Source organism: Psittacula echo (assembly GCF_963264785.1).
Source record: "Psittacula echo genome assembly, chromosome: 2".
Lineage (NCBI taxonomy): Eukaryota > Metazoa > Chordata > Aves > Psittaciformes > Psittacidae > Psittacula > Psittacula echo.
In genome coordinates, this window is record NC_137737.1 from 25,500,665 (window position 1) to 25,644,843 (window position 144,179).

The 144,179-nt window shown below is 41.2% G+C and overlaps 2 protein-coding genes across 3 annotated transcripts; both read right to left on the reverse strand.

Moving 5' to 3' along the window:
• Positions 1 to 38,915: 38,915 nt before the first annotated feature.
• Positions 38,916 to 58,097, reverse strand: TCAIM (T cell activation inhibitor, mitochondrial). 2 transcript variants are annotated; one of them, XM_080609858.1, is made up of 11 exons: positions 58,058 to 58,097; positions 55,967 to 56,045; positions 52,415 to 52,547; positions 51,711 to 51,864; positions 50,283 to 50,529; positions 48,896 to 49,018; positions 47,155 to 47,252; positions 45,379 to 45,470; positions 43,258 to 43,490; positions 42,586 to 42,717; positions 38,916 to 39,439 (listed from the first exon to the last, which is right to left on the reverse strand). In XM_080609858.1, exons 2-11 carry the CDS (start codon positions 55,996 to 55,998, stop codon positions 39,214 to 39,216), a joined length of 1,470 nt encoding a protein of 489 aa, XP_080465984.1. In that variant the 5' UTR covers positions 55,999 to 56,045; positions 58,058 to 58,097; the 3' UTR covers positions 38,916 to 39,213. The 2 variants fall into 2 exon arrangements, with proteins under 2 accessions (XP_080465984.1, XP_080465985.1); XM_080609859.1 differs by lacking the exon at positions 58,058 to 58,097 and having other exon boundaries at positions 55,967 to 56,304.
• Positions 58,098 to 63,027: 4,930 nt separating this feature from the next.
• TOPAZ1 (testis and ovary specific TOPAZ 1) lies at positions 63,028 to 99,168 on the reverse strand (the record flags this gene model as incomplete). Its single annotated transcript, XM_080611453.1, has 21 exons — positions 63,028 to 63,241; positions 64,564 to 64,750; positions 65,824 to 66,027; positions 67,079 to 67,243; positions 68,128 to 68,293; positions 68,712 to 68,812; positions 70,197 to 70,371; positions 71,411 to 71,480; positions 72,875 to 72,990; positions 73,274 to 73,366; positions 73,628 to 73,779; positions 74,883 to 74,946; positions 78,889 to 79,026; positions 79,738 to 79,808; positions 82,028 to 82,140; positions 84,450 to 84,511; positions 86,494 to 86,633; positions 89,505 to 89,572; positions 93,681 to 96,150; positions 97,684 to 98,018; positions 98,339 to 99,168. The coding sequence occupies 21 exons, from the start codon at positions 99,166 to 99,168 to the stop codon at positions 63,028 to 63,030; spliced, it is 5,934 nt and encodes a 1,977-aa protein (XP_080467579.1).
• Positions 99,169 to 144,179: the final 45,011 nt, after the last annotated feature.

Genomic DNA, 144,179 nt, shown 5'->3' on the forward strand with positions numbered 1-144,179 from the left:
TTCCAGCTTCCCAGCTGAAGAGGGGAATTCTGCCCATCCATGCTTCAAATGGCTCTAAAGGGTTCATGAGACTACCTAGATGCTGCAGAAGGTCCATTTCCCTAACAGGATCCACTCTATTTGTGCCAGAGCTCCTGAAGCTGGTTTGCAGCTTCGACCCTCCCTGAGCTTGTAAAAAGGCATAAGCAATTCACTGTCCCTGAGCAGTGGGTCTTTATTCTTCAGCTGTCATCCTTGTACTTGAGCACTCTGTCTCTCTAAATCAAAGTCCTTTTCTTGTCCCTCCACCACTTGTCAAAGGAACGAAATATTTTGAGGCTTCCTCTGATTATGGATGGCTTTTTGTCCTTGTTGTAAAAAATGCTGAAATAAAGCTAAAAGGAATATGCCAATATTATACTCAATTCTGAAACATTAGCCGCTGGAGCACTTGTGCGCTCAACTACACAGCAGGTAGCACTTTTGTGTTCATTTTTCTGCTTACTGCATTGACTGGATTTTTTTTGATCCGATTAACTTGTTCTGCTATAAAAAAAAAATTCAGTGCTCCTCAGATGGAGCAAGGCATCAATATATTTCATTTGTTCCCTAAGTCAAAAACACACATGGGTGAATAACAGTGCGAGGGCGATAGGTGAAGTAAAAGAAGCTTCTGGTTCTGGTAGACAGCAGGATGAGAACTTATTTTTATGATTTTTCCCTGGGAAGCTGGTGCTTCACATTTACCCTTTTTGTTTCTTAAAAACAAAAGAACAATAGCTATCCTGGTTAGCGGGGCTATTGACCCTCTGTGCCAAATACATGAAATCTTACTGCTTACGTGAGCGTCTGAGGTATTTCTCTGCATTCTGCTCGTGCTCTTTTGTGTTGCTCTGCTGAGATTTCTTGCATTTATTCCCTTCTTTCCAGTATTTTTCACACCTGTTTCTCCCATCTTTCTTTCGCCCTTCATTCATACGCTGTTGCTGATCTGTTTTTGAAAGGGTGTAGTTTGTGGTAAAGGCGAACCCATCATTTAAACTGTGTTGAAAACATAACTGTGTCAAGATCACATCGGAACTGTGTTAAAACATTAACCATTGAAATATTCTAACAGTGATAAAATCTTGGCACGATTGACCACATCTTCAGGAGATCTGAAGGAGCATCAAAATATCTCTTAAGGTATTTCCACCTAGGGAAAAACCTGTGTTTGGCAACACTTGACTGTCCTTGACTAACTGCCCAGCCACTGCAGCTAAAGTGTGCATTAAAAAAGTGTTGTTGGGGTTTTTTTTTCCCCCTTCCCCTTATATTTAAGTGGAAAATAGGACATAGATTGGGGCAGAAGACTGCACCTGAGTCATTCTGTAGTATCTGCTTCCAGTGTGCTTTCCACTGTCTGTACTTGGAAGCTTCTTTTGCTTGAAGGAAGGCATCTGCTTTCTGCCAGCAGCACTACAGAACAAACAGAATGGTGTTCCTGCCAAAAGCAATGCAGCTGGAAAAGCCAGGGTTCTGGAGGTTAAAAGCTTTGTTAAATAGAACCAGGTACAGTAATTGTGGGTTTGGGGATATTTTGCTGTAATTTTAGAGGCAAACATTCACATAAAGAGCTCTTCCCTATACCACCTGTGTGCAATGGTCCAGCAGCCAGATACTGTTTGCCCTCCTATGTTGAGCACTAAGGCAGTGTGCAAGCTCAAAGCTCAGCAGGGGTTATGAACAGGAGATGATGAGTAGCTGATGCAAGTCCCTGAATGTGCACAGGTAATAATAAACATATAGGACTGTACTTCTGTTGTCATTGTTGCTGTTTTGCACCTAAGGACCCAGAAAACATTCCCATCTCCAGTATTACTATACCAAAGAGTGGACATAAAAAGCTAAGACTTGCTTCAAGTTCTGCATAGTATTTTCCAAGGATTATAAAAGACCTAAAACTCTCCCTGTCCTGATTCACCCAAGAATCCCTTTCCTTCTTTATTTGTTAAGAGAGATGAGACACAGTGTTGCATCCAATTTGGATCTTTGCCTCCTATGCTGAAGAATTTGGCAAGTAAATCAATGAATGAAGGGAGCACTTCCAACAGGTCTATCCACAGTGAAAAGCTGCAGCAAGACCTTGATGCTGGTGAAGTCTTTGGGGATTTCACGTTTGTTGGTGCCAGATAAATGAAAGAGGAACATTTTGCTGTTGATTTTTAGCTCGCTGTTAGCAACTTTTTCGTTGCACTGAGAGGAATATCCATCTTTTATTTCGGTGTTCATCATGACTGTACTCCATGGACAACTGTGCCACTTAAATCCACTTTAGCCCTGATTTGTGCTTTTATTTATTTTTTTTCCCTTTCCTCATTTTTTCTTCTTGTGAGCACAAACTTCTAAATTTGCATCAGATTCCACATTTGCCATGCCTGCTATTGCATACTGACTCTTGCTCAACTATATATCTGTCATTGGATCCATTAGTAAGTACAGTAGTAAGCTCAACTTTCTGCATATGTTGCCGAGTTTCCTGTATGGTATGCTGGGTCCTGAGCAGGGTGGAGGGCTGGGGAGCAAAGAAGAAGTGTTGTCCCTATGAAATAAATCATTGGGAACTGGCTTGCTCAGCATATTAATTCAAGCTCTTGACACCCCTTCCTCCACCAATCCATCTGCCTTATAGCAAGGTCACCTTGAGTTTAAAGATGTCCTTGTTAGGATGGGATAGGATCCAGAGGGGAACAGAGGTAGCCTTCCCTGTACACATGTGCAAGTGAAATCTATAGATCTTGTTGGTGTGCATCTCCACATCTCTACACCCTTCAAGCTTTGAGAAGCGGAGGTCTTGCAATGAAACAGCTGAGATAACTTTTAACCCCAGGGACATGGCCTGATTTAGGGATTAACCCTCTACTCTCCATTCCCAGATAATTCTCTACTGTTCTGCCTTACAGCACTGAACTTTGTGGGTAGCTATGCAAAGGTGTCATTTTGGATGTGCTAAAGAAAGTTTTTTTCACTTTTATTGATAGAGTGTCACAGAGCATGTTTATGGTTAAGCCTTGCTCTAGGTCTCTTAATACTTGGTATACACCTGAAAGGAAACTAAATTACCTTTCCCCCACCTGCATTCTGATTCATTCCTTCTTCCTTTCAGAAATTCTGGCTGAAAATCATGCAATTCTAACAATGTAGTGGTATTTAGCATCACAAAGGCTTTCAGCACCTTTACGTCCCAAAGACTGCATCTCTAAAACCATCTTCCTTTTCCAGACTTCTCAAATCTCTCTCTATTCATCATCTGTTCAATCACATTTCTTGTTAGACTGAGTACCTGTGTTCGCTTTAATCTTTGATGATGACAGCCCCCAGGATGGGCTCAGGGCCAGAAGATGCCAGTGTCTGTTCTTCTCCCCCTGATACTGTTCTAAGGCTGTCACAGCTTTTAAATGTGACGCCTACCATTAAGAATGGTCTAAATCCAGGCTTTAGCCCACATTTCATTGACTGGATGTTGGACTTAAGCAAAAAGTGATGCTGGAGTAGTATTAAAGGCTCTCAAACTCACCTTCAATGAAATGTCGCACCAGGTCTCTTTTCCCTTCAGGAAAGGCAGAATAGACATGTCTTGTAGACATGCTCTGCAGGTCAAGAAGTGCAAACTCTGAGCAGCTGGAGGTAGAAAGCAGATGCCAACATTATGGGCTAATAATTACAAATGTTTTGCTATTAGCCTTCCATTTCCTGACACTGCTGCTGCTGCCCGGACACCTCACTTCACATTCATCCTCTCCACACAGTTAACTCGGCTGTAACTCAGGAGTCCACCCTATCTTCCTTCTTGTTCACTGCCTCAAGATCCTTTTACTCAGCTGGGGGAGTGCTGTTAAGTGCAAGAGGTGGAATAGGCTAGTGCTTGAGGGAGAACAGCTTGTCAGCTGCTAATGCTTCCCCACAGCTGTGTAAACTCTGGGCGCGGGCAGCTGTTCCCCTCCAAATCTGGCTGCGGAAGCTGGGAAGCCTGGCACCCACAGCTATTTATTACCAGCCCCCCGCACTGGGACGTGTGAGTGTCCTCTAACAGTGCCACAATGGCTGACCTTGTAGCCTGTTCAGAGGGACACTGGAATCTTCCGTCTCTTCAGATGGTTGCAAAGAGACGTCATCTACATCTTAAAGCTATCTGTGTCCGAGTGCTACCCATCCTCATCTCGTCATTCCTGGCGACCTGGACAGACCATTTTCCCCTCAGGGCCAGGCAGTGTAATTCTTTGAGCATCAGCAAATGGTGACCCTCAGAAAGCAGCATGTGCACTCAGATGATTTTGTTTTGTGCGCGGCACTTATCCTGACCCACGTTCATGTGTTGCTCTCTCCCACAGCTGCTCTAATCAAGGCAGGTCAGGTCCAGAGGTATAAATTGAATGCTGAGAGAGAAAAGTGGGGGTATTTCTGCATTGTCCTTAGCAGGAAACAGGGTTTGAGCTACTCTGGACCTGAAATATTTAGGGGTTTATGTGTGGAAACCAACACTGGTCAGGGATGCAAAGGTAATACACTCCTTTACAAGAGCAAATGAACAAGCAAGCAGCCATACAGGGTGATAATCACAGTTTCTGGTTCATGCGAGTATTTATTGTGGCTCTAATTGTGTTCCCTGTAGGGAAAGCTGTAAGATGGACTCAGAGGAAGCTTTTGCTGCCTTGCATCGTGCAGTTCCTCCAGTCTCAGGTTACAGGATGACTCTGTTGTGCGCTCATGGGACATGCAAGAGGTTGAAGTCTTGGATCCCATCTCCTCTGCAAACTCTCTGGGGACATGAACTAATCCATGAAAAGGCCTCTCCCCTCCTCAATGCTCCTCCAGGGAACCGAGAAGGGAGAAGCTCTTGCCTGGGCAGCTCTCTCTGGCAGTGGGAGCAGGTGGCTGTCTCCTCTCCTATGTGGGATGTTGATGGCATCCCTATGGTCCTTCATAAAACTGGACTTACAAAAGCACCCAGTCACTCCCATCACAACCCAGAGCCATTACCATTGGGAAAAGGCAACTGAGACCCTTTGGGTGAGAGCCTTTTCCCAGAGAATGAGCTCCAAGGAGCCACATGTTTCTTGGAGGCTATTAAATGTCCCTTTGCAGCATGCCTTCTCTCTGTGTGCAAAAGGTCCCTGTGCCTGCTGGTGGAAATCCTTCCCAGGATACCTCCACCACGGCAGCTATAAATAGGCTGAGGGATAAGAAAAAGGGAAGCTTTCTTAAAATGGAGGATACCACAGGTCCTGTTTGCAGGAGTGGAACTTTAAAGGGAAGGCAAGGATTCAGGAAACTTTTAAAGCTGTTGGTCTGACTGATGCTATAGTTTTCAGAGAGAGGAATGCTGTCACTCTGAAGATCTTTTTCCTTTTTTGCTTTACTAAAGCAGGGTGTTGTCTCTCAAATAAAACCCACATACATTTATGATGACAGATGCCTGCTGGGAAGGGAAGTTTGTGTATCTTCTGTTTGCTAGCCGCAGAGTGGTGGAGTTGCATTGAGCCTGACAGCCCCTTTTGCGAACCACTGCGTGGCAGTACAGTTGCTCATTTGTTTAAATAAAAGCAGCCAAGGGGCTTGTGTGGTCTCTGCAGTGCAGACCCTACCCTTCCTCCGTGTTTCACAGCTACCGGCCTTTGGATGCTACTGCAAGCCGGAGAAGTAAAAGTACGGAAGGAGGGAGCAAGCCTCAGGAAGCCAAATCAAATGGTGGTAGCAGCATCTCAGGAAGCTCGCCCAAGGTGGTGGGGTGCAGGGCAGGTGAAGAAGATCAGAAGCGTAGGAAATCAGGGAAACAGATGTGGCCATGCCAGGCTTTGGAGAGGGAGCTCCCAAGATGCGGGGCCGGCATTCCCATGCGTTCCCATTTTTCAGTGAAGGAAATTATGTAAAGTGGAGGGGCCAGGGGCCCCCTTTCTTCTTTTTTTTTTTTTTTCCCTTTTTCTTCCAATTCTTTTCTCCCCTCACTTCCCATGATGCAATTAAACAGCCATTGCTGACATCATCATGTATGCACGCTAAATGCAGCCATTGTGTCTCGGCCGTGGTGCTGTACTATATATAGATCAGTTGCCAATCTCTGCTATGTATCAGCAGGGAAGACACCCAAGGAATTAAGTGAGCAGTTGCACTGTAGGACTCCTGACTTTTGTCCAGTGGCCTCAAGACACTATAGACCACTAGAAATAATCGAAGATAAGTGATTTGGAGGCCCAGCCAGGAAACTTTTGAAGGATTGATTTGCAGCAGTGGTAGGAAAGCAGCCTTCTAGGTTGTGATGCATGGAACAGAAAGACAATTTGACCCACACATGTTCCTTTTATGTTAAAATAAATGGTTAATCAGTAATCTCCCCTTGCCAATGTCTATGCCAGGCAGCATTAGGTAGCAGCAGATCCTGCTTCCTTAGCTTTAGGTAGATGGAGGAATAACCTCCACCTGGCAATTGTGGTTTTGGCCTTCTGGGCATTTGAGTACAGAGTGAGTGATTTCCCCTCTGCCAGGGGGTCAATATACCATGGAATCCATTGTGCAAGACCAGCAGAGAAGCCAGTGCATGTCTTGGCATTGCTGATGGCATAAAAGGGTAAGTGCTCAGAGAGGACTGGTGCTACATCTGCAGCCACCATGTACCAGGGAATCTCTTCCACACTGAGCCTGTCCAAGTGATCTTGCCAGCTCTTCCCTAACTTCCCAGGTTAGGGAAATTTGGTCTTTTGCTTTTGAAGCGGCAGGGTATTCTTTTGCAGCAAGACAGCTCCATTGGCTCCTTCTCCCTCCCTCCCACCCAGCCCTTTGGCAGGAGGTGACAGGAGGTGGCTGAGACAGTCTAACAGCTCAACACTTCACAAAGGGGCAATTCCCACTCCTTCCTTCTAGCCCCTGCTCTTTGCTGCTCATCTCTGGACACCCAGGGCAGCTGACAGCAGGGGCTGATGAGTGCTTGAGTAGAGCAGGTGGTGTGACCACAGAGCTGGATGAGCAGGAGAGGCTTGGTGTCTGAGGAGGTAAAGGAAGCTCTCCCTGTTCAGCAGCAAGCTGATAGGTTGACTCAGACCACAGACAATGTGAGGGTGTAAATTGATCCTGAAAGGAAAGCTTTGATCTTAGAGGCTTTTTTATTTTTTGTTGACTTCACTCCAGGCCAAATTCCAACTGAACTGTGGCCACTAGCAGCTTTTTCAATCATTTCATGAAGTCCCATACCAAGGTGATGAGACTAAGTGTTGCTGCAGCCCCAGGCATGCACCTTCCTGCCCTTAGCTGCCCTTGGGCCAGTCACAGCCTCTCTGTTTCTCTGTTCACGTCTTTACTCAGTAAATGGCACTTTTTGTTGCTCTGGCGCCTTCTAGACATTTAAGAACAAGCTGGGTAAAAATATTTATTTCTTGTAGTCCCTGCAAGAGTGGCTGTCGCATTGGTAGCAGGCAGAGAAAATGGCTTTGAAAATCTTCAAGAATGGAAGTTGCCCAGCCTCTCTGTGGCCCTGCTCCCATGCCTGCCCCACCCCTCACAACAAAGAAGGGTTTTCCTTATGTCCAGGTAGGTCTTTCCTTGCTGCAACTCATGAGTGCTGCCTCTTGTGCTTCCAGTCTTCTCAGGCTAGATAAACGCAGTTCCCTTAGCTTTTCTTAACACATCATGCTCTAGCCTCCTAACCATCTTAATGACACTCTGCTGTACTTGCTTCAGTATATTCATATCTTTCTTTCACTAGTAAGCCCAAACTGGACACAGTACTCCAGGTACAGTCTTGCTGCTGCTGAAAACAGGAGAAGGATGACTTCCCTTGACCTGCTTGGTTACGCACTTGCTGGTCCAACCCAGTCTGGAGTTAGTCTTCATCCCTGTGAGAGCACACAGGCTTGTGTAAAAAAGTCCCTTGCAAAGGACTAGTAAAAAGTCTCTTTCCAGATTCTTTGTAGGCTCCCTTTAGGCACTGGGAGCTGCTCTGAGGTCTCCCTGGAGCCTTCTCTTCTCCTGTCTAAACAAGCCCAACTCTCTCTTACACTTGTTAGTCCCTTTAATTACATGTATATTGCAGAGTGAGCGAGAGGCACAATTCTAGATGTGTAAACCTAGTACAGTTTAAGCCCTTCTGATGTGGCTATTTTCACCAGTGAAAACAAGGGCAGCATCAGAGCAGACGGAAAATATCATGCTATTTCCTGGATGCAAACAGTATTTCTACTTGGTAATAGCTATGCTGGAACTGATTATCTTTCAGGCATTGTCTTTTTAAATCCCAGATACAGAAACTGTGTATTTTTTAAATTGATTTTGTATATTTTCTTGATATAGCACCCTAAAAGCGTTCACCTAACTTGGTTATTATATTTGGGTTTTAAGAATAAAATGTTTTAAACTTCCCATAATGTTTAACAGCTCCCAAAGATTCTTCCAATATTGGCCCAAAGCATGGCTGTGGGACGGCTGACTATATGACTGTCAAAACAAAACTCCCAGAGCACTGAACACCCCTATGAAACGAGGCATCTCGGGAGCCCCAACAGCAGGAGCTGAGCATTGAGGCAGCATCTGCTCTGCCTTGATGTGGCACCTTGCCACGCTGGCTTTAGCAGGTAGCTGCTCTGAACTGAATTAATGTATTTTTCTTTTAAGATGAAGTTTGTTAGACTTCTATTCTCTTACTGCACAGATCCAGGAGCTTGGAGAAAACCTGGTAACAGCTGTAGCTCCTCAGCAGCAAAACAGTGCAACCTTTTCAGAGCCTAAGTGCTGATTCTCTCTGACATGGTAGACCAAGGGTGCCTTCGAAAATTCATAAATAGCTACCTGATCCCAGCAGCAGTGATCTGCAAAGCTATGAAGACATCTCTGCTTTTCAGGTTTCTTATGCAAGTGCCTTGCGTAATACCTCAGGCTTCCAGGTATAGGAACTGTAGGCAGCCCATAAGGCTAAATGCCCACCTTGAGGCCACAATAGGCTGACCTTTAGATGATCTTCAGAAGATGATGAATAACGTATTGCATCTCCCAGAAGGCTGATTTCTGCCCATGCAGTGGCTGATAGTTTTCCTGACATCAACCAACTGTGTCAGCTTGTATCCTTTTGAAAAAGGTTCTGCGGTATTGAAGGGAAGAGGCTGTAAGGTGAAGGAAGGACTGCTTCAAAAAGAAGTAAAAAATATTGCAGCCATCAAATGGGAGTGACTCTTGGGACAGCCCTGTGCCAACAGTGCCCGCAATGTTGGGATTCTCCTGAGCACAATGAAATCTATCAAAGAAGAAACATCAGTAGGGCTGGAGAAAGACAGCAGGAAGCAGGCTAGGAGAGCACTTCTAAGAATTAATTAGTGTTACATTGGTGTTTGTGGCTAAGCAGACCTGTGAGCAAGGGTATATATATTAATGAGATCATTCAGAAATTCCCAAAGAAGCTCTCTTCATTGGCAAACTGCAGCACTGAGCCAGTGCTCACACACATACTAGCTGCTCTGAAAGATCATTTAGATGCTACTTGTTACAGAAGAGCCATTACAGAATAAAGCCCAAGTCCTTTGGTTCATAGAAACCTCCAGGACTCCTTCAGCCTGGCTGCTTGCCATCTCCAGCCATTTCCTACTGTGCTGGGGTTGTCCCCAGGACCGCAGGGGTCCCCAGGACTAGTCTTGACAAAAGCATCTCCACGAACCAGCATGCTCCCATGCAAGGAAAGGTTTGTCTCCCTCTGCTATCTGTTTTCACAGGGTTGCCATTATAGAGGCCCAGAAACAGCAGATTGCTGTCATGAGTTGCCAAAGTGACTTTTAAGCCCAAAGGGAATTTTTGAAGTGATGTAATGCTTAGAAGTTTACACCTGTTTGGGTCAGGTGAAGTTCCTAAGCGTGGCTTTGGTGCTTTTGAAAATGCTGTGCCATGCCAATTATCTGCAGATGTATTTGCAGGGTAAGAATGGCCCTGCTTGAGTTTTCCCTGCTTTTCTGGGCTAGACTGTTTCTTGGGACCAAGCCCTGCAAAACCTTCTGTCATAGCATAGGAGGGACATTGTGGTGGAAAGAATAGGCTGTACTTCTTTCTGGTGTGAGTTTTGGGCAGTGCAGCCCTTCAATGCTCTGTTCTGCTCCCCTTGCCATCCTTTTTGGTGCTCAGCAGTGCTCCACTGGGCTGTCTGCCTGTTTGCTCTAGTTGGATGCTTGCAAGCAAGGTTGGGGTCATCTTAAATGCTTTTAATAGCAGGTTGTCAGCTGTTACATGAAAATACAGAACTTAAATGAAAACACATATTTAGGCATGGCAAATGCCTTTGCTAAAGGGGCTTTTGAGGAACTGCTAAGTTTCAGAGAACCACATTTGATGCCAGGATAACCTCACTGGAGTCAGGACAACACCTTCTAAAATGCCAATGTGGGGGGGATCATATCTCTCAACAGGATTGGAAATACTTGGATTAAGAGCAGAGACTTCTTTTAAAACATAATAAAAAGAGTGCTTCTTTATGACTTATTACATAGTCCTTATGCCTAGGCTGACACCACTTGTGTTCCTTATGTGCTTTGCTCACAATATTAAGCACTTGTATGACTGTAAACACCTAGAGAGCTGGGCTGGCTTCACTGTATGCTGTTTGTGTTTCATGTGATGCCAGGGTTATTTTGTAGATACACGCTACAGTCCAACCAGGTAAAATTACTGGTTTTGACTCAGGCATGTTTGGTCTTTTATTTCTGTTGGCGTTTTATCTTCTAACTGGTTTTATAAACTAAGCGTTGCTCCAAGGTCTTCTCCATGCCTTTGGAAAATAACATCCGTCTTGTTGGGACTTGCCCCTTAAACTGTGTGGGAATGAAGGGCCGTTTGACTTGCCAGCCTGCCTTAGGCCTGCTACTGTCCTTTAGCAGCTTGGGTGACAAACCAAGAGCTGTGGCTTCCAGGTCCTCTGCTGCTCTGCAAGGAAGCATAATGCTTAACCATAGGAAAGCAGGGACAGGGGAGGTGAGAATTCAGTGTCTTGTCACCGTGGGCAGTGGGTAAGAGAACAGCTCCAGAAATAGGGCTCTGAGGATACTCACCAATTACAGCAGAAGGTTGCCAAATATGGGTCCCTCTGACCAGTGGGTCTCACTCACCCTGCTTGAGGTGAGCTCCTATTGGTCCCCTGCAGGTTACATCCACCTGGCTGAGCTGAGGGTGGAGCGAAGGCTGGGGTGAGGTGAACATGAAGCCTTTCTCAGCTGCTCTTCAGCCAGCATCTTTTACCACCAGGGAAGATGGCAAATTGTTTTTTAGATTATTTAAGATATTACTGACTGGTTATGAATTATTAAAGTGTTTATTACTTACCATTTGGATGGCAACTTAGCACAGAAAATCACAAGTCTTTCAAAAAACCTGAGGCTGGCCATGACTCACCAGACATGCTGGGGACTTGAGGTGAGCCAAGGCAGTGGTTGCAGCAGCATCTGGTGTGAGAAAAGGCACAGCTGGAGCCTGGAGCATGTTGCAGCCTGTGCTGCTGCAGACGGCTTTGTCATCAGTGATGCAGTCTCACAGCCTCCTGCCACTCCTCCCAATGCTATTTCTGTTTAATATTTGCATGATGGCAGTACTAAGACCCCTTTGTACCATGTGCCATGTGAACTACCAGAGAGACAATCTTTGTCCCAATGGGTTGTTCCCTATTATTGTGATTTCCTTAGTAATTAAACTGTCTTCAGGTAGGAGAGGATACCCCTAAAGCAAGAATATGTCAATTCTTATCAGCAAACACGTTTGTTTCTTGGTTTTGCTCTGTTGAACGTATTTGATTTTTTTTACCCTGGCCCTTTTTCTCTCCCTTCCAGTCTCCCCCATGTTTGAGGTTTTTGCTTTCTGTTTTAGTTTTCCCATTCCTTGAAACTATGACCATGTGCTGATCATTAGGACTTCTGTTCCAAGCATACTTATCCTTCATGGTCAACATTCAAGAGTTGGAGATTAGTGATCAAAGGAAGAGTGTACCTTATCTTTCAATGTTATTTTGAGAAAGACAAAGCAAGGAGATAAAAGTAGCCCATTTGAACGAGCAGCTCTGCTTAACAATAACTCCACGTCAGTGTTGAGACAGTTAGAATTGGGTATGTGGTTAAAATACAACTCGTTGCAGCAAAAAGTGAGCTAGTAAGCTCTGACTACATACCATGGCTGCTAAAAAATGAAAAGGTTCACAATTACACTTCTGTCTGAGTGAGATGAGTCTGATTTGCAGGCCTTACACACATACACCACAGCATCCAGCCTCTGCAGGGTAGTCAGCGATCACTGGAAATCTCTGAAAGTGTTTGTGAGCGCAGCCAGCTGAATATATTTGTCCTTGAAATGCACTGTTTCTTATTTAGTATCCTGTGTTCATTTTTCCTGCCTTGCAAACATTTCAGTCATTCAGCCCAGGAACTGATTAAACCACCCAGTAAACACAGTACAGATGTCAAAGTGAAAAATTCACAAGCTATTCATAACAAGCCATCTGCTGAAAATAATTTGTCTAAACTATTTGGGGGAAATCTATGAAGTAATGAAAATGCTCAGAGATATTTGGGAAGATTCTAATTACCAGAAGTCAAGAGAAGGACTAATGATATGTTTTGGATACAACAGAAATCTTTACAGCTCGTTGCAGGATTTGGGGTAATAAATGCTCTTTGGCCTGCCATGCTAAGTAGCGGCTGCTCAGTTCTGAAGCGCGTAAACCAGTTTTGTGTTCATGATTCCCCTACAAGAAGGGGCAGCTTGGGGGTAGTCTGTGGTATGATTTCTATTCCCAGGGTGATAAATTACCAGATTCCCACTCCAGCTATATCTGGACTACATTGGAAATCAAACCTTCAGAAATTCAAACCACCCAAACAATAGCATGCAGTTTTGTTCAAGAAAAGGCATACTTAGCCTTTAACAATTTTTTATGTGGGTAAATAATTGCTCCTGTGGCCATTCAAACTGTTTCTGTAGTGCTGTGTCCCGGTTTTCAGAGCTCCTGCTGAGTCCCAGCCATGGCTCCAGGAGCACATTTTTCCATTCTCTGTATCTCTTCTTTTCCTCGGTTTACATGCTGGTGGTTTGACAGACACTTGAGCTGGCTGAAGTGGTTTTTTGTGTGTGAAATGCAGATTCTGGCCCCTGGGAGATGTATTTGCTGGTAGATCTGAGATCTCACATTTAAACCACAGGCAATTTCCTGAAGAAGGCTTAAAGTGAAACAAGAAAGAAGAGAAAAAGATTAGCATCTTCAGGGGACATTTTCCAGCACATCACTTAAATCCTCCTCCCCAGCATACAGGCTGAGTAAAGGTTAATCCTACAGCATATAAAACCCCATGCAATCCACACTCCCTCAATGTACACATTTCCAGGAGGAATTCCTCTGACTGAGCATAGTTGGTAGCCACACAGGAAGGTATCTCAGAGCTTAATGGCTGCAAGTCGGTGGAGATCTAGATCCATCAATCTCCAGTGGATATAAAAGTCACATAGGGACATTGCTGCTGTGCACATGAGGGATGGGAGCTTCCTTGGAGGGTGGAAGGCATGAAGAAGAAAGGCCTCTCTGAAAGTCCACATTGGGAGAGTTTTCACTCTGGGATTAATGGGACTGGGATCAAACAGGTAGGTAGGTATGTATGTAATTAATTTTTCAGAAGATGTTACATCTGAAGTCTGTACTTACCAAGTCATTCCCATGTCCTGGTTTTTGTTTTCTTTGGGAACTGTCAGTGTCAATATTCTAAATAGATTGAAACGTCGTCCCTGAGTACAGCTGATTGCTGAACTTCACCAGTGATGAACACAGGAAAACTGGTTTGATGCTTGTGCTAATAACTTGCTTGCCATTTTTAAGTGACTTCTGATACTGAAGTCCTAATTACGTACTTTTAAATAGAGATGAGCCAATGCATTGTCCAGCTGCTCTTGCCACTGTCCTGTGTTTGTTGATAGTTGCCTGTTTGTGCTTTGCCAGCTTAAAAGTAAACATCCACAGGTAATATGAAAAGATATTAATTTAGAGCATTATCCTGATGCTACACAATTCAGTGTTTCCATTCAATTAAAAAGAAAACAACGCAGTAGCTGCTGTTAGCAGAGGGACAAAATGAACTCACTTTATGAAAACATGCTGTAAAATGTTGCTGCCGAATTAAGAGCTTCAAAACCTGCATTAGCCTACTTCTCTTGCTTTTTTGCCTTTTATTAGTGTAGTCTAACACTCAGGTCCACAAAGTTCTTCGAATGTCAAACTCTCATTGAATCCAATGGGAGTAATGCACCTAAATGCTGTTATAAAATCTTAGTCTGAGGGTCTCCAGCTTTGCATGGTGCATAACCCTGCTAGGGCTTCGGCACACGTTTTGTCTCCTACTCCTGGACAGCTTTGCCTAGTGCCACAGCCCATATTTCTGATGGGGAAGTTATGGGACAACGGAGAGCACCGCCGGTCTCCGGCCAGAGCCCGCTGCGCCATTCCCTGATGGCAAGGGGACATCGCGGACTCCATCCGCCTCGGCGCAGGTCAGAGGGTGCGGAGCGCTCAGGCTTGCTCAGGAAGCAGCGATCGGACACTCGGACAGGAAACCCGAAGTGCGGACCCCGCGGTGCTCTCTCTAGCCGGACTCTTCGCTGCGTGTTGCGAGTTCGGCTGGCTCAGCCCCGGGGCAGCGGCTGCAGGCGGCCCCCGGCGCTCGGCCCGGCCCGGGCGGGGTTCGGCAGGACAAGAGTGTCACCCAGCGGCTGGTGACTCCATCACAGGGATGCTCCCGGCCCTCGCCACGGCCACGGGCGGCGCTGCCCCATCCCGGGAAATGCTTGAAGCAGCCTGGTCTAGGGAAAGGTGTCCCTGCCCATGGCAGGGGATTGGAACTAGGTGATCACAACGGCCACAAAGGTGATCAAAGGACTGGGAAGGCTGTCTTATAAGGGAAGGCTGAAAGAGCTGGGTTTGCTCAGCCTAGAGAACAGAAGGTTCAGGGGAGAGCTTATCATCATGTTTCACTGAAGGGTGGTTACAAGGAAGGTGGAGGCTCCCTTTTTATAAGGAGTCACATGGAAAAGATATGGGGTAATGGACACAAGTTACTCCTGGGGACATTCTGACTGGACACAGGAAAAATTTTCACAGTGACAAGAACAAGCCACTGGAACAATCTCCCAAGGGAAGTGCTGGACTCCCCAACACTGGACACTGTTAAGATTCAGCTGGACAGGGTGATGGGACATCTGGCCTAGGTCATGCTTTGTTTAGAAAGGTTGGACTGGATGATCCTTGAGGTCCCTTCTAACTCAGTATTCTATGATTCTGTGATCTTTAAGGTGCCTTCCAACCCAAACCATTCTATGATTCTGTGGGCTCCATGGGGAGCAGGACACCACCAGGGGTACCACCAGGCTGGAGATGGGGCTGTAGCCCAGGATCCCAGCCTTGGGAAGGGTTTGTAAACTGATTTTGTTTCGGTTTTAAATAAAAAAAACACCCACAAAGGAGTGGGAGAGGACTGAGGATGCCAGAGACAAGGTCTGGGCTTGATGCTGCTATGCCAGGGGCAGAGGAGAAAAGGGGGTTACATGCTCTGAAACCTTTCTCTTGCTATTACAAGTATAAGAGAGTGGGGTTCCTCCATCCAGTTTTGGTCTGAGGTTGTCCTTCCAAGAAGGCAACAGCAGTGCTCCAGGGCTGGATTGCATGAGGCAAACCTCAACTCTTTCTGCCAACAAGAGAAATGGAAGAGAAGATAGAAATCTCTTAGCCTTTAACACCAATCCCAGTCACCAGCATTTAGGAGGAATTGCTGAGCTCGCCAGAGTGCCTGGGTTGGGAGTACTGTGCTCGAGAACTGATTTTTGGCAAAAATAACTTAATCCACTACTTTAGAGTGACAAAGACCACATTAACTATGCCTAGCAAGTAAAGATTTGTCTGCGTGTTTGTGTGAACCAGCCCCAGAGCCCACAGCAAGCACAGGTGGTGTCTGCTGCCAAGCAGCCATGGGAGCCATGGGCTGCCAAGCCCAGTCAGGAAAGAGCAAACTGGAGAGTAGGAGCTAGCCTCATCTGCTTCCTCTGGGTGTGCACCAAAAGGCAGCTTCAACAGAAACAGTGCCAGGCTCTGCTGGTTTTATGCTGACTGAACTAGGGCAACTCCTGTTTGGGGCAATGAAAATTGCTGTCTTTGTAAGAAGAGACTGTTGATAAGGATGATCCAACCATGGTTTTGGAAATGTGATCAAAAAATGATCAAATGGCTGTATTTCAATAGAAGTGGAGCTTTGTGGAAAAAATATTTTAGGAAGAAAAACCTGTATTTGTTATTGGTTTTAGTCTTTTTAGCATGATCACAGACTCAGCAGACAATCTACTTTTCTTGTGGTCTAAAAGAATCCTCCTAAATGAATAAAATATGGGATATGTTAGAGCTCAGCTTAAAACCTAGAAAAAAGAGAAAAGAAAAAAGCAGAGAGAACACAGGCAAGTCTCCATCTCAGCTGTCACTGCCATCTGAGAACTTGTGGTTGGGATCCTACGGAAGAATAACCGCTGGTGAGGCAAGAATTAAAATTAGAAGAAGGAGGAAAAAAAATAGTAAAAATACAAAGTGACCCATGAAACCTAGCCCAGAAAGAAGGAGGGCCACCAGGGGAAATGAAGTTAAGGATGTGTTTGGAGGGAGTTTGTTTTCTCAAAGCCTTCCATTTCACTGCAACTGATTTGAAACGAGGGTTGTGTTTCAGCAGCTCAGTTGTAGAAGGGGAGCTGCTGCCCCCCCCCCCCCCCCCCCCCCCGCTGGCAGGCTACACATGGAGCTGTTTCTGGGACCAGACCCGAATGAAGAGCTGCCCCTTTACTCCTGCAGACCAAGTGATGCTGCACAGAGGCATGAAAGGCAGCCCTTAGCCTGGCTGGAAGGAAACACGCGGGTTTGCTGCCCAGCAGTTTTTCCCTGCTTGCAGACATGGTCAGCAGTGGTGCAGGCTGGTGCCCACCCACAACAGAGATTTGAGCAGTGCAAGAGCTGAACCAGAGTTCATGTGCTGAGGAGCTAGTGATCTGCCATTAAACCCTTTCACATGATTAACATGGAGTCTTCATTTTCCCATTAACAAAGCTTCTTCCCTCTTATATTAACGGCCTCATGAATGTCTTAGAATCATAGAATGGTTTGGGTCAGAAAGGACCTTAAGATCATCTAGTTCCAACCCTCTTGCTATGGGAAGGGACACTTTCCACTGGACCATGTTACCCAAGACTCCTTCCAACCTGGTCTTGAACATCACCAGGGATGGAGTGTTTACCACTTCTTTGGGCAACTGCCTTCATTAAAAAGACAGCAAATCACCAAAACCCCTAATTTTTTTCCAGGAGAATTTACCTACTCATCTCATTTGAAAACATCTCTGGAGGACACCTGAGGAAGCCATCACAAAGTTGAACCCAGACTTCATGCCCTAAAATTAGCCCCAAGATGGTATTCAACACAGCAAATTCCCACAAGGAGGTTGGGGATGGGTTGGGAGCACAGAAGGGGTTCACTCTGGAGGACATGGGCTCCTGGGGCAGAAAGCCAAGCATGCTGTGCGGTGGTGGTGGTGGTGAGACAGCTGTACTACTGGTAGTAAATTCAGTGCAGTCAAGATTTCCATGTGATGGCTAAAGTAGTTTTTTTGTCACGGTCAAGTGTTTAAGCAATGTTCTGACTGCCTGTTGCCTGCCTCTGATAGACACACAGGGCAACAGGGCAGGACATCAAACCAGGCTCAAAAATCACATTTCAATAACTTCAGTCAAAGTTTCACTCCTTCTGCAAGTGTACCTGGCAAGGAAATGCACTCCATGCCCTCAGGCTGGCTTTTTTCTGGAACCTGGGAGTCACAGACTGATAACAGCAACACTCCTCATCTCAAAGTGCTTCTCCACATCTGGGCTGCCCTTCACCTCTGGGCATGGTCTGGAAGCCCATGGAAGCCCCAGGAAGACCTGCTCTCCTCAGGACAATCCCACTGCTCCTCCTTTCATCTCTTTAAGCAGACAACATTCACCTTCTCTCCCTCCATCAAGAAACTCAGTGAAGATGTGGCAAAACCAAATGATCCACAGAGATTTTGTAGCTCTTTGTTGGGTCAGGAGGCTTGGACTGAGAGATGTTCCTGCAGCAGCGGGTAGAGGAAGGTGTGGTGGTACCTGCTGCTCTGTCATTCCCAGTTGATGGCAGGGGCAACCACCTTTGTTTCCTGATGCCCCAGGCTCCAGACCTCCTCAGGGGTATGAAGGGGGTCCATGATGTCCAGTGATGTCCATGTGAGGTTGGGGACACCATTAAGAAAACACATTTCAAAGGGTGGTTTAAATAATAGATAAATTATGAGGAAGTTTCTGCTTAGCAAAGGTCTTTACACTTGAAATACTGGTACTAACTATGTCTGAAAATAGCAGCGTGGATGGGGAAAAATAAATTACACTGTTGAAAGCCAAGCTGAGTAAATGTTGCAGTGAGGACGTTTCAAGTTCCTTAGCTCTTTACAAAGCCATACTTACACTGAATCAAATAGAAATATATTTCCATTGAAGGGGTGCAATCCTGCCATGATGGTCCAGGCACCAAAAATCCTGGTTGTCGTTGCCATGGTGCAGCCGCCTGTGTGCTGAGCCACACTTTGGAGCACAATGTCTGACTGCACATCATGGCTGAGGACACGTTATTGCTTTCTGTCAACACCATCACACCGAGCTAGGAAGTGAAGTGTGCTTCCAGTGATATCATCCCTCAGATGACATTTTATATCGAGCTTCTGTCTGTGGGGAGGCATGAAAGATCCCATGACACCATTTTTATTTCAAGAAGAATAAAGGCATTCATCTTTGCGACACTGGCTGGATCCGCTGCCCTATACCAATAGGGCATCTTCACATAAACTGCTGAATTAAACCGAACTCTGGAATAGCAGTCAGGAGTAGAAAACTCAGGTCAGAAACTCAGGAACTAAATTTATTTACTCACTAAAACTATCTGTGTTTTATTGCTCTGAAGGAGGGTAGCCACTGGTTTGTAGTATGGCCACTTAATGGTACCTTTTTCCTTTGGACTCTAGAGTCATTTTTATTTGAATGTGATGGCTGCTATTTATGTTTTCAAGCCCAGCTGTGGCCAGAAATCTGAGAAGAAATCATAAGCAAGCTCCAACAACTATTTGCAAGGAATCCAGTGAAGCTGTGGAGATCAAATTGCAGTTTGAAGCTTTAAAATGCAGTTTTAGATTTAAAAGGAGAAAGACCAAGACAGCCAAAAGATGAACAGTGATAATAGTTTTAATACCAGTGAGGACAGCTGATATGCCTTAAGCCTTTCTCTTAAGAGAGAGACAGCAGCCCTTATAAGTGCCACATCTCTGCCATGGTGGAGCTTGTCATGACCATTAATAGTCACCACCCTCCCGAGAGCCATGTCAGCTTTGAAAACATTATCCCCATTTTACAGATGTGGGGCTCTGGTCCAAGACCTCCCCAAGGGCACCGAGCAATCCTGCAGTTGAGCCAGTACTGAAACCTGTGGGAGTCACTCCCATCCCCTCCTCACCTTCCTTGCCAGTGTCCTACAAGGTGGATCTCAGCTCCTGCACCTTGGGCTGAGAGCTCCTGGACAGATGTTCTTGCCCTGGTGAAGATTGGCCCAGATGCTTTGTGTGAGGGCGGTAGAATCAGAAAGCGTCACTGGCTGGGCTCATTACACTCTCCAGGCACCAGAAAATAAGGTTTGAAAAAACCCAAAACCAACAGTGTGAAGGGTAGAAAGCAAAGTCAATGAAGGATATAGGTATGTATACTCACTACACTACTTAAATAACATAGGAAGGATTTTAGAAATACAGTCTTGATCCTTTTATTTTAAAAGTGAACATCACTTGTGAATATACATCTGGATGAGTTACTAATTTGCTGTTATTTTTAATTTTTTGATTTGTTTAATTCTTTAATATCTTTGATTTGTTTATGCATTTTGAAAGTTTCTTCAGCATCAGTGAGTCTCACAACCCAAGAAGACAGGGAAATGCAAGGCACATTGTTCTTGTGTCTTTTCTCCTTTTTAGGTTTTGCATCAGTCTGATTTTTTTTTCAGGACAGTTTATATTACTGCTAGTTTGGATCTGGGTGTGTGTATCACCATGCTAGAAAGATCCAAAGCTGGAAAGCCACAATTCACAGATCATTGCTACTTTTATAAGTCTACATTTAAGAACCACTTTGAGTTTTTTCATCTCACCTTTTCACAGACTGAATGATCTCTCTTGTTGTTGGCAGCAACTGGGGATAAAACTCTAGCTGAACTGCTTACAACATGATGCCTTATTCCTGCTATGGGATAGGACTTCTCTGCCTTCTCTCTGCCTGCCTTTTCAGTACAGCATCCATGTTTCTGCTGGCTCCCAGCAGATCAGACTACTGAGGTGAGGGGAGAGCTCTGCTTCATGTAACCACTTCTCCCTCCTCCCAAGCAATGCTACTGGAGAGACACAGGGGTTTCGCATCTCCTAACTGGCACCAGAGATGTTTATATGACACATCTGCCCTCTCTTTATCCATAAAGCCATATCCCTCTTTCCTCAGGTCTGGGGTGACTCCTGAGGAGCAGAAATCCAACCCTGTGTCATCCTGCAGACACTGTACCTTGCCAGAGACAAGCACGGCGGACAGCTGCAGCTGCTCAAGCCAACTGGGACAGCAGCTGCTGGCCCCCACGCACCAGCCCTGTGGCTCAGGTGTCCTCAGGAAGGAGAGAATTAGTGAGGACTTTAATGCTGGATTAGGCTGCACCAAGTTTTCCCTTCTTTTCCTACTGTCAGCTCAGCTCATGGAAGCGGGTGGTCTCAGTATGGGTTACAGCCCCTTGTGGTGGCCACGTCCTCTCCTTGACCTGTGGCTTCTCTGAGCATCACAGGGTGGCCTTGGGGTGTACCCCGGGACTGTGCACAGGTAAAGCCCCCTGCAGAGACAAAATGTTCTGCCCTGTGTTTTTAGGCATTTCCTTTCTTCACAAAACCTTTGGGATGTTCCACCAAGCTTCAGAGAAATCTGCAGCCATCCCAACAGACCTTAATGGCCCTTTAGCCCCAGAGGACTGACCAACACAATGCTGTGGCCTTGCTTTCATACCTCAGAGGAGTACGCACCATTCCCCCTTTGGTCAGAGTCACAACCATTAATGTAACCACTAGGAAACTGGAGTAGACGTGACTTGTTGAGTGGTATTTGGTAGGCTTCCTGGCTGGAATTAAACAGCTTGGCAGGCTGCTGTTCCACAGTAGTCATGTGGAAAGCCGCAGAGAATATCTGGCTATTGGGATAATGCCATCTTTCTGAAAAGCCTGTTCAGTAGCTGGATGAGCTCATGCTGATGCAGGACAAAAATCCCATAGTCATGTATCACAGAAATAAGAATTAAAAGAGATCTCATACATGATTTTCCCCTGAGACTTACAGATCTGTCAACACCACTGTGTGCCAAAAGCCGGGAGGATGTATAAGGAGATCACTTTTGCATTTACCCTGTTTCTTGTCTTTCTTTGGACATCTGCTACTTGTTGCTAGTGGAGGTTTGGGATGAGGAGACACACCAGATCTGACCCACTGTCATCATTCTTTTACTTTCTGCTATGTAGTGTTAATTTTTTACCTCCAGTTGACTTTGAACAGCTCGGCAAGGCTCATCCACCACCCTCTTTGAGAGCCACTCAGCAACTTCTGATAACATCCAGCTGAGTTTTCCTCCTGATAATCCATCAGCATTTCCCAAAGGGAAATCAAAAAGCTTTTGTTGAAATATATCAGGGCAGTCTTGTGGGTTGAACACAGCTGGAGCACAACTGTGATGGTCTTTTGTTGAATGTGTTAGAGGCCCTGGCTGGTGCACACCATGGGCTTGTGCTTTGTGCACCAGAACTCAACACATGCTGCCATGCTCTTGTTCCTGTGCCATGTACTCTGCAGCTCTGCTGCCTGTGGGGTAAATACCTGAGGGTCTGGCCAAGGTCAGCCAAGGCTGTGGAAAAAGGCCTTGAGATAAACACCTGGAGCTTGGCTCACCAGCATGGCTCCCCATCTGCCTGGAGAGGTCATACCACACATCACAGGGCTTGGGTAGGTTTGGTGCCCCTGCTCAAGCTGCTCAAGGTGCTCAGCTAAGACAGACATAAAGACAAGTTTCCTCACTCCAGCAAGTCTTCTTATTATATTGATACATAACATTCTTCTGGGAAAAGTTTTCATCAGCTTCCAGAAGGTGCGATCTTTTGCTCATACAAATTCACAGATTTCTTTGGGACCAGAAGCAATGTAATCCTATGACTCCATCACTGGCACAAGCCTCACATACTTGAACAGTCACAGGGCTGACATGACACAGTTTAGTAGACAAGCCCACTGACTCTGGTGGGAAAAGTGAGCCTGTAACAGCCCCTCAGCTTGGTAAGAGCAAGGTTTTGACCCCCAAAATAGCATTCTTCACTCACCAGCAGTGTGGGGCTGCTGTGTTAGGGGTGCCCTAAGCCAGCACATGCAGTGCTTGGGAACCAATCATCAGTCTTCCAGGCACTGCTCTCCCTTGGGGCCCAGGTTAGAAGATACCCATGGCCATGAACTTTCTTGTGCTCAGCCAGGAACACTAAGAGCTCATGCAACACTCGATGATGTCTCCAGGTACCACTTGGCACCACCAGTCAGGCTAAGACAATTTCCTACAGAAGGTTTGTCATCAGTTTGCCTGGCAAATCCCACCCGGGACAGGGAAAGTTCCTACTGTAAGGGCTCAGGTTTAATGTTTTTAAAGCAGCTTGTCGTGGTTTAAGCCAGTTGGCATGTCAGCCACGCAGTTTCTACTCTCCTCCCCACCCCCGCCCAGAGGGATGGGGAGGAGAATCAAAAAAATTTAACTCCCACAGGTTGAGATAAGAACAGTCCAGTAACTAAGGTATAACACAAATCACTACTGCTGCCACCAATAATAATAATGATAAGGGAAATAACAAGGGAAGAGAATACAATACCACCCACCAAAAACGAGCCCGACAGAGCAGAGAGCCTGTCCTCCCGGGGAACTCCCAGTTACATCCCCCGGCATGACGTGCTGTGGTATGGAATACCTCTTTGGCTAGTTTGGGTCAGGTGTCCTGTCCCTGCTTCCTCCCAGCTTCCCCTCCTCCCTGGCGGAGCATGAGACTCACAAAGTCCTTGGTCAGACTAAACATTACTGAGCAGCAACTGAAAACATCGGCTTTATCAGTACTATTCCCAGGCCGAAAGCCAAAAACACAGCTCTGCACCAGCTACTAAGAAGGAGAAAAAATGACTGCTACTGCTGAACCCAGGACACAGCTCTTTGATTTCTTTGCTGAGCTCATTTTTTTTTTACTGATCCAGAAGAAAATCCTGCCTCAGATCCTGGAATTGCAAATGGAGCAAATAACCAGTAAATAACACTCACCATGTTTTCCACACATTGTTACCGAGGGATCCACATGCCCAGAATAAATTTTAAATGTACAGAAGCAGAAAAACGCACATTTTAAAGCAGAGAACATGCCTGTTTAAGTAGATATTTTTTCTTGTTTAAAGAAAAGGGGTATTATTCTGAATATACCCTTTCAGAGTGATTTTCTAGTATTAACATTTTTGATTTAAAAAAAAGAATCAACTATATTGTTGATATATGACATATTATATTTCTATTGATATACTGATCTATTGTATCAATATGATAATAATATTTAATTGAAAAGCAGAACAAACCAATCCTGCGCTCATCAGCTGCAACTTCAGTTCTCACTTGTCAGTTTGTTCACCGTTTTTAATAAGAATTAAAGAGAAGAATTAAAAATAATTAAAGTTTTCTACTGCCTCTTCTTGTATAAGTGTTTAATTTACTTATTTTCCTTAGAAACTTATTCAGAATTTCATTCATTCATTCAGCTTTAGCACAATGGTGGGAGAGGATGAGGGCAGCTGTGTAGGATGCAAAAGCAGAATCAAGGCTCTGGCAGTGGAAAAAGGGGTTTGCATGGGGCACTGAGCCCTGACAGGAGCAAGCAAAAGGGAAAATTTAGTAATATGTTCGTACATCCTTCCAGGATATCAGCTGCTGGTAGGATGGCTTGTGCAAAGTGTGCGCACAGCTACTTGCTGCTCCTAGAAAACACTTAATTTCTGTACACAGCCACCACCTGTGCTACGGTTATTTTGGGTAGGGTTGGGTGGACTGGTATGGAGATGACTGGTTTTGAAATCCTTCACTGCACTTTAAAAGAAAGGATCCCAGGTATGCAGGAAGTGGGCTGAAGTGCAGGCAAGCCAGGGCAAAGCACTGGGAACACAGCGGCTGGAGCTTTTTAGGATAAAAGGAGAACAAGGACAAAGCAGTGGAACAGCAAAACACTAAAGTGCTACAGTGCTGAGTATTTCAAGTGGTTGGAGTTACCAGTCACACCTCAGAAACATCGAGGTTTATTTAATATGTCGCTTTTTTGCCCTCTTCCCCCTAGCTCTGGAGAGGAGCGAGCAGCAGTGCTTTAACACCCAGCAGAGAGTGAGGGCTTTCCTCCCACGCTGATGCTTCATGGCATCCCCAGAGACTCAGACCCCCCTCCTCTCTGCAGAAGTGTGTTATCAGAGCTTTGCCTGCAGCAATCCTGCATTGCCAGCTCCTGCATCAGCAGGCATCAGCAAGATGTGGTGCAGATTTTGCCCCTGGGACACAGTGGCAAAACCACCCAAAGATTGTTTTTGCTGCTCAGTTACGTTCTCTTGCGGCAAGAAAAGTCAAACCATTGAGTATTATGCTCCCGATAGGAAACACGAAGTTCTGCAAATGGAAAACACAGAAAATGTTTTTGTTACCATGCCAGCCCTGCACACATTGCTAGATAGTGGAATATGGTGTCTTCAGCTCGACTTTCATAAATGCAGACTGCTGGGGCAGACTCGCTGATGGGCGAGACAGAAGGTGGTCTAGATGTCTCTTTGTTTGGACCCAGATGGTGGGCTATGTGCTCCTCACTGCAGCAAAAGGAAAGAGAAAGCAAAGCACAAGTCCTGACTCCTGCTGCACAGAGCACATACCCACTAAAAACAACCATCCAACAGTTTCAGATGTTATTTGAGCAAGAAAAAAGCAAAGAAGGACAGCGGGATTTCTCACCAGCTGCAAAAAATGAGACTTTAATTGCAAGGACACTGTATCCTCTGCTTTCCCTGCTCCGGGTCTTGAGTTACCAGCATGAAACACACCACATTATTATGAACAAAATCAGGCAGAGCAGCGTGGCCACATGGGCCAGCCATAGAAACCCAATGTTTGTAAGGCTTGAGAAGGGAAAACACTGGGTGTCTCCCAGATCCAACCTGGCACTGAGTGGGGCTCAATGTGACTCCATCAGGAGCCCCATCTGAATGGGTTATAGCCCCATAAGGCAACTGCAGCGAGGAGCTGGGAATGAAGCCTGGGGCTGGTGCTTTTCTCCAGGCAAAGAGGGAGCTGGTCACATACGGCATGAGGGCGGACAGGGAGGGACGGAAAGGAAGAACATCCCAAACAGAGGTCACAGCCGATGGCTGTGCTCAGGGTGCGTGCCTTGGCTGCTCCTGGTCCGGAAACGCCAGCGGGAGGCCCAGGGAAGGAGAGCCATGCGGGGAGCAAGGCGGCCTCAGAGCATGTCTGAGGTCGTGACACTTGACCTCTTCATTTCTTTTCCTCTTTGAAACCTGATTACATCTATTTTTAAGCCCGTGCTTGGGGAAGAAGAGGGGGCAGGGGTGGCCTGACCCCGCTCGATAGCTCTGCCTCCCCTCCCCTGTTTGTGTGTCACAGCAATGGCCTCATGTGCCCATGCATGCTCTGTGTCACCAGGAGAGCCGCATTTGGTATTGGGGTGTTTTCACCATCCCAAATCCCCTGCAGACCAACATCCATCCCATCCATCCACCTAGTGTGTTCGAGGAGAAGAAGCCCATGTTACAGCTAGTGTGGACAGGGAACAGTGATTGGACACGAGCAGCTTCCAAAAGGATCCACTTTGGGTGGTGGAGGGAAAGACGAGGTTTGGTGCGAAGGAGCATGGCAGTTGCCAGATGTTCTGTATTGGGATAACCCTGTGTGCACAGGTAGTGAGCAAGAGACTGTCGCAAAAGTGCTGGACTGAAGGAGGAATCTGCCAGACTCTTCTGAAGGCATAACACAGAAATCATTGATTTAGAGACTGCTTATTGCAAACCAGCATGGGTTGTGGGGTTTTCCTCTTTCTGATGGGCAAAATCATGCTTGCAGAAACAAGGGAAAGGCGGTAAAATAATCATGAGTTTTGATAGCAAAGCTGGCTTCCAGGACCCCCTTCACCAAGCATAATGTCTATTTTACCATTTTAACTTAGCTGAGCAGGAAGAAAATAACAACCCCCTCCCATAACCTTCTGTCAGACTGTTTTGCCAGGCTGACACAGGTTTTCTCCCACTCCAGCTACCTGACTACAAGGAGCACAAAGGGGGAAAGCTGAGACCTGAGCAGGATCTCTCAACATAGGAGTGTCCCCAGGCAGGACTGGGCTCTCCCTTCCCTCCCACCACTTGGTCAGGGGATGCTACTTCACCAGGCATGTTTTGCATCCTGCAGGAGCAGCACTGGTGGGAATGAGGGTTGGGGGCTCTCCTGTGCTTTGGGCTGGTTTATACATTGGTGAAGGACACTGTGATGGCTGGAAGAGGAGGGACTTGGATCCCCAGGAATTGGACTCCATGACCCATGACCAACATGCAGCTTTTTAGGGAGGTGCAAGACTATGCCTTAAAGGGACCCTTTAAAGCCCAAGAAGGTGCTGCTTGGCCTTGCTGACATGGCACAACCTCTCTCCCTTTCTACTTTATACCTCAAAGCCAAGGTTATCCTGTCTACCCAAGGCAGGACTTATTTCACATCACACAAATCATCTCCAAACAGTCTGAACAAAAATAACATTGGATCTCTGTATGCTAATATGCTATTTACATGTTATTTCACTCACCTCTAACACACACAGAGCTTTCTGCTCTGTTTTTTTTCCTTAAAGGCCCAGGGTGTATGGTCAACCAACTCTCTTGGCTGCTTAGCAACACGCAATTGTGCCTGCCCATCAATTCTCAGTTTATAATAATGTGAGACAGACCTAGATTTTTGTTTTCCCTTGAGCTTTTGTCTTCCCTTCCCTCTATAATAAATACCAGAAACATAGGGGCAGCGTGTGTCAGAAATTCCCCAGTGGAATGTGTTTCATTGTGCTGGCAGGGCTGCTCCCCTGGCAGGACAGGGCTCCAGGTCTCCTCTCCTTTGTTAAAACATTTGAGAGATTCATTTTGCATTAGACCACCCCTTGCAATAAATATACCTTTAAAACAGACAAGCTAAAAATAGACATTTTCTATTTTGTATTAAAACCCAAAGAGTTCACCTGGACAGACAGAGAATGTAACCCTCAAGATGCACAAACAACCTGGGTATTTCTGTCTTTGAATGTGCTATACACAAAGATAGAATGTAATTCATTTTACCAGCTAATGAAGCCTAAAACAGTGCATCCTGAACTGCAGCTGGAGCAGAGGGGCCTGGCCATGCTCCCCAGGGACGCGACAGGGGCAGGGAGTGAATGTGTTGGGAGCACGCTGCATTGCAAGCATTAGGAAGCTGCTGCCCCATGTTTGAGGAGAGCAGCACGTAGTGTTGATGGAGAGGCAGGGTATTTAGTCCATGCTGAAGAGTGCCTCACACAGTGAAGAAGTGTGGTGAGGCGTCCACAGCCAACTGTGCTGCTACAGCATGCGTTCGTCTTCCCTGGTGGCATCTTAGGGATGTTGGTTGCTGACTATCACTGCCCTTACTCAAGTAGGAAAAGCAGCCTGTAAAGCCTGGAGATCCGGCAAACCTATGGAGACAGTGTGAGTGAACAGAGGGAGATTGCTCACCCTCCTCTGCCCCATGAGCTGCCACATCCCCAGAGCTTGGGGCAGCCTCAGGCTGGTGAGGACTATGTGGTCTTTTCAGGTGTGGCCTCTCCATACCAAGGTTACAATTCTCACAGTTACCCCATACCAAACCTAAGTATTTCCAGTATAAGAAGCATTTCCATGAGACTGACACTGCTTTCAGCTTCACCAGGGCTGCAGCTCTCCCTCTATGCACTCCTTGCCCCATCTCCCGGCACCCTCCATCTCTCCTGGCTGGAGAACCAAGAACAAGTTGTTTTCTCCCATGTGGGGAGCCTCGGCTCTGGGCAAGAGGTTTTGCACCAGCCAGCCCCTCACACCACCAGGATATACCTGCTCACTGCAGGTCACTGTGTTCCTGTGCTCCCCAGGCACTGCTGGCTCATCACCCTCAGCAACAGATACAACATCAGATATAGCATCCTAATTGCAGATAACTGATGTGACCAGCCTCACAGCCAGGTTGTTTGAAGGGGACCTGAAAACAAACCACCGCAGGGATGACTGAAACTCTCTCCTTTCGCTGAGGTCTCCACAAGTCGTGCAGACAAACTCTGATCCTTACCTGGTCTCCACTGTATGTACATCACAGGACCAAGTGCTGTTTCTCTCCAGAGCTCATGACCTGAATGATGATCAGAAACCATTGACAATGCCTTTGCTTTCTTATCTTTCTGTGCAGATCAACAGGTCCTTCAGGTGCTGGTTCATGCTGTTCCCAGAGATGGCGAAGATGATGGACACTAGTAAATCCAACAGTATGCATCAATCCCACCTCACAAGAACCAGATTGAAGGATCATCTAAACCTTCCCCTTGCAGCGAGAATGGAAGTGGTGCTAAGGAAGGAGGACTGGAGGTCCACATAAGTCCTAGCACTGCCTGAGTACTCAACAGCCCCTTCCTGTGGCTTTGAACTGTTCTGAGCTACTGTATCACTTAATACCATCACTCATTTTCTGTCTGCTGGAAACTCAGCAGAGAATCCAGCTATTTAAGAATCCAAAGGTTTGGAAACAAATCGTAGGCAGGGCAAACATGGGGACTGACCTAGGTGTTCAGTTAACCCAAGGGTCCTGTTGTCCCCACAGAGACTGATCAGCAGCTTTCTTCACCTCAAATGATAGGAGCACTATCATGATAGAAGCATGCAGGCAGTGGCCCAGATATATAACTTTGTAAGGTGCGATTAGCAAATAAATACACACATATCCACACATGCCTGGAATATAAAGGCACATTTGAAAAAGGTGTGTGTGTAAAAGCAGTACTTTGGATGCCCCACTTGGTCTAGAAAATGATGTTTTTATCTCAAAATGGGTTACTTGTGAATTAGTCGCAGGTAAAGCAAGTACAGGAAGTATCATTAGGAGGCAATGAAAGATAGTAAAAACATGACTTTTACCATGCCAGGAGGTGGTAAGTGTCCCTATACAATGTGCAACAGCTTTTCTAAAGCTGGAAGGGACAGTGTCTGGCCAGGAAGACTAAAAACTTTCCCAATTTAAAAATATGTACATGGGAGGAGGTGGTGGTGGTTGCCTTGGTTACCAATGTCAAATATGAATCTAGCTTACCAAAGAAAAGAAGGGTACAGAAATCCAGAGAGCTTCTCCCAGCAAATCCACCTCAGCATGTTAACTAGGAACCTGGCTGCTGGGGGAGGCTGTACCCTGCCACTGACTCAACCCTCCTGCAGGTGATCAGCTCCCCTCAAGCCTCCAATCAGTGCAAGCAGTGTCACCAGTTGCTCGTACTCCAGCTCACACACATGCCACTGGGAAAGGAGCAGGTGCTGGCATGTACCTGCAAGGCTGCAGCTAAGCTGGTTTTGGAGGTATCAGTAAGCAAATAGACAGAACAGCCACAAAGAGCTGGGTTCAGTGTTTGGCTATGGCAAGCTCTTCTGCCACAGAAGCAGCACATCCCTGGAAGTGTGGGAGCCCAGGACCTTTCTCCAAGATGAATCCTGTAGGAAAAGCAAATCTCTGGACAATGCAAACGCAGAGTGAAGTGGATGCCATTGTTTCTAACAGCAGTGCCTACCTTCGCAGAGGGAGTTTGTGGTACAGTATTCTCTTCTGAACATCCTTACAGCAGGAGGGAAAAGTCACATTGCTTTTTCCAAAGTTCAGCTGGAATTGTGTTGAAAGTTTTATCAATCTATCTTCTTCCTCCGTACCTCTCCCTGTGTTCTGCCTTCCTGATATGGCAGTAAAACTATGGGAGAAAGCAAGCTCTACCCTTCAAAATAAGGTATTACGGAAAAAAATATTTTTCACAAAATCTGTGGATTTAACATGTTCATAGCAGGAATTAAAAAATCTACAGAAAGAAATCCAGGGCACTTGGCACACTCTTATTTAAACAGCAATTTCTGGATGCAAAGCATCCAACTGAGATTACAGAAACACCAAACTCCAGCACAGTCCTTTAGAAATGGTGAAATATGTTAAAACACATCAGCTGAGGTGCAAATTAGAAACAGCTTCACTGAAGCCATGCAAGAGCTTGTCATCACAAAAGTGATGGCATTATAAATGCACATTCAACTTCGGGTAACTCTGGTGTAATTCTCTACTGGGAACTCTAACTTTTGGAAAAGTTATCATACTTCTTAAAGTTTACTTAGTGCTAAGAGTGTATGCTTAAAGAAACACAACAATGCTGCAACACGTATCCACGCAAGAGGTGACTCTATTTTAACCACCCTGAATTCAACTCTGGCTCTCAGATTGGTGACATTTTTCCACCCTTGTCATAGACCCCTGTACATTAGTGCAACTGTAAAGCTGGTGGACCCTTTCCCACAGTGAGGATGCAGCTCCATAATTAAGCAGTTTCTTTCAGGAAAATAGGTTTGCTTTAGTAAAATAGAATTGGCAACAATTACAAAGTCCAAACCAGAATAACACTGAGGATAGAAGAAATGTAATCGGGAATGCAAACTGCTGAGAGAACGGTTCTAGTATACAACAAAATTTGTCTCTTAAACTATTTACTATGCTCACACTCATGGTGATATATTGAAATTCTTGTTGGCAAAATGTCCATTAAAAATTAAATGATGCTTCAGCCTAACCACCAGGATTTTTCTCATACAAAGTTATGCTTGTAATAAACTTTATTAAATGCAATAAAATATGACACAGTTCAACCAGAAAAATCCAGCAGGGAAATCATGTCAACTTCTGTTAAACTAAGTGGCAGAGCTTTGTTGCTGGCATTAGAACAGCTTTGACCTTCGCTAGAGATATGTTCTAGAGAATCCCAATAGTTCTTCATAAATAATTGAAGACAATGTATAATTGAGACACTTGTTTGCTGCCTCCAGAGTTGGATCCTAGAGGACCATTAAATTAATTTTTAATAACATATGCTATGGTTAAAGTTATGGGACACAATTTCACTAAATATGCTCATTGTATAAAGAATAATCCCAAGCTTACAACACAGGTAGCAGGAAGTTTACAGTGACTAATAAAGCAGAAAGGGAAACACTAGGAGAGCTTACAGCTACTCCAATTTTGCTTTCACATGTCATTTGTTTATGCCTCTTACCTAAAGACATATTCCATGACCTTAATGGTGCACCATGACAGTGATGCTCAAATTCTCCTCACTTAAATGGTCACTTCCCAGAAGCTAGGAGCTGCACAGGACTTTCAAGTGTGCAGGGTGCGTGCAAGACCCTATCCATTTTAGTTATTTATCCTATGTGGTCAGTGAAGAGGCAATTTCTGCTACTGCCTCAGGGTGATGCTGAAAATATTTCACAAATCCACTGTCCAAGAGGAATTCAGTGTAATAAGTTGTCTGCAAAACAGATTTGTACAGAACAAAGCAATCATTAGGAAATCCAGCCCATTTTAGGTAATTGCTAACTGCACCTAGGCTACCATTCATCACTGCATAATAGTGTTTCACTTAATATTAACTCTGTTCTCAAGAAAGGCTGGTTTATCTTTGGCATAAATGAACATATCAAAAGAAGGTAACAATGAAAGAATGACAAAACCAGCACAAACTTTAAACCAAAAAGGAACAGAGGGTTTACCAATTAGCCCATGCCATGGATGACTTAGTATTTGTATGCAATCTCTACAGCCCACTGCTGAGATGAGTGGCATACTAGAACATATTTGAATGCAGGTGGAGTACATGTTCTAATGCTATGAAGGAGCATGAGGGTTTAAGACACAGAGTGACAGCCTGTACCCAGCAAAGCTTTTATTTCATCAGAAGCAGAAAGCAGTTTTGGAAACTCTGGTTTGTAATTTCTTGACAAACTGTGTAACCATTGCAGCCAAGTGGTCCATATTCATTCAAGGTGGAGAAGCCTTTGCTCAACAAATAGAGGAGAGGAATGAAGAAGACAGAGATGAACTCAATACCCAATTCATGCTCTCTTTCTCAGCCGTTTTTGAACACAGACATTTATAATAAACCAGTCTATCATTTGTACCTACCGAGAATAATTTGATGAAGGAGAAATTCAGGACACATACCTAGCCAGAACAGCAGTCCTTTTCTCTGACAGAAACTTCAAGTGCCAACCAGCTCTGTAGACATACTACACTCAGTGTATAGTCTTGTACGGCTTTACTTGCATGAGAAAGTATCTTTTCACATCACAATTTATTTGAAAGCGTTTTTCAAATTAAGACATAGCGAAGTTTCAAGGCTTCTAAGAAAGACCTGTGAGCTGAGAAGGTCTTTTAGGACTTGTTGAACACATCTGAAGATATCTACAAAGGCAGCGAGGTCTCCACGGCTTGCAAAGGGCTTTCACTTAGAAAGTAATATACTACTAAATTATACCTACAAATCTCAGCTGAAACCTGCTCTTCAGTGCTGGCCATGTGCTGGCCATGTTCAGTGCCGTTCAGTGCTGGCCATGACAAACTGCATTAGGAAGGGGGTGGGCAGATACTGTAGGTGCCAGGCTGGGGCAATCCTAAACCTTGTTGGTACTTTTCCTCATTTTTAGACCAGAGCATGAATTGTAGATGAAATGCAGTTCTTACCAGAAGATTACAGTTAATGGTTTTCATACCCAGAAAAAGATAGAAAGAACCATACAGTAGTGAGAAAGACATACACACACACACACACACACACACACACACATATACATATATATATGCGATTTTTTTCCTTAGGTCCTGATCTTGGCCAGGAGAGGTTCAGACTTGCCGGGCCCTTTGTCCCACCCACTTCTCAGCATCTCAAAATCGAGATGGGAGATATTGGGCTTCAGCACAGATTTCTGGCTAAAACCATAATGCATATACATCCCCATCTTACAGGGCAGCTTGTTTTCCCTCCAAAGTTTGTCATATCAAGACAGCAAGGATCTGAGCAGTGAAAAAACATTTGCAACCATACAGGCTTTTAAATTCTGATTCATTAATTTGACTTTTTTTTTTTTTTGGCTGGTAAAACAGTGCAAGAGACCCAGATATTCCAAGCATCATATAAATACTGACAACATTCCCTGTTGCTAAAACCTTTGTGAACTGGTTAGTCACATTTAGATTAACACTTTGTGACCTTTGGAGAAAGGTCTCACAAGCTCAAAGATTAAACAGAGAGGAATGTGCATCTGATCATCCAATATACCAATAGCCCCCTGTTTAAATATTACCTGGCTAGAGGGATTGTCCATTTTGAAGGCAGCAGCATCATCCTTCAGGAACCTTTCCTTATTTGAGACGTGCAAAACCGCACCAGAGAATTGGCTCGTAACACCATGAGCTGTTACTTTCTCAACACTGCCACAAAACCAGGCAGCAGTTTCAGAAAGACCATTCTCCACTTTGGTTTTGGGGTGTTTTGTTTTGAGTTTGGTTGGTCTGGTTTTGGATTTTATGTTATTTTGTTTTTTTAAATGAGCAGGGCTCTTGAGGCCACCCCACCAGAGGCTGCGGTGATTGGATGACCCCCCGGGGCTGTGCAGGCAGTCATGATGAAGACAGCATTGACACACCCTTGCTAGCTCTCCCTCTCCAAGCCAACATTGCCTTAGCAGGTCCCTGCTAGAAGAGCGAGCCCCAGATCATGCAGACTCTGTACAACACTGCCCTGGCTGCAACCTGGCGAGAGAAATCAAATTTAAGCTAGATGTAGTGCTCCTTAGTAAGTACTTTCTTACTAATTTTAATTAAGTGTGAAATTGAGGGATTTGCATTGACTCTTAATTGTTCTTTTTTTGAGTGTTGTCTGATTGTGTAGTAATACCAGTTCTATCCTGATGGCCTGTCTGAAATCAACACAATCTGAAAACAGCTACCCATGCCCTTGGACTGTAACACAAGTAGAATTCAAAACCTCAGTCTACAACTATGACTCAATGAACTTGAAACACCCCATTAAAAAAAACAACCCAGAACAACAGGGTCCCAGGAGCATGACAAAGTGATGGGTAAAATAGCGTGTGGGCTGGACAAAGCACTATCAAGGAAATGCCTTGATCTTGAACTGTGGCTGTGAGATCACAGAGCAGTCTCGAGGGAAGAGACCAGGTTCTCATCCTATTGCTGCTTTTAGTCAATGGTCCCAGAATATCTCATTACAGAGAGCGGGTGCATGCAGCTACCACAGGCATTAGCTGACTACTCAGCTATGCCCCCGCAACATCTAAAAATCAAATGGCAAAGCAGATGATTAAAGAGAAACAATCACAAAGAGATTAAAGATGACTGGTATCTTAAGCTACATCAAATTGCCTTATGTTCTCCTAAGCGGCTAGGTACGGATGATGGAACTAAATGAAGAAGAAAATGATAACCCTGCTCTTTTAGCTAACCTTGCTGTTAAACACCAGTTCATGTTGTCGCTGCAGCTGTTATATTTGGTAAGAATTTTGACTACTCTCACCCATCTGAAATCTTATTCCCTGTCAAGATCCAAGAGATTTGTACAAGGAGGTTAAGCAGCTTAGTTTAAGGCATGTTTGGTGGAGTGTATAGTTAGCACCATCCATGCTATGGACTGTGCTAACTTAAACCTCTATTCTTTCAATAAACACATTAGGAAAAGCAAAAGGGTTAACAAACTTCTAAACTTACTAAAATATGGAGCCACACAATAGGCAAAAACTATGGAAATAGAAGAATACAGAAAAGACACTAGCAGAATATAAAAGCTGGCAACAAAATATTAAATTTCAACTCTACTAAATAAAATATCTTCAAAAGCTTTTTTGTTTTAAAGACATCACTGAGATTATCATCAATTAGTCTGGCTACTTGGACACACAGCGCCCCATTGGAGGATTTAGCAAAAAAGAAGCACTAAATTATTCAACATTTAAGCAATTGTGTAAGGAATATGCAGCTGAAAAGAACAAACTGCAAACCAAGACTATTTTTCTGTTACTTCAGCATATGCTGTAGTTTTAACAGGGCCTAGCAGGGAGACAGCTAAACAATTTTTCCATCCACAGAATCAAGATTCCAGCTTTTAATCTCATATTTTTAGGTCAAATTATTCTAGTATTTATATGCAACAAAAAAGCATGATCTCCATCTCTGAACTTTTTAAATCAACTGTTTTACTGTATTTACAGCTTTGTTTTCTCTTTCTCAGCTAGGCTCTGCTTTTACTAATCTCTATAATTTTAATCTTATAAAGAAATATTTATGTACTATACATATACAATACACACATGTTCAAGGAATCACAGCGATAATCCCATTCAGACAGATACTACATACTCTCAGAAAGAGAAGTTTAAATTAATAAGCTTTAAAATTCCAGTTTCCTTGGAAAGTTCTGGGATTTTTTTAGCTGTAATGTATGCGTGATGAGATTTATGTTCTCCATGAAAGTTCTGATGAATTTTGGATGTGCTTTGATACATCAGCTCCAGCCTTACGTAATATTTTCCCTTTTTAAGTCTTTCTCAAGATTCGTTATCAGCATTTTGAATGTCTTACAAAACATGAAGACAAGCCTATTAGTCCCTGAGACTGTTATCACAGCAATTAATAGCCAAAATAACAATGACAAAGGGCTTATTTCACATGATTTTATACAATTTTCATATACATATAAAGTCACATATCAAACACTGTTCAAACACTGGCAGGAAGCCTGTAACACTGGAATTTATACAGAACTGATACTGTATACTGGCATATGACCAAATGGAAATTGTTCTTTGCCAATGCATGCATCTCAAGGTCACAGCACTAAACAGTATAAAAATTACTTCAGGTGATAAATTTTGTCTTAAGTCCCCATCTCTTTTACTGTAGTATTGAGTCTAACATTGAATTTCCTTCTGGCAGCTGTGCTAAAATACTAAACCACTCTCAGAGGCTCAATGACACGATCTGGGCATCATGGATTATTAATTCATGACGGACGGCCAACAGGTTTCAAATCTTTAATCGCTGGCAGAGATTCATACTTATCTTTGAAATATTTGTGGCAAATTTCTGAACAGGAGAAAGCCTCAAATCTAAGCCAAACAACAGCAACCTAGGACATCAGCTCCACCTAATTTAATATTAGGATTTGGTTTTAATTTGGAGGACAATTTTGAAACTGCATAGCATGTTTTCGGTTGTTGGCCACAGAGCAAGCAGGAATTCTGTACTGAATAAAACTATAGTGGATGTTAATACTTACTCATATCTGTTTCCACAGTGAGTGGATAGTACAGTCTGGAACAGAATTGGAGGTATTCTGCATAGTTTAAAAATATTAAAACCAAATCATTGTCCGTTTCCACCCTGCTGCCATGACAAAAGGCTTTCAGGGTTCTAAACCTTTTTTTTGTTTCACCTCATCAAAATGTCAGAAGCAAAATACAATTCTGACATTCAATCCATACACATCTACCTAAATGGGACAATTCTCTGACTTTTGAGACCACCTTCAAAATAAGTAAAACTTGTCAAAGTACCTACAACATCCACATGAAGTTTATCCTTTTGTTTCAGGGTTTGTTTTCACTGCTTTTCTAAGCATGTTAAAAAGTGCTGGGAAGTCCGTGTTTGTAAAGTCAACTAGATCAATCTGCAGTAAAATCGATTTAGAGGAAGTGCACCACAAATGCTGAGATGCAGACCTTACCATGCTGAATTACTGACCTATACACAACCTTAATTTGTATATTGCTCAACTTCTGAGCAGTTTTAGAGATTATGACATGCATCTCCTTCAGAACTCAGGAAAATAAAACCCCAAACCTAACAGAAAAAGGAAGGACTGCTCCAATGGCATTGGAGCTGATCCCCTCTCTGGTGAAATGGCAGCAGGACTGAATCACTCACCTTATTTCACAGACCCCTGGCTTGAAGGAAACCATCAGAAGAGCAGGCTGCCATGCCACCCTTGGAGAGCAAACATTTTACCAGAGGATTTTGGCTACTTACTCTTAGAAGGAATGGTGAGAATCTTCAGATCTACACCAGACTGATGATGTTTGACAGCAACAACTTTCACTGCTTCCACATTTAAACTCAGTCCTGTTCCCTTTTGCCTGCCCTTGCTACTCTGACGTCCACTCCAGGTCAGCATCTCCACCACGCTGTTGTACTCACAGAAACATCCCATGCTCCACTTCATAAAGGCTCTTTACGGCTTACATCTCCTCCAGCCAGTTCTAGTCTTCTCTACACCGCAAAGTGAAGGTTCCTAGGTGTAGGCACTGCTTTCTGTGACATTAGCATCATTCCTCACAGAATCCCATCAGGCTCTTGACCATTCACCTTCCCTCAGGCTTTTCGTGTTTTTAATCTCCTGTACAAACTGAACAGCTGTTTCTTGCCTGAAGATCTGCAAAGGATCATTCAATTCAATTCAAGCAAGAAAACCATTACTACACACAGCTGCCATGACAAAAGGCTTTCAGGGTTCTAAACCCTACTTTCAAAGGGCTGTAAGAGGGAATCTTGCCAGGCTACAGCTGATGGGACTGGCTCACCTGCTTAGCACAACTGGGACATAGACAATATCATGGATGCTAGATGGGGCAAGGGGAAGTAATGTGAAATGGAAGTTAACTACTTAGAAGAAACTATCAACTGATCTTCAGAACCTATACAGGAATTACTAGTGATTTGGTTGAATTTAAGACCCAAGGGAATCACAGCTTCTGTCGCAATGTTTTAAAATTGATATGTTTGAGATGACAGGAGGGTGGGCTGGGTTTTGTTTGAAGTTTGGCATCATAATAAGCAACTTGATGCTGAGCCTTGTAACAGGAGAACCACAACAATTTCCCTGCTCAATACAAATATAAATACAAGGCAATTAAGTATTTAAGTTCAGAAATGTTAAACAGTTGGTTCTCTGCAGAAGATACTTTTGCAAAGTAGTAACCCAAATATGAAATGCATCTTGGCATGTATTACAATGAAAAAATGTTGACATACATTCACACTTCAATTTTTTCAAGGAATAAAGTACCAGTGAAGAGCCATGTATTTGCCTGACTGCAAACTCCTTGCTCTCACTGAGAGCTACTTACTCTTGCAGACAATCCTACACAAATCAATGCTTCCTTTCTTTAGATGTCACCTTGAACTACTCAGGTTTTAAGTGTTGTGAATGAGATTTGCAATCTGTTCTAGTGTAAGTAAAGAGGATTGTATTTATGAAGCAAATGCTGGAAAACAAAGGGAATGGCATCTCCTATAAACTGCACACAGTTACAGGCAACAATACTGGACCAGCATACGAAACTAGAGACCAAGTTACTGTACAGCTTTCTTCTTCAAAGTAGATGTCTTTTCCCTTGTCTTTTCTTTTTTAATTCAAGAATAGGTAGCAATATGAAATGTCAATATTGCCACCAGATAACTCACGTACCCAACTTCTGCATTCAATGAAACCTTAAGGTAACATGTCATGTCTGGTTTGAGACATCTTTATCTAGGATTACCTATTTGGGATATTGAAAAACACATACACACGCACACTTTTGCAGACTTGCAATTTAATGTATTTTCATCATTCACTAAAAAAACATGGTTTCAACAACTCCTACCATACACTGGGATTCCTACAGTAGTATGGAGAATGTAGGAATGTCTTTTCAGAACTATCAATACTGAGCATTGTGCAAATTGTCCAGGACTCCAATTCTTTTTGAGCAGCAGTTCAAAGAAAATTTGTGGGTTGAATACTGATATCAAAATACAGATTTAAATAATTTACTCTTAAAAACATTCATATTTATAGCCTCTTATGGAAAATAAACAATTCCTCTGATTATCAGATATGTCCCTCAGTTTTTCCAGTTCCAAGGTATGCACAGGTCTCCATCCTGCAGCACAGAGTAGAAGTGAGAAATGCAAAGGTGCATGCCTTGTAGGTACGGCAGGGATTCTTCTAGCAACCGCTTACAGCAATCTATCATCTGTGCACTGGAAACACTGGGCTCCTTATACAGGCGATTCAGAGAAAACCTTTTAGTGGAAGTATCAATTAGCTCGCTCTCTGTAATCTTCATCCTAGCAAATGAAGACAACATACAGTGACAAAATTAGAACTTCATATCTTAAAAATACACCACCTGGAAATAAGTATATTTGTAGGTTATATGCCTGTAAACAAAGGTGTCACTTTATGGACAGCTATGTTACAGCTGAGATTCTTGTGCAGGTTGATACCCATGTCTACCTCAGAAGCTTGACAACATGCTTCCACGACTATTGGCAACAGCATGCTGACAGAGTCACATCTGAAAGCCTGCAGCAAGACATTTCTTTGCTCACCAGGAAAAACACTTGAGATAAAAATCCTATGAGAATCTATTTTTAATGTAAGGGATGAAAGGACTTCAATAACCTTCAAAGTGTAAGCTTTAAGAATAAGATCATGTTAGTAACTCTGTCTTAACTCCAGTACTTTGCATGTCATCAAAAGCAGATGACAGGTAAGGTCACCTGATGCATATTAAATGTGTTAATAACTTACTAATGGCAGAAGTGTATGGATTCAATTGGACACAATGACCTTAAAGGTCTTTTCCAACCTAAACAATTCTATGAATATTGAATTCATAACTTGCAGATGATTTTTTCCATTCACCCCAGACAAAGAGTGGTAAGACACCACATAGCAATCAGAAGGTACTCAGAAATAAAGTTAATGTGCAGAATCAACGCAGAGTCACTGTAACTAATCTAATGCAGAGACACTTCAGGTTGGTTAGCATATTCAGGTTAGTCAGCAAGCCTTACAAGCTCAGGCACTGTGCCCCATTCACACAGCTGTAATTCCAGAGCCAGCTTGGCTATGGAGACAGCACCATCACTGCCCTACAACACAGACCCTGTGCAGAACAGGAGGAGCAGCATATCTGTGGGGCCACTGGGATGTGAATCAGCCCACACTCAGCATAGACACAGCTACTGAGACTGTTTGACTCATGTGATAACATGACTGCAAGGGGCTCAACACCACTCTTTCCAAAGTCTATGGATCTTGTGTACTTGCATGGCACTACACTCTGCTGAGGTGACAGTACAAGAGCCCAGTTCTGACAGGCAGGGATGAACTGAGCCAGTGAGTTAATCTGGAGCAAGCCTGCCCTCTGTACTGACTGTATCTGTGCCACCCTCCTGAACACTTCTCTAATACCTGAGCACGAAGCTTTCCTGTCCTGTGAAACCTAGGACTTCCCTGAAGAATAAAGTTAGCTGCACACAGTGAGAACTGAGGGTTTATTTTCAGTCTCTTCTACAAGGAGGCTTACACCTTTATCACAACATAAACCTGATACTTTACAAAAGCAAGGGAAGGAGAAGCAAATTCATACTAAATCCTGCATTACCAGAAGACTGACACTGTCCATACAGATAATACCATTTTCTAGAGCAGCAGCATCTGAACTCCCCAGTGCATCAGGTCATACAGTAAACAGCACTGCATAGGTGGAATTCTGTATGTAAAACATTCATCTGCATGTGCAAATTAAACCCAGTACATCTTAAAATGTTTTCTTTTATCTCAGGGCCCCTTAAACAATCACAGGAGGCTAAAGAAAATCAGAAGTACAGAATGGGGTCAGTTCAAGGAAGCATTAAGTGAAAAAGGAGTTCAGCTTCAGAAAAAGACAACTAAGGGGAAAGATGAAATATCCACCAAAATAAAAAAGGAGAGGTGATAAATACAGAATGACTGTTTCATATTTCCTACAGCACGAGAACAAGATAACGACAAATCAGGCTGTGGGTCTGTAAAACCCAGAACACCTTTTCCCTCCTTCATGTATGTAAGCTGTATGTAATTCAACTGCGCAATTGGTGCCACAGGGTATTTTGGAGCCACAAAGCGTAAATATGCTCAAAAAATAGGTAATTAAAGATGGAAGAAAAAGAAGACAGCTGATTACTTTCTGAGAGGAGCCCCACATTTGTCCTGGATTAGTGTCTTTATAATGTGGGGTAGCATGAGATGTTCTGGAGAGTGAGTTACCCAAATGCAAATGTGTATGTTTGCCACAACATCCCTCCCAACCTCTAAAGACAATACTTTGCCAGCTCTCACATGTGTTCAGCTACATAGAGAGCTATTCAGAAGTTATATGGCAAAAATAATTTAACTTGAAAGCTGGACGAGCATTATGGAAGAATTCCAACAAATCTCCATGTTTTACCAAAGTCCATCTCCAAAATATATCCTCCCAAGTAACAAGGTCTTAAAAGAGCTAGAACTATAAAGCCTTCAGTAAGACTCATGCCTAAAATAACCTTCGTAGAAAACCATCTGGATCTATACGTCATGTATACATTCATGACAATGAGGTATTTCAACAATTCAGTAAAAGATTTCCAAAGCAGAAAAGGTCAGTAACACGCAGTCACTTATTACAGTATTTTACTAATAATAAACACAGTATATCTACTTCATGCTTTTAACCCTCAAAGACACATACAACTCCCAAGATCAAGAACAAAATTTACAGTTCTGATGGATATTCCAAGTCACAGAATCACATAATCATTTAGACTGCAAAAGACCTTTAAGATCATTGAGTACAACTGTAGTCTATGGACTTTATTTATAGTACTTTGACTCAACTATTATCAACTCCTTCATCTCACTTCCATCTGTGAAAGCGTACCAAGGAGATGTTTCTCTCATCATTCTATCACAGATTTTTTTCTTTCCCCTGCTAGGTGCTACCTGACCTTTTTCCTTACCTAACTGACAAAGAGCTAGGAATAATAATTCCCTTGTTGGTCTCAGTTATGGGTTTTTTTTTAATATTTTACTGCTTTCTCATCACAACGTAAGTAGCATTAATAGAAGTTTGCTGCTTTCTGAGTCAATAAAAAACCCACCTCTCCTCTGGGGAGGTAACACATTCTGTAATTGTCTTGTAAGCAAAGATCTTGTATTTCTGAATAAAGCCCAACTTTCCTACAAGGTGAAGGATGGGGATTTTCCAACAACTGTTTGTGTTTGCTGAACACTGAAATTTTTACTTAGTAAAGCTGCTGGGTAAAGTTCTATTTTATAAACAGAAGGTTTTTTTCCCTACCAGAAGAACATGAATACATTCTTCAAAGTTCTTCTCCTCCTCCAAATAAAACACATGATATGCAAAAATTTTAATGAGCTAAATGTATCGAGTCACATGAGCACTTACTCCTCCTTTTTTTTCAGATTCTCTCTTGCTTCCTGTGCTTTGGCAAAAATAAACCATTGAAGGGTTGCTGGATCACAGACCGTTGGGATCGTAAAGTGTCCAAATTCATGCAAGCTTGGTGCATATCTGTCGCTAATGACACATCATAGAAATAAAAAACAAGGTATAACTTTTAAAATGAAGTATTTACATTAATTACTTTCAGAATGAATCTGAAGTTAAATATAAATCACAATCAGAATAAGTGGTAAAAGTAATCAAGTTTGGTTCATGAAAACACAGAAGCATCATACATAAAGCTTTTTTAAAATTACATTTCAAAAGCAGCTGTCAACAATACTCCAAAAATATAAGCAACACCATCATACAGAGCCGAGTGTTGATCTGATAGCACAAACCCTTCAATTTAACCCAGCACAACACTGTAAGATGAAGTGTTACTTTGAAGAACTTTGACTCTAACTTGCACGAAATTAGCAGGATTTTCTTCAGTCTGATTCCTTCTTAACCCATAAAAAGGCACTTAAAACCTTTAAAAACAAAGAAACGTTGAGAAAATGAAAATCTGAGATTATATTAGTCTTCTTCTTAGCAAGAGCAGTAATCAGTGTAACAAAACAAAAAAAAGAGTAAAAGCTCTAAAAGGAAGAAACCTTCCCTGCAAATACCTACCTTTCCAGAATCATCTGCAAGCCTCGCAGACTGCGAGGATGAAAAGGTAGTCTACTGTCACGTAATTTATTATAGAAAGAGTCCAGAGTCTTGTAGTACTCTTCTAGAGTCAACAGGGGTTGCAATTCTTCAATATATATTACTTGTATGCCTCCCAGAAGCTGGCTTATCCGATCTTCCAACAACAGCAGCCTTTTTTGAAGTTTATAGTAATTTGGCAATCTCTCAAAAATCTGTGCACACACACACAAACACACACTTCCTATGTTACAAAGTATAACACGTAAAATTAAGAAATGAAAATTTTAAAACAATAAACTATAAAGAGACACTTAATGTAAACAGGGAACCCAAGGGGAAGAAAAGAAATAAAAACAAAAGGATACAAAGAAAAAAAAAAATCAGAAATATAAAGTGTATACACTGTGAGCCAGGTATAGTGGAATAAGCTCCTAAGTAGTTTTGGTATTTATACCGTAAAGGCACCAAAAGGCCACAAGAAGATTGATGGATGTACTCTTTCTCTATAAAAATACCCCAAGAAATAACAATTTGAGGCCTACATAAAATGTTTATCACCACAGTTATAGTGGTACAGCTACTCCATATACAGTCAAAAGTGATTTTGCCAGTCTAATTTACACAAATTCTCAAAAAAAGAGAAGTCTGTTGCTGCAACTAGTTCTTTCCAAGGGTCTAGATAACTTATCCCGAGTCTGAAAGGACAGGGGAAAGAAGGAAGGCACCAGATCTCTAATTTAAAAAAGCTATACCAGAAAAAGTTAAGAAGTGATCAGACTTGCGAGTCAAGACATAGGTGGTGTGATAGGGAGAGGGCTGGAACAGTGAAAAGGGAAAGAGCTGTAGTAATCACTACTTACCATCTACCCAGTTGTTAGTATAACATAGTTTTCCATACAAAAAATTACTGCTGCTGGAACAAGTCAAGTGAATAATCTCTTTAGAAGTCCAAGAGAGTAGTATAATCAGGACAGCTTTTGGCACAATAAAATCCACTGGCTCAGCATTAGCATTTATTATAGAGAAAAACTGCAAAATTCTTCTAAATATTTTACCTCTGAAGAAGCATTCTACAGACTTACTTGGACATTATTCAACTGCTGCTTTTTTCCAATAATTACTAAAAACAGTAATAGCACTTAAGACTGCTGCCTAAAATGGTCTAGAATTAGACAAAAGATTCTGCTCTCTAAAAATCAAGCAGCTAACAAAGCTCACAAAGATTTTCACTGACTTTTACTATGTATCATTTAACATGACAGTCAGTGCATTTTAAAATAAAAAGCCTATGATTTCAGGTTGTCTTCTAAAGCAAATACCATCACCACAAATACACACATTGCCCCATCTGCAAAATACTTCATGTGGAGACATGACCCCTTCAGAAAACGTGTGGGCAAAGGTTAGAAAGGGGAAGAATTTCCCTTTTCAAGGAAGATAGCATTTCTGAACACAGAAATAGAATATTCCGATATTCTAACTGGGTGAAATTCCCAACTATGAGATTTCAATTATGTCCCTTACAAAGAAATTATTTTTTATTGAACCGTCAATATTTCAGCAACCAAGATTCAAGAAAATTTCCTTAAGTGATATGCTGATATCATAACATTTTATTTGTGTTCCTTTGCATACAATACTTTAATCATTTAGAATGCCAGAAAACCTGTCAACATCCACATTATCTGTCTAAAACAACAAAGTGGATTGACAGGGTTGGTTAGCAGCTACTGACTGAAATGATCACTTCACAAATCTGAATAAAATTTCTAAATTTTTCATAGGAATGAGCTTTTTATAGATCAGGAAATATTCTGCCAGTGCTCACTGCATAGATTGGAACACTAACAAATTAATTTTCTTTATATCTAATCAGGGTTACAACTGTTTTGTTAGTGAAAGCAGCAGTGAAGATCTGATGAAGATTGTTGTTAGCATATCACAGGATTAAATTTAGAACACAATGTAGACAGTTATGCTAAACACAGTAGCTATGTGTTTGCTTTAGATTACTCACCTGTAGGATTTAATATTTTGGTTATAGTTTAAAAAAGGATGTCATAAAAAGAGGCATTATCATTTACTACAAAATCTTCTTACTTTGGTCCAGTGATGGTGAACATCCATGGTCCCCAGCATTATGTGGCCTGCTGCACTCATACCTGAACGGTCTGTAAATACCACTGTGCGCCCTAAGGATTGAACGAAGCTCTTTACTAATCTGGCTATTGTAATTATTCCCACAATTATTTAAGGTTTAACTATGCTACTAACATGTCACAAACAATGCATTTCTGCAGCACAAACATGTACTAGTCGGTGCTTTCCTTATTCTCAAAATCTGACAGAATGATTCTTGAAAACGCCAAGATTTTTTTTTCATACAAACCTTACGTAGCATTTGCCTTCTTCCTGCTTAAACTTGATAGTTTTTTAATGAACTGGATCTTTCTTCTTACAAAGACTCTTTTTAAAATAAAATCTCAGCAGACAGCATATTCAAAGAATATGTACAAATCATGTATACAGTAGGAAATACATGCCATATGCTTAGAGAATATGCAAGGTAAAAGTTGGTCAAAGCAGTATTAGCAGAACCATTCAACACTACTTTCACAGAACAATCTGCAATACGTAAGCTGTAAGAAACACTTTCACATTAGGTTTTTGCTCTTTTCTTAAAAAGAAAGAAGCAACATAAAAGGATAATAAAAATAATAAAAAAAATAATAATAAATAATAAATAAAAAAAATAATAATAACAAAAATAGGTTGACTTTTGGGGTGATAAATCAATTTTGAGTCCGAGTATGTTTTTTTTTTTTAAGTGAAGTACACAGATCCTCAAGAATTCTTTAGGATAAAAGCACAGGCAAGTATTTATCAAAATAAGCTTCCATAAAAGTCTTCAGTGTGATGTATTAATCTACAAGACAAGACTTAAACAGAAAGTCCTGCTCTCAGAAATCAGTTTTCAAAAATCCTTAACAGCAACACTGACTTTAAGGAATCAAGTCCACACTTGCAGCCCAAGGCATCAACTGTACCTGTTTAATTACTGACAGGTAAGACCTCCAAAGATGGAGACTACAACAGCTTCACAAGATAGACTTCTTTACCTAAGCAAAGCTAGAGAAACTAAGTTGAAATCTGAATACAATTTAGAACTACTATTTATTGTCACTCTGTCTTTTGACAAAGGATTACGTGAACCCTCAGATGAAAGCCACTCAAAACTTACTATCTGCAGACAGGCATAAAACACGGAGTTATAATTACATGAAATAGCTACTGCCACAGGTCAAACAGCTGTACAAGAAGAATGGTACATCAGGTTTAAAGAATACATATATTATGTATATATATATGAAATACATATATACATATATAATAACATACAGGTAATTTTATCGAAAATGCATGGTAAGACACTATGATTCTAAAGGTATTCCAGTAACTCCTCCTTATACTGACTCTTTAGAGAGATACTCATGTTTTTGTCTTCAATTTACCATGGCTAATAATCTCTTGCTGCCTCCATCCATTCAAAAGGTTCAGTCTAGATTTTTTTATTGTCATTTTTAGTACTAAGTCTAGTGCCTTCAACTCGCTCAGTTTGCATTTAAGTAGTAAAATAGAAGCTGAGTGTAGCAAATACACTATAAGATGTTGCGGTTTAAACTGAGTCACTTGAAAAAGTACCCAGTAGCTTAAAATGAAAGCTCTCACTAGCTTTTCAGTAAGCCGGTCAGATTTGTTTTTACAGTTATCAAAAGCATTTGTGAATAGAATTAGAGCTCCTTTGTCACAGAAGACTCATGAGCATCTTTGAGTCAGTAGTATATTAAGATATATGAAACAAGCAACAGAAAATACCTTTAACATTCTTTAATACTTCAGGTCTCTGCTGGACTAAGCGACTTAGACTGTGTAGTTGGCTACAGCGGTGAGCAACACCCCAGCTTCTCTGCCACCTGAATAAAAATATAATTGAAAGCATTTAATTTTCATTAAATTAAGTGAGAATTTGGGAGGGGACACAGCCAGGACAGGTGACATCAACTGACCAAAGATATTCCGTATGTTGTGCTCAGCAATAAACGCTCAGCAAAAGAAGGAGGAAGGGGAGATCCTTGAGGTTATGGCATTCATCTTTCCAAGCAAGCATTACACATGCCGAGGCCCTGCTTTCCAGAAGGGGCTGAACATCTGCCTGCTGATGGGGAGTAGCAAATGAATTCCTCCTATTGCTTTGCTTGAATGTACAGCTTTGCTTCACTTCACCTAAACTTCTATCTTGATCCATGAGTTCTCTTGCTTTTGCTCTTCCTATTCTCTTCCTCCCATCCAGAGCAAGCAGCTGTGCAGGTGCTTAGCTGCTGACTGAGGTCAACCCACATCATCTAATTTAGGAAAATCTAACAAACACTGCTTGGGATACAGAGAATGGTGCTATGCCAAAGGACTTCTGAGGCAATTTAATCTATTATAATGAAAGCCATTCTAGTAACTCTTTATCATCACCTAGCACTATAACTCTGCTTTCAGTAGCACCAAACACCAATGTGATCCTGCAAGATCACAAGTAGTCGTTTCCTATTAAGATACTTGTTTGTCAAGTTTCTAACACTCACATTCTTTTCTGAATTGTGAGAATATAACTCTTGGAAGGTTAATAACTCTTCAGGGAACAATAGTTTTAGTGTATTTTAAGAGCACAAACTATAAGAAAATTAAATATAAGCCATGAATAAACCCAAACCTACACATTTAATAAAGACTATTTCAGAAACTTGAAAACCCTGATGATAACACAGTTACATAGGATTAGAAATTATGATAAAAAAACCCCCAAACCGGCTTCAACTTAAAGGAAGCCACAGTCTTTTACTGGGTAACAGAACAAAAGCATGATTTCAGAAGCAACAACTCTCTCTTTCCTCGTTAAAAGAACAACAGACTAGCCCTTGAAATAATCCCCCCAAGTTTATTTTTCCATTGTTAAATACCCTCATTGCCATTTTCCCATCCTGAATACCTCACTTCAGAACATCCTTATTTGAAGGTACAAAATTAAAAAAAGGCATCAAACTGTTTTCTGAAAAATATTCTAAAGAATTAAGATCACTACTACAACTTTCAGCCCTTTCAAGCAAACAAATATCCTCCTCCTCTAGAGCATGGGAAACAAGACACTAGAAAGCACAACATTTGTAATAAGCCTTCACAGGATGTCAGGATGTACCATCCAATCTCATTACTATTGCTAATCCAGTTACCTTTGTAGATACTGAAATCAGTAAAAGCAATCGTATCAAACAAAACACCCAGCCTAATGCATATGCACAGGTCCTGTTTCAAGTGCTTCTGTGTTTTCTGCAACTAGACCCTATGTTATTAGTTACAAATAATAGGTCTTTTTGAGCAGATTGTAATGGGAAATTTTTGTCCCAACAGAATTCTTTTGGAAGAATACTATTCAGTACAATAACACTTTTCTATATATGAAATACAGCTGTTTTGCTGAAATAAGCCTTTAAAGCTCATGCTGTATTATTACACAACACTTCCTTGCTCTGACTGTATTAATATAAGTCCAACTGATCTAATTTATTACCTGATATCTGAGAGCTGGAGTTGACGAGAGAGTTCAAATTTTAAACGCTCTAGTTCTTTTCTAAGTGGCAAACTCTTTTTCAGCTTATTTACTGCACTTGCTTCATTATCATCTAGCCAGGATCTGAAACAAGAGGAGGAAAAAAAAAAGCAGAGGCATGCTGTATGAGCTTTCTTGCAAACAGTACAACTAACTGAATTCTTACTGTTAACATTAATGTTTTATTTCAAGCCACCAGGGTAAGAGGATCGTTCAAAAGTAGAGAACAGAACCTGAAACTGCTAAATGCTTCATTCTTAAGATATCTACAAACAAAAACCCAGTGCTTAATGCCTTTGGGAGGGGGATTAGAGAACTAAACTGAGCCGAGACACTGACAGTGTTACAACTGTCTGTAAGACTTAAAGGTATGAAGGGCGCAGAGCAGCAGATCAGTGTGACTTGGGGGGCAGCTTCAGAGCTTAGTGCCCTAGTAACAGAAGTTCCCACACATCTGTCTTTTTAAAAGAAAACAACAAAATGAAGTGATTAAATAGACTATCAAATAAGGGAGATGGTAGTAAAGGGCTAAGTTAGGTAACTCTCAGAGAGCTGGGATGAACAGAGATTAAGCAGGTCAAAATTTTACAGTTTTTTGTCAATAATCACAACCAGGCAAACATGACTCATGGAGTACATCTAACACTTTCAGTAAATAAATCATCCTATTTCTAGGAAAAAAGCTACTATTTTAAGAGATTTGTGCCTTTCTTCACAGCCTAAACTTATTTTCATACTCTCATTTTTACAAATACTTCCGTTCTCATACTATATTCTACGCAAAAAGAAAAATCAAATCAAACTCAGAAGCAAACAGAGAAAGCCCAGTGCCAAAAGGTTAGGTATTAAAATCAGACTGTAAATATGTAACTGCTCATGGAATTTCTTGTAAATGCGTAAAAGTAAGCAAAAATATTCTCTAGTACATTAAATCTCACAATCTGATAATGCAATACTAACACCAAAGTTAATAGCTGTATAGTTTTGTGTTACAGGAGTCCTGTAAGAGGTAAGGAACTATCTGGAGCAAGTGGAACCTCTGCCTCCTTCTGAACTGCCACCAATATTCCATGAAATTGGAAAACTAGATTAACCAAAACTAGATTAACCAAACGTGAATGCTGGGCAAAGAGACAAGAATGCCTCAGCTTTGCTGGCACTGTAGTTATCACAAGAGCTCATTTGAACTCTCTTTAATTCAAATTAAATTGTAAAAAGCATGACACAATTATACGTTAGACAAGGTTCTGTATTGTTCAGAATGTTTACTGACTGCCTTTAAAAACCCCAGCATTAGAGTAAGACCAATTTGGCTATAAATCATCAGTTAAATAAAAGTCTTACATACATTAAAGTTGTTTCCACTCTCTGGGCTTGTTCTAGTTCCTCCTCGGGATCCTTGAATCCAGTAAAAGAATAGTAAGTCTTATCCCATTTGATAGGTCTGTTCACTGTGCTTTCTGCTTCCTTTTGGGGCTGAGAGTTCACATTCAAACTCTGAATATGCTCTGTAGATAAACTGCAGGAGTTGAGAATATCTAATACCGTGCTCAGGAGATCCCTAGTATGTAATGTGAAACTCACTGCTCGAAAACCTATAAATCACAAGTCCAACAAAATTAGTATTATTTAATTAAAATTATTTAAAATGCATTCACATTTCTCTCATCTTACAATAACCCAAACAAGGTGTGCACAGCTGGAAATTATTATAGTTATTTCAATACTCAGTGCAAAATTCATATGCAGTTTCACCTTTAAAACTGTTACACATCCAAAACCATAGAGCTGTTGTAACTACCTGAATCAATGGACAAACGGGAAACCTAGCTACAGATGCAGTATAACCCACAAAATGATTATTTTGCTTTAGCAGTGGCAGTTTTGTCCAACAGCTCTACATAATTCATGTTATTATTGATAAACACTTTTGATATAATTTACTGTAGAAATGCAGCATTACATCAGCTCTTCTCAGGCTGTTCGTAACAGGAGCTTCAGAACAAAACACTACACTTGCGCACTGGCTTAAAACTGATCACATCACTTAACTATTAGGCCTAACTGACCCATTAGAATGCAAGCAAGTATTAAGACTCAAAAGCAGAACACAGCTGCCAGTCTGACTGTTACTTAAGTAGACTGGATGTAACAACTACTATTTTCTTGAAAAACAGTATGATTTTGTTTTCTAGCACTAAGGTCCTTCACAATTTGCTGAAGTGTTTTGACTAACAGGGGATTAAGGATAAACCTCATCTGTTAGATAAGGCATATTGGTACAACAGACACAAATACACAGAATAAAATTAATCAAAACCCGTATTCCAAACTTTGCAATATTTTCTGTAGTCTCAAAGACTGTGGTTAATTGAAGCTTTAGATATTTATACAACCTCTGCTTACAAAATAAGCTCCTACTGATCCTACAAGCACCCTGACATTACGTACTACACATCATCTGCAATTAAAACAAGCACCCAACCGTTAAACATGACAATGGTATTAAAAAGCAGAAAAATTATCATTTATATCAACCCACGTTTTTACATTCTCATACCGTAACATGAGATCAACTTTGTAATTTCCCATTCTGTCAATGCCTCTTAAAGCTTAAGATGTTTAATTACTTGGGATAGTCCTGTCTGTAAGACATTTTTATGGTTTGACAGGATTTTATTCACTTGAAAAGTGAAAAGACTGCACAAGGCTTAGTAATGGTCTGAAAGAATTCAAATATAGGAAGATATATTCTATACAATAAATATAAAAGCACCTGAAGCACTGAAGGATTCTTGAACACTAGAAGAGTTTGGTTCTCTTTCTCTTACATAAAAAGTAAGTGGAGTTGGCTTAAAGGCGCGAAATCCTGGTTTCTGTAGGTTCTCCAAGTAACCATTTAATCTCTTCAGAGAGTTTTCATTTACTTCCTGTTTAAAAAACGAAGCACCAAGGAAAAACAAATTACAGATTAAGAATTTGGCCATTTTTCATCTAAACCTTTTTAATCTTATATGCAGAATTTTTACAAACTGACAGCTGCTCTTAACAAGTAGTGATATGGTTCATTTTCTCAGCATGAGTAATTATCTTGCATGAATAAATTGTATGATGTATATATTCACATTCTTGTACATTCCAAAACACCACTTCTAAGGTTTTCAAGCTTAAAGAAATACATTGATTCAAGTATAATGCACAGCATTTTGAAGTTATAAAGCAAGTAATATGTATTAGAGATTCATCAGGGAAGATTCGGTACTTTCTTTGTAACAATTAAGCAGAAAATATGACTAATAAATAATGGATATTTAAGGGAGTTATTCTTGTTAAAAATAAAGAAAGTGCATCTTTTTGTTCTCCGGTAACAACCATAATCCATTTTAATAATACTTTTGTTTCTCTGACAGCAGAAAACCTAGAAAATCTCCATCCTTGACACGACACATTTACAAAGAAAGCATACTGAGAGATTTTTACCCTCTCTTTGGGATGCTGGCCAAAGAAATCTGGATGTACAGCAAAATAGAAAGGTCTGAGCGCATTGATGGCATCAGCTCCTGACAAACTTCTTGACTGAATGCCCTGTAGCAATATCTTCTCCAGACATAACCTAATAAAATAATAAAATGTTTATGTATGATGCACCCAATCAAGTGACAAACTGACATAAATTATGTTAGAACGTGACAGAATGGAGCAAACATTCACAGTTGCAAGTATAACAATTTAAAACAGGTATCAGAAGTCTGAGTTCTGGATTTTTCCCCTTGGGACTCATAAAGCTGTATTTATATAGAGCAAACCCAACAGGTTTGAGGGATGGTGGATGCTAATGGCTGATTAAAGACATGTAAATAAGTACAATAACTTCTCTCTACTTTCTCAAAGCAGACTCAAGCTAAAATTCCTCAGTCAAGTAGTTCAAATGATGAAAACTGGCTTTAGTGGTATTTTTCTGTAGCTACTGCTGAAGATGCTCTTAAAAGCCAACCCTTACTTACTTTTGAACCTTCAAATTAAAAAGCCAAACCCAGTATTTTTCAAGCAGTGCCACAAGAATAAGAAGTTTTACCCAGGAATAATAATCACAAGTCAATCAAAATGAGTTCTGCATTAGTCTGAGGTCTACATACCTGTGTCCATTTGAAAAAAGTCTGCTTTCACAGAATCACAGAATCCCAAGGGTTGGAAGGGACCTCAAAAGATCATCTAGTCCAACCCCCCTGCAAGAGCAGGGTAACCTAGAGTACATCACACAGGAACTTGTCCAGCCGGGCCTTGAATATCTCCAACGTAGGAGACTCCACAACGCCCCTGGGCAACCTGTTCCAGTGCTCTGTCACTCTCACAGTAAAGAAGTTTTTCCTGATGTTCACATGGAACCTTTTATGCTCCAGTTTACACCCATTACCCCTTGTCCTATCACTGGACATCACTGAGAAAAACCTAGCTCCATCATCCTGACACTCACCCTTTACATATTTGTAAACATTGATGAGGTCACCCCTCAGTCTCCTCTTCTCCAAGCTAAAGAGACCCAGCTCCCTCAGCCTCTCCTCATAAGTGAGATGTTCCAAATAGAAGATACCAAATAAAAAAAAGACAGTGCTCTTTTTGCCCTTTGATCTTCACCAAAATAGAAAACCCCAAGAAATTTCAGATGAAACAATATTCTTTTCCTACCAGTAAGAGCAGAAGGAAAAGTTAAGCTGAAGAAGTTACAGAAGTTCAGAAAGTAAAAAAGACTGAATACCTCCAATGATGCATAAATTAAACAAGAGTTCTGCAATGAACATGCTTGTGCAACAGAAGATTGAAATGGAGGGAAAACCAAGTTCTGAATCAAAGCAATACAATGCTGTTTCACTCCTTGCAATATCATTCAAACTGCAAGCCCCAAACAATATATGGCAGATTGGAGGTAAAGCTGCTTCCAGTTCACATAAAACTAGTAACTTTATTAATAATAGTAAACAAGATTGTTCAACAAAGAGTTGTTTGTTCAGCATTCTAGACCTAATAAGCATTGTGGACACACGAACATGTGAGACAGCTTCTTGACTGCTTTCACTAATTCAAAACACCCAAACAACTAATCCAGAAAGTCCCCAAATTTGTGCTGAGACAATAAGCAGTATTTTTCATGTTGGCAAATGGTAAATGACAACAGTTCAGTTGTCAAGAAGGTGCAGTGACCCTGATTAAAAAACATGAAAGCAGTTAAAGCTAATGTTTTCTGCCTAAGAGGTGGGCAAATATTGAATTAGTAGGTCTTAAAAGTCAACTTGCTGAAAACAGATGTTTTCATAGAAAAGTGGGATCGAAAGCCTGTAATGTAAGACGACTGATGGAATTTCAAACCATTACAACTAAAACTGATTTTCATGTGTGTGAATTAAATGGAAGATTAAAAAAAAGACAGACTGTACTACTGGCAAGCATTTCTACCTTCTTGTTGGCTGCATCTAAAAAACTAAGATTAATCATCACTATAGCCCTTGGTCCTACTTCAAATCGCAGGAGATGATTAAGTACCACAGCAATATCAGGTTTTTATGGAGAGCAAAAGCTCTTGGTGGCAAGAACATGCCAGAGTTGCTCACTGACACAGGAAAAGACCTGCTAATCTGACCTGGCAAGAACGGAAGCACAGCACACTTTGGTCATATGCTTTACCATTTTGCATCCGGAAACACCAAAACAAATTGTCATGCTGAGAAAGAAATAGCAGAAATTTTGTTTGTTTGTGTTTTTGTTTTTTTTTTTTTTTTTTTTTTTTTTTTTTTTGTTGTTTTGTTTTGTTTTGTTTTTTTTTTGTGTGTGTGAACACGAAGTGGTAAAAAGGAAAAAAATTAATCTTTCCAACAAAGGGGAAAAAAACTCTCACAGCAGTTTTGACTAAGTTGCCATGCCCATGCAAGAAACCCCCATTTACCTAGACTCAGCTGCTAGAAAGAAGTAAGGAGCTCAGTTCTCCCTTCACCTTATTTGTACACTATTTCCCACATCCACTCTCAAGCTAACGCTGTGTGCCATTACCAGTAATTAGGAAAAATGTTCCAACATATCTGGAAACTATTAATCATACTTCCAAATTTATTAATCATAAACTTCTATCTGGTATTCTACAAGGAAAATGGCCAAGTATGGTTAACTTTAGTTGCCGTGTTTTGTATCTAAACAACACTGTCATGCTAGTAGGAAGGCTCAGGATTCCAGCCAGAAGTCTATTTTGAACTTGCTTAAAAGAGAAACGCTCAAAGGCCAAAATTAGTCTGTGTGACAGAAGGAAGAATCCATTCTGAAGGTGAAAGACAGAACTCAGAGGCATCCCTCAAGTGAAGTGACAAAATAAGAGAAAAGGAACTTAGAGAAAGAAAATGCAAGAAAGATGCTTATGAGGAACAAGGATTTTTCCAAGAGCTTCATTTAGATCTGAAGAGCAGAGAAAATATTTGTATTAAAATAAAGGTCATAACCGCTTGAGAATAGCTGTCCTCACTTCATTAAAGATAAGAAACACAACCTCCACTAGAACACATTATGCAATCATACTCTAGGACTGATCTAATTTATTGATTAAAAAATTCCCTTCAGATTTCTTTCTACTTTTTTTTCACATGTCTCTGAAGTTTAACTTTTTGGCTTATAGCTTTGGCACTGAAAAGCTTTGTTAGATTAAGCTCATTATTACAGATACATTCATTCATTTTTAAACACTGAGTTTTAATAACACAATAATGCAGTAATATATAGGGTATCATAGTCATATTTAGACTACTACTTTCTCATAATTAAGCTTTTTTAAACCCTTATTTTCTGAGAGCCTTTCTAATGTCTCACTCGAGGACAGGCATATGGCTTTTGGGGATTTTCAACTTTGTTGAAAGCTTCAAGCTGTAAAGATGAGAAAGCCAAAGAAATAAGCCAAATTGAACAAAAGTACCAAACCAGTTTTACATACATGCAAGCCATAAGCAAACACTTAAACATATGGTAAAGGTAAATTAGGTCAGCAACATCCCATACCTTCTACTCACGGCTCTCAAGCAGCAAAACATTGCAGCAACTCAACGGTCAAGCCAACTTTCAGCCATCCACTAACTCACTTGGGGAAAAAAAAAGAAAAAAACCCCAGCTGTTTAGTAATGGACATGAGTATTTCCTCCTGTTACTTATCAGTGCATTCCCTAAATCCTAGGTGGCAACTTAAAAGTCACAATGCAAATACTTAGTCTTGAAGTATAGAAACAAAAAAAAATAGAAGCTTTCTTTAATCACTAACACATACCAGCCTGTGGAATTCAATGTACCTTTTTACCGTGCTAAGTTCAAAATTTTCAAATAAATTGTAATACTTTAAAATTTATATACCATTTTTATATGACTTTATGGGGGCACAATAGAAAACGAACAGAAAATGCTCTGTCATGCAACAATGCCTGGAAATCTTTATTAGAAATTTGCTGGCTTTCATAGATACGAATTAGCAATTTTTACCAGCAACTTCTGTAAATTCAACTGTAACTGAGAGCTTTCCAATAGGAGATACACCACTTCGTGTATCAGATACTCAGTTATTAGGGATTATGAAGGCAGCTCCCTATTGCCAATGTTTTCTCATATATCTTTGTGCATTTTTAATGTATTCCCACTAACTGTGCCATTTTAAAGCACCTGGGATGAGTAGTTATCAGGGAAATACCTTCCCTCTTCCCATTCTACATGGTAGTTCCTATGACTATTTTGCAAAGCACTTGAAGTTCTGGAATTGCATCTTACTAACACAAATATACTTAACTAATAGCATAAATTGTTTACCAAATATTTTACTAGAGGTGAGTAGGGTGTGAAAAAGATATGCTGAGTTAAAACATCCCCAAAATACTTTATAATTGTTGTCTTCTGATTTTCAGTTAGGTGAGAGGACAGTAATAATTTCATATTTAGTGTCCTTAACAACAGTCCTAATCATAAACTAACTTAAAATACATTAAGAAGCTCTCTGGTAATAAAACAGATTTCTCTATACTTTTAGCTTCAGGGATTTGGACAGAAGATGGAAAAAACCCAACAATCTCACTAACCTGTGATGACACTTTGTATAACCACATAAAAGTATCGCTGTTTCTTGTTTTAAATGCTCTATTAAGCGCTCAGAAATTGTTAACAAATAGACCCTCCTGGTTTTGAGCCGGCTTCACCTGCACTCCACCTCATACGAAGCAAGACATTAATTATGCTGCACTCATTTTGCAAAAACCTTTGAAAACACGACATTGCACGCTACTAAATTACTCCAACAGAGATTACCTAGTTCAGGTGTTTGCCTACGCCTGACCCTTAAAGGCAGCATGAAGAAAACAGTATGAAATTAATATCAGAAAACAAGCTCAGGTGACACGGATTCACCCGCTGCTTGAAGGAAAGCGAGCTGAAGCGACCTAAACCCGGCCAGTTTTAACTATTTAAACAGCACTAGCTTTAAAACGCGCTGCAAGAGGGGATTTCTTACAGCCGCTTAACGGCACACCAGTCAGCGACGTCTGCCGCGGCCCCCCCCCCCCCCCAACCGCCGCTATATTAAAAGGCTCGGAAGGAGCAGCCTCACCCGCTCGCCGCAGCTCTCGGTCTGGGACCGACGCCAAGCACTGCGGGCCGTACGCGGCGCCCCGGCAGGTGCCTCGAGACTCGGCTACCTGACAACGACGCGCGGCCGCAACGAGGCCCCGACACCGGAGCAGCTGTGCCAGGCCCTGCCCGACCACCTGCAGGGCTCGCGCCGACAGCGGCCGCCCACCCGTGCCGCCGCGCACGTACCGCTACGCGCGCTCCGCAGCGGGCAGGCTCCGCCAGGGCGGCAGCGGGCGTAGCCCCTCGCCAGGCCCCCACACCGACCCCGCCGGAGGGGCTGGGGGGAAGCGACAGAGCCCGGCCTGGTTTTAGCGCAGCCCCTGCGCCCCTGTCCACCCACCCCGGCTCGGCCTCGCATCGTCCTCCAGCCACCGAAGTTGGCGATGGACGAGAGAGCCCTTCGAAAAGAGCAGTGAGTCGCGTTGCCTCCCCTCTAGCCGGTGCCGCCCCTCACGGCGAAGCGCAAGGACCCCCGGCCCCTCTTACCGCCACGGCCGGATGGCACCCGCCAGCGCTCGAACCCCATCGCCTGGCGCAGCCACTCCCACCGACGCTAGGCGGTGGGAGGGGGCGGGTCGGGCCGATGCGGGAGCAGTAATTCCTGCCAGGGGGCGGGTCCTCCGCCGCTGTCCAGCCCGCCCCAGCACTCACGTGGCCTCCGTGCGCCCCACCCACCCCGCACTGCGCAGGCGTAGCATCAGGCCGCTGTGGCGTATTTAGCGCCGCCGGAGTCCTTGCGGCTCCTGGTGGGGCTGGCGGTCCGTGCGAGTGGTGCTAGGTGTCGGAGGTTGCTTCTGGTTTTAGAGTGTGTCCATAAGGACTATGGAGGGGGAATCCCAGGCACAATAAATCACCGCTCTTTTTTTGTGCGGGTTCTCTGAATAGTTAAGTGCGGTTTGCATTCTATTTGTTCTTCAGAAGGAAAACACCAGAGAGGCTAAGAACCAACTGTGAGCAGCCCCGAGGGGAAAAGCAAGAGCGATTGCTCTGTGATTAGTAATGCTCGATGCACAAATCTCTTTTTTTCCAAGGTAGCTGGTATCAAGCAGCTAATAGAGACGTGCAGCCTCAGAGTAAAAACGTCTACTGATCTGGTGAGTTTCAGAACAAAGTGAGTTTAACTCCAAGGGATTGGAGTTACCTGCATACAATCCATTGCACTTCCATGCAGAAAAGGTTAAAAAGCAAACTGGCAAAGCTTAGAAACTATCTGTAGTTCAGTGAAACTTTAAATCAAGTTGGCGCTTTCACAACCCGTGGGGTATTTGTGTGATTTCCATGATGTGGAGCATGGGTTTTGCTCTGATAGAAGCCATCAGTTATGCAAGGACGCTGGTTGCATAATTATAAAGATGGAAAAATAAATCTTAATTGATTCAACAGAAAGTATGATGTTCATTTCACCTGGGATTTAACTCTGTGAGGAATAAAATCGTGAGAGCTCAGTTGATGCCACCACCAAACAGCCAGAGCACCACTCCTGGCCCCCAGTTCAATGTCTTTTGAATACCTCATGTCCCCTAACAGAAGAGTTTTAAGCATCACAAGTTGCTGCAAGTGGGCAACAGCCATTTCCTCTTTGCTCCTTTGTTTCTGTTCTGCACTGTGGTCTGCAGATGGGCAGTTTCTCCAGTCCCGTAACACACAATAGCACAGAGACTCTGAGGCCAACAATATCAGCACTAATTTTTGGTACTACTCATCATACTAGTAATTTTAGAAAACGGTTTTGCAGAAAGGGTTAAAGCTGAAAAATGCAGACCTGGGATGTGCAAAAATTAAAACCCTGTGAAGATGCATCTGAAGACTGAGAAAGGACAAAAATGCAAACTACTAGTTTTTCTTAATGTGCCTGCACTTCACCAAGCTGAGGAGCATGGCATTAAGATTTTGGTAATTAGAAGTTTAATTACTACACCAGGGACATAAAATTTTACTATTCTCCTCCCGTGAGACTCTCACTGACATCCATTAGAATTCTCCCATGAATGGAGCCCAGCCCACAGGCCTCGCTGTCACCTCGGCCCTGGTCTGTAGTTCAAACTGGAAGCTGGCCATGTCCACAGCTGGGAATTTCTGTCCAATTCATTCATGAGCATTTGCCAAATTATGTGCTATGCGTGGTGAAAAACTGCATAGTCTGACTGATTTCACACGTTCTTAACCTCCTCACACAGCATATCATAGTCTAGATTCCTGCAGGAGTTACAAGATATTAAACTCTCCACGTCTGCTTTGCCATTTGCCTGTCCTGCATACCCAAGCATATTAATTACAGGGATCTGAACAGAATTAAATAATTGAGTGACAATACTCACAGATATTGTGGATACTTCATAGAAAGAATAAAAAAATTTATTAACATCTTAACAACAACTGAAAAATGACCCCCACAATTGCTCTTTATAAAACACTGTGAAACTATCAAGCTGCTATTTCCAGCTTCTTACCTCTGTCCCTGATGAGGGTTAAGAAACACTCAAAACTATCAATGCTCTGAAATAAAACTGTGCTAAGTTTTCCAAACAACATTATTCTGTTTTAGTTACAAGAACCTGTTCATTCCTAACAGAAGTTAATCTTTCCAAGAGCGTACCTTGTAATCAGTGAAAACTGAAGAAAGATTTTCACAAAGGGAACTTCTTATGCATCTAACAACATACTGAAGGAGCACAGTATTGTCTAGACCTAGCTACTGAGAGCAGTACAGGAAAGTTTTCTGCACATTTTTCTCTCTCTCTACAGACAGGTAAACATTTTATCTCCTACATGAAAAACTAAACATGTCATATATTTTCTGAATGGCAAGGTCTGCAAAATTGCATTGTCTCTGTTGTACTTTATTTTTCAGAACATATTTTTTCATCTTTCCAGGCTTATTTCCATTCCACATTGGAGTTTTGTCCTATTTATCACATGGAATTTCTGTCACCAAAACGGTACTGAGAAGGTTGCTTTCTGGCATTCTGATACACATCAACACGACAAGATTTGTATGGTATTTCAAATGGACTCAGCACAAAAATGCAGAATATGTGACTTAACAGTACAGTTGTTTAAATTGCCTGCTGTTTTATCATGGTGATAGGAAGAATCACTATGTTGACAGAAACACCAGGTGCACCAGTTGTAACAAAACATCTCAGCAACATCGTGGGGAGCTTGCTTTCCTTGTTAATGGAACACAGGGCTGAGACTGCATCCTATCAGCATGGTATTTGGGAGATGGAGCCAAAACATTGCATAGATTTTGGCAAGTCCAAGTTAAGCTAGAAGGTCAATGATTAACCTCCGTCTGAAAAATAAAGCAATACTTGGTTTTGTGGTTTGGGTTTGTTTTTTTTTTTTTTCCTGGGGATGATCTAAGTGAAAATTCAAGGTGGCCTATAATGGAGAAAATAAAGCTGTCTCTAGAACATCCCAAACTTTGAAGCCATACAGATGACTAAGCGAATTTTGCCTTTCTGAATTTCTCAAACACAGTGTTAGCCACATCTGGTACCGCTTACAGAGGTGTGGGATTTAGCTGAAGTTTAGAAAGCCTCTGTCTAATTCCAAGGGAGATTAAGCTACAAAGGATTTTACAGAAAGTAATTAGCAAAAATGACTTAAGTTTCTCACCACCAGTTTTAGTTTGTCAAAGTCTTCCAAAATTGCACTTGCCACTAATACCGGAGTGACTGGAGGAACTCTGGCTTAGATCCCTCCTCTGAAACCTCATCGCTTCTTATCCAATATTTCAGCTATTGGAAAACAAAAGCAGCAAAATGCTGCTGAATTTGACCAGGTTGATAGCCTTGCAAATGGCAGAGCCATCCTGGCGAATACCATGTGGTGGAACCCACCATCTGCTTGAATTAGTGCCAACTGTTCTTCAAGAGAAATGTTGAGGTAAGGGGCTTTTAGTAGATAAATGCTACCCAATTGTCCGTATTGAATCTTCCATTTATTTAGAAAGAAAGCAGGTGAGATCTCTACAGAAGAATGATAGCCTGTGAAAACACAAGAGCATTTTTCTGTACAGGTGGCACAGCAGGAAGGCAGTCATCATATTCAATCCTCTCTCTTCCAGTAGCAACTTCCAGACAGGATGAGCAGTGGTATCAAAAAGTGTCTGCACCTGACCATGAAGCCAACTGCTGATCAGATTAATCAGATTAATGGCATGAACCTCAAGACTAGAGTGGCAACCCCCCCAAACAAAAAAACCCCAAAACACCAACAACCCCATCCATGAAAACCCTCCACAAACATCCCAGTGCTAGGATCATAGTGGCTTTCCAGATTCAGAGGCACAAAGGACACTTGCAATAAATAATACTGCTGCAACTGGGAAGAGACTTAGGCTGCCCCAAAAAAGTGAAAGATTTTTCACAGACTGTGAACTTATGCCACCATCTTCATCTTTCTTATGATGGAACAGTTGTAAAAACCCCAAGAACTTCTATACCCAAGAGAGCAGAAATTTTTAGCACAAAAAGCTCCAAAGAAGATGGAGAGCAGGACCAAAAGAGATGTGTTATTGGCATGCTTGTGAAGGTTGCTACAGGAGATCTAAACTAACACTACAGAACTGGGGAGCTCAGACAAGTATGAACTTTGTCAGAGGTCCCACTGATTTGCCACAAAAGTTGCAGGTGGAAAAAAAAAAAAGAATCCCTTAAAAACAACCTTGATTGAAGCCTCCATCGCATCATGCAGTTGTCAGAAACTAAACAAGTGGGTAAAAGCATGGCAAAAGCACTTCCCTCTAAGAGAACAATCAAAAGAGAAAGCAAGTTTTCTTTTTCAGTGGAAGAATGCATACATACAAATGGGAAGCCATATACAAGTTATTATCAAGACACAACTAAACCTTCGTGTGAGCAACTTATGTAGACTCTCAGTTCTGTGAAGGAAGTATCCTAAGTCAGGCATGTCTCAAGTGATTTTGAAGTTACTTTATTCTCAAGTGCTTTTCACTGGGTTTTTGGAGTAAGGAAACCTCTAAAGGACACAGAGATGGGACAGTATACTGTGAAGAAGGCAAAAAGAAACTCATACTACTTTTACAGAACATGAAGCAATGTGAAAAACGTCTCAATCAAGAACAGTAGATACACTCAATCAATGCACTTACATACGCTATCACCTGATGGAAGAAGTGGATTCTCTGTAAAAGGACAGAGTGTAGGTTTTGAGGCTGCAGTTTCCTCATTATCTAATGATGCCATTACAAAACATCTATGTAAGTCAGTGTGACAGTCTATATAGTCAGGGAAAAAAATACTGTTTCTGTGCTGCTATCTGCATTATCATCAATGTAAGTATTTAAAAAACATGACTTGGTTTCAAGCCTTGCTGTGAATCAGTAAGGCACAGTCTGAACACAGGGGAAACTGCCTTTATTAATTTGTGTTATTTTCAACAATGATTGATTTAACCATTAAAACCCAAAAGTCTTGACTATTTAATAACTACTGAAACATCCAGACCTTCCCAGCCCATTTCATATTCTCCTGAAGCCACTTTAGAGCAGATGTAAGCTCCAAGCTGTAAACTTCTTCCATATTAACATTCATTGTCATATGCTTAAGGAAAAGCTTTGGATCAGATATACGAGCAGCCTGGATCAGTCTCTCCACTGCTGCCTGGTAATCACTGCTATTCTGAACTGTCTGATGTGCACATCTGTAAGTGAATTTTCACAAACACAAAGTTAGGTACCATACAGGCTTTGTGTCACTTGCCTGATGCTTTATATTGGCAACAAGATTACAAAAACATTAAAATAATGTCTAAGGTTCACTTCACTTAGAACAGGCTATGTCCATTTCTAGACAAATTTTAGCTGATTATTCTAAATAATTAAAAAGTTAGGAAAAGTGCATTTTAAACATATTCTACAATAATGAAAAGTTGGGATTTAATGCTAGTGCAAAGTAGGTCTACAATAGTCACAGCATGTTTCATGAAGAAATGTTTGACTCTGTGCTGGAAAATTCAGTAAAGGAATGTGAACCATTTTATAAACTGGATATACCAAGAATTCATGCACATGCTTGACTCCAAAAGCGATTACTTATTTTTGGTGTGTAATCATGTTTGGAATAAGGATGTGCCCAAGTCACATGCCTACATTTTTGCAAAAGCAGAACTTACCAGTTAAACAAACAAGCGGAGGTACAATAGCATACACATGAAATGGAGGTAAAAAATTACTTGTTTATCAAAAGAACAAAATAAAAGAGATGTATTCCCTGGGAAGGAAGACAGGGTTCTCAAGTTTGAGATGCCCCTCCTCATATTTCTTAACAAATGTAGCCTTTCTATACAGTATCACATTTTGATGATGAGCCACTCAATTTCAAAGAAAAAGGGCTCTCGAAAAACAAAGTCTGGGTATAATCTAGTGACACTGGTTGGTGATGGACAAAAGGAAAAAGCAACAAAACATATTTTTATCTGAAGGTATGAAGTCTCACAGAAAGCAGGAAAAACTAAAAAAAAAAAAAAAAAAACAAAAAACAAAAAAACAAAAACAAAAACAAAAAACCCCCAAGATATCCACTATAATCAAGTAAAAGAGTTTTACACACTTTCCAAAAAACAGCCAAGAAATTTCAAGAGTTGCTATTTGAAAGGAGTAATATTTTGACAGCACCCTTCTGCTGCACTGCTTAAGCACAACACAAGGATCTATATACCAAGATATCAAGCTATCCTCGTTTTGAAAATACAGTACACTCTTAGTGGGATAGACATACTCAGGGAACACAGACCAGTATCACACTGGAACAATTGCTTTTCTGCTACACATATGTAAAAACTAATAATAATAATAACACCTCCTCATCCCCTTTACTGTTCTATAACCAGTTTAGAAACAAGGATTAAAACCAAGTTTAAACCCGAACATTCTCTTTCCCAGACAATGGAAAATAAGCTCTCTCATTTAATTACATGATCATATGGATAAATACCATCAAAATGACATATATCTGACAACAAACCTTTTCAGTATTATTTGAAGAGTCTGACTAGTAGCCATTGGACTTTGAATATCACTGGCATTTGAAACAAGAAATATTTCAATGGCCAACAGCATCTCGACCTCTGATAGATAAGACGGAATCGTCAGAAGTTTGTGAAACAAATGTCCCTGCAGTGGTGGTGCGTAGCAACCCAATGATAAAGCACCTGAGAGTAAATGCAAAAATGTATGGAATTAGGATTACCAATACTGAACATACATCTGTTTTCTTCAGTATGTGGCTAAGAATGTGGACGCCCCCCCCCAACCTCACAATGGATTTTACTGTTTCACCTGTGAAACGCACTGATTGAGAAGACAGCAAGTAGTATTCACTTACAATATTCACTGTGATAAAATGTTATTTTTATCAATTAATATTATCAGTGATGATTAAAAACCTCTGTCAGAAATTTGGAGACTCCAAGTGCGTAATAACGCCAAGTACGATTTAGGACAGGTCAGACAGAAGCTTTATTAACTATGATCACAGCGAGAAAATGTTTGAACAGCATCTCCCCCTTTACTCCCGTCTTCTGCCAAGTGACTCCAGAGACCTAACCTATGTAGCACTTCAGGAAAAAAAAACAAACCCCAACCAATTGCCATCCCCCAAACAAAAGGAAAAACAATAATTTCAGTGTTAACAAAGCTAAGTATCCCAGGAGGGCTGGACTCCTTGAGCAGCTTGCTCACCACCACAATTCCAAGGCAGAATGAAACAGTAAATAATGTGACAATACGGAGAGGTGGCTCTTGGTGGACCCTATCAGAGTGGCACACCCAGTATAATCTTAGCACAGAAATGGGGAGTTGAAAACAATCACAGACTTTTAGTGGAAAGGGATTTTCTTTTAGTTAGGATAAATTTCTTTGCCAGACCTCTCAGATCATAAATAATTTTATCACCACAGCTCTAAAGAGAAGTATAAAGCAATCTGATTTCCCTAGATGACAAAGTGAAGATGATGCACTTTCTAACCATTTAAAGGTTCACTTTTTTCTTTTTTAAATTCTGAAATGAAATGTAAAAATTTAATTTTATCAGAATTACATTTATTTCATGCCAGATAGTATGCACTGATTTGTATTTTCAACAGTTATTATTTCCCAATAAACATTTTAGTTACAAATAAATTCCTGATCCTAACACAGAAAGTACTGTTTTCTTATGAAGTATACTCTTGCCCATTTACCCCCAACATACTGAGCAAATGATATTGTTTAAGAAGCAACTTACTTTTGTAATAGGTCCTAGCTTTAGACCACAAAGAACTTCTTCCCAAAGCTGTAATTAATTGTCTAAGTAAAAAAAAATCAATAGCTATGTTTTTTGAAAGCATGAAGTCTACTGCAGAAGATGAGACCCCAAGGTTCTTGCTCTCAAAACAGGCACTTATAAGCTTGTTAAAAAGGCAGCTGTACTGAGAAACATCTACAGTATCTGAAATGAAATTGAGATTATGAATTATGTCAAATGCAAATCTAATTGAAGAAACATTTCTCATTTCTCATCAGTACCTAAATCAAGACGCTTGCTTCTATCTGTAAAATGGAACAAGGTTGAGGTAACCTATGATAATCCTTTACTCATCAAAAGTCTTTGCATAAAGTCCATTCCCATTGTGAAAGAGAAGTGCTAAGGTCCAAGTAATAATTTGCTGCCAAAACCAACAGGATCAGATAAAAATATATTCACTTGCCACGCCTATAAATACAATTCACCTGATCTTCTCAGACTTAAAATCTGCACCAACAGAAACACCTTTGGTGCTTCAAGTTCTGCTTCTCTTACTCTGAATTGTTCACTTCATCTGTCCCCTTCCTGGCAGGACTGAGGAGCCTTGCATCCACCTCATGCCTCAAAAGCCTAGATCCTTTTAGGATTCTCTGAGTAGATGGCCTTCCAACTAAGCTCTCCTAATATACCTAAAAGCACACACTAGCAATAGCACTGAGACCTGCTCACAGGAATCAGGTTTCCTTAGTGGAGCCTTAAGTAACTAGACATCTCACCTTGAAGTGCACATCAAAAACTTGTTAGATAAATTGAGCCCAGAATAGTACTCAGTCCTTATGGTATGTAAAAGAAGCTTAGCCTACCTAGCTAAGTTATAGAAAAAACAATGCATTCATCGCCTCAATGATATCTCTGTTTTATCTTATTGTATAGACTGTGTATAATCCTTAAAAATTTAGTGGGTCTTTCCTTTTACCTTGTGTAACTAAGCCAATTGGAAAAGTGTTCAGGTGTATAAACTCTGTGTGTGTGCATGTACATGCATGTGTGTGCGTGCAGCAAGAGGTGCAAAGTACTATACATATTTTAACTGACACTACACACATTGGGAGGAGGGGGAAAGGGTTTCATCTAAAACTATCTAAAACTGTCTTATTTGTCCAACAAATTTTAGCCTGAAAACAAACAAAAAGAACAGTACAGAATCATCTGCTGAATTTTTAGCTCTTAACACAGTACCTTTTTCTTTACTTACCAGAATGATTTTGAAAACCTGGTAAGTTCTGCAGAACTTCCAATGCCTGCCTGTATAAACTCTTCCTCAAGTATTTGTGCACTAGTGTACATAACAGATTATGTCGACTGAGGATGTCCATTTTATCACAGGGCCACAACGGTGTATTTGTGATCCACTCTGACTCTGTGGCAAACAACAGTGCATTGTTAGTTCTCTGAGCTGAAACTGTTGGATGGTGAGACTTTTGGCCATTAAGAATATACTGTAAACTGCAGCAGAAAACAAGTTGCAGAATTTCTCAGAAAAAGCAGTTCTAGTTATGAATAATTTGGTCCTTATCACTAGTACTTCTCAGATGGATTCTCTGAACCTTTACATTATATATAACCCCTTTCATTAAATATCACAAAATTAAAATGGACTGCCAGTGGCATATATATGTGTGTATATAAGTATCTATATATCTGTGTATGTATATAAAACTGAACAGCAACATTTGATCATCAGTATTACTTTACAGAACACCTTTACTCATTTGTATTTCCTATTCTTGTTTATATTTCGTGTTTCATCCCTTTTCAGCAAATCAGAATTCCAAGAAGCCTGTAATTATGCATCATTTAATTGCAGAAATATTGCACTATTGTAAAGCTATTTTACTAAATGGGATACTTTGAGGTGTAAAGGAACACTGCACTGACCCAATCCTAAACATTTTTTGACACTGAATGTCACCTGGCTCAAAGGCAGTCTGCTAGGGGCAGGGTCACTTTCCAGGCTGCAGCCCTCTCTTACTACAGTAGGCTTTTGAGTAGAATGGTGTTGATGGCAGACTACTGTGACAACTTCTCCGAAAAAGATTTAGTGTTAGTTGTAATATTTTTTTATACATATTAAGAAGAAAACTAAGCAGTTAAGATGGATCACATTTTATTTTTGTTGTCCCAGTATTATTAACTTTATTTAAAAATAACCCCACAGAACAGCTTATAATTTTCACCTGAAAACTGCCCTAGGAGACTGTTCAAATTTAAGTCAAAATTCAGTTTGTTTTGAGACAAACTTACCTCTCAATACCCATGTTGCTCCATCCAAACTTCCTGTTTTAAGATAAATTTCTGCAGCTTTATTAACAATTTGGCATCTTGATGCTAACTTCTCTGCACCTATGAGTCCTTTCAAGACTGTAAAATGTATCTGTAGCTCATGCAATTTATCCAAAACCTTCCTTCCCTGGCATAAGAGGGAGGAGGGAAAGGGGGAAGGTCAGAGGAAGCAATCATATCAGTGGACGCAGAGTATTATTACATGAAATACAGCAGATTTAATTTGGTGATACAGATTTACAGGCATCAGTTTAGTTATCCAAAAGAAAGTCAAAACCTGAACCTGAACAATCAAGCTTCTAGGTTGCAAGACAAAGTTCTGATGGGCTCCATAGAAGGCTAATGCTCAGAAAGACACAATGAAATGCTTTGATCCAGCTGGACAATTAAGAAGTATTAAGATGGTGGGGAGGCAGGTAGAACATCTAACCATTTAACTAAAGAAATACAGTTTAACATATAGAAAGACTCATGACTTTCTAGATGAAAATCTAGAAATGACTCATTTCTTTTTCTGCCAGTCAGGTTCCTATAGTCCAGTATACCTTTATCCACTGGAGAACTTTGTGATAAGAATACATTACACTTATCCCAATCCTTCCAGTGAAAATTCTGTCTGCTTCATTATGTTGTGAATTTTTTGCTACTAAAAAGAAAAACAACACCACATTAAAAAAATGGTACATGATAATGCAGTTTTAAAGAGATTGCACACTTGAGAAACACTGTAATTGTGAAAATATTAAACATACTTGCCATTAAAAGTAGTAACTTCCTAAGTCTCAACACGGAAAGCAGGGTAAATAATTACAGTTTATTCAGAAACTATTTCACAGTACTTCATCCATGAGATGCTTGGACATGTAATGGCATAATTTAGTAATATCATTATTTGTACAGTAACCTTTGCATTTTGTGGGACCATGAAGAAATGCTGGCAATTACAGAACTGACTAATTACAAGTTTTTCCAACCATATTACACAACCACTTTGGAAGCACTGTTGGCATTCTAGAGCAGTGGTTTCCAAAGTAAGGCATGAGCACAACAATCCATCTGGGTGTGGGAAGAAAATATATTTTTGTACCATTAAAAAAAAAAAAAATATATTTTTAAAAGTGCTGTTTATTTCATATTATCTCTTATTTTTAATTTCTATTTTTGTGTATATTTTATAATATACTTAATACACTGTGTCACAACTGAAAGCTCTGATAGCCATTTCATAATATCGAAGTCTGTGGTCAGAAAGGTCATGTTACATATCTGGAATAAATATTCATCTTGTTTTAGTAGTTAATACAGATTGAAAAAGATCTGAGACATTAATTATAAAATGCTTTAATATCCCAATGACACTTTGCTGAGCCTCAGTTTTCTGGAAACTCCTTAGGAAGAAGGATACAGTTATGTAAATGAAGGGGCATAGAGTGGAAAGGAGTGAGAAAACCTGCAAGAACTCTAAGAGAACTAGAAGGTGTTGTGTTTCCAGCCCTCACATAAATGCTTGGTTCTTTAGAGAATGAAATAATTCTAAAATCCGTATTAAAAAAAATTAAAAAAAGTACAAATGACATACCTGATGTAACCCTGTTCACTGTGTTTTGAAATACACTAATACAGCCTTATTTACAGCTCTAAAGTTTATTTATGCTATTAAGAGTGTGACACTTCACATGATAATACTTAAATACATTTCCCTTTGTCCTCAGAAAACAACATTATTAAAAGACCACCAATTTTGGTCCTATTAAAAGACCACTAATACTGGTTTCTCGATTTCACAAAGCTCAAATGCTCTTCATTCAGAGCTTCCTTTAAGTGTAAGCACTGTGGATTTTACTTATACTAGAAAATGGCTTCTATTGAGCATTCTGGCTGGCTGAATTTGCTCCTCAAGAAATTCTTAATATTGTAACATATAAAATTAACTAATCAGAAAACAGTTTATGAATTTGGTTTTTTAGAACTTTAAAAACTCTACAAAGAATAGGGATGAACAAAACACATTTCTTGCATCTTAATTTTACCTGCATCAGCAAAGTCACAAAAAGGAACTTCTAGTCGGTCTGTCTCAGAGTCTTTGGTTAGTATTTCAGCAATACATAAAGATAATTTCTGAAGATCATCAAAATGTTCACAGCCAGTTCTCGCATTAACGAACAAAGCTCCCAGCTTGACCCAATCTTTTTTTTCCTTGCAATGCTGCAAAGGCGGCAAGGAGTAAATATAAGTCAACCTGCTTCCAGAACACTGAACAGAGAATATACTGAAATACGAGAGACAGACCTGGGATAGACTTAAAGCAGAAAAAAGATAACTGATGAAATGCTACTGCCAAGAACCTCCATGTTGAATATGGCACAGTTACATGTTTCCTATCTAGCATGGACTGCTAATCATGTTTGTCCCTCCGGAAATTAAAATTCTTTTTCCATCTATGTCACAGCCCCAATTGGGGAAGCTCATAACTTATTCATCCATTTACAAACTGTCATTCATCCAGTATTTTACTGTGTTTTTTTTTTTCCACAATGCATGCCAAGTTGATGGTTATTTTCTGTATGAATTAAGTCTTTTGCTTGTCAGATCACTTCATGATTGTGGTGTTAAAGGAGTAAAAAAAAATAAATCAGTCCTCGCCCTTCCCTTCTTAAATTTTCATCTCAGGATCTGTGTAGTAAGCATGGTAATGTGTAAACTTGTAATATATAAAATATTACAATTGTGCAGCATAAGTAATCTGCCCTTGAAAATGAAAGATGCAAGCCTCCAAGAATTTTTAATGACACTGGCTTATTCTTTAAAATACCTGCAAAGTATTTCCAATTACAGCCTTTTACAATTGTGCCTTTTTAAACTAGATATGAATTCTGTCTAGTAAATAATATATTCAGTATTTGTTTGGCAAGGAATGATGTACTGCTTCCAATTACAAACACAACAAATGTAAGGCCTGGGAAACAATTTTAAAGTTATAAAATCTTTGAATTAGGTACAAAACCAAGGTAAAAACTGCAAGCATGTAAACTAGAATACCATCATCACAAAAAAGCCACAGTTTTCTCCTGCATGTTAATCTTTCCCAAACATGGCTTTGCATAAAAATATTTTATTAAAATCTCAAGATACTTAATAATAAAGCCCACTCATTTAAAATGATGCAGAAATTGCTATTTTTGTAGGTTTTAAAGAAGTCACAGTTTAAGCATTCCAACAAGCTTGAAGAATGCATGTATTGTACCTGAATTTCAGCCACTGCCAAGTTGAAGTCAAAAACCCAGTTCTTTTCAAAATGTCTTTCCTGAAATCTTCTGTAAGAAAAAAATATTAATACTTAATTTTAATACACCCTATTGAACAAAACTATGCACTAGCAGGAGGCTATCAGTGAATTATCATACATGAACTAAAAACTGATGTGAATTTTGATCCTATTTACCACATACTATGCAAACTGGACGCTGAAAACAGACATTTGCAATCATGCAAAGGAAGCCAGTCTCAGTAGAAAGGTTAACTGAGAAGGTATGAATAAGACTTTCACTCCACTAAGTAAATGCAGAATTGGATTGCACGTATTTCTGACATATAGGCAAAAAAATTAATTACATGAAAGAAAATGGTATTCATCTTCAAATACCTGGGAGCATGATTACTTTATTCTGCTGCCACCACTGAATACATCTACCTGGTGCAAGCTACCATGTAGAGATACGTAACCTACATACAAATGAGCTAACACACGTAGCTGAAGCAGCACAGTTGCTCAGTCTTCATAGATACAGCCTGTTTCTCAGTTTGTGCTGAAAACATGCACATACTGAGGCAACCTGGAAGGGGGTCATTCCTCTGTGAATGAGATTCGTGATCAAAAAAGTGGTAAAAATTACCTCCAATGTGTGTGGTAAGTTCCATGGTCAGATCCGTGTCTGAAACTATGGCAAAAGTATGAAAAGCACCAAATAATTTCTACAATGCTTTCACATGAAACAGTGATGGCTTGTTTTCACACAGTAGAGGCTGCATATTTGGTTTCCTCTAAGAATGAGAGGTTGCTTTATGAATCTCAAATTTAGTTTCTCAGCTTGTGTGTGAGTGTATGATGCAGATAATGAGAAAAAGACAATCTTGTGGAGGTAATGGGGAGACATCAACATCAAGTTTTGGAAGAGATCTGGGCTATGACTTCACATTTTGCCCAGCACCACCCAGCAGTACTTAAAAAAATTACCCTCCTCCTTAGGAATGTTGGCACAAGTGTTTGTGTAGTTGCAGAGAAAATGAAACTAGAAAACTACTTCAGATTATAACTAATCCTCTTATTGCCTAAAAGGGTTGTTTATTGTAGAAGTAGTGCTTGCTTATGTAGGCCTAAATGATATATTAAACCACAATGTCTCTAATTTGACTGCAGTTATATAAACCTACAGCACAGCTAGCAACAGATTATACAATGATTATCAGTATGGAAAAAACTAATAATAACTGTGGTCAGAATCTAAGTTTTGAATTAATAATCCTTGATCTTTGAAGCACAGTAAACTGACAGCACTTTAAAATACAATTACACATGATATGACAGTATTTTCATCCGAAACACCCAATCTGCATTTCCTAATTGCCTTTTAAAGGCATACATGAGTTTATAAAAATAGAACCTAAAGAAGGAACTAGACAGATATAAAGTAGCTCCTTAAAGACATACCTGGGTTTTATGTTCAAAACAGTATTTAGTTCCTGACTGGAAACTTTCAATTGGTGAAGGAACTTAATAATACAGTCAAAATGTGCAGACTCAAGGAACATACCAGCACCAATGAGCTGTAATAGCAAACAGGGGGAAGAAAAGTAGGCATACAAAGAACTGTGATCACTTACATATTTCAAGAGGCAAGTGGCAAATAACAGTGGGAAAAACATGTGATTGAATCTCAGTCAAAAAACAAGGGAGAAATAGAAGCATGCACCATAAATTCAGCTAGTCATAATGTAACTTAAAAAAAAAAGTACTGAAATAATATTGAAGTGATATGGTTGAATTTTAAAACAGGCGAAGTTATTTCAGAAATTCCAACAAGTAGCAGCAGTACAATCAAACTCATACCTTACAAAAGGTACTGATTAACGTAGGCACAGCGTCTCTTATATTCAAAGAAGCCACATGCTCAAAAACTTTGAGAAGAACATCTACAGCCGGCTAATTTAGACAGAAGAGCACAATCAGTTTTGCAACTCTGTTCAATTAGAAAGCTTAGAGTTTTTATAATATAATTTTTTTTGATTGCTCTTTTTACCCTCCCCAAGATTCGACTACCAGAGTAAAATCAAACTTACTACTACAAGTGGCACAGTACTCAAAAAACTAAGAAACGATGGATCAGGGGTTTAAAAAAAATGTAATTTTTTATATTACATATATATACAATATATTTTTACATATTTGTGTAAGATCACCTACCAGTGTACTGATTTGTACAGTTACATTCAATATCTGAAATACTTCATGCAACAAACATTTCTTGAGTAGAGAAACCAGAAGATCATTCAGCACTTGAGAAGCAAAATACACACCAGGAGTAACTTCTCTGTAATATTTCACAAATATTTGGACTGAAAAAGCAATTAAATTAATTTCATTTTGGGGTAAACTGATGCTAACTATTCAAATAAGTTATTTAAGTTATTTAATTTTAAATGCAGTGTAACAACCCTTTATTATACAGGATATTATGGGACAGGGATAGGGAGAAAAATAGGTGAAAGAATCCAGTTTGAATACAGTGTTAACCTTGCTAGACCCAGACTGACTATTCTGAAACATCTCATGTCACTGAGTTGAACACCATAAGCCCTTTAAGTTTCAAGGAAGCTCAGCTAATTTGGTGCAGCACCAGAAAAATGCACAAGACCAGGTTAGATTTGGTAGTATCATCAAGGTAGTAAGGCCTTTCAAGACATGAAGCTTTAGAAAGTGAAGTGCAGTGTTATCACAGTGGATGGTTTTACAATCTGTTCCAGTCCTAGCCTTGGTAGAGACGTACTGTGTAGCCTGCTGGTACCCAGTGTTATTTCCATTTACAATGCTCAGTATTTCAGTATGGGAACATACTACACAGGGTGCGACTGGATCCCGTGTTCACATTGTGCTATGCTCTAATAAGATTTCATAAACTTAAGACTGCTTAGGACAGGTACAGAAGGCATGACAGACCAGACTGAAATTCAGTCCTTTGTGACTGAACTCAAAAGCTCACATGGATCTGGATCAACTACAGCCTCTAAAATGTGTTAATCATAGTTGTTTGCGTGTAAGGTAATGTGAAAGGCCTTTACTAAAGCTGTTTGGGTGCACTTCATTTCAAGAGCTTAATTCCAAAGTTTTGGGATTTGTAATGTTTTGCCAGGGTGTTCAAAGGCACCTTAACAAAACTTCATTATGTTAAACTTCCCCCCTTCCCCAGTTACTCATTTCTGCTCTCAAGTCTAGTTCCATTCAGGCTGAATTAATTTTCTGTGGATGTAAGATTTATAATGATCTCACAAGATGACTGTGTATCTAAATACCAAGCTTCAATGAGCAACTAGAACAAGAGAACATGTGGATTGAATACATTCCTTCAAAACCAGCATTTCTCACTCTCTGCTGAGAGCGTATTTAATTAGTTTTAAATAAGCTAAGTATTAAAGATCCATCAAAAGCTACTACATCATACCTGCACGTTTTAGAAGGCCCGATTCTTTGATAGTAATGTATGTTCTAAGTATTGTCATGCAAACCTAGAAAAAGGGGGAAAAAAATCCATAGTAAAATGTTACTTCAGTTTATGCCAAAGAACTACTCACAAACATGAGATCTATAAGGAAACAAACTTCACATTGCTTCTGTTTAACCCACAGATGCTGACAAATGGTGTAAGAAAGTAATTCAGTCTGTAGGCAAAAGCACTGTTAAAAGGACATAAGGTAGATGAAATGTTTGAAAAAGGAGCTGCTGAGACAAATGTGTGTGTGTGTGTGTTTGTACACACTCACAGCAAACAAAAAAAAGAATTAGAAAACAGTTACTTTGGAATTAGCATAGATGTGGCATACTGTAAACAGAGAAAGGGAAGCAAAAAGGTGAAAATGGGATAAACAAAAATTACATTAATGTATAAACTAAGAAGTCAAAGAATCATCTAGAAGTGAAGCTGGTAAGACTGACAGTCACAAAGAATTACTCATAAGAACATAAAAGAAAAAACTCAGAACTATGGTTCTTATATAGCAAATGAATTATCATCAAAGCAGAATATACTGGCCTGTGGCCAAGACATTTTTCCTTTTTTAAAATCATTAACCTGTTCAGATCATCAAGTCAAAGAACACGAAGACCATATATGTAAGTATGTTGAATATAAATAAAGCTTACTGTTTTCATTTTGAAACATCATGTTGTTGAACTATCGTCTAAGATACACCTTTCAGGAAATCATAATTAATACATATGAAGTGTCACTTGGCAGTGAGTTAACTCATTTAATCCAAACCTACAATCCCAGGTGGCTGAGGGCATTTCCAAAACAAGCTTTAGCACATGCTTACAGTACGTAAATTAGTTTGCTTTCTTTTGCAACCTGTTTTCCTCCTTCTTTGGACTGACTCCCGAAAAAAACCTAAGATTGCATCTGGAGCCCTGACTGTTCCAAGTATTAGTGAAATTGCTTGGAAAATCCAGTTGTAGTAATATTTAATCATGGGACATGTTACGTTACATTTATAAAAGAAAGTAAATGTGTTATTCATTTACAGCTTCTCTAGGAGGCTTCAGTTGATTTAGTTGTTTCAATTTTAAAAGGTGTAACAAACCTACAGACCATGTAAAAATGTGAGAATCTCTAACAGATTTCAAATTGAAGTACATAAAAGAGACAATTCCTATTTTCTAAAGGTGGTATAGATGACACTATTCTGTCACCTATCAGTTGATTCCACAACTCATTTACATGACAATTTAATAAAAAGCATAATAAAGGGCAGTTTATCTTATACAAGCAGCTGACTACGCACAGTTCTACTGTAGTAACACAAAGGTGCTTAAATCAGAAAAACAAGCACCAGAATTTATAAAGTCCTTCAGCATCACCTAGTTTGCAATCTTAATGTTTAATAAGGGGTAAAAACCTCATGCTGCAGCCTTTTGCTCAGTGAGATCAAAACCAGGATCCTTTTTACAAGAGATTCTGTTTAAGAACCCTGTGGCATCTTTGAGACACACACTCCATGTTAAATGTGGCCGAAACTAACCAACAGGTTAAAAAACTATTTAAAGGCAGTTAGAGACAGTAGTAACAGGATAGTGCAACTTTTAGGTCTCATTTCTTTAGGAAGCCAGATTAAAAAATCAAAACAAAACCAAATCACACAAACAAAAAATCCTCCAAAACAAAGCCCCCCACAACACCCAAACCCCAAACAAATAAACCCTAAACCACAACAGAAGCATACACCCAAGGTCCTGAAGTTGCAAGGTGACATTAATGAAGACACATATCTTCTTATTTTATATGGTGTTTCCAGTTAGAGGTTCAAGAAGTCACAAAAAGTAAACATTTCTTTTGTGGCTATGAGTCCAAAAGGGTTAATGAGCAAGGTACACAAAGCTAAAATAAAATCCAAGAAATATAGTTTGCATGAAGATGTGTTTTCAAACCACTTATGCAACTGCACAATTATCTATGCTACAGTCTGAAGTGTCATTCAAGCCAAACTGCATTTCCTATCTTTTCAATTTACGCCCATTGCCTCTTATGCTTTGACTGGGTCCCACTGACAAAGAGTCTGGTTTCATCTTATTTACCTCCCTCACCTCTATCTGATACTGATACACATTGTTAAGACCCTCCCCTTTAAATAATTTGTGGAGTACTTAAAACACAGCCTTACTAGTTTGGTTTACTTTGCCTAATACAAAAGAGATTTCACTGTTTGAAATTAAAGACATCTTAAAAAAACCCCCAAAAACCTGGTAACTTGTAGAACTTGCTGAAGAGTGTGCTGACTTTCAAAACATACGTTTTTATGAATGAAATCACTGCGGTGTTGCATGATCGGCCACAACTGTGAAGAGTGAAATTCTAGTAAGTTATGCCTTAAAACATCAAACAGTTACTTAATGAAAAGGAAGGAGTATCCATTATGGGGAAAAGTACTTCTCTCTGAAAATTCCTGTAACTATCATCACTGAAAACGCTGTACTAAGGAACTGGTCTGCGTAACAGTTCCTAAAGAGATTTATTTCCCCTGCATTTGATGAAGATGTTGTCACTGCTTTACCTGTCTTCCATTTATGTACTTTGGTGCCACCATGAGGTGCTTGGCCTACTATAGTTTTTAAATGGACAATTCTAAAAACAAACAAAATAAACGCATCCTGAAGTAGACTTCGAGACTACCAGGAAAGTCAGGCTAGGTTTGGTGGGCAGAACACTAAGTGTGCTGGAGTGCTGCACCACAAGTAAAATAAAATAGATTTTTAATAGTTTTAGGCATATAATTCCTTAATGTGCCTGTATATAATGAATCATCATAATTCATACAAACTAGCTGAAAATTATTTATATTCTCTATAGCCTTCACAACTGAGTAAAAGGGAAAATGTCCCATACAGAATTACTGTTAAATGATCTGAGTATTTTTAACCTGTCATACAAATTTTCAAAGGGGTTACAAAGCACTAGAAAAACATCTCTTTTTTGAGATTTAAAAAGGAAAAAAAAACCACTCAGAAAAATAAAACCAAATTACAATGATGTATTTTAAAAATTGACACAGCATATTTAAGATATCAAGGACATGGATAAGCTCCATTAGATGTTACTTTTTAAAAAGTATGTCTAACAAGTTCACGACAAGTTATTTTTTTACGTTTTGATTGTGTAATTTTTACTTACTGACACCAATGATGAAACTGTACTTGTATCAATAAGATGGTAGATGAGAAATAAATCTCGAAAGACCTGATCAGGACAAGTTTAGGCATTTTTGTTTTTGTTTAGTTGTTTTATTACTTCCGAGTGATTTACAGAACCATCTAAGTCTTGGTTTTATACAGCCAAAATCTTACATGACAGCACAATTAGCTTGTCTTACACAGTTCTAAGTATTAGAGTCATAATTTCTTTGTTAAATGGTTTGAAAACACACCTACTTTGACCACATCTGGAAAAATATTTTTGCTTGTAAATATAATGAGAATTATTGCTACATTTAAAGAGATTACGGCATCTTTAAACAAACATGCTGCTGGTTATTTACTTGCAGAAAGTAATATACCATAGATGGTGTTTGACTTTAAGAATACATACAAAGTCTGGGTTTGCTTACAGGTGTCCAATACTAGGGACAGAAATGCAGAAATGTCTCAGAATCTCCCCATTCTACTACTCTGTATTTGTACAGCCTAATACTTACTCTTTCACCGTTTTCTTAAAAAGACTACAAGTTCAAAATTCTACCTTAAAAAAAAAAAGAACACAAAAAAAACCAACCAAACAAAAAACCCACAAGACCAAAAATCAAAACTTCACAAGACTTGAGAGGAAGAATTTCTGAATTTTTGATATATCAATCTCTGAAATTTGTTCCCTTTCCGTATATAAATGAACAAAGAAGATGTTGTTTTGCATTTAAAAAGTGTTCATGCTTACAATCTTTCTTTTTTTCTATGAAGCTCTTTACCTTTTCATCTCCTTGTTCAGGAACATGCCAAAACCAACATTTTGCTCTTTCACAGCCCCGCAAAGTCATGAAATAAAATCTGCAATATTTACGGGGCAATTCAATCATCTCGAGGATCTGTTGGACTGAATGAGAAGCCTGAAATAAAATGAAATTAAAACAAGCAGAATAAAAGCCACAGACAATATATTTTTTTTGAAAGCAAACACACAGATTTTCTTGAGAATTTCAAAATAGCTACAAATTACAAACAAAAGCAAAAAATGTGTGATCTACAACTAAACCTTTGAAACAACCCTCATTTGTATACTGTATTTGCAGCATGTCAAAGCAGACCAAGAACAGTCCTTTGTCATGTGTTAGTGTCTAATACAACAAAAATCTGTCGTGAAGACTACAGAGAGAGAGAATGCAAGAACTGCCAAATGAGACAGAGTAGAGAGGATGAGGAAACATGACAAACTCCTGCATGGCTCTGAATATGAGTCTGAGGATTCTGGGGCATCAAATTCCTTCACCATGCCCAGCATAATGGATAATGCAGCCTGTTTGAAACGTGATAAACCTTGTCTGCTTTTCAGTTCTACAAAAACAAGTCAAAAAAGCATTATCTGATTTTGCTTAAGCTGGAAGTATAAATCTACAAAGCTCAACTGTGAATAGCTGTCCCCTCATCATTGATTTTGTTCTCAGAAATTGTACTTACTCCGTGTTAACATCTTTAGAGGAGTAGAAACATAAACGTACATAGATTCATAATTTCTGACTAGATACGTGGAGAGTTGTCTGAATATCCATAACAAAATTAGTGCCAGAGGATCAGAGATCATTAAGGATTTAACAACTCACAATTGCATTTTTTTCCATCTTCCATGTCTCAAAATCTCCAGAATTTTGCAATGGCAGTGAAAGACTTTTTCCTGAAAATCTGTAATCTAAAAATTAGGATGAGGGCAATAAATGGATCAGGTAATAAAATAAATCATACTGAAATCACTCTCATTTATCTTTATTTCCCTTATATTTATAGTTCGTTCAAATCACAGCAATGATTAATGAAGATTTGATTAATACAATCTAAAGCCAGTCATTTGTTACGGTTTTCTTAATTATCCTAAAATTGAGACTTTACACAAACTTCAAGAGTAAACACATTTAAATTAAAAACTCTGCATTTTTATCTAGGGTTTTAATCTAGTTTACAGAGAGAAGGAAATAAATTGAATTAAAATATCCAGAAGTTTTAATTTGAAAAGGAGAAAAAAACACAACCAAACCCACTTTATCAGTCATCTTTGCATTCCCACATCACTAGTCATAAAGTTAAACTACTTTTCCAAAACTGAAACAAAATCTTTCATACTGTCTGTTTTAAGCAGCACAGTATCAAGCTTAAGACCAATGTAAGTTACTGGTTTCTTAACTGTAAAACTTGTTTTTAGAACTATTATTGATAACAGATCTCTTTCTCTGAAAAATAAATAGTGTTAATGGAAGATAAAAGTTCGTATTTTCAACTCCACTTCTAAAGAGAAACAAGAGCTTCTGAATGCCTTGCTTTCTAGGGTTTCCATCTGGCCCCTTCAAAGAAGAGGTTATTCAAAAGGCAGGGTGTGCTTAGCCCTTTCTGACAAACTACAGTTACTAAAGAGCATCCATCCAATGATGGTGCATATCGTACTCCAGACTTGCACTAGGTACACGGTTCTTAATCTGCATGTCTTTCTAAAGAGGGAGGCTATGACACTATAGGAAGGAGAAATATAATGTACAACAATTAACTATCTGAATGTCATGTACTGTCACAGCTGTGTAACTTTGTGCAGTGATGGTGGGCAACTTGGTAAATTCAGGTTTGGATGAATTTCGCGATAGGCAAAAGACCTTGGATAGAGTCAGTCACTAGCTACAGAACAAAGCCACTGGGAACTTGATCTTAGAGGTCTTTCCTTCAGATTCTTGCCATCCCCACGGCACAGAGTTTACGACCAGGTATTTTCAAGTTTGTACTCTCCCTGCCAACTGTACGCCACATTTGTACGGAAGCAGGCACTAAAGTGAACTAGCCAATCCTGCCTGGACATTTCTAAGGGGAAAAAGGTTGTTTTACCCTCTCCTAGCACAGAAACTCTTGCTTTAAAATGATTTTAAGAAGGAAGATTTAGAAGACCTCTTCATAAGGTGTATACACTTTTAAGGCCAAAGACATGAGCAATTTCAAACTACTGCAGTCTAGAGACATATTTCACAGTTGCTTTTTATAGTGTCTATGTTTCTTGCACTTCCTCAAAATATTGTTAGACATAGTGATAAAGTCGTTCTACAAGCTCAGACTGGCAGTATAATTTGAAACTAAGCAAGAGCCTCTATCAGTGAGCTCAATTCTGGAAATCCATGTTTACAAACATTCATGTTAACCAATAATTCTAAAAACATTAATTCCCAAAACAGCTGATGCAAAGAAACAGAATGTAGTATCTATTCATAAGCAATCAATTCCTGTTTTTCTCTATCTTGTACACCAAATGAAACTATGCTTTTTATGTAAGGCGTAATGTTAAGAGTTATTCTGTGCAGAGAAAAAGAGAAGGGAACTTTGACTACAGTTCCATTAAATTATTATTTCTCTGGTGGCAGGCACACTTTTAAGAAGTACCTGTCCCAGGTGTGAAATATTCCAGGTAAAAATTAAGTACTGCTTATTAAATCTAGGATCATTTCCTTGATCCAGACTAGTGAATGTCTTGCAAACATTTGAATTGGCATAAACAGCGAAGTTCTGACCTTTGGCAAGCTGGGCAAATCCCTTAACCAAGTTTTGCCTACAGATAACAACCAATCAAGAAAATCTGCAGTCACGTTCCCTGTACCATTTAAGTATCAGAGAACCATAAATACCAACAGAGAATGACTGCTATTTGACCCTACCAAATAGGATCCTACTAAAAATCCCAATCCAACCCAAAAAACCTGACTAACCTCTCATGTGAGAGCTTGCATTTCTGCTTCTATGTATGCAAACTAAACTAAACTCCAGCCAGTGCCTTCAGGAATTGAAGAAATTCCTTAAGATTTTATAGGTAAATAAAACACACATAAAAATAAATTCTGGAAGGTTCACCAAAGCAGCATACGTTACCATTTGTCTGGGCTTTCATCTCTGTAGTTTCACTGAGGACATTTATTTTCGGGGCAGGCAGTGGCAATCCTGATAGCAATCCACAGTTCGCAAGGTCTTTGTATTTACAGTCACTGCCGAGTATTGAAAAACAAAAGTCTGTTTAGCCAAATTAAACAGGTGCTTCTCCCATATACTAAAAAACTAAAAAAAGGAGGAATAAGCACATAAAAGTTGAGAATTACTTCCAACAATTGACACAACACTTCAAAACTTGATGTAAATTTAAATAGTAGCAGTACCAACAACTTTCCTTTCATTACTCTCATTGCCTGGTCCAATCCGATTATGATCTTGGCTGAGATTATTATGTCTTTAAGTGGAACTATATGAAATTCAATACATAAAGAGAAAAGACACCTGTGAACAACTTCTAATTTTTTTTCCACTGTGCTGACAGGAAGACTAAGATGATTTCTGTAACCTCTGAAGAAGCATCTACTTTTCAGCAGCCTGTTATGTAATACCTCTCAAAGTAATCCACAAAGCTTTTGAAATTACATCTGAAGAGCCAACTGTTTTCTTTCCTAAGAACTGGCTCTACTTGGGAGAAGACTTAGGTGATTTCAAAGGCAACTCTGTTCTGCCTTCAACTATTCCCACATATGTACATTTCAGATAATTAAACAACTAAAATGTGATGTTTTCCGAAACAAGTTGAAAATACTGCTAGCTAAATGCTTAGTGATCTCTTTCTTACTTGTAAATAAAGCTATAGAAAAAAATAATCCCCTTTCATGAGATCCTCCTCCCCTTTCTGCTTCAATTAAGAATCTAGGTTCAGTACAAAGGACATTTCAGCCTGCTTGCTGTTTGGAGACGGAAACTGACTTGCTATCCCATTAGGGGTATTTAATACTTCCCAAAGCCAGGACAAGCAAAATCTTTTCCTAAATTGCAGGCTGGTTTTAAAAGAGTTTCAAATACAAATGCTACATCAGAGAAGAATAAATTCTATGTAATAAACCAAAATTCTTTATTTTTAGTCTAGTTGTTATACTGTACAAGTCATCAGGGGAAGAAAAATAGAAAACTAGATCTGCAGATCTAGTTAATCAGAATTTTCAAGTCACCATGACATTTTTTTCTGCTTTCTTGTGATGCTAGCCTCAGATCTGACACAACAGGATTTTCATAGCAGCTTACCTTCAGGACAACAATCTCAGCTCTCTTTTTAATTGACAAGAAACTACACACAATTTTGTGAGGAACTGTAAGCTATACAGCTTTACAATCAACTTCCCTTTTTTAAGTAACGGCATCATTAGAAGTGGAGGTTTGCTAAATAAGAACAGTAACCATATTTTCTTCTAGATGAAACTTTGCAATAGTCACATTTTTTGAATCAAACTAGAGAAAACAGTTTGACTCCAAATGAAAGAATAAATGCCTCTTCTCTAGCTGCACTGCATTTCAAGTAATGAAGTAATGCAGTATCACTTGCACATATTTTATCCAGCACAGTCTACTTTCCTATAGTATAAAGAACTATTTATGCTACTATGGTAAATTTAAATGGGTATTTTACCAGAAGGAGGAGCCTGGAGCTCTCTAGTGGATTAATAAAAAGATGCAATATTCTCTATTTAACCAAATTCTGGTACACTTCAAGTCTGTCACTGAAATGTAACTGATGATGGAAAAAAACAATACCCTCTCCTACACCAGCTGAGGTTTCTTGATTATTGTGAAAATGACTCTGAAATACCTGTTACTTCTCATTACTTAAGAATTACATCACTTAAGTATACTTTTTCTACAAAGTCTTATTCTGCTTCATTTTTAGGTTGATGTTCAATGAAGTTTCTTAGCCTGACGCTTCAAGTTGTACGTACAACAAGCACTGTAAGCACAGCTTGAAGCTAGCAGAACAGCAGAGCACATGCTTGACTCCATATGCCATGTTTGTAAGTGCCTTTTTCTACTGCTGTTCAAGTATCTGTCAGCCTGAATATGAATGAGATCATTCAATTCTTTCACCAGTTCAGGGAGTCCCAAGAGGCAGAAAAAAAAGCTGAATGTTTCAATTGATTTTTTTTTTTTTTTTAAAGTTCTGATAAGTGGTATTGTAGCTGGAGATGCATCTTATGCTACACTCACATTGAGATGACAAAGCGAGACACTTGCATAAAGTGGATATATTTCCTCACTAGCCAGAGGACAAAATAACCTCTATTGTCCTGTCAGGCTACAACTGTACTTGTCTTCTACTTTGCACAGTGAAATTGTATTATTTCACATATGTATTTTTTTCATCACATAGTCACAGTAATACAGAAAACCTGAATTAAAATGCTGATGGTGTTTCAGGAAAAACATCACATTTCATTTGTACAGTAACTCGGGAGTATCACAGGTTACATGAAGAACACAGTATATATACCTTTTTTCAGCTTCACCCTTTTTTTCTTCTTTAACATCAGGCACTCCATCTGCAAACCTGAACTATGAAGATATTTAAAATGTACTTTCAGATACAGCAAAGCACTACGAAGCCTCTTATACTTTACATTACAGACTTCAAACTGTTAGTGATCATTGGAAAGTATGATAATAAGAATCTTGACTGCAAAAACTGTAATTTGGATGGCAGAATTACTCTTATACCATCTTTTTAAATGGTTTAAAACTGCCATTATATGGTGTAAATGGTGTGAAAATACTGCCATTATACCTTGTAATCTTTAAAACAGTGATTTTTAATTGGAAAAAAGGTGACACGATTGTCTTCTCTTTGTTCCCACCAGTAGTCCCAGCAATTTTAGGCCCACTGCCCAATTTTAACTGCGCCTGACAGATGTGTAGAAACCCACAAAAAACATTCCACCAAGTTTAGGACAAATGTAAGGCTTTTTCTCAGTGGTGTATCACAGCATATAGGAGAAAATCCCCAAGTATATGGAGAAAAAAGACAGAACCTAACATATTTGGGTGTGAGAATCTGAAAGGACTGATTCAGAACAAAGTCATGGAATCCTGGCTTTGTTTTGTCTGTTATTCATGAAGTAACTTGAACTTCACAAATTTATGATAGCCAAATAATTAGAGATGGACATGCTCTCAATGGATTTCTGAAATTCAGTTTACCAGTTCCCCACATATTTTTAGGGTTTTCTCCATGGTTAAGTTTTTGTCCTTAAAACAGTATTGTTAGCTGGAAAAAAACATCACCTGCCCCATGAATCACTCCAAACAGTAGAATAGTTGCAACAAGTATTCGGCCACTGCACTCCCTCCTCACATCTGCAAAGCTAGTTTTCTGTCCACATACAGGAATAGATTTAGGGCTGTATTAATACTTCGTGGCTTAAGTTTGGTAAAGTTTGGTGTTTGAGTAATATTAGTTGTACTTATTTACCTTTGCCCAACACAGTACAGAAAAGAAAGCATTACGACACTGATTTTACAAAGCCACAACTCTATGAAGTAGCCCCAGTGACTGACCTGGCGGTCCTGCAATAAGTACTACACCTCCAGTAACCTATTTTATTTGAGAGACCCTTTTACTCTCCCTAAGAGGTCAGGGAACAAAATTCACTTTGTGAACGAGATGTCAGCAGCCCCAGTTCCATTTGCTGAAGGAAATGTTTCTATTCTGCTTTTAAATAACGATTTTGCCAGGGAAACGGATTCCCTACTGTTTGATTACCTTATCCATTGCTTACTAGTTTTTAGCCATGTGGTTTTTACAGTTTAACTTATCCAGTTAAAACTATTATCCACTCTTGAAGTAGTGGAAAACAGTAAATGCTATCAGCAGCTATGTCTGAGTAGCAGCAAGCTGTAAATTCCAATCCATTATAAAAGCAGTAAATAGCATAAAACTTCAAGTCTTAAAAGACCTAGACTTAGCATCTACAGGAAGGAAGACAGAGAGAGTAGAAAGGTCAGATAAAGTCACTGAGCATGAAAATGGTTTAATGGTCCCTCTGAACTACCAGGTAGTCAATATGATGGCCTTTCTGTCCAAGTAATGAACCACAGAATGATCCTCCTCAGATATATGGCTGTGCAGCTCCTCAGCTTTCCAATAACATGCTATCCTTCTGAGACAGTGTGGTGAGAAGCATTTAACACCAACTTTTAAAACTAGTTATGTTATGTAAAAATGTCACATATGCACAGTAGTACTGTTAGGTGTTCTCTGAACAGTAATTTTCATACAACTGGTAATACAGAGTTGCTGTAATAACTGATATAACTATCTTGTTGTGTTTCAAATTTGAAAATGGGTTATTGGTGACAGTGTAAAAACACCCCAGTTCTGTCAAGCAAAACTTACACTGTCAATAGCACAGTAACCTGTGAAACACTATATTCTTTTTTTACAGGAAATTAAAGGTAATTTAAGGTAATTAAAATTATCCAACTACAAGGACCATCATTTCCTAAACTACTTAGCAACAGAAAACATGATTTCTCAGTACCTTTTCATCCACGTCAAAACTCTTCAGAAGTTCATCTAATTCTCTTGATTGCCCATCTTCAAGAAAGTTTTCAGTAACACCCGTAACACTCCCAAGAGGACTGCTTCCTCTGGATGAGTTGTGGGTTTTAGTGTCTTTAGCTGAAAATGTATAAACGCATTTTGTATTTCCCAAGCTACAAGACAACAAAGCTTCTACTTCCTAAATATGAAAAAGCCTTAATACTAACAAGATTTAAGAAATCCTAGGACTTCCTGAATGTGAGATTTATTTGTAAAATTATTTCACCCTTAAAGCACAAACACTTTCAAATATATATGAAATTGAATCTGTAATTAAAATTCTATCCAAGCTGTAGAACAGTTTTATTTATATAGTATTTATTTCAGTATTTTAGAAATAAATTCAGTTAAGCTTTGTTATTAAAACACAGCCAAAGATACATATGGTAATTTCCTAAGCAAATAAAGAGTCAGCCTTTGCTGCAGAAGGGTGTAAGTTTATTGCAATGACATGATGAAGCCCTGTGGCCAGCAGGTCGAGGGAGGGGATTCTCCCCCTCTGCTCTCACGAGACCCCACCTGGAGTACTGTGTTTAGTTCTGGGGCACCCAACACAACAGGGACATGGAGCTGTCGGAGCAAACCCAGAGGAGGCCTCAAAGATGATCAGAGGGCTGGAGCACCTCTGCTATGGAGACAGGCTGAGAGAGATGGGCTTGTTCAGCCTGGAAATGAGAAGGCTCATATATCTCATATGAGAACTTGTATCAGTCTTCAAATGCCTAAAGGGGGCCTACAAGAAATCTGGAGAGGGACTTTTTACAGGGACATGTAGTGGCAGGACAAGGGGGAATGGCTTTAAACTGAAAGAGGAGAGATTTACATTAGATATTAGAAAGAAATTCTTTACTGTGATGGTGGTGAGGCACTGGCATAGGTTGCCCAGACAGGCTGTGGATGCCCCATCCCTAGCAGTGTTCAAGGCCAGGTTGGACAGGGCTTGGAGCAATCTGGCCTAGGGTAAGGTGCCCCTGCCTGTGGCAGGGAGTTGGAGCTGGATGATTCTGAAGGTCCCTCCCAACCCAAACTATTCTGTGATTCTATGAACTAAATTCAGAAACTCAATATTCCTGTAATATAGGAAACACAATGAGAATTCAGTGCCATGAAATTTCAGCACCTTTTGCAGACACCACAGGAAATGAACAGAAAGTAACTGCAGCTTTCTGAAGCAACTGTTTATGTACAATGGAAGAGCTCTGCATAGAGAAAAAAATTTACTATTTCATTGTATCACATGAATAAATTTCAACTGCACCACACTGTCCAGATACAGGAAGAATCAGATTATTATTGGAAGGGCTTTTATCTTAATAGTCACTGGTCTCTGTATAACCAGCAATACAAGGCACATCTGCTTGAAGACAATATAAGATTTCCACTTGACAGATGAAGAGTATTGATGTCATCCAGAATATCTTAACTGTAGTAGTTGTTGCTCTTCTTAAGACTGTGAATCCCCTGAGACAAGAAGCCATGGCCTCACTACATAACACAAGACATGAAAGCAGTAATACCTATACATTCCTATGTATTTACATATTTCTAAATAAATACATAAATTGTGGGTAACTACCAAAACCAAGCACCTTTATTTTGCTCTGTGCAGGTCTTTTAAAAAAGTCATATATCAAACATAAGCTACTACGTGCACTATTAATCTAAGAGTATGATGTGAGCCTTAATTTCTCAGATCTGCAAAGAAGGACATACTTGAATCTTTTTCTTTATTTTAAGCACCACAAAAAGACCCAAAGGCTTCTGGCCTTGAACTTCATTAGAACATGAAGCAAAACAACAGTCCGAGAAGATGCAGAAGTTACTAAACAGTACAGGACTTGTTGCCAGGTCTGTTTTCAATCACCTCAGTACCGCAGATACCATGGCACAGGTGCCTCTGGCTCTTTACATCGCCAGATGCGTAACTGTGTACTTCCTCCGTACTCATCCTCAGGGAACTTGAGTCTATTTCTTGGTGTCTGAACAATTACACCCTCATTACCTTTTATTTTGCCTTCTTATCACTGAAGCCTGAAACATTCTCTCCCCCAAATAGTTACTATTCATTCCTTTTTCTCCAGGAGGCTATGTCTCTCCAAACCATTCACTCTTTCTACATGAAAAGTATTTCTTTCTACATGAGCACATTAATATAAAAACCAGCACAAGACATACTGTCACAGATACTTTTCAAGCCTGCAACAAAAACAATACATAATGGCCAAGTGTTAAACTAACAGCAAGCTGACAAACTGACACCAGAAAGGGGAACACCAAGAACCTTCAAAACCAGCATCAGCACACTGTGCCTTCTCCAGTGTGTTTTATTCCCCTGTTCCTTCAACCTATCGAAGGGAAACTTCCACATCAGACATACTTTGCATAGTAGGCCTGTATGCAAGCTGTAGAAAACAAAACAAATCACACTTAGATGCTGCCTACTTGGACTGTTCTGCTTAAAATAGGAAGAAAAAAAATAAACAACTCGGAAGTATCCTTCTCTAAAAAAAGCGTCCTTAAAAAACTGGACACTGTCAGAAGAATGGGCATAGCATCTGCAAAAAACAAAAGTACAAACTGGAAAAAGCCCCTATTTTAAAATTCTGTCTGCTAATTGAGAGAAGAACAAAGTGAGATCGTGAGTCAGCCTCCAAAGCAGTATCACAGTACTCAGTGTCTTACTATCAAAATTCCCCAACACCCAGTACTATCAAGACACCAGTACTGAAGAGAAGCGCATGTTCCCTGTAAGACTCAGGCTTGCACCATTTCAAGACATCCACTTTATAAGCATTAGGAAACAAAACACTGTTACAATAAAAAGGTATTACTGAAATGACAAATTCTCATTTTACGTAGAAAGCAGAAAGCCCTGGTTTTGCTACTGAACACCTTTGTGGTTACTATCTTTTCTTGACTATGCATTCAGAAATCTCCAAAGACTCTTACCTTTTAGCACCCAATCACAGGAAATTTCAGTATCATCTGACATTCCAGATTCCTGTATGGTAATGTGTCTGTTTTGGAAAAAAGCGTACTTAAGATTTCCATCTTGCACAAAGGCAATATTAATCTAGAAAGTTACGTAAAATTAAAGTTCTCAGTAATACTTTTAGCTATGGACAGAATCCTTACGTTCAGCACACTGTCATAAGACTGTTCTTCACACTCTCTTTTGGCTTTCTTATAGCCATCCCTACAAATACACTCCTAAATGAGTTAACTAACACCAAGACATTTCAAATCTCAAAAGTCGTCAGTAAAAGCTTTGTCTAAAATACTGAGAAGGGAAATCTCTCTAGAGCAAATTATGGAAATACTGTGCTAATGAGCCAATTCATCAGTTTCTACAAAACGTGATTTATGTTAATATTGCATTCAAGACAATTTGCGTAACACTGAATCTCAAATAGAGTAACAAACATTTGTTCATAGAAATATACTTCACCTATTTTAAAGATAAGTTGGAAAAAAGGTATTTCTCCTCAGAAAAGCTCTAAAGATAAAAATACATAGTAAAATATTACATATAGGATATATAAAACATCATCATCGCTACAGATCTTGGAAGCTTACCCCTGGTAAATGACAAGTGTAATGACAGCAAGCTGCCTAGTAAAATGGAACAATGAAAAATTTCAACAACCTAGTGGAAATTAAGAAGTTCCCCAGAATGTGTAACTTGGAATTATGCAAACATTCAGGCACAAATATAGATAGATACATTATGAAGCAGAGTTGAGTAAGTTACAGCAAGTTTGCAGAGACAAGAAGGTTATTTATTACAGGCAAGCTCTCTGTAGGCTTACTTCCCCTCTCCCCCATGTTGTATGTGAAATGCAAAGTTTGAGTGATTTTGCCTGTAACAATTTACTTTCTTTTTGTAAAACTGCAGTGCAGACAGTTCCAGAAAGCTGTCATCTTCATAAACACTGCTTAAAACTGAAAATATTTAACAGCATCAAGACACTGAAATCTTCATATTCAGGTCAAAAGCCACTTCCAAATCTTTACCAGATTCTCCTAATTGTGTAGTGTGAAACAGAAGTTATTTGAATTTTGGAGCTCAGTCACTGTTGTGACCGGTATGGCCTCCTTTTGAAGGACACGTGCTCTCATTATCTGAAATTTGGAAGCCAAAAGTTATTATCCTTAAATTTTCATAACTAAAAATACTCCTCCATCTTTTAAGGTCACAAACAGTCAAAGATGAAAAGCGTCATTAGCTAAACAAGTCTTGGTGTTTAAATTCAAAACTCAAACAAAATGGATCCACACTAATAGTTACGCATCTCCAGTGGCTAACAATTGCCACCAAACACTTGTCAGTGATTGAATCAAGCAGCTACAACCTTCACACAGTTTCAGTGCTTTGGTTTCTCAATGAAACTTGAACAAAAAATATTCCTTCATTATAGGAACTGTCATTTTGACAAGCTGCTAGATCTCAGATTTTTGTAGTGGGAAGAACACTACAAATTAAGGCACCAGTCATTTCCTTTGCAGTTACAACTTAAATGCTATTAAACTGGTAAGTAACACTCAACACATGCTAAAAACCTTTTTAAGAACTCAGCTATACTTTCAGAATAACTTGCTAGCAGAACTACCGTTCTTACTGCTCTGTACCAATGCCAGATCAAAGTATCAGTACACAAGATGTACTGAAGTCCATCCTCATGCATTTATGCACTAAAACAGTTTTAACAAAGATCCAGGTTCTTTCTGTCATCATCTGCCTGTTCTCACTAATCTGAAGGCAAACCATAACAAAAGCTATGTATAGAGCTAAAGAAAACATTCAGCAACAGCCACCATGTGCAGCCAGTAAGTGCTTGTATTGCTCTTCTACCTAAGATCACCAAATTACATTCATCTAGAGTGTAATGGCTAACATTAACCAAATGTTAAACAAAACATACATATAAACTAGTATTTATACAAGTTAGACATGGTTTACAATAGCGCAGTTCTGACTTGCTGTTCTACATGGACAGAGTGAAGTATGATTACAAACTAATATTAAGCTAATGTTGCAACAAAGCAAAACCAAGTATGCATAAAATAAGAAGCCAAACAAGAAAACATACACAATAGCCTAGAATACCTCTAAAGAAAAAAAAAAAAAAGGATATTAACAGAAACAGTATTTTATTTTAAAATATGTAGTATGATGTCAGTGTAACTCTGCCAGCATAATCACTTTGGAAAAGACAGCTGAAGTCCCAGTTGTATCTGGCGAATACTAACAAAATAAAACATAGCAGTATGAACTGGTCATTATCTGGTATTATTAAGGGATATTAAGCTACCTGATAAAACAGTAGTAAGGTTTATTGCTTTATTTTAATATTGTTGTACTCAGTTCATTAGTATGTTCCTGACTGTTACCAACTTTGATCAGTCACTGTCTAATGATCTTTGCATTAAATTATGGAAATTAAAAAGCAAAACCAGACAATTTTGCCTACTTCTTTAGCAAATTAAGGGGAAATTCTAAGAAGTAAGAGGTCTGCATTTTTACTTTCCCTGGCTGGTGGCAAGCAAATTCAGTAGATCCAGGAAGAAAGCTGAAATTTGACTTCAAACAAGTTCAGTTTTCATCTCTCTAAAGGTTGTGATAATGTTACTCTAACTCAGGAAATACTTATCCTCCCTACAAAGTACTTACAAGATCAAATAAAATTTTCAGTTAGCATCTATACAAATACCAAACTTTACTACCATAACCAAGATGAGAGTGGAAAGGGCTTGGAAGTTCTAATCTTCCACTCTGTGCAGTAGACAGTGCAGATGTCTGTGCAGACAGCCAGTTGGAAACCATCTCAGAACAGCCATTATTACCCTGGGGTAACATACAGCAATGTCATTCTGTTATGTAGTGTATATAGAATATAATATATACACTGTACACAAAATTAATAGTAATTCTAGTATATTTATTATGATAGAGCCTAGCTGCTTCTTGAGAAGTTTGATGCTCCTACTGAAGATTTGCCCTGTTCTTCAGAGGCTTGTCTTTGCATAAGCTTGATTCTGCAAAAATATTAACAACTGAAAGTTTTATATTCTCATGTTTAAAAAACTGTCCAGTACCTCAGAGAAGATTTTCTTCTTTTTCTTCTTTTTTCACATGGGTTTAATGAAGGGGAAAGGATAATGAGAGCAAAGAGGAAAATAAATTAGTGCCGTGATATAATGTTGAAAATAATTAAAACATTATTTAAAATAAGGATAAAGCCACCCAGGAAGTGCACAGAAGAAAATTAAAACATCCCTCCCAATAAAAAAACCCCTAATCTTCAGAGGAAATTCTTGCATTGTTTGTATCTAAGCTCTGTTTTCCTTTGTATGATGAAAAATGTGATCTTAAAATTAATTTATCAAACACAAGTATCAAAGTTTAGAGGGAATACTCCTCTAGACAGTTGATGAGTTCCTCTGTGCCATGAAGGACTAATACCTCTTCTACAAAAGTTTTTCTACTTTAAACTTCTATTCCCTCCTCAGTGACTTTTATGATCATCTCAACCCCCCAAAAACCTTATTACCTAGTCATTAACATCAGGATCATAAACATCCATAACATGTAAGCCACATTACAGATTTGAAAAATACTCACTTGTCTGTGGTAGGAGAAAAGCAGAGAAGAAACGGCAGAATGGAATACTACTGCAGAGACGACCATTTACTCGTACAGATACAGCAAAATAATAAGCTAGACCTAGAAAGCATGCTAATATTCTACCACCTCACAACTAAAAAAATTCTCTCAAAGCGGTATCTGCTATCTCAAATCAAGTCAGATATTTAAAAACATTGTGTTATTAATTAAGAATATTACTCTTCCTAAGTTTTGTTTACACTTCCATTATTTCACTTCACTTGGTCTAAACCAGTTCTTTAGGACTATGTTTTCCTTCAATGTGGAGATAATCCTAGTTCTTCTGAAAAACAAATTATTTGCATTCAGAATATTGCCATACTCAACCAAATTTTGACATTTAAATTCAACTAACAAACTGAAAAAATTCTGTAAGGAAGCCTGACCACTACAACCAAAGTATACTGATAAGAGAACAAAGTACTCAGGATTATTGTAGTAAAGAAAAATTATATGCATACCTAAAATTATCATCTACTGAATCTTTATTTTCTGGGGTGACTGGACACTCAGGCTTAAGATCCTGCTTTTCATCTTTAATGGAGATGCTATCGTAGGACTCCTTCACAGAACAATTTTCACAGTCTACAAGTTCAAGCTTCTCTTCATTATTGTATCCAAAAAGGTCAGGGTCATCCTGAATCACATCAATGACAAGAATATCTTCCTTGTAAGCATCAAGAATATCTGGAATATTTTGACTTTGGTGTTCTGAAAGAGTTCCACTTGATTTGCTACCATCATTTATTTCTAATGCAGCAGGGTGGCGAACTGCATTCCACGAATGATCAGAAAAACTAGATTTTAGTACACATTCAGTACCATGGAAATCAGGCATAAGTGACAACTCTGGCTGTCCATCAGGAAAAGGATGTGGATATAAAAAAGAATGTTCAGAGAGAGTAGACAAGGCTGAAAGGTCTTTAGGGCCATCATGCTGGAAGTCCTTACTGCTGATCTCATCTGCTTTTTCCTTTGTTGAAGCTGTAGATGTAGCATCACCCGCAATAGGAAGAGGCTGCTGCTCAGAATTCACCAAGAAAGTCTCTTCACCCATCTTCTGCCTTCTTGAAACACTAGTGCTGTCAAAAAGCTCTAGTGGACTAAAGGTTTTTCTTTCAAATGAACAGACAGATTCCAATTTCCTGGATTCAGGTTTATTTCTGCATAAAGGAATTTTGAATTTTGTCAGGTTTTCAGCGTTTAATATTTTCATTAGCTTTAAATCAGAAAATGTCTCTTTCACTACTGATATCTTACTGCTCAAGTTCTTTCTGTGCGTGTCACATGTAGATGTACCTTTGTGGACTGTCACAGATAGGTTTCTTTCTGTTACAGTTCCTTTTTTTTTATTTTTTTGCTTTGTTGTAAAATTTAAGGTTGCTTTAACTTCTTGCACGTCACCATGGCTAAAAGCTACAGCACTTCTATTCGTATCAATGGGGGATCGCACATTCTCACTGCTCATTCTCAAAGTCTCATCAATATCCATGGGAGACGATCCTGGTGCTTCAATAGAAGTCAGACATTCAGTATATGAATCTATTATTTTGCACGTAGGTTCTTTGTTAATTTCTTCCAATGACATAGGCAAACCCAACTGTCTCAAATTCCCAGTCACAGCATTGCTTCCTACAGTTTCAACACTGCCTTGATCAAAGGATTCCTTGAAGGTGGCCCTTACAAGTCTTCTTCCTTCTGAGCTAGACACAAGATTTTTATGAACCCATTCAGAAGTCCTGGCACAAGATTTAAAAGGCCAAACATTTTTACCAGTCATAGGTACGGTTCTTTGACAAGTAATCTGATGCAATTTCTTATTAACTTTGTTCAATTTTTTAACTGTCTTGCTTTTGTGACTGTTAGAAACACCATGGACCTCATCAGCTAGCACTTTCAGGCTACCCGAGGCAGCAGAATGATGTGCCATGCTGTCTGAATTTTCTTCTTTTGCTGTTACTGAGAGCTCACATCTCTTCTTAAAGCCATCTTCAAATGCAAGTGATTTGGTACTGTTCTTTCTCCAGACTGATGTATTTTGTGCTTCATGAGTATTTCTTCCTACATGAAGATTTGATGTATGATCACATGAAGGTGACAGAGTAATTTCGTCATGATTTAGTCCCAAGACTTCAGAGGAACCTGACCTGGCAAGTGCCGCTTCTGCTTGTAACTCATACTCACTGCCATTAGCCATGTCTGTGAATATATTCTGCATCACTGATTTCTCAGTAATTTTCTTCTTTTTCCTAGGCTTTCTACCAATATTCAACCTTTTTCCCCTTAAAGACTTATTGTTTTCACTCTGACAGCATGAAAAACACTCTTCTCTGTTTTGAGTTTTTTCTTTATTGAACAATATACCACCTTTTATGGGTGATCCTTTGTTTTGCATTCTCCTAGTGCTGCAATTCATATCACTCTGTTCTACAGTACCATCAGGAAAAACATGCTTTTCTTTATCCTGGGCTATATGGATGAATCCATTAAATTTGTAACTGCTGGTAGTTCCACTAGCTGAAGACTTCACAAATGTATCGATGTAACTACAGGCTTCTAATTTCACAAATGGATTCTTTTCTGTTGCACAGAACAAGCCATTGCAATGGTTTAGGGCTTTTCTGCAATGTTCAGCATCACATTTTGCAGATACACTTCTCACTTTTTCACCTGTAGTCACACTAAAACTTTGCAAGCATTTGTCTTGATCAGTTCTGGGTTTCCTTTTCTTATACTGCACACCAGACTGTTTTGTTACAGAACGGCATATAAAGTTCTTGCTTTTGGTCCCACCTAAAGCAGCAACTGTAGGAGATTTACAGTAGTGAGGTTCCTTTTCCTTAGAATCGTCCGATGGGTTTTGATTTGTCTTAAGCTTCTTCACAGCCTGTGTACCAGAACCCTGCTCAATTGCTTTCCATTCTTCCTTCACTGATTAAAAAACAAAGAAGTGTCATTAAAGAGTATGCTAAGGGAAAAAAAATACCCTATTGCAATACTTTTTTTTTTTATAGAGAACAAAAAACGTTCAAGGCTACTAACGAACACAACACTGTATAAAGCTAAAACACTTCTGTAAAGTTTTACTAATTTATTTTAAATTAGCACTATTAGCAGACTTACAGTAACAAATTATATTTTGTCTTCAGAAACAAATGTAAGCAGGACCTTAAGGAGTCATAAAGACATTGGAAGTAGTATATTTAAAACACAGGTGGAAACCAAATTAGAGCAAGTCTGGCAGGAAAATGCAGATGCTGTTGGCACACTTGGCTGTACAATCTTTTGTTTACATAGTAGATTCTCTGTATTAGGAAAGCTTGTTCCTAAAAATATAGTAATTTATTTTAGATATATAGTCCAACCAAATGTATCAGTCTGTTCAAGAAGATTAAGGAAAACTGCAGGACTTGCATTTTTGTAAGTAGTACTTTTTATTTAAAAACAAAGATGATGTAAAAACCTGTACATCCAAAAGTTTCACCTGGAGAATGGACTCCAGAATGTACCAGTAGAACGTTGAGGGGTTTAGATCTTACTTTTCAAAGTAAGAAAGATATAATTGTAATATGTCTCTTTTTTTTTTTTTTTTAGAATATGGTTTATAGATAAAATACAATAACCTATAGCAAATATTTGTCTTTCGAATGCACCTGCTTTGAAAGTAAAAAGAATGGCTTTCAGACAACTACCCTGAAAAAAATGAGACTTTTAAAAATTCTTTAAAAATTGTTTCAGTTTGATACAACATCCTCTTAAAACACCAAAACACAATCTTTTTTTTCTGTGTCTTTCAGGGTTTTGCAGAGAATAGCTACTAAAACCCAAAGAGTTCTGAAAACAAAACCTATAAAGACAAGCACCAAAACAAGACAGCATGATGCATATTCAAAACCAATCAGATAATATACAGATGAATGAAGAATTGACTATTTTCTATTTTGGCTTTGCATAAACTACTGCCTCCTTTCCTGCTTGTGCCTGACCTTCTACGTGTAAATGAACAGACCACTTCTGAGGGGAAAAAAGAATAAAAATTTCTTACTTGAGGCTTGTAGCTGTCAATGCCCCTTTCACCCTCTGCACCCAGAAAGAGTATCTGGCCTCCTCTGTGCTAAAGAACTGCTTTTCTCCTTCAATAAAAACCTTTCCTCTTCCTAAAATTCTGTTTTCTCCTAAGACTGGTATTCACAGTACTGTAAAGCAGACCCTAGCTCATATCTCGACATTCTTGTGCTAAGTTAGTAGCCATCCACTAAGAGCTGCTTTTAACTAACAGTTAAAGAGTACAGGCCACTCTTTATTGTGCTCATGTCTTTGTCCCACACAGATACATCTGCAAAAGAAATAATTATCTCCTGTTTTTTCACTTTTTAATGGGGTCTTACTGCAGCACCAGTCCCTTGCCCCAGGAACCCAAATTCTGCACCTGTACTTCTGCAACAGGGCACAAGTGCGTATCACTTTCCTCCAGACTGTCTGCTCCTTCCTGAGGGTTGGAGCTCTGCTGCTCTTCTTTCAGGCAACGCTTGTGCATCTTTCCGCTGATTATTAGTTGTTCTTGGCCACCTGAACCCTGTAGCTGCTGTGACACCAATGCATTTCTCTCCATCTTCCCCAGACTCACTGCTCCTCTCTTGCACTCTGGATGCTGCATATGCAGTTCCACCAAGGCACATCTACCCTTCTCTCTGGGCCCTTGTAGTTTTAGTTTCATTAAGGAGGCCCTGTCTTTCTTACTCAAGCATCTCTTTTCTTTCTCCTGTACCCCTGACTTTCTTGATGGAATTAAAGAATTTGGGGCCTACAAGGATGCTGGGGAGGGACTCTTCATTAGGGACTGTAATGATAGGACATGGGGTAATGGGTTAAAACTTAAAACAGGGGAAGTTTCGGTTAGATATGAGGAAGTTCTTTACTGTGAGGGTGGTGAGGTGCTGGTACAGGTTGCCCAAGGAAGTTGTGAATGCTCCATTCCTGGCAGTGTTCAAGGCTAGGTTGGATGGAGTCTTGGGTAATATGGTTTAGTGTGAGGTGTACCTGCCCATGGCAGGGGGGGTTGGAACTTGATGATCTTAAGGTCCTTTCCAACCCCAACTATTCTATGATTCCATTATACTCATCTGACTTTTTGGGCCTATCTACCTCTTCCTGAACTGCTGGTTCAGACAAGGATTCCTGAACCTTCTCAAGATATGGGATTTGCATCTTCAGTATCATTATGGAGTCAGTGCTTTTCACTTCAGTACTACATGTACTGTTTCTGGGTTGTAGCACCTCTGGTTCTGGCAAACAGGAAATTCCATGTCTCTCTATGCTCTTGATTTCCTCCTCTGAGGATGCGATTTGTAATTTTATTTCCATAAAGGAATACTTGCCTTTTTCTCCCAAAATCCCTGAACTCTCCTGGAATGCTGAGTAGTTTGGTTCTTCTGAGTTCTGTTCCTTCCTTTCAATCACTGCCAATAATTTATTTTGCGAAGTAGTTCCTGAGAAAAATTGCTGCCGACCTTGTTCTGTCCTTCGCCTTCCAGTCTTTTCCCAGCATGTGACTGCAACCACAGTTGCTGCCTGCCAATCTTCACATATGGCAGTGTCTGAAACTGGCACCTCTAGACCCTTGTTGATTCTGGAAATCCTCCTGCATTGTATCCGCTTGGTTTTTTTACCTGGGAGTCTCTGGCTACTCTCACCTTGCTCCTTCTGCATGGGTGCAGGAGGAGCAAACTGCTTGCACAGAATGCTGGAGAGCATGGCAGGTTGCAGACAGCAAGATAAGGGCTGCTCAGGTTTTCTCTCAGGTGCCAGGTGACGACTCTGCTTGACTACCAACATGTTCCCTGCCTCACATCCTATCCCCGCAGCCAGAGAGCTTGAGCTGGTGACTATCTCATCAGCCAACTTCACATCGCTGCCAGTTACCACCTTCCCTGACCTTAACTGCGGCATTCTACGAGCCTAGAGTCAGCAACAAAATCCACTCACCAGTGCACCTTTACCAGCAGCAACCCAGTTAGCCCGGCACCTAAGGCGGGCAAAGGCTCAACCAGGAAGGGGACCGCAACTTCGCTAAAGCCTCAGAGATAGCGGCCTGACAGTAAACAAACCCAGGCCTCCTGAGGAAAGCAAGCCCAAGACCACCAACGAGCGAGCACCCACCACCGCCCCGCAGGCCGGAGCAGCCCCTCACCGCGCAGAGGGGACTAGGAAGCAGCCCCACACTTTCCACGCCCCAAGGGCCGCGCCGCGGCCACCCGTGCCACGCAGCCCGCCGCTTCCCGCGAAGCCCCTCCGGCCGCAGAAGCCGCCTGGATCACCCCCGTGCCACCCCGCCGCTCCCCTCGCCCCGGCCCTCGTCCACCGATCCGTCCCTCGACGCGTCGTCTCAGCGCCGCCTGCCCGCACGCGTCACTCGAAGGGAGACGTGGGTGCCCGCTGCACGGGCTAATGGCGGTGCGGCCGGAAGGGGCGCGGAGCGAGAGGTGGCCGAGGGCGTCGGCGTGAGGGAGGCCGCGAGGGGGAGGTGCCGAGGTGAGGAGAACGGCTGATCCGGCGGGGGGAAGGAGGGATATGTGCGGTCCAGTGTGCCAACACTTACAGTCAGGAGGACAGCAGGAGTTGCGGCCGCTCCGCTGTGCGCGTCCTCTTGTGGGTTCACGGGCGCCGCCTTTACGGAGAAACCTCCTCTCCGGAGTCGGCCATGTATGGGGCTGGCAGACGCTGCTCCCATGGGCCACAGAGCTAGGCCGGGCGGTGGTTTCCCAGCTGCAGCTAAGGAGCCGTCATGCTGCTCCCTTGGTGCCCGAAGCCCCGTGCCGCAGCGGCCACAGGGCGACAGGCCACCAGGCCTGGCTACAGCCGCGGGCCCAGGGGATGGCCCGAGGTGCTGGGGGCCTGTGTGGAACTGCCAAAACCTGTGAAGTGCCAAATGGTGGCAGCCGGTCAACTCACTCAGAGCTGGAGTAGGATAGAACACCCCCCCCCCCCGGCGACTGCCTGGCTGGCTGTTTCCTTCACGTGTTTCATCCACCTCAGGTAAGCAGTATCACCTCGTTTGCCCTGAGCACTAAAGGGGCTCTCTGGTACTGAGGGGTGTGATATGCTTGTTTCCATAGCTGTGGCCTATGTAAATTTCGTATTTTAAATAAGGCAGTTTCTGAGGACTGCAGTTAGGAAAAAAGTAGCTCAACTAGTTTGACTGTATAGTCAGAAAACAACCAAAGTTGGTGTTTGGGCTTCAAATATGATAGTTTCAACACAAAGGTAGGGCACCAAAGTTGCAGGACCATCCCCTGAGTGATAATGTGAACACAAAGGTAAGCTTACAAACCCAATGTTGTACAAAGATTGAATCTAAATGGTGAGTGCTATGAAAATCATAAATAATTAAACTTAATAAGGTGATACTTTAATGCCAGCGATGCAGTCAGCAGAATCACAGGTGGTTGGCAAATGACTGTGGCCTCTAATGACTGTGCCCCTTTCTGTTCACAGGTAGCCCTTGAGGGAATGAAGTGCCTTACTCAGATTCATGGCACCCTGACTTACTGCTTGGCGGTGTTCACATTTCATGCACCCTAGTTTGAGACCCATGCACAGAAATAAAGCTTTTTTGTCACTACTTTCTAGAAGTGCAGTATTGGCAATGTGAAAGAGTAGCTGAAGAGTAAAGGCATATTCTACCAAATGACATTGGCTTATTATGTGACTTCAGCTCATGTTGCTCACTTCACCTCTGTTTCTCCACCTATAGGTAGAGCTAATACATCACTGTCCAAATAAACACAGAAAGCAATGGATTTTTGGCAAAAGCTGTCCATAGATGAGGAACAACAGGCAGGCTGGGAAGCCAGTAACTTCCTTTTGCTTACCATCTTCTTAGGTTGAACCTACATGCTTAAGTACAACAAAAAAGTCACCAAGTGGCTAGCTAAAGTTAAACAAAGCAGAAAATATAGATTTCTTTGGTAGTTTCTACCCTAGCCCAGTAATGTGCGTTAGGTCCTTCAGACAGAAAGGGCCAAATAAAAGGGAGTTAACTGCACAGCATGTATCATTGTCAGTGTTCTGCAAAGCTGTGTTTAAAGAAAACATTCAGCTCTGGCAAAATTTGACCTTCTCCAGGTCAAATATAATGTTCTCCAGTGTGTAACATGGTCGTTTGGTACCAAGACAGGAAATGAATGCTAATTAAAGACATTCGTAAAAGTCCTCAGAAAGGATATTTTGAAGTACCTGTGGATTATGTTAAAAACATTGCAGTACTGCTAAAAAGAGGTAGTATAAACATTGTCTTTTAAAGTGGATCAATTTAACTGTCTTTTAAAAATACTTGAAAGAAGAGACATTTTAAAAAGAAATTCTGTGTCAAGTGTTTATTAAAACTGTAGGCTATTAAGGTGGAAAGAACTTTAAAAAATCACATAAACAGCTTAAGGGAGGAAAAGTTATTTTCACATTCCAACAACATTTGGATTAGTAATACTGCATGGAAATTTTTAAACTTTATTTTGAAATTGTTTGGAAATACAGATAAATGCTTGATCCTCTTGAGTTTTGTAAGGCCTGTATTTCAATGCCTTATCTAAACTTTATATTTAATTCATCTTTTGCTGATCTGTTGCTTTGTTTCACTGGTTTCTTGTTCATCCTAGGCATGTAACACAGTAATAGAAAGATGAGGTACGAAGTGTCTGAAAGCAAAAAGGGATCCTGGTGCCTAAACCCATTTTTTTTTTTCCCAGAATAACCAGTACACTCAGAGATGGCTGGCATTTTCCAAGAGGGTAAAAGGAACTCATAGGAATACATTTATGTAAAGTCCATGAATTTATTTTTCTTCTCTCAAAGGAGTATGTACAGTTAGTCCCCAGCTAATGTAGTTTACATTACTAGTGTTGCAAAATTGTGGCGGCAGATCTAACAATGATACATTTGGGTAACCTTCCAAAAGTTTTTGAAGGATTGAAATTCAGAAACACGTAAGCCAGCTACATATGTGAGCAAAGCATATAAATTTTTTTCTTGGGTGTATTTTAGACTTTGCTAGTACACTCACATAGGAATTAAGTGGGGTTTTTTTTAGCTAGGAAACTGCAAAGAATTAACTTGAATTGGGTTTTTTTGTGAGGCAATGTGAAAAATGTCCCCCTGGACCACTTCTTTTTGCTCTGCTTACATCTTCATGCTTGGCTAAGGGGTAGATTTGTTATCTAACAAACCTTAGTGGAGCTTGGCTGTGCTGTAATAACTGAGACTGAGCTGTGAAGAATACACATAGTCTGTTATATTCTTAAAGCACACCAAATTAATCCCTTAAGTAACGAAATTGAAATAAAACAAGGAGAGTTTTAGTCCAGTATGTCTAAGAAATTATTGGTTTATAAACCCAATGATTTATTTATTAACTGTTGTGAACTATTGGTTTTGCAAAGGTAGCACCTAAAGATAGTACATATAATGAATTTTAAGTACCTCCTTTACCCGCTGCCTTCCGTTCAAATACACAGGTGTTTTGGAAATAGGTGTTTTGCTAATCTGTTGAACTAAGGAGTTTTGTCTCAAGCCATTCATATGTATCTAAAACTGCTTTTGCTTTCCTTTCCCAGGCACTTAATGAGGGAGCCACCTTTGAAATGGCACCTGATGAGAATCATGCTGTCTGGCCTTGTTAGGCTTGACGTACAATGTACACATTAAACTCATGTCGTTGGTAGCTGAACTGTATGGGTGTTGATCCAGTTTATGTGAACTGACTATTTTGTTTGCTTGTCTACCTTGACACAATGAACTCTGTTAGCAAGAGCCAGTATGGTGTTGAGAGCAGAGGTACCTCGGTGGAAATAAGTGATCTGTTTTGTGAAATAGGTGAGTGATTAGATTACATTTCATCATGATGGTAGAGTAGCTGAATCCTGTGAGTAGCTAGATATTTCAGTCTTTATTTTGGTGTCTGTTTTTAGTATAGAGCTGTACAGGGTATATTAAAGTAACTTCATTTTCCACCAGTTTAAAATGAGATGTTGGAGAAAAAGGACAGCTGGTGTATTTCATAATGAACCATCTGGCATTTCTTGGTAGATCCTCTGATTCCTAATTTACTACTGAATTGCGACATCATAAAAATAAAAATTACTGATTGCATGGAATCAGTATTTTCTCTGGCACATTTTGTGCTCCTTTTTTTTTGATTTTCTGTCAAAGAATAGGAGGGATAAGGACCTCTCACAATGAGCTTGAAAGCTTGAAAGTCATCTATACCATTTGCATTTTTTTTTGGTAATCAGTCTGCTTGACATTTATTCTGGAAGACCGGCTTGCCAGACGATCGTGTTTGATCTGAACATTACATAAAGTGGCACTAATCAGTTTTAAGGTTCCACAAGGGAAATCCTGTGTTCAGTTCTTTTTCTGCTTTAGTTCCTTTCATTTATGGCTCTTTTTTAAACTTCCACTGCTAGGAGTTTAAGAAATTAACTAGCTGGAATGTGAAATTCAAAAAAATACAGATGCAGTAGAGGATTAACAAGTCAATTTGGAGACTTCACATTCAGTCTCAATTTGTTTTAAAATTCTCTAAATAAAGCATATCTTTGCTTTAACTAGATAGTACTTAACCATGTATCTACCACTAAATCTGTCTTTAGAATCAACTTCTTTTAGTGGCTGGATGAAAAGGATGTTGGGCTTGGGAGGAAAGCATCTGCACACCAGGAAGTACATGACACATCCATCTTGCTGCCAAAAAGGATTATGAAATGTGGTTTCTAAATGAGAAACTTAGAAAAGAAAGGGAAAGAGGAAATGGAAGTTAAGTCAGAGCTAGAAAAGGCATAGGATTAAAAACAGTTGTGGTGGGGTAAGGTATAGACAGAATGTAATAAAACAGGGAAAACAGTGCTAAACAGAAATTAGAAAGAAAAAAATTGTCAGATTGCTTCAGAAAATTGCCCTTAAAAAAGGAAAGGAGAGGTGAAAGCAAAATGCAGTAATGGGAAACTTCTCTGTCTTTTAGACTGGCGGAAGAAAACAGTGGAAGATTGTCTTCAGCAGTGCTCCTAGGAAGAGTAAAAAGAGCCTTAGACTTTGAATGGTGGCAATGATCAATCACAAACTGGAATCCCAGTCTGAATCCTTATGAATTGGTCATTGAACAGTGACTGCTCCTAGGTTTTGTTTCTTGAGCTATGGTCATCCATTAAGGCATAACATTTCTGTCTGCTTAGTAGTGTCAGGGTGGCTGACATACGAAGTGTGGAATCTCAGAATAACTTGGTGTGGCTTTTCTTTTGGGTGATTCACCCATAAGCATCAGATCAGTCCACATCCCCCAATATATTGTGTAGTTTACACGTATAGTTTTGAATGTAAGGAGTGTATTTGCAGTTACTGTATATTCTCAAAACTTAAATGTGAGATTTTTAGAGCTTCATATCTAGGAAATGGCTGCTGCTCACAGAGTTGCATTCAGCTTCAGTTACTATAAACATCACTTGCATATCTTCATACTTTGATTAGCTGAGTGGCTGGGTCATAACTTCAGTGTTATCTCAGCTATTTGTATTCTGTGTATGAGAAGATAGGTTTATTTAAAATCTACATACCCCTTGCCTGTATGCTCTGCTTCTTAACTAGCATGTGAGGATAGATAATGGTTTTTTTTTGCTTCTTCACCTAGATAAATATTTATCTAACCAGCAAGAGGATTGTTGATATGTTTGTAATGGCGGAGGTTCCATACTGTGTTAACTGCAAGTGTCCACTATTCTGCTTGGCTGTCATCCAGTGGATCAGACTTAGGCCCGTAAGTAATTATGGAAAGTGTTATTTCTGGAGTCATTGTCCCACAAACAGCAACTTTGTGACTGCAAAGAGCTGATCAGAATGTCCTGTACCTGTCAGGTGTAGGCAAATATGTAATTGCTAAAGAAATTGGATGTTTCACTGTTAAAGGAATTATTTGGGGGACTGCCCTTCAGCCTTGCTGCTTTCTAGAGCAATTCCTTTAAGTAAATAAAGAAAAACTCCTTCAATGATGTAATAGTTACAACAGCTCTGAACCCCTATTATGAATCATAATTGCAGTGTAGGTTTTCTGCATAATATTACTATTACTACTACTATTTCTTCTATATTGGTAGAATCCTAAAGTGAGTAATCATACTCCTGGGGCCCAGGCCATTCAACTGAGGACAGCTGAATGAGTCATATCAAGTGCTAGTTTCATGAAGGCTTTCTGAGCAGAGACTGTACATGGATGGTTTAAAGACTTTTATTCATTATGATAATTAAAACAGCAGTTTCACTTCTTATTTGGCATGTTGCTCTACATACGAATTGGAGTGCTTCGCATTAGTCAACATTGTGATGATCAGACAAGAAGAGAGGTTAGACATTTGCTCGGCGTGGGGTGCAGGAATCAGATCTGATGTTATTGTATCTATGCAGAAGTACCTTCATTGCCTCTCTTTCAAAGGCTTATTCACCTGTAATAAGGCTGGCAGTAAGTAATACTTGTCAATTAATAGCATTGTTGTTGTCAGTGTTCAACAGACAAGTCAGCACAGCAAGGCAGTCTATTTCCTTCTTGGCTACAGTGATGGTGTTGGACTCACAGTGTGCCTGCTTATGTCAGTCATTCCTTCCTGGCCTCTGAGTAAGTATCAAATATCAGGCTATTTTGTCTGACAGTGATGGGATAGAAGTCACAGAGCTGTTAAGTTCCTGCATTTTTCATGAAGATGAACATCCACGTAGATGAGAAGTCTTCCATGGAAAGAAAGGCTAACCCTTTATTAAACATCAGAGAAGCCGCAGGAAAGAGAAATGTCAGAAATGTCAGATACCAGGTCTTGTCCTGCTGCTTACAGAGCTGCTGATTATAAGCTCTTGAACAGGGTTTCAGGCAGGACTTGCTGTCAGGGGACATGTTGCTTCCGAGAAGACTTGCTGGAAGGGAGAGAGCTTCCATGGGAATTACATTTGCTGGCCGAGGTTCCTATTCTGTTTTGAGCCTTGAAAAGAGTCAGGTAATAATTTGTATTCATTTTGCATGCTCAACAGTCTGGAAAGAGACAAGCGAAATCAGTCAGTTGCCTCATGTGGGCTAAGAATGATGCCTTCAGGGATTCAGGTGATCGGGGCTATGCAAATGCTGAACTGAAACCTCTACCTGTGGCGCAGGATACACTTTGTACCTTGTCTTTTCCCCACCATCCCGTAACATTTACATTTCATCTTCAGGTAGTGGTTTGTCGCATAAGTCTACACTGTGGCCTTCCTGGGGGGTGTTATTTTGTTGTTCCTGGCCATTGAGGACATTAAAAGATGTAACCAAAGACAAGTAAGTATTTCTAATCAGGAACTGGTTTGGATGTTTTTAACTAACATCTTTCCTTTGGTGTAGTTACAGACTTCTGTGAATGCAGTATGTTCCCTTACTTTATAGTCTGCATTTATTAAAATAGAAAGATGAATTAACAAATCACTGCCTCATTAAAACAGTCAGGCACTGCATACAGCATTTATTTTTGATGCTGCTTTTTTCAGAGACCTGTTTTCTGATGCCCTCATCCTCCTCTTTGCCTAAATAATTGTTTTCTGTGAAATGAGATGGGAAGGAGGTTATTGTAAATAGTTCAGGGGCTGTGCCAAGTCCTTATGCTCACTTCGGAATTTGTTGGTGCAGCAGGATGTACCACACTGCCGAGAGGCTGCACATGGCTGCATGATGTAGAGCTCTGTGGTGAGTTTTTTGGTATTGCTTCACTCCAGAAAAAAGGCAATGAATAGACTGATCTCTTAGTATAAAACCCATGCCGTTTTGCCCCCAGCAGTTCTGAGCAGTGGATGCTAGGCAGAGACTGTAATTCTGCTTGAATTCAACTAGACATTATTATTAGGACAAAAACCAACACAAGTGTAGCTAAAATACAAAAATGAGGTAGGACTCTCCAGCACCAGTTTCTGGCAGCCCTCTGCTACTAGCCTGGGGGCTCCTGTGGAGCACTAGCCTGGGGCTTTGATGCCTTAGCTGATGGTTTAGCTGTCCCTTCATTTTGAATGATTTCGTGTGTTTCTGACATTTGACCCAATTTTCTCTCAGTAAAGTGATGTAAGGATTTAAAGATGGCCTGAAAGCTGTTTGAAATCAATGGCCAGCCAACAGTTCCCCTGACACCTATGTCTTCCTCTTTTATGTGCGAGTAGATGCTAAGGTCATACCTCAGTGTGAATGAAAACTTGTATTCATACAACTAATCCTTCCATGTCAGAACCATTATGTTTGAACCCTCACCTGGGTTTTGTGTCTGTTGTTCTCTTTCAGAGTTCTCTTTCAGTTCTCTTTCAGAAAACAATATCTGACTTTGAACAGCACATTCTAGCCCTATGAACTGGAGTTTGTGCTCCGCTACCATGGCCAGACTTCATGAACATAGAAACCTTTGTGTTTTGGGAGAAGAAAAAGTGGGAGAACCAGAAGACTTTGAAGAGAGAAATACTGGCATCTCTGTGAAGAGACTGCCTCCTCTGCTTGCTGCTCCACCAGGCCTGAAGGCTTCAAGCTAAATAATATGAATTAGTACATAGCCTATGTGAAATAAAAGCGAAGTAAAACAACATGCCCCATTAGTCAGGTTGAGATTCAGAGATACTGTACTGAAAAGGAATTACATGCACTGGAGTAGCATTCACTAGAGTGCACAATCTGTACATTTTTATTATCACCTCTCATACAACCCCTCATTGATGTCATGCTTTTGGGGAGACTTGCCATTTAAACTGCAGGCTTTTGGATGAGAGACAGTTATTCTGGGTGTCTTTGCCTCGTAGAGTGAGGCACCAGCTTGTGGAGCCTGCAAGTTGCTGCTGTGCCCTGTACATGTGAGATAACAGCAGTAATATTTGCAGGGGCAATTGAACAAAGAATTTTATCATATATGGCCTTTAAATATTGACTAATTGATTTAGCACTTGAAAAATATTTGGAGCTTGTGGATTTATCTAGTAAAACTGCAAATAGCTACTGCTAGCACTCTCCAGCTGGATTCGGAGAACACTGTTGGTCGCAGTGACCTTCCCTGCTGTTTATTTTATGTTATTAAAAGTAGTTGGAAAAATGAATTAATCAGGAATGTCATTCAGATTATTCAAACTATAGCAATCTTTATGTCAAAATGTACCTTTTGTGAAATGAAACCATTTTTATTAGGAGGAAACTAAACTGTGTTGAATTAAAGTGCCGGAGGTTGTTACAGTGAGGTATTTATATAGATTTATACACTTAGTTTTCCCTGGTTTTTATAAAATTCTCATGATAAAAATTGTTTTCCAGAATCATAAAATGCTTTAGAAGAAATATAGGTAGTAGATTGGTTTGTTCAGGAATGAATGGCTGCTGTCCTTGCAAATACCATCATGTGTCAAATGATAGCAGTGCAGTGAATTTGCAAAGCTGTAGACAGATAGTGGTGAAAACCTAGTAATATTTTTATGCATTAATAACTGTAAACAGGAAACATTTATTTGAGAAAAAAACGTAATGGATGGCCCTTTCTTCATTGTAATTTATGATGCTATTCTCAGTGAATAAAAACTTAGTTCTTGCTGAAAGTCTGAACACGGAAGTGGATTTACCTGTGCTTGTGCACCAAGATTACCAAATAGAGTGAAAAAGAGTTTCTTTAACAAACTAGATGAATTTGCTCTCCTGAGTGAATCTGATCTCTAAATTTCCGATATATTTTTTCACAGTGAACTACTTTATGGCATGCACGACTGGTTAACTCATACTGAATAGTATCTACAACTTTGTCAGGTGTTCCTAGGCGTCTTCTCTATATCTTTTACTCAATGTGAAGTTTATACCTTAAGATACTATCATTTAATTCAACTCACTCTCACCTACATCTTAATATGGGATCCTTAGCTCTTGGAGGTTTTGTTTTGCTTTTAAAGGAGATCCAAGAATTAAGGTTTTGTCAAAAAAGCACACCCCCAAACCTCAGGAGTAGCACTGATTGATAGAGTAGTTCCTTCTGCAGGCAAAAAGTTTGGACATTTTTCAGTAATACCTCTGTGCCTGGCAAAATCTTGGAGCAGATTCTCCTGGAAGGCATGCTAAGGCACATGAAAAACAAGGAGGTGGTTGGTGACAGCCAGAATGGCTTCACTAAGGGGAAATCCTGCCTGTCCAATTTGGTGGCCTTCTATGATGGGGCTACGAAACTGATGGACAGGGGCAGAGCAGTTGATGTCATCTACCTGGACTTGTGCAAAGCCTTTGACACTGTCCCACACGACATCCTTATCTCTAAATTGGAGAGACATCAATTTGATGGGTGGACCACTCAGTGGATAAAGAACTGGCTGGATGGCTGCATGCAAAGAGTTGTGGTCAATGGCTCAATGTCCAGCTGGAGACCAATAACGAGTGGTGTCCCTCAGGGATCGGTGTTGGGACCGGTCTTGTTCAACATCTTTGTCGGTGACATGGACAGTGGGATTGAGCGCACCCTCAGCAAGTTTGCCAATGACACCAAGCTGTGTGATTCGGTTGATACGCTGGAGGGAAGGGATGCCATCCAGAGGGACCTTGACACACTTGTGAGGTGGCAGATGGCAACCTTATGAAGTTTAACCATGCCAAGTGCAAGATCCTCCACTTGGGTTGGAGCAATCCCAGGCACAGCTACAGGTTGGGCAGAGAAGAGATTCAGAGCAGCCCTGTGGAGAAGGACTTGGGGGTGTTGGTCGAGGAGAAAATGAACATGAGCCGGCTTCAGTGTGCGCTCGCAGCCCAGAAAGCCAACCGTATCCTGCGCTGCATCAAAAGCAGTGTGACCAGCAGGTCGAAGGAGGTGATCCTGCCCCTCTACTCTGCTCTTGTGAGACCTCACTTGGAGTATTGTGTGCAGTTCTGGTGTCCTCAACATAAAAAGGACATGGAACTGTTGGAACAAGTCCAGAGGAGGGCCACGAGGATGATCAGGGGACTGGAGCACCTCCCATATGAAGATAGGCTGAGAAAGTTGGGGCTGTTCAGCTTGGAGAAGAGAAGGCTGCGTGGAGACCTCATAGCAGCCTTCCAGTCTCTGAAGGGGGCCTATAAGGATGCTGGGGATGGACTATTCATCAGGGACTGTAGTGACAGGACAAGGGGTAATGGGTTAAAACTTAAACAGGGGAAGTTTAGATTGGATCTAAGGAAGAAATTCTTTACTGTGAGGGTGGTGAGGCACTGGAATGGGTTGCCCAGGGAGGTTGTGAATGCTCCATCCTTAGCGGTGTTCAAGGCCAGGTTGGATGAGGCCTTGGGTGACATGGTTTAGTGTGAGGTGTCCCTGCCCATGTCAGGGGGGTTGGAACTAGATGATCTTAAGGTCCTTTCCAACCCTAACTATTCTATGATTCTGTCTTTCTGGCTCTCCCTGTGCCACACAATGCAGTGTGGTGAGGAAGGACCAATTGAGGTATTTCCTGCAGCAGCAGTATGTCTGTTGCAGCATGTTGCCCATACCACTAACCAGAAATTCTGGAATGCCTTCTGAGGGTGAAAGCTTCCTGATTTCCATCAAAGGTTCAGAGAAATTTTTCTGAGCAGAAAAAATTTTTGAGAGGAAAAAGAAAGCTTGCCAGAATTTTCCAGCTGGTTCTTGCTCTCAGCATAGGGAGGATACTTGGTGTTTTTCATAGCTAATAAAGATACTGATGTCCTGCTTTATAATGAAGCTTAGTTTTGATTGTGGAAATGTGACTAATTCAATTTAATGCTGGCAAAATAACAGTCAGTGCTATGTTCTCTAGCTTACATCTTTCACCTAGAAGCACCTCTTCTGATTTAACCCTTGCTTTTTCTGTGTCACTTTTGAATGTCTGAAATCAGTCTCCTCAGAAGGGTTGAACACCCAAAACCATTGCTCAGTCCAAGAGGCCCTGCCTCAGGTACATCATCTTGGCCCTGCCTCATCTTGGCATTACTAGGCTTTACCAGTCCCTTGAAAATGTCTGCCCATGAAGTTAGCTTGCAGAGATTAAAAGCTAACTATCAAAATGACTTCTTGGATAGAACCTTGAAATGCAGACTTTCTGCAGGGTGTTCCATAATTTTTGCCTCCAAGCTGCAGTTCCTCAAGTAACAATCTGATTAATTTGCAGTAATTAATCACTTCCTCTTTGCTGGAAAGACTGGTGAAGAACCAGAGAGGGGGAAGTTTTCAGGGCATCTTCATATTTAGGAAGATGAGTGATGACAGATGCTGGTGCTGGAGAGATTTGTCCAAAGCGTATGTGTTCCCAGCAGATGGTGCTGTGCTGGTGCCCATGAGCGGGGAATGCACCTAGAACTGCTCCTCATCCTCGGACCAGCTCTTGTCCAGCACCTTCTGATGTGCAACTTAGGATGCAACATTTATTGAGGGAAAGGGTTCCTGAAGACACTGCAGATTGCCATTATGCAATGTGAAAGTGGTCTGTTTACCCATATGCATCAGTGCTGCACAATCTGAATCTCTCCTTGCCATGTTTTGTTATGCTGTATTAATCTTTAGTTCATTTGCACTATTGGTTTTGTATTGTTTTGCCTCAACGTTTGCATAATTTGCATAAATATGCAGCATACTTCTGGGGCTAGAGATAATGTTCACCCTCATTCTGTTAGTCCTCTTAGATGGCCAGGGAAATGCTCCTTCTCCATTCTTAATTAAGGAATTATTGGGCCTTTTGGCTCTACTTTTATGGAGTGATTTGTAAATATGAAAAACACTTAGCAGCTAGGTAAGAAAACCTGCAAATTTTATGTTTCTAAAATCACATTTTTTGCTATTGTATTTGCAAGCTCTGTACTCTGGAATTGACACTAAAAAATGTGAGTTTCTCAAACAGAAAGACATTGGTAGCAGTCAGAAATGGACATGGAGAATCAGTTGCCAGTGGCCCATGGACTGACTAATAAGGGATCAAGGTTCCTGAGCAATGGGGAGGGGACCCCATAAGTGACCTCATGGCCACTAAGGCCATCCTTAACAATAATAACTTCCTATAGAATTTGCCTAATCATCTGAGCAGACAAACTTTTTAGGACAGCCTTTGTATCATTTTGTATATTTTGTGCCTCATCCAAATGCATTTCATAGTGCATAAATTCTGTATTTTAAGTATGTGGGAGGAATACAGAGTATATGCAAAATGCTGTGAATTACCGTGTGCTTTGAAATACCACCTACTTTTTAAAGACCTTATTACAAAGGTCATAGCAACAATATATTAGAACCCTTAGCATTATTTATTAGGAAATTTTTAACACTGCAGTCGAAAGACCTGGTTACCAATGTTGTGTGTGATAAGTAGAAAGCATATAAGAAATCTTCACAAGCAACAAAACAAAGCAGCCCAATCTTGTTTCCCTTGCAAGGCCACGGTCTTTTCATCAGATTGACTGTGCAGATATAACAGGGCTTGCAGTATTTTCTTCCTTGCCTTTGTGATTATCAGTAAGCAACTGGCCCGTCACTGTTTCTCTGCTCAGAACTGGTTTAGAGAGATTTGCATCATTTTGAATTTTGTCTTTTTTAGAACGGTATCACAAATTAATGGACTAAAAGGAAGGTCCCTTGAATGAATGACATTTCTTTGTTGAAGAATTGTGGATTACATTATCTTCTCCAGCCCTATATAAAAAACATCTTCGCAGCACCCATAGCATCCTGCTGCTGGTGAAATCTTAGAGTTTTGGAAAGGGTGAATTTTGGAGGTGCCTACACAAAATATATCGAGCATATGAGCTTGCATAAAATGTCCTAATAAAGCAGTTGAGTAAATCATACACTGTCAATGCAATTCAGATAATTTGCTACATTGCAGTACAAGACAGAAGATATTTCTATACAGAGATCCAATTTATATAATCTGTTTCCCCTCTGAAGATGAGATCTACTGCAAAAAGTCTTTCTCTACTGATTCTTGTAGGTAATGTCCTGGGAGAGGGGAGATCTCTGTCATCACAGAGGTTGAACTGGGCTACTCCATAACTGGAGCATTGGCCCACTCACAACATGTGTTGCAGATTCTGGAATATCCCACATAGAATCTTAGAATAGTTAGGGTTGGAAAGGACCTTAAGATCATCTAGTTCCAACGCCCCTGACATGGGCAGGGACACCTCACACTAAACCATGTCACCCAAGGCCTTATCCAACCTGGCCTTGAACACCGCCAAGGATGGAGCATTCACAACCTCCCTGGGCAACCCATTCCAGTGCCTCACCACCCTCACAGTAAAGAATTTCTTCCTTAGATCCAATCTAAACTTCCCCTGTTTAAGTTTGAACCCGTTACCCCTTGTGCTGTCACTACAGTCCCTGATGAAGAGTCCCTCCCCAGCATCCTTGTAGGCCCCCTTCAGATACTGGAAGGCTGCTATGAGGTCTCCACGCAGCCTTCTCTTCTCCAGGCTGAACAGCCCCAACTTTCTCAGCCTATCTTCATATGGGAGGTGCTCCAGTCCCCTGATCATCCTCGTGGCCCTCCTCTGGACTTGTTCCAACAGTTCCTTGTCCTTTTTATGTTGAGGACACCAGAACTGCACACAATAGTCCAAGTGAGGTCTCACGAGAGCAGAGTAGAGGGCAGGATCACCTCCTTCGACCTGCTGGTCACACTGCTTTTGATGCAGCCCAGGATACGGTTGACTTTCTGGGCTGTGAGCGCACACTGAAGCCGGCTCATGTTCATTTTCTCCTCGACCAACACCCCCAAGTCCTTCTCCACAGGGCTGCTCTGAATCTCTTCTCTGCCCAACCTGTAGCTGTGCCTGGGATTGCTCCAACCCAAGTGGAGGAACTTGCACTTGGCATGGTTAAACTTCATAAGGTTGCCATCTGCCACCTCACAAGTGTGTCAAGGTCCCTCTGGATGGCATCCCTTCCCTCCAGCGTATCAACCGAACCACACAGCTTGGTGTCATTGGCAAACTTGCTGAGGGCGCGCTCAGTCCCACTGTCCATGTCACCGACAAAGATGTTGAACAAGACCGGTCCCAACACCGATCCCTGAGGGACACCACTCGTTACCAGTCTCCATCTGGACATTGAGCCATTGACCACAACTCTTTGCATGCAGCCATCCAGCCAGTTCTTTATCCACTGAGTGGTCCATCCATGAAATTGATGTCTCTCCAATTTAGAGATAAGGATGTCGTGTGGGACAATGTCAAAGGCTTTGCACAAATCCAGGTAGATGACGTCAACTGCTCTGCCCCTGTCCATCAGTTTCGTAGCCCCATCATAGAAGGCCACCAAATTGGACAGGCAGGATTTCCCCTTAGTGAAGCCATTCTGGCTGTCACCAACCACCTCCTTGTTTTTCATGTGCCTTAGCATGCCTTCCAGGAGAATCTGCTCCAAGATTTTGCCAGGCACAGAGGTGAGACTGACTGGTCTGTAATTCCCTGGGTCATCCATTTTCCCCTTCTTGAAAATGGGGGTTATATTTCCCTTCTTCCAGTCATCAGGAACTTCACCTGACTGCCATGACTTTTCAAATATGATGGCCAGTGGCTTAGCAACTTCATTCGCCAGCTCCTTCAGGACTCACGGACGGATTTTGTCAGGTCCCATGGACTTGTGTACGTTTAGGTTTTGAAGATGGTCTCAAACCAGATCCTCTCCTACAGTGGGCCTAGGGTCCTCATTCTCACAGTCCCTGCGTTCGCCTTCCAAGACTTGGGTGGTGCAGTCAGAGCCTTTGCCAGTGAAGACCGAGGCAAAGAAGTCATTAAGAACCTCAGCCTTTTCCAAATCCTGGGTAGCCAGTTCTCCCGATATCTTCTGGAGGAGGCCTACGTTGTCCCTAGTCTATCTTTTATTTGCTACGTACCTATAGAATCCCTTCCTGTTATCCTTAACATCCCTAGCCAAGTTCAGTTCTAACTGGGCCTTAGCCTTCCTCACCTGGTCCCTAGCTTGCTGGACAACATCCCTGTATTCTTTACAGGCCGCCTGTCCCTGCTTCCACCTTGTATAAGCCTCTTTTTTCCTTTGAATTTTCCTGAGCAGCTCCTTATCCATCCAAGGAGGTCTCCTGGCCCTCCTGCTGCACTTCCTTCTAGTTGGGATGCAACACTCCTGAGCTTGGAGCAGGTGATCCTTGAATAACAACCAAGAGTCTTGGGCCCCCCTGCCCTCTACTAAGCAGGTTCCTGAAGAGGCCAAAGTCTGCTCTCGTGAAGTCCAGGGCAGTGAGCTTGCTGCATGCTCTTCTCACTGTCCTGAGGATCTCGAATCAGCTACAGGAGAAATAATTTTTAGAGATATGTCTAAATTTTAATTCTAAACACTGGGCATAAAAAGGAGTGTAACAAGAAGTATATGTCTGTACAGTAGCTCTATCCCATACTCACTGAATCTGCTTAGAAAGAGTGGTGTTTTTTTCCGGAGATGTCAAGCTCTTATAAACAGCATCACAGATTGTATAGGTCGGATATCATCTGAGTAAAAGCCTTTTTTTAGCCTCAATTTAGTATCAACAAAGAAAGACAAAAGAAAAGGATGCCCTGGAGATTTTCCAATGCTGTCTTTATCCCTTTTTATTCCACCATGAAAAGAGACATCACAGTATCACAGTATGTTAGAGATTGGAAGGGACCTCAAAAGATCATCTAGTCCAATCCCCCTGCCAGAGCAGGAACACCTAGATAAGGTTACATAGGAATGTGTCCAGGCGGGTTTTGAATGTCTCCAGAGAAGGAGACTCCACAACCCCCCTGGGCAGCCTGTTCCAATGTTCTGTCACCCTCACTGAGAAGAAGTTTCTTCTCAAGTTTAAGTGGAACCTCTTGTGTTCCAGTTTATATCCATTACCCCTTGTCCTATCATTGTTTGCCACTGAGAAGAGCCTGGCTCCATCCTTGTGACACTCCCCCTTTATATATTTATATGCACTAATAAGGTCACCCCTCAGTCTCCTCTTCTCCAAACTATAGAGACCCAGCTCCCTCAGCCTTTCCTCATAAGGGAGATGCTCCACTCCCTTAATCATCTTAGTTGCCCTGCGCTGGACTCTCTCCAGCAGTTCCCTGTCCTTCTTGAACTGAGGGGCCCAGAACTGGACACAATATTCCAGATGCGGTCTCACCAGGGCAGAGTAGAGGGGAAGGAGGACCTCTCTCGACCTACTGACCACCCCCCTTCTAATACACCCCAGGATGCCATTGGCCTTCTTGGCCACAAGGGCACAGTGTTGGCTCATGGTCATCCTGCCATCCACTAGGACCCCCAGGTCCCTCTCCCCTAAACTAATCTCTAACAGGTCGTTCCCCAACCTATATTGGAACCTGGGGTTGTTCCTGCCCAGATGCAGGACTCTACACTTTCCCTTGTTATATTTCATCAAGTTTCTCCCTGCCCAACTCTCCAGCCTGTCCAGGTCTCGCTGGATGGCAGCACACCCTTCCGGTGTGTCAGCCACTCCTCCCAGCTTAGTGTCATCAGCAAACTTGCTGATAGTACACTCAATTCCCTCATCTAAATCATTGATGAATATATTAAATAATACTGGCCCCAATACTGACCCTTGAGGCACTCCACTAGATACAGGCCTCCAACTGGACTCTGCTCCATAGACTACAACTCTCTGGCTTCTGTCCTTCAGCCAGTTTGCAGTCCACCTCACTCCCTGAAGGTATCACACATTTCTGATACAGGAAGCATTGAGATGCTTTGTAGTAAAGCAGCAAGATGCAAAAAATTATGTGCAACCCTGTCATTAGGAAATGACATACACACAGTGTTTATAAAGTGCCTGTTGCTGACATGAGTTACCTGGTTAGTTCCTGGGTGAAGCTGACTGCCTTCAGTGTCAAGTATCTTTGGGGAACAAAGGAAAATCAAATGACTTCTGAATGTCATGGAAATACCAGTTGGTATTTCCATTATATTCACCAGTGTAGTGAAAGTCTGTATTTTTAATTCAGATTTTAATTACATTAATGATCAGGATTTTTGGCTCATCCTTATAGCGAACTTTCATAATAAATAGTAGGAAATTATCTGAGGAACTCCATTGCTTGATACAGATGATTATGGCAAGTTTATTGATGTTTCAAAATTCAACCCCTATGATTAAAGTTACAGAGAGCCTGATGACACAGTTACGCTCCTCTTCTAAATTACTTCTTCTAAATTATCTGTCTTTCATTAGTGGCTAGTATTACAACTTCTGGTATTGGAGTTTCATTTGAAGAAACCTCATTTTTCCATGTGGGTAAGAGCCATTCTGTTCTCTCAATTGAGACTGTATGAAAGGGGGCAGACTGTCTATGAAGACGATATGAAGAATCCTGTTTCTGGACTACAGGCATAATAAGAAGTGCCATTCCCACACTCTGCAGAAACACCAGGGAAAGTGTTCTCCTGCCGCAGACAACCAAACTTTTAATTGTAAGGCTAACGATTTATTGCAGCCTATAATGTCATTTTTTTCCCCTTGGCACTTGCTCAGAATAGCCAGATCTCTCCGTTTTCCCTCTTGCCATTCCCTGTGCATGGCATACACAGTGGACTAAGGTAGCTGCGCTCATGCCAGGAGTCATTGAACTTCCCCTTACAGCAGGGCAGCAAGCTACCATTTATTTTTGATTGCTCCCCACTGTGTAGGCCAATTAAGGATGAAGCCAGCAGGGCAAGGATCACTGGCAAAGCCTTTGAAGGGAGCAGACGCAGCATTTGCTTTGCAGAAAGGCTGCCATTCACACATTTGTGCAAGAATGCAAACAATTGGGCTCACTCAGTGTGATCAAGTGCTATCTAGTTCAGTCTGAACCACTTTCTAGTGCAGATGGCAGTGAGAGTGGCAGCACCACTGAATAATATCCCCAGAGTCAGAAACTTTCCAAATGAGATTTACATTCGTGACTCTCCCCGTTTCAGCAGGAAACACCTGCTAAAGCAGCTTTAGGAAATGCCTCTCGTTAGCAGCTTCTGTTTGAGCTCAGGTTTTCACAGCCATTGGAGTTCAGCAGGCTTAAGAACTTGATCTTTTGATAATATGAAAGGGAAAATGTTAGAGGATGGTAGGTACAGGCTCAATTTTTGGCTCATTTTTCCTGCTACCTTAATTGTTCCTTTAAAACCCTTGTTTGACACTTTTATTTCCCTATCTTTTGAGCCTTTTGGAAAAGAGGGTGCCTGGGTTTCTGTCCTGGGTTCAGCAGTAGCAGTCAGTTTTTCTCCTTCTTAGTAGCTGTTGCAGCACTGTGTTTTTGACTTTCGGCCTGGGAACAAAGCTGATAAAACCAATGTTTAGACTGACCAAGGACTTTGTGAGTCTCATGCTCTGCCAGGGAGGAGGAGAAGCCGGGAGGAAGCAGGGACAGGACACCTGACCCAAACTAGCCAAAGAGGTATTCCATACCACAGCACGTCATGCCGGGGGATGTAACTGGGAGCTACCCGGAAGGGCACGTCCTCTTTTCTGTCGGGCTCTCTTTTCTGGCGGGCGGTATCGTATTCTCTTCCCTTGTTATTTCCCTTATCATTATTATTATTGGTGGTAGCAGCAGTGGTTTGTGTTATACCTTAGTTATTGGACTGTTTTTATCTCAACCCGTGGGAGTTACATTCTTTCGATTCTCCTCCCCATCCCTTTGGGGGGGTGGGGGGGGAAGTAGACTGCGTGGTTCTAATTTACAGCCGGGGCTTAAACCACGACAGTTTCCTAAATAGTTTGGTCATTTCCAGGAAATTCTGGATGGAGGGTTTGCTGGGTAGGTGGGAAGTAGCAATCAAATATTTTAGGTGCTTCGGGAAAGGAGTGAGTCTGCAGATTTGGTCAGGAATGTTGTGAGCAGTCTGAGCTTTCCTGCTTCTTTGGGAGAGAGCTGGTGTTTTATGTCCACTTGCACTCATAAATGGGAAATGTCAGGGTACATACGATCAAAAAGTACTGGGAAAGTAGGAAACCAAAAAGGAGGAAAACCAGTTTTATCCTGGGAAAAGTTTTGCACTGAGTCACTCCAGGATGGCTTGCTGTTCCTAGAATGGGCTTGTACAAACCTTGGCCATGGCTCACGTTATCGGCATCATGTCTGCTCAGTGTTAGGGACACACAAGCACTGGGTTCAGGAGAGGTTTGGTGTCTCCTGATGTCTGAACACGCATCCTGCAGGTAAATTTTACTCAAAATGAGTCCAGATTCTGGCTTTTTTTTTCTTCCATGAACTACAGGAGGAGCCTGCTGGTGTTTCCATAAGCTAGTTCCGCAGGAGAGCCTCCAGTTACACACTGGTGGGGATGGCGAAAGCAGCTGATGCAGCCAGTCTTTCTGGTTAATGACACTGTCCTACCCTGCTGTTTACCTGCACATCTCCGTGATGCCAATTCCACAGTTTTCAACCTTTTTGTTTTAAATATTTATCTCTCCAGGTTTTTTAGTGGAGAGGACAACCCTAGATGAGAAATCTTAGCATTTTGTGAATCACTTAAAAATTCTGGCCACAGCTCATACCTGTACACAGGGTCTTTTCCAGACAAAGATAGTCTCAAAAAATACTCATTATACTTCTTACCTGGGCATTTGTTCAGTCATCTGTCTGGGGAAGCCCTGTGTGTCTAAAAGGACTGATGTCAGGTCTTAAATGCTATTCTTTATGCAGCAGCAATGGAAAATGGTGCAGCTGAATCAAGACTGTAGTAGTCAAGACATGTGTAGGCAGGTTTAATTTCATATGTATGCCATGTAGCCTGATTTCACACATATAGAAAAAGGACGCTGTCTAGCTCTAAATCAGATTTCCCCAGCAGAAGCTCCTCTAAACAACTGTGATGCAGAAGGCCAGTGTGGCTTAGGTTATTCCCAGGGGTTCCCCATCTCCTCAGGCCCCTGCAGCGCATCCCTCTTCTCTGGGTGCAGTGACTGCAGCCCAGCTGAAAAGAGGAGGATTGTCCTGAGACACGCTGAGCCCTAGGAGTGCCTGCTCCCTGCACTGCTGAGCTCTCACTGATGCAGCAGATGACAGGAGGACTGGCACACCTCTAGGGCTAGGGAAAGAATGGAGCTTCTGGGGTTACTTTTGTTCTGATCCTGGTTTCTCTCTTCCTGTGTGGCTGCCTTTTAACGTTTCTCTGCATGTAGACTTCTGGGGATGCTGTGGCTTTCTGTGCCATGTGAAGTAATTGTGAGGATCAGTTACTGATGGCTGTTAATGCAAGCTAGCTATTAAAGTTACTAAGGGTTTTGTGAGTGTTTTTTGTTACATTAAATGTATTCCAGCAGTAATGTCAATTTTTAATTAAATTTCATCATTTATGACACCAAGAAAAGCACTGTTATTTTACATCTCTGTCAAGTGTAATTTTGTCCTCATTTTTAAGAAGCTAATCATTCCATACAGAATATGTATAAAATGAATTGTTGCATTTGTGTTTTGGTTTTGATTTTTTCCTTTAGATACCTGTATCATTACTATTATAGAGAGGGAAATTCTCAAACAGTCTTTTTGGGAAAGAAATAAAGCTTCTTAAAACCATGTAAATAATAACTGAAAAGAGACGTATTTGTGCTTTCCTGATAATGGAATAACATGGTGTCTGTGTATATTTTAATCTGGCTTTCAGTAATTGCAGAGCACAGTGATATAACAGTCTTTAGATTTCAGAGCCTGGATTCAGCAGTAGATGTAAAATTGTTTTCAATATGGTAGAGAATTGTAGCGAGGGAAGGGACAAAGCTGTTCAGTGTTAGACAAGGGTTTATCTCTCTGACTGCCAGTAGTGTATGTTTTGTAAGTTAGGATATGTATTTATATGGCTGTTATAGAAATATATATGTGTGTGTTTGGAATGCAGCTTTCCAAAAGCAAGCCAGATATGCACTCCTGTGTGTAATTAATAATTTTCCTCTGATGCTTATATCACAAAATCTCAACAACTGTGTTACAGCCCCCCCAATATTATGATTATTTGTCTTGTTTTCCTTGTGATTGATAAGTTCTTGGTGGATCAATACATCAAAAGCAAGTTTATATACAAAACCAGGAGCCTCTCATATCAGAGGAAAACAAAAACATTAGATAAAAGGAAACTGCTTATATTCATGAGCACCTATCAGCATTTAATAAGACAGCATCCAATTCAGACCAAAAGCCATATCCTGCCTTGTATCTGGGGCTGGGGATTTCACTTGTTATATTTGCTTCCCATGTTTTTGCAGTCAGAAAGTCTTTGAAAGAAAACTTTTGTTCTGATTTCTTACTGAGATGAGAATCACATTTCAGTCATCAGAGAGCGGCTGGATCTGCAGTTACTGCAGTAGTTTGGGTATATTTAATAAGAGGAATAAAGCTTGTGCCTGCAGTCTATAAAGTGCTCTGCTGCTTCTCCATAGTGTGAATATGTCTTAGGGATGCTGCAATGTGAAAACAGAGAGTCAGCCTACCATGACTATCCATGCTGCTAGAACAGCGTGCAGAAAACACACCAGACGTTGGAGGCATTAGGTATTGCACCCACAGTGACTGAGACACTGCTGGCTGGGGAGCAAGATGGTCACAGGAGTACAGTGGAGCCTGCAGGGAGAAAGGATGACCAAGCTGCAGGAAAGTAGCAATCAGACTTTGGAAACAAGTGATGGGAAGAAAAGATGGCTTTATCTGGAGTTGTGAGGTGAGACCTGAGGACCTGGATTCAGTATTTGCTTTGGCTTAGGCCCCCTTTGTCATTGTGGGCAAAACATCTTCAGCATTTCTGTCTTTCAGTTGCCCACAGGCACCTGAGAGGTAGCAGTGTATCTGCATGCAATACCAAATGGATGAGGAGTCATGTGTAGTTGCAAACACAAGACAAAGTGCCCCTCAAGACCATCTCTCCTTAAGATGATCATAATGCAGAAAGATTTCTGGTCAACAAGCTCCAAATGCCTTACCGTAGTTCCTTATTTAGAGGTATTTCCCTGGGAATTTCCCTGGCATGGGTCTGTTTCATTCAAGCCTCTACCACCTTTGTCAGAAGCTCTTTGCTGTTTTCAAAAGAGAGGTTTACCCTACCTGGGCACAAATATTTGTCTTTCAGTTCTCATCTGATTTCAGTATATGGGCAACACCCACTATTCAAGAAATGTATGTTTTCTGTTGCTGGGGGGATTGCTTTTCTTTCCCCTGTTGACATCAATCACAGGAGCAAATACCTTCCTGACCCCATGCTTGGGCTGTGAAGCTGCAAAACCAGCACTGCAAAGGAGCTAGCACTAACCTAAAATTACAAATGTGCTCTCAAAAATCAGCATGCCCCAACTGTTAGCAAAAGTGACTTTTTTACCAAGATGATGGTGCATTTTATTCTCCTCTTGCAGCCTGCTGTCTATCTTATTAGCCCAAATTTGCATTTGATGGAACTGCATGCCACGGATTTTGTCACCAATTATCATGCTTTTTAAGGGAGGATGTTTGTGATTTGGGCTGAAATATGTTAATTACTGAAAACCACTGACACATGAAGAACTCGGTATTTCAGCCTACTCCCTACACCACCAAGAGCGGTGAACGTGAAATACCACCTGTCAGGCACTCACAGCAGACACACTATATATTCTGTGGTGTCCTATGGAGTAACAGAGATGTGGAAGATAAAACATGCTGGAGGGTGCGATGATACTGCTTGCCTCTGTGATGTGAGCATGGGGCAGCCTGGCATCGCAGCGAGTCAGGAATTCCTCAGCTGAGCATGAAAGGCGGTATCGCATGCCTTTCAGCATGAGCTTGGCAGTGCTTCCCATACCTAAAGGGAGAGAGTTTGCACAGAGATTTCTTTGTTTCTTTAAAACCCCATACTTGCAAACCAGCAACTTACACGCAAGGACAACACCAAGGATTATTCTGAAAGTGCTTTAAAAAGATTGCAGAAGGGGACTGCTGATTGTTCAGAGCAATGCAAAGCTGTTGCTACCCATTCATTTAATTCATCCTAAACACCCAGTCACAGTTTAATTCCTAGATGTACTGTATGCCCTTTCGTATATAATCAGCCTAATTCGTCTTCAGCTACAGGCAAGTGAACCAAGATTCATTAAGTTAAGCAAGATAAGCAAAAACATTATTTGCTCACAGATGGGTAAGCCAGCCGATATCTTAAGATAAATGAAGGGAATTTTGTTTTCTTTTCTTAGCTACTGTAAGGAGTCCTGCAGACAGAAGAATGACAAAACAAACTCTCTCCCTCCATGTTTTTAATTAGTTAAACAGGAAAAGACTAATAGATCTCATCCTGGTATCTGGAATCCTAATTTGCAATGTTGGACGTTGTTTTGACTTCAACTGGCACTTCTAACAAATACTTTTCACTAGAGGTTTTCAGAAAGACCGCGTGTAATATTAGATGAGAGGTACTTAATTAATGTAGGAAAGTGCCAACAAACTATCAGCCAGCACTGACTTGTCTTGGATTTGAAATAAAAGGTATTTGCTCTGTGCTGCCTGCCTAGCAATTACCATTAAATGTGTGTGGATTTAAGCCAATTCTTAATGAAAAAGGCCATCTCACAACAAATGTCACCCATGTCGTCTTGGGCTGCACTGATAGTGTGGTGAATGAATCAAACAAAATCAAACATTAAATCTGGCTGACCCTGGGGCATCTGTGGGGAGGCAGAGATCAGCTATGACTGCCTTCATCCTTGTGCTTTGTCTGAGGGCACAAGGCTATAGCTAAATCTGTCCATCACACCTCTCTCCCAGAGAGCTAAAAGAGTTGCAAAATAGCTGCAATAGACCGTCACCTTATCAAAAGAGAGCATACACAGACAAAAGTCATGAAAATTGAAACCCTTTTAATCCCAGGGACCGTACTGAATAGTAGCAGGACTTGCTACTAAGAGAACTGTACAACAGCTTTTGAGATATATTCTTCCTCCTGACTACATGCAGGTGAAAGCAGGCAGGGAGTGGAGAAAAGTACACTTTCCAGGCTCTGGCATTTTCTTGGTAGGGGAGCAGAGTTCAGGACAAGTTGCAAGTGTCTCAGCCCTGTATCTCAGTGTTGCATCCTCACAAGGTCAGAGAAAAAATGAGCATGAACAACTCTTGCTGCTTACCTCTGTCTCCCCAGGAGAAATGCAGGAAGGTGGAGGAACAAGGGAGGACATGCCCCGTTCTGCCCTCTGGCACCGTGAGGGTAGTGACCCCCTCTGACTTGGGCTGTGGGAGAAAGCGGCACAGTTTGCTTGACAGCCGGTGGAGAAGGAAACTTCACAGTGAGGAGGTTACTTTAGGGAAAAGGAGACTAGATCTCCCCAAGACTATATATGGAACCCAAAGACTGTAAAATCTGCAGAAATCCTGTTAGCCCTTGGTGAAAGGATTTTGATTGATGGAGGGCAGGGTGATTGCCTTGGGACTGGTTAGAAACCATGGAGCTGGATCCCCCTTTTCTGTCTCCCACTCCCGATTGTCATGAATGGCCATTATGAAGGTTCACTCCCTGACTTCTCACCTATGTGAGCCCAATGGGCAGCAGGGAGCAGGTTGGCAGCTCCCATGAGCTTCAACATACAGCAGAGGTAAATATCTACTAATTCCCTGGCCTAAAGTTTCATGTCATCATCATCACCTTCATCCTGTTTGAACAATTTCCGCATGGCAGCTTAGGTTAAGGATTTTCTCTGCCACTGTCCTACTGTATTTCCCCTGTCCTTTCCCAGTCTCCACCTGCCTTGGCCAATCTCTAGGAGAGACACTTTGTGCATATGTATTTTTCTAACAACAGTACTGTGCAGAATGGATTTTAACCCTGCCTGGGGCCAGGTGTCTGCATCCCCTGCTAGCGGATAAAGCCTCTTCCCCTGCAGCAATTCATGCGATGGTTTTGGTCTGGCTGTTCTGAGGCACCACGGTCTCTTTTTTATGCTTTTCTTTTGTCTGAGTCTGTTTCTGTGATAACCATTGAAGTTTTCTGGTGAGTCACATCAGTGTCCCCAAAAAAGAGCAAAGCAAACTGAGTTTCTCTTTTGGGGTTCAAAAGGGGTCTCCTAGCTCCTTGCAAGTCATTCATACTGCTCTTGTGTAGGTACCCTCTGAAATCCTGAGGTCTCGTCAGCAGAAAGTGTCCCAGGAAGAGCAGTGGGTGCTTAGCACTTTACTTTCTCCCATCTGTTTCTTTTGGGGATGTCAGGTTGCTCTGAGGTGGCTGAACTCATGGAGTGAGTGAGTCCACCTTGTATGCAGTCCATAGGAATTGTCTGAGCTGATCCTGGAAGGATGAGCAGGTCAAAGTATCTGCTTGGAAAATAAATTCTGTTTAGAGGACTTGTTATTTCTTCAGGTTAGCCAGGCACAGCAGCCAAAGGAAGGTTTTCCTCATACTCTTGAGAGCAGAAGTGAGGAATAAGGGATGATCATATTTTGCACTGGCTGCTCACTGGACACCTTCAGTCTCACAGCCCTCAGCTTTTCTATGGTAGTGGTGCTCAGCAAGCCTTTTTTTTCTCAACCAATTTCAGATGCACTGAGGGAGCAATCTTTGGTACCCACTTGCAGCACTGGTTGCCTCCCTTTACCCTCCTCTGTCTCCTCGCCATTTGTATGGGCAGACTGCTGTTCCTGCTGTTATTAACTTTGGGTTTTTTTTCTAAAAAGCAATCGGACTTATAATATACTGAATGAATTTTTCAGCTACCTGGTTGTGTGTGTAATTGAAGGAAGTGGTTCATTTTTGAGCACAGTGGGCTATTCACAGCACTAAAATTAGTTTTGCTTTTGTTAGACCAGAGATCCATTTGCCGCTAACACAGTCAAGGCACAAATCAGTGTTTACATGAGAGATCAAAAATGCATTGATTGACCAAAACCTTCTGTGCCACTGAACACTGTGCAGTGATCTAACTGGTGATGAAACAAATAACCTATCACAGCATTGGAATTACATGCACGTAGTGGGAAATTCTTTTTTTTTTTTTCCACAAAAGGACTTGATCACATGCCATTATTCAGGGAGTAGCTGAAATGTCTGCAGGCCTTTGCTCTGTAATCTGAAAAGCCCTTTGCTTTTTACTATCGTAGGCTTTGGCAGCTACAACAAAATGCAAAATGATGGCTGTGCTTGTGTCAATTATCATCCTAATTCTGCTTCCAGTGAAGTCCATCACAAACCTGCCACAGCCTCCGGTGGGAGTGAGTGCAGGCTTTGTGTAACTGCAGTTACTTTAATACAAATTTACTTACTTGGCACTTGAAATTCTGCATTCTTGCTGCAGTTATGCTGTGAGCAGCATTCAATTAACTGACTCCAGGAAAAGGCTGAGACTGCTCATGCTTACTTTGCATGCTTATTTTTCTCTGGAGGAGTTACAGACCCCAGCCTGGAGTGGGTCCTGTAGCAATTATGAGTTTTTTTCTGCTTCCCCTGGTCACCTGTGAGACTTCTCTGACGCACTCTGTCTTTGTGATGGATGTGCTGCCCACTGGCACTTGCTCATTTTGATGCTCTGCGTGACGTCTCTGCTTCATGTCTGGCTCCTTATCTCATTATTTATTTAATGACCTCTCTACCTGTTCTGATCTTCAGTCACTCCAAATTCTCTTTGCTGCCTACTTCTGCTCGGTTTGCTCAGTTAGAGGCCCTGCATCTGGTTTTATGGGTCACAGGGAATGAACAGGCTCTGGTTGAATGCCTTCTTCTTCAGGTGAAGAAGGTGATATCTTCTAATAGTTCTAAAGCTGTTCAGTGCCTTTTATCAGTTCTTTGCATTATCCAAAAACAGTATGTATAGACATTTAGCTTTGCCAATAGGCATCTTCAGCCATAGCTTTAATTCAGTATGCACAAGAGGAGTCACAAGGCTATGGCTCTATCCAGTCTGTATTCTAGGTTTGTAGGTTTGGTGGAGAAACAGAAATTGAGCAGTTTCTGCCATCTCTTCAAGAGAAGCAGTGTACACCTGGACAACCTTGATGCTGTGTTATAAAGAGGAGCCAGCAACGGGGAAGATTAACCCCTTCCCAGCTGGGACTAAGTGTGTGCCCAGAGCAAAGCCTTTTGGCAATAATCTTGAATTACTTGCTTCCACTCCGAGCCTGAGCAAGGTTAGGACCCCAGTTTAACCTCATATTATATCCTACATGCCTCCATGCATCCAGTTTTGCATATGTGAATCAGCAACCTATGCTACTTAAAAACTGGCTGCAGTTCACCAGCTGCCTGTCAGTGCAACAGCCAGGTTCTGCAGATTCCTGCTAAAGGAAGAGGCAGAGCAGTATAGCATAGCTGATTTGGTTTTCCTTTCAGAGAAATCTCTCTGCCCTAAAAAAGCTGGAATGTTTAAAAGCATCATTTGCAAATGTTAATACGGAGAATGCTGAGTACCAAGTGGGTGCAGGCATCCAGATAAGTCTTTAGAAAATGTCTGTCCCAAAAGTGGAGAAGTCTTAAGTTTGTGTTTTAGAACCTATCTGCTCTATTTCACTTCTGACCTGTTACACCCTGGGCTGGTCCTGCCGTGTGCTACACCAGTGCACACTGACATGCACTTCATGGAATCATAGAATCATAGAATAGTTAGGATTGGAAAGGACCTTAAGATCATCTAGTTCCAACCCCCCTGACATGGGCAGGGACACCTCACACTAAACCGTGTCACCCAAGGCTCTGTCCAACCTGGCCTTGAACACAGGCAGGGCTGGAGCATTCACAACCTTCCTGGGCAACCCATTCCAGTGCCTCACCACCCTTACAGTAAAGAACTTCTTTCTTGTATCGAATCTAAACTTCCCACTTTTAAGTTTGAACCCATTACCCCTTGTCCTGTCACTACAGTCCCTGATGAATAGTCCCTCCCCAGCATCCTTGTAGGCCCCCTTCAGATACTGGAAGGCTGCTATGAGGTCTCCACGCAGCCTTCTCTTCTCCAAGCTGAACAGCCCCAACTTTCTCAGCCTGTCTTCATACGGGAGGTGCTCCAGTCCCCTGATCATCCTCGTGGCCCTTCTCTGGACTTGTTCCAACAGTTCCATGTCCTTCTTATGTTGAGGACACCAGAACTGCACACAATACTCCAAGGGAGGTCTCACGAGAGCAGAGTAGAGGGGCAGGATCACCTCCTTCGACCAAGCACCAAGAGGTCATGCTCCTTTTGATGCAGCCCAGGATACGGTTGACTTTCTGGGCTGCGAGCGCACACTGCCAGCTCATGTTCATTTTCTCCTCGACCAACACCCCCAAGTCCTTCTCCACAGGGCTGCTCTCAATCTCTTCTCTGCCCAACCTGTAGCTGTGCCTGGGATTGCTCTGAACCAGGTGGAGGACCTTGCATGGTTAAACTTCATAAGGTTGGCATCAGCCCACCTCACAAGCGTGTCGAGGTCCCACTGGATGGCATCCCTTCCCTCCGGCGTATCAACCGAACCACACAGCTTGGTGTCATCGGCAAACTTGCTGAGGGCGCACTCAATCCCACTGTCCATGTCACCGACAAAGATGTTGAACAAGACCGGTCCCAACACCGATCCCTGAGGGACACCACTCGTTATTGGTCTCCAGCTGGACATTGAGCCATTGACCACAACTCTTTGCGTGCAGCCATCCAGCCAGTTCTTTATCCACTGAGTGGTCCACCCATCAAATTGATGTCTCCCCAATTTAGAGACAAGGATGTCATGTGGGGAACTAACCTAGAAGTACCTTTTCCTTCCTATCCTCTTATTCTCCCCTTGCAGGTGATCAAATGTGTCCCTGCCCATGGCAGGGGGATTGGAACTAGATGACCTTTAAGGTCCCTTGCAAACCATTCCATTCTATTACACATATTCATGTGATGAGATTCTGCTTAAATCTGACTGGAGAAAAGAGTTTGAGAGTGGGTACCAGGTTTACTGGGGCAAGTTACAGGCAGTTTCTGATTGGTAGCTGATGATGGAGGAGGGTTGTTATGATGTTATGATGACGCTCTGTAGGGCTCTGTCCCTGCAGACAACCAGGAAAAGAGGAGAGATATGGACATGGACGTATGAAACTTGGTGCCTCCATGATCAGGCTGAGGAATTTCTCATGTGTGGCTAAGAAGTTGTACTGAATCCATCCATGCTTAGATCTATGGCAAATGTGATTGTACAAAACACTCATTGAAATATAAGCCATGAAATAAAATAAAGGAAGTGCCAAAGACATCAGCTGAAATACTGTGGGAAGGACCTGGCCACTGGCTGCTTGCACAAAGGAGTAAGGTGAGGGCCTATAGGCTTACATGAGCACTGGTCCCTGGTTCCTGCTCAGATGTCTACATGCTTGCTCTGTAGAAACTACAGATGCTTCTGTGGTGTTTCAAGAAGAAGTGCGTTTTATTCCTCTTTTAAAATTACAGAATCACAGAATGGTTTGGGTTAGAAAGGACCTTAAAGATCACTCAGTTCCAAGGCCCTGCCATGGGCAGGGACACCTTCCACTAGACCAGGTTGCTCCAAGCCCCATCTAGCATGGCCTTGAACACTTACAGGGATGGGGCATCCACAACTTCTCTGGGTAAAAATGGGCTACACAATTCATTTAACCTGGCAATTGCATGTAGGCAGGGAATTTAATTTGGGAGAACAAACTCCTGGTCACAGTTTTTCCCCCCTCCCAAAGCAGTGTGCTTGAGGACCAGTGTCCAGTCCTCTTTTCCTCAAAGCTCAGGCACCAAGTCATCTGCAGAGGCTTAGGCTGGAAGCACAGCCTTGTGCTTCTTGAGTCTGGAGAAACTTTTCTTTTTGAGACTTTTGTGTTATGTTCAGCTGACAAACAGGTGTTATTGGAAACTCATTTGCATTGCAAGTGTGCATTAAAATGCATGAGGCATGTAAGGCTGGGGCTAGTGGAAGAGAAATGCGTGCAATTTGTGGAAACTGTGGATTGTTATGACTCCTGAATTGGCATATTTATATGCTTCATTGTTCTTAGATTTGGAATTTTGTTTGTCAAATCTTGCATGTGTGACATACATACCATGACAGACTTTTCTTTCATTTTCTTTCATTGAAGATCTTTCAGTGCAACCAATGTCATAGCATAGCCATGACGACTAGGTGATAAACTAGATGAGCCAAGAGAGATCCCATCCAGCCTGAATCATACTTTCCCAGGAATACACTTGCTAAGATATTTCTTAAGAATTCATCATGCTACAGATCACAGCTGGGGAAAGAATACAAATCCTGTGTGATGTCTCCAACTGAGACAGTATTTTTAATCCTCCTTTCTCAGTTGTCTAAATGCAGTAAAGTTGAAGGCAAGATTAAGACATGTTATGTGAAGGATCAAAAAATGTTTCTTGACACATAACATTAAGAGGTGTTTTTGGATTTGGGGATTTCCAGCAGAGGTGTAGAACCCTTTGGAAATGTAATACATGCAGACACGTACTGAAAACCAGACAAGCTTGTTCATCATAGTCCTGTTTTGCAGGACACTTGGAGGAACTTCATAGATCCTGCAGAAGTTTCAGAATCTTCAGTGGAAAGATCACGGATATGAAGATTTTAACCACCTTTCATATGCTGCTGTATGGGACCAAGAGGTCATAACATGTCATAGCATGTAAAATGTTATGTCACTGGTTATATAAATTGCATTTCTTTCAGTCTAAAAAATATGCAAGTGAAAGTGTATTTCAAGTGAAAGACTGTATCACAAGTTGGATATTCCCACATAAACGTGATAGATAATACTTTTCTATTAGATGCATTCAGCATTCCTGTCAGGGTACAGATCTACTAGACGACCTTCTTTTGAACAAGGCAGAGCAGCCTCACCATTAACTCCAGAAGCTCTGCAGACCACCACTGTCAACCATGCCTCTTGCCAAGTCATTTGGGTCATTGTCAGGACTGAAACTAGGGTGCCATGAGGTGGGTTACACGTCTCTGGTCCTGTAGGGAGAATGAGCTTATTGGCAGCATGAGCGAACCATCAGTGAAAAAGAAGAAAGAAATTTCACATCTTGCCATTTTTAACCTACAGACAATGGGAAAAGCTGCCAAAAGAAGGATTGATTGACCACTGCTGGTGCTGGACTTGGAATTCAGTAGCTGGGAATATGGTAGATGTGTGGGATCTGTGAATGGATGGGAAAAGGGGGAGCCAAGGAAGTCCTTTTTGTCAGAGCTGCTCTGAATGAGAGGCCAGAAAACTGGCATCCTCTGGCATGACAGAGATGGTGACAGAAAGGCCCCATTTCTCATGAGGGGTAATACAAAGTGAAGTTATGCAGCTTCAGGCAAGAACAAGCTAACCCTGAAAAACAAGTCAGGGAAAAAATATAGTGTATTTTTAATGTTTGTGTGGCACTTTTGAAGCTAGAAATTGTTATGAGTGCTAAATGTTATGTTCCCTAATGTGTAAAATGGTGACTAATACTATTACATTCTGTCATACAGAAGCTCTTGGGATGCAAATTCAATGACGCACAATAAATAACTGTAAAATGAAGAAAAGGAAGGAGGAGAACAAAACTCTTTTTCCCATTTCAGTGAGAATGTGCTGATTGACAGCCGAGTTGCAGACATTTCTCCTCCCGGCTTGGGCTGCAGAGCCCAGAGCCAGCTCAGGGAGAAAAGGGATGTGAGGAAATAGGTCCAGCTGTGGATGGGAACTGCCTGACAGCAGGTATTCTCAATCTGTGCAGAACTGATAGGTACACATCTGACTTTGTTGCCTTCATCCCTTTCCAACCAGTGAACACAAGCCACATGCCTCCTCACGGTTAACGCAAAGCTCTTTGTGGCTTTTTGAGAGCCCATCGGCAGCTTTTCCTACAATAGCTCTGCTTCAAGACTGCTGCTTGGGGAAAGTGGCATCTCGCTGTCACCACTCTCCCAACTCCTGCTGGACACCACTGGTGCTCTGCAGGCAAGGACATGGCCCTCCTTCTCTGCTGTGCCTGCATTCATTCTTACCCTGAGTTTTTGCATCATGCATGTGTGCCACTGTCAAATGAAGTTCCTGATCTGTAATCCGTAAGGGAGGTGAGGGGCAGGATCTTGCCTGACCAGATTGCTTGCTGCAGTGAGATGACTGCATTGGTGGCGGTAGGAGTGGTGATGGATGCCATTTGTCCCTATGTTAGCAGGTTTTTGCCACAACATCCCATAGTACCCTTGTAGCCAAACTGATGAGGTGTGGCTTGGTTGTTAAGGGTCAGTTCTGTGGCTGGTACAGTTTAATGTTTTTATCAGCAAGATGGGCAGGAGGACAACACACCCATTACAAGTTCCCAATGGCACTCTGAAGCCGTCAATCTTTGCAGGTCCCGCTCAGCCACTTCCAATGCCTTGCACTTGGGGCGAAGCTCCAAACAGGTCACAGCCAGGAACATCCCTACAGGTCCCACTGGTCACTGCTGCGGCTACACAGAGGGACTGGAGGGTGGGAAAACCCCACTCAGTATAAGAGGAAGGAAGCCATGGGATTGTTTCCCTAAACCCAGCTATAGTAAGCGGAGCTGAATGCAATGTGCCAGGTGAGTGTGTCTTGTGTGCGGCTGTTTCTAGGGGAGTGATTTTTTCTTTTCACTTTTAATTAGACAGGCTTAAATTAGCAGCATCTACTGTTGATATTCCTCTGTGAACAGCTAAAACACTTTTAATCATCGGCCTTATTAACATGCAAAAGAGTGATATGTTTTGATTTCAATCTGGAAGGGTTTCCCCCCCCACCGTGAGTTTTCATTTCAGTATCTTCTGCTATAAATTAAGGTGAAATTGATGTGTTGTGGCCATACAAGAGAGCCCAGGTTATCTGGGGAAAGAGGGAAGACTTGATGGAGAGGTTCAGAAACTCCCATCTGGGCTAGTATTTGTTCTGCTGTATGCAACAGCCTGCTGTGGGACAGCAGGAGGCTCACCCGTGCTGCTGTGCTTCCTCACAGGGTAATTAAAATGAACACGATCTAACTCTTCTGCTTCCCAAAGGCACTGGGATTTTTCTCAGCTATCTCTTCCCTTCCCAACCTACAGTACTGGACAGGAGGTACAAAGTTTTTTATTCCTTAATTGCTGAATCACTTCACCAGTATATTTGCATTACTGTATTCATACTGCAGATGACTGGTGGTGGTCTACACATAGAAATATGTCCCCAAAGAGCCTCATGCATCGTGTAGGATTTTCACTGGGTCTTGCTAAGAATGTCAGGTCCAAGGTCTGTTTACTTCCTGTGAAGGTTTTGTGCTGATGTGGCAGCAAGCTTACTTTGTTTATGTCTTTGAACTGTTAGTTTTGAAAGAGACAGGCATCAAGATGGAAACCGGGCCAAAACAGCAAAGTGGCTGGCTGAGGACTAGTTTTGGGCTGTAGAGCATCAGAGGTATTCTCCCCACCTTGGTACAGCAGGAGGAGAGAGTCATGCCTGCCCACTTTGCACCCTTGCAGAGGAGACTCAGGCACCCAGCCCCTTCCCACACTTAATGCTGATTTTTGTAGGAAAATGTTTCATTTTTTGTAGGAAAAAGTTTAATTTCAAATTTAGATTTTTTTTCCCTCTGAGAAAAATCCCAGAGTTTGTCACTGTTACCTTGCGTTATGTTCAATAACAGAGTGTCTGACTTTTTAAATTAAACTGTTTCCAAATACAGACCTTTCCTTCTATGAACATGTGGGGAAAAGTAAAATTTTTTCCTGACCAGATCTAACTATGAGACTTGGTGGACTCCAGTCATGTGCTTAAATCAGAAGAGACTTGATTCTTCAGACGCAGGTTAAACTGATTCATGTTGGGTCTGAACTGAGCAAATTGTGAAAAGCAGTGATTTACATGGTGTACATCAGCCGGTCGGGTACTATTTGCCTTAGGCCAGTTGCGTAATTACAAGTGTTGAGAAACAGGATGTTATTTGATGTTCATACTGCCTCCCCAGCCAAGTATACCTCCCAGGCAGAGACATAGGGATATAAACTCAAGAAAATAAAGGATGTTTTCTCATAATAGAATCAGAAGAGGACCTTAGTGGGGGGCAAAGTCCCCACGCACCCCAAGCAAGAGGTGATGCCTTCCAGGAAGGGAGCTGCCTGTGAGGCCATGAGCCACGTAGAAAGTCAATCACTGAAGTGAGGTTTTGAATAATCCAGAGACAGAACTGATGGGGAGACAGATGGAATGATGGACAGATGGACAGATGCTGTGGGACTGACATGGGGTGCTACAGCGCTGGCTGTGGTTTGTGCTCAGGGACCACTTAATCTTCAAAAAGTCTTTGAAGAAAAGGACTTTGATTCCTCAACTACTGCCTTAAAGAGCAAGAGTCTTATGATTGAGAGGGGATAACCGCAATGCCTACGAATGACATTTGCTTCAAAGAGTTGGAAGGGCAGACTTTTGATGTGTTTTCAGCATGCCTTTCTTCAACTGCAATTCTTCCTGTCTCCAGGGAATTTGAGACCTGTGTGTCCCCGGAAATTAAAACACAAACTGGCTTCAGTGGTATTGCCTGAAATGTGTTTTCATCTCATTGGATCTGTCCTAACATCAGCCCCGAAGCGTCCAAGATTTCATTTTCGTCTAGTAGTGATCAAAAGCAACATCAGCAAGGAATAAATACACAAAGCCCTGCTGTGGGGATATTAATTCACATGACAAGGCAGTGTGGTTTGCTTTATTGAAAAAGAAAGCTCATGTGAGAGTTTTCTTGGTCACTGAGTGTTTCAGTCACTGTGAACATCTGTATTTTGCAATCTGCTATTTTTCAGTGTCTTGGTTTTGAAGCAATAGAGTCTTCAGTGCCTGTGAATGAAGCTGCAGCCCTGGTAAAGGTGCCTGAATCTGTGACATGTCTGGGACACGGGCAGCCAAGAACAGAGGCTTAGTGGTGAGCTTGGCTGCACTATGCTGGAGGCATTCATGCTGATGGTGTTTGGCTATTGGAAATCTGCTCACTCATCCTGGCAGGGACAGGGAGCCTTTTTGGTGAATGCTTTCCCTTTTCCACAATAAAAATACAAATTTTGCAAAGGCAAAAAAAACCCCAACCCCAACTAGGTGGGCTGTCTTTCACATGGGTTAAAACAAGCCAACTCCACCCAAAGCTGCCCAAGACCTGTTGCAAACCAGAGCAGGGAGAGCTCACTTTGCCTGCCTTGGCCCTGGATTATTCTCACTTCAGCACCAGGACATGCACCACCTCTCACTGCACACTCACCGCCGCGTTGCAGGGCAGGGGCATTTCTAGGTTTCTTTTCCCTGACAGCAGACATTTCTCCCTCCATGACAGGATGAGTGATGCTGTTCCCTTGGCTGTTGGGAGCAGTCACCAGCTCTGCTTTCCCTCCCTTGACACTGAGCAGCAAAAGCATTGCCATTTTGAATTCAAGGCTTGAAGACAGCATGCTTTTAATTCAAGTAATAACACTAGAAGGGCTTTTTCAGCAAAGCAGCCACCAGAATGTTATTCACTACCTTTGGGTTTAGACTAGCTGAAAGTGGGAAGAAATCGAAAACCACTCCTGCAGGAAAAGAGCTGCTGCTTTGCACTAGAGAGTTATCACATACTTGTGGCTGATGTGGGAGATGCTGCCATTATGTGATGGGTCTCCCTGGAGGTCCCTAAGGTAGAACAACAGCAGAAGTTTATTTAGAACAATAAAATAATAAAGTAGGTATGTTGAAATCTAGTGAAGGTAAAGGTTATGGAGTGCAGATCTACTTTCCCTGAAAACACCCTGCGGATGTGTAGCAGTTCCTGGTGCCTGTGTGGATTTTTGTTCTCCAGGAGGCTTCTGCAACACATCTCCAGAGTTGGGGTAAGTGCTGGCTGTTACTATGGAAAACAGTATTTTTACATCATAAGAAAATAGTCACATAAAACCACTATAGGTTGTCTATAAAGCCTTTTGCCATTCGCAAGCAATAGGGCTGTCAGGTGTACAGGGAGAACAGTGCCTTTTCCTGCTTTATCAACTTTATTATCCTTTATCACCTGAGGATGGTGGGCACCTGCTCCTGTTTCAGCCATCAGGGAAGGTTTTGGGGAGGGGAGCTGATGGGTGGGTGCCCATCACTACCCCCCTCTCACAGACATGTGCCTCAGCAGGGTGAGGTAAAACCAGCCCAAAGTGCTGCCTCCTCAGGCCTCCACCAAATCTGGCATCTCTGTGGCAAGGAAATTCAGCCAGAGCTTTGGAAATGAAATGCAGTTTGTAGTGTTAGCAGCTGCTTCAGTCCATGGCTGCTATTCACACGCAGGAGCTGCCAGCTCTCCTTAAGAGCCCAAGGAGGGACATGAGCTACACATCCCAAACTGCAGGGAGACCACGGTGGAAAGAGTTCAGGGTGTGAGACCCCTCTGCAAAGGAAGGAATTAAAACACAGGTTTAGTCATTTTAGTACCCATTCCACTAAAAGCATATGGGGCACAATGTATTTGGATATTGAGTTTTTGACATATGCCAAAGAGTTCTCCATTAGAATTGGGGTTTTCTTCCTAAACTGCCAGAATTTTTAGCTGAATCATAGAGATGGCATGCACTCAAAATATTAATACAGACCTCAGGTCTCTTCCCAGTTCTGCTTTTTTGTGCTGTTTCCACCCAGGAATGAACCATCCCGAGCCCGTGCCCTAGACTCTTGTGGACAGAGCAGTGAGGGGCACGAAGCTGCAGAGCCACAGGGTGGGCTCCTAGCCTTTCTCCCAGCACCTGTGTCCCCCTGGGAGCAGCATTTCCCTGGCATGAAGCAGGCATTGGAGAGCAGCAGGCTAGGTTGTTCTGCTGGTTTCTGTGGCAGTGAGAGCTGCATGCATGAAGCTTACATGTGTGGACAGCATTTTCCTGCTAATGAATGGCTGGGTGACCAGATCTAATCAAATGCAATGTAAAAAGTCATTTACTGAGGCACATGTGGTCAGTCTTGTTAAAGAGGCAACTGTTTGTCAAAACAGCATTATATATTTTATGATGTCCTATATGCATAAAGATAAGGAGTATGACACAGCAAAATCTCTGTTGCTTTGGCTTTTAAGCAGAGAGAATCTCCTTTGAGGATGGGTTATAAAACTTCTCTGAGTAGTTTATATGCTCTTGAGACACTGTTTATTTACTATCTTCTGTTATTTCTATCAGCCTTTGAGTGGAATGGTTCTTTAGCCTTGCTTTGTGACTTTTATGCCATTTGTGGTGCCACTTCATTGCACAATGTTTTGGCTCCTTTTACATGCATGTTTGAGGCCTGACTGTATACTGTCCATTTTTTCCAAAAATACATGTCTAATATATACACTTGCATTTGTGAACTGTAAAAATCACTGTCAATCATTTACTACAGGGTGACAAAGCTGGGCATCACCAGGGATGCCACGCCGCAACTGCCCTGTGGCAATGCACACAGCGCTACAGAAATCAAGTGCTGAGGGACCATGGTGTCTCTGCTGCTCAAGACCAACTGCTTCACCCACAGCAAGATCATGTCTACTCAGTGCCATCAGCTGAGTGGTGCTGGCTCTCCAGCTCATGGCTTTGCTGTGTCCTCGCTTGCTGGTGCTGCTGGTGGGATGGGTGGCTGTGGTGAAGTAGATCAGCTTCACAGCCTTAATGCCGACTTCAGGGATGCAATCTCCTTCCTTCCCAACTCCTTTTTGTTTGTTCATTTTCCCTTTTTTTTCTGCTTTCCTGCTTTCTTTGCCACTGGCCATCTTTTTGCCATGTGCTGGATAAAGTTCAAGTCCCACAGATACAATTTCAAAGTACCAAGCACAGAATAACAAGAGCTTCATAGCTTATTTAATCTGATCAGCCTTCCTATCCAAATCCTATGTTGTTTTTTAAAGCAGAAGCTGTGAACAAGCCCCTTTTCTTCCTCACCAGTGTCACCTCTTGCTCACTGTGCTGTGATGCCTGTAGACTGTTCCTGTATTTTCTCCCTTGTGTTGAGACGCTTTTATAGCACTGAAATAAAACCTGACTCAGGTTTGTGGGTACCAAAATTCAGTCCCACCTACTGTTTGCCTTGCAATGCTGCCTTAAATACCATTTTGATATTAGTTGTTTGCCAAAGAGGAAGCCCAAGTAAAGAAACAAAAAAGAAACCAGTTAATGGCCCGTTTCATGAGGAACACCACGATAACAAGCAGTGTGCGTGCAAACACAGAAAGTGAGAGATGCTGAGCCCTGCTGTGCCTGTCAGCTTGGCTTCTGCATGCAGGGGAAAAGAGAGGAAAATTTACAAGGATGCTACTCTCTGAAGTGCTGCGTGCGCTGCTGGTGAGCCTGGGAAGGAAACAAAGACAGCCATTCAAAGTCACTGAAGAACAGCCATAGTACTGAGTGTCTGCACTGAGAAACCCATCGGATTTAGATTTTAAAGGGTTCAAGGGTGAAATGAAATATTTGCTTAAATACAGAAAGCACTTTCAGAATAACAACCCTTTAAACATTAAAAAAAAAAGTCTCACAGGAGATCACAGCCCAGCATTTCAGCTTTGACACACTCTGCTCTTTTTTTCCCCACTGCTGAACAGTATTTTATTAAGATCCTAAAATTAGGCCTTTCAGCAATTCTAACGGGGTATTTTTGGAAATAAAATATCATTTTTTATAATAGTACACAAGTAGGAGAAAGGATCTGGGAAGCACTGGAAAGCTCTCCTAGTGTACCCATAGACTGCATAGGCACCCTATTTTGGGGGCTACACAGAAACCCAGTGAGCCCCTGTTCTTCCAGCTCAACAGCCAGAACTGGCGCTGACATGAGCATGAACTGTAGGAGCTTATTTAAGAATAACACTCAGACAAATTTAAAACCCATACTGAACTATTTATTTTGTGTATTCAGCTTTCACTGCACTGCATCCTAACATCAAGTACTTCTAACTGCTGAAAGGAACAAACAGAAATTGCTGTCATCACCCAAAGGTGAGAGTCAGCTGTTCATCCTATGATCCACCTCATGAGATGACATCATCCGATTCCTTAATGACAAGCAGGGGTGCTTGATTTTCAGTAGCAGTGCTACATCATGGCATGGAAAATAGCTTGGAAATTGCTTCAGAAGGGCATAAATTGGGATGCCCCATCCCTGAAAGTGTTCAAGGCCAGGCTGGACAGGGCTTTGAGCAACCTGGTCTAGTGGCAGGGGTTTGGAACTAGATGAGCTTTAAGGTCCTTTCCAACCCAAACCACTCTATGGTTCTATGAGTCTATGATAAAGTGTGATGGGTCCAAGTTAGAAACAGGGAATACAATAATGCCCCAAAAGGTACCTCTGAAGTGTGATGTTCCTGAGAAATTCGCTAACGAAGGGAACTGAGGATGATCTGCGTCCACATATCATACTCGGAGAAGCATGGGGATGGTTTATTAGGTCACCCTGCAGTGGATATTAAGCATTAACCTATTTCAAATGTTATGCATATTTACCTACAGAAACTGAATAGGTCAAACAGATTTCTGGCTCACAACAGAAGACGAAACAGTGTCTTGTTCTATATGTGAATAGCTGCTCATATAAATCAGGGGGTATGTGTGTGCAGGGATTATTGGGACTATTTTGTTGTTGCCTCCTCTTTCTAAAGAATATGTTACCCCATGAAACAAACCCTGGAGTGAAAGGTATCAAGCTTTAAAACAAGGTTATAATGAACAATGAGACTATTACACACAATATACAGTTTGTGTTAGCAGAGAACAAGTTTAATAAAACAGACTTGCATGTTGGGTTCACAAATTCATGATCCTCCTTGCCTTAGTGCCCAAAATAGAAACACGGTTGTGCTTTTCCTCTAGTCAATGAAAAAAAGCCAATGCTAGCCTGCATCAACAGGTTGTCCTCTCCTAATGTACCTATCATACATCTCTTAACACTGTACATAGTGTAGGTTGTAGGCTTTTTTTGCTATGAAAGGAATTTAGGGTTACTTCTGTAGGAAGCCCACATGAACAGAAATATTAGGATGTGCCCAATAAACCACCTTTGTCTCCTTTCATTTGCATTCCCATGCTACTTCTGATCTTGTGTATGCCCTGACTCTCCCTTATGTTTATCTCCCTGCCACTAATCACACATCCAGGATGGGATGTAATCTCTACTGCCAGCTTCAATCAATCAGATGAGTTAGGATGATGAAGAAAACTTTCAAAAAACCCCTCATCAGTTCAATGTTACCTTGATAGTTTGCTCTCTGCATTTCTCCTCTTTGCTTTACACACCCAGTGTTCTATGTCATACAAGGGAACAGCTGAACCCTAAGAGCTTATAGCCAGCCTGTCACAGAAGGGACTCAGTCGGAGATCAATGTGATCAGACAAAGCCATTTATTCTAGAAAACTAACTCTTTATATACTATTTCTTAAAGTTGTTTTCACTAACTTGGCACATTGTGATTGGATACATATCTGTGAGGCCCTTAACAACTAAACATATAATTGGTTAAGCACAGGTGTGAGAACCTGACCTTCAAAGTTTTCCAACAGTCCTCAATTTATCAACTCAGTAAATTCCAGCTCCTTCTTATCTTGCTGGGATTCTCACTCCCAGTGCCTCGCTCCCATCCTCCTTCACCTTTTGTTGTTCCTTGTTTCATGTCGAACTCCATGTAGGCACTTGCTGATCTGGGTATGTGGCTGTTCTTTGCCAGAAAATCATCCACACCAGTCCATCTTGAGGAGTGGGTGGAAGAGAAAACCCACCAGAGAAAAGCCCATCCTGAGTCCAAGAACAGATGGCTGCTTTCAGAAATCAAAACTCAACAGCATTAAGTTTGACTTAAGGGACTGTACATGGGCACCAGCTTTGTGCTGACCTCCATGAACACATGGGTTTTGGGTGGAAAGCACTCTGCTCACTCCCCTCAAACTAACATCACGCTGGTGTTATTGTACATGGGAGGAGGGAGGGAACAGCCTGCACTTCAGACCTGAAACACGTGACACATGTTACAGGGCCACTCTAGACAGGGTCATTTTGAGTGTGCTTTGCTGTCTCTCTACGACTGATAATTTCTGATGGGTTGCTTAAGCAATGCAAAATCAAACGTTTTCTCTATTTTAAGGACAGCAGCTACTGTACCAGTTCTGAATAACCCCACTGCTTAGTTTTGATGCTTTTTAATTCATCACAATACACCTTGGGCTGCTTTAGTGTAATTTCCAAGGAGTCTGGCTTCTTTCTTGGTATGTACTGCATCTTTTACAGAGAACATGCCATTATGTGTCTAGGTAGAGAAGGATCAGAACTAGTCACAGGCAAGAACCAGAGGCACAACTGGCAGGGAGAACTACCCATGGAGCCTGCAGAAGCTTTTTTTAACTATTTGCCATGGCTTAATAAAAGTGACCTGTTCCTTAATATCCACATAGCATGCAAACAGCCAGTAACCATTTTGCTGACCGCACTGCTCTATGCTCTGCACTTCACAGCAAGGTAGGGTCTTTGGGCCAGACCCACAGAGATATTTAGGGGCCTAACTTCTATTTCAGACTTCAGAGGGAGGCCGATGCCTAAATAGGAGTTGAGCACCTGATTACCTTTGCAGGTCTGGGCTTGGGCAGAGGTACCCCGGAGTGCTGCACATCCCGTGGGAAGCTCCGCTGCTCTCTGGCTGGCAGTTGAACTGTGGTGCAGTGCGACCCTGGTGTTGTGAAGTAGCCGTTCTCTGACTGGTGGCGGCCTGATTCACAACACCAGCTGCTGCACGGCACCCGAGGGGTGCCCCCAGCCAGACTTCTCGGTGCTTAGCCCTCTGCCGGGGTCCATCTTCCATAGTGCTGTGTGCTGGAAAGCAAAGTGACAAGGTTAGGTCCATCGGTACCACAGGCTATATACCCCTGTCTGTTTAAAATACAGAATTGCGAAGGATGTAGGTCTTCAAAGGGAAAAAAAAACATAAAGAAATAAAAAGTCGCAAACTGGCTCTGTGCTCAAGATGTAAGGCTTTGCAGAGGTGGTCCCTGCAGCACCATGCTGGTAACGTGTACAGCTGTGCTCCTGCTGTTCGTTTCCTGTGCTCATCTCAGCAGGGTTAGAGGCTGGCAGGCAGTGGAAGCAACCTAGAAACTCAGCCAAGCCCTCAGAGACACAGCAGAAACAGACTGCTTTCTCACAGACCCCAGCACGTTGTAAGAAGGAGAGCAGTGCCCCGCGTGGCTTCCCAAGTGCAACACCACCATTATCTCTCCTGCCTGTGTTCTGTCCACTCCTCTGAGGTAGGTGAGACACCAGAGCATGTGTGGTCTGTTCCCAAAAGCTGCCCCATGTGTTGACATTCAGAAAGGTGCCTCCACCCCACAGAAATGCTGCTGGGACACATGAATGTCCCAGTCTGCAGAGAGCCCTTCATTATCCCGTGATGTGCCCATCCCTCAAGGAGCTCACAGAACCTGAGAGACACAACTCTGGTGCTGACTGGGAAAGCTGATCTTTTAAAACCACACAGGGAGTTACAGATTCTGGGACTTTGATGGAAAAAGCAGTCTCCCTCTCGTGGGCAGGGACGATGCTTGGGCAGCACAAGAGTTCAGTGTTGCAGTGCTGCAGCACTACAGGAATGGAGAGGACATGGGTCCAGCAGACAAAAAAAGTTGGAAACAGCCGTTGCTTCTCCCCAGTTCTGCTCAGAATGATGCACTGGTGGTACAATGACTCGCTTGGTTGGGTTGTTCTTACAGTTTTTCCAACAACTCCTTATTGGGCCAATTTACCTAGGCACATGTAAAAAAAAAAAAAGGCAAATAATAATCTTCATCCCATGTATTACAGACTTACCTCAACAACCAAAACTCAAAAGGAAGCAGAATTTCTGTGAATCAGCTCACAACTCTCCCTGGGATGAGGACCCATTGCAGGAGTCCTTATGCAAACCAGAGAGAAAGCAATGTGAGCCTAGCAAAGCTCTAGGCAGAAACTGCCATTTCTTAATAGTTCTCCTGAAACGGGTTAGATGTGGAGGCAAAAATTCTTACCCTGCTGACAAAGGAAGTGTCCCCCAGCCCTATCCGCATGCCCACTGCCCAATTCAATCCAAAGGAAACTTCATACATTGCCTTTCCCCCACAGAGAAGGGAGATGCGGTCATGTTTAGTCCCTGGGCAGAACAGCCATTAACATATGCACTAACAGATGATATCCCAGAGAGACAGGTTATGCAATTGAGTTGCTGTAGGAAACGGAGAAAAGTTTCTTGACACCTGCCCATGTGTGCACATTTGTAAAGCCTCAGTCATGTTGTACTAACAAGGCTTTTATTTAAGGAGCAGGTTCCAGAATTTTAACACATTGAAAAAAAGACAATGCTATTTATATTTTATGTGTATCTATTATTCAGCCTTCAACCCTGAAAGGAAGAGCCTGAAAGGTGAACTTGTGTTGTGGCTGGTGCTGATCAATGGTGACATGATAATGTGGGATGAAGGTGACACCTCTCCCCTGAGCAGGTCTTTCACGTGTGTGGTGGCACTGAGTGCACTTGACAAAGCACATTGTGTCACACACAGACTAATGCCAAACACTTTTTTACATTCTCTGTTCCCTGTGAACACTAAAGTCTGTCCTGGTACTGTGGGTGGGAGAAGAAAACCAAATGACACCAGCCTTTTTCAAGGTTGTTTAAATTCTTCTGAAGCCTTTCATGCAATCTGCACTGAAGTGTATCAGACTACTTAAAATAAGCAGGCTACTGTATATGTACTGCTTGCTCCCTGGAAAAAGCCAATTTAAAAGCCTCTTCAAGTAAAAAACAGTATTACATGTTGTGCAAGCGAGAAATGAACCTCTACTTTCTAAATGAAATCTACTTTCTATCCCCTTAATGTACCAGAGATGGAGGTTGGTTTTCTGCTTCTTTACCCCTTTGGTCAAATAGTCTGACATAGTCTTACAGTATGCCTCAGCTGAAATTCTAATATTCTACCATTTTTACTTAGTGTGATTTTATTCAGTCATCTACTGGCAACAGCTTTCATGTTCTGTATCACTAAGTGATTTGAAGGCTTTCTTAAGATTTCAGCTAGGTTACACATATGGAAGTGTACA

Excerpts from the sequence above, each read along its gene's own strand:
- TCAIM (XM_080609858.1), bottom strand. The coding sequence starts at position 55,998 with ATGTTTTGCTGCTTGAGAGCCGTGAGTAGAAG. Across the intron at positions 49,019-50,282 it reads AGAGTGGAAACAACTTTAAT|ATCCTGGCTAGATGATAATG; the intron begins GTATGTAAGACT and ends CTCTTGTTTCAG. Across the intron at positions 39,440-42,585 it reads AATCTGAAAAAAAAGGAGGA|GATGAAGATTACAGAGAGCG; the intron begins GTAAGTGCTCAT and ends TTCATTTGCTAG.